This window comes from Rhinoderma darwinii, chromosome 3 (genome assembly GCF_050947455.1).
Source record: "Rhinoderma darwinii isolate aRhiDar2 chromosome 3, aRhiDar2.hap1, whole genome shotgun sequence".
Classification (NCBI taxonomy): domain Eukaryota; kingdom Metazoa; phylum Chordata; class Amphibia; order Anura; family Rhinodermatidae; genus Rhinoderma; species Rhinoderma darwinii.
The window spans coordinates 248,603,987-248,748,165 of NC_134689.1; the positions used below are offsets into that span (position 1 = coordinate 248,603,987).

Below are 144,179 nucleotides of genomic sequence, written 5' to 3' on the forward strand. Positions count from 1 at the left end.
AACATAAATGTACAGACAATATATATAAAAAGTAGCAAGTGTACTGAATTTTTGATGCTCATTCATAGCCTGTATCCAGTATCGTGAGGTGATACGACATTAACAGCAGTTCATGCGTGTATATAATGAATAAAGAGTGTTCATCAATTTTTATGTCTAGAGATCCTTTCCAGTTAGTGACCAACAGGTACAAGAGTATGGGGCTCAGTGCCCCCCTACCCGTATGGATGTCATCCGTTTTCTCTGACAACCTTTAAAGGGGTCTTGTGCACGATTGTCAGACTGTACTATCAGCTACTTATGGGTAAGAGACTCTTTCTGCAATAGAGTACCAAAACTTTTTGGCTCTATCTGACTATTTAGTGACCTATTCATTCTTTAACATACTAGTTTTTCCCTGCACACTGCTTTACACTATTGGCATCATGCCATTATTGGAATACTAGCGTTATTTATATGAACATTGACCATACCCTATAGTCACATTCTCGGAGTCTCAGACTTTATTCACTTGTACTACTATCCAGTCTGCCTATATGTGCCTTTTTCACTGCAATTGTAATAGTGTCCTCCTGTCCTTTTGTACCTGTTTTTATTACATTGTGTGTAAGTGTTAATAAAGTTATATTTTATTGTATAGGCCCGTATTCTCCTTTTCTTTCTTCCGTGTTTAAAACCTTTAAAGCTTGCTGTCCAATGGATCAGGAAAAAGTTCTCCTTGTATGTATAAAGGTTCTCCTCTGTGAACTCTCGTAGTATAGATAAAATCTCCCAACGCGTTTCCTCACGGCCACATGATTCCTCAGGGGAGAGGGGCCGTATCCAGCTAGATCCAAATTCTCAGGAGTGCTGGAGCAAAATAAACAGGCTGTATGTCTGCAGGCGTGCTTGCAGTGGCAAGAAATCGCTCAGGTACGTCTGTAGTTCCTTATCTGGTGCCTGTTTCCTGGCGTCTGACGTCAGATAAGGAACTACAGACGTACCTGAGCGATTTCTTGCCACTGCAAGCACGCCTGCAGACATACAGCCTGTTTGATTTGCTCCAGCACTCCTGAAAATTTGGATTTAGCTGGATACGGCCCCTCTCCCCTGAAGAATCATGTGGCCGTGAGGAAACTCGTTGGGAGATTTTATCTATACTACGAGAGTTCACAGAGGAGATCCTTTATACATACAAGGAGAGCTTGTTCCTGATCCATTGGACAGCAAGCTTTAAAGGTTGTCAGAGAAAACGGATGACATCCATACGGGTAGGGGGGCACTGAGCCCCATACTCTTGTACCTGTTGGTCACTAACCTGAAAGGAAGTGAACACTCTTTATGAACACTCTTTATTCATTATATACACGCATGAACTGCTGTTAATGTCGTATCACCTCACGATACTGGATACAGGCTATGAATGAGCATCAAAAATTCAGTACACTTGCTACTTTTTATACATATATTGTATGTACATTTATGTTTTTTCTAAAGTAATTTTTTAAGAGAAACAAGTAAAAGCTATATTTTATATACAAAAAACTCCGGATCTACTTTTCTTTTCACAAACAACAATATACCAGCAGTCAAACCTAATAGTCTGATGGCGTATAGATGCTTTGCTGCTTCTAGGATTTGGGCAACAAAATTGACAGAATGATGAATTCTAAACAAGAGCTGTAAACTCAAATGTAACCGGTTGTGAAACCTTATTAGAACAGTCATAAATAAAAATAATACTGTACCGTATTTAGGTACAAGAATGAACTGCATATCTAAAACCAACCTTAAGGAACACCAAGAAACTCCTGTCCAACTCGAGTTTTGCAAAAGGAGCTCAAGAAACCCCTAAATCTACACAAGCTGCAACGCTAGAAGTTGTGGAGAACCTTATGGGAAAACCCTTCTACTTCTCCAGTAAACAAGACTTGAGCGCAGGTGTTTTCTAATCTTTTTGTGAATTTGGTGCATGTTTGTTACCAATTGCCTGTACAAAAAAACCTCTCTGAGATGACCACCCAAAATTTCATTGAAAAAAGGGTCTTCTAAAGGTGGTCTTATAAAAGATCTCCAGTATGCATAATGTATGGTGGAACCTAAAATATGTCACACAAATTCTATTCTGGATAAGGGGGTGATCTTCTCAGAGGTCGTCTTTAGGAGAGATTTCAACTGTGCATCATTTTGTTAGGCATTTAAGACTGATGGCACATGACTGGCATTTTCATGCCCTACTAAAGCTATACAACTCTTTCTAAATACTGAATGCAATTATGGTCTCGGTGCGCTTGAGATGAAATAGACTGGCAACTTGGAAGAAAGTCAAAAATATCTAAAAACGCTGCACGTTAATTGTCAGCAGGACACATGTACGAAACCTTATTATAATCTATGACTAAGCTATTGTGGGTCCAGGATACGTCAGAGTTCAGAGTGATTTTCCAGCTCTGTGTGGACCTTTTGTCCTACGTCTATTATCTAATCAAACAATAATAGAACTCTAACAGACAAGCAATATTTCTTGCTGTTTCCAAAATTAATGCAGAGCAAGGAAACTACAGGGGGAAATTTAGATTATATTGATTTATATAATAATCTATATATCAAAATCTATTAGCTATAGATTTTACCTTTTAAGCAATGCAGGTACGTACAATCGTGGACAAAATTATTGGTACCCTTCTGTTAAAGAAAGAAAACCCACAATGGTCACTGAAATAACTTGAAACTGACAAAAGTAATAATACATTTTAATTTACTGAAGATCAACTATTGTAAATTAGACATTGCTTTTGAATTGTGGTTCAACATAAAAGTTAAAAAAAAAACAACTCATGAAACTGGCCTGGACAAAATGATGGTTCCCTTAACTTATTATCTTGTTGCACAACCTTTTGAGGCGATCACTGCAAAGAAACGATTTCCGTAACACTCAGGCTGGGTTCACATACCCTATTTACGGACGTAATTCGGGCGTTTTAGCCCCGAATTACGTCCGAAAATACGGCTCCATAGCGGCAGCAAACATCTGCCCATTCATTTGAATGGGCTTTACAATGTTCTGTGCCGACGGTCATTTTTTTTTACGTGCCGCTGTCAAAAGACGGAGCGTAAAAAAGACTCCCGCGTTAAAGAAGTGCCTGTCACTTCTTGAGACGTAATTGGAGCCGTTTTCCCTTGACTCAATGGAAAAACAGCTCCAATTACGTCCGTAATGGACGCAGCGAAAAGCGCCTGCACTTGCCATTACGTCTGAAATTGCGGAACTGTTTTCTCCTGAAAACAGCTCCGTGATTTCAGCCATTACGGACGTGTACGTGTGAACATACCCTCAGTGAGATTCTGCACCCGTCCACAGGTATTTTGGCCACTCCTCGTGAGGACACGGCTCCAGCTGTCTCAGGCTTGAAGGTGCCTTCTCCAGACTGCAGGATTCAGCTCCTTCCACAGATGTTCAATAGGATTTAGATCAGGGCTCATAGAAGCCACTTCAGAATAGTCCAATGCTTTGCTCTTAGCCATTCTTGGATGTTTTCAGCTGTGTGTTTTGGGTCATTATCCCCTTGGAGGACCCATGACCTGTGACTGAGACCAAGCTTTCTGACACTGGGCAGCACATTTCTCTCCAGAATGCCTTGATAGTCTTGAGATTTCAGTTTACACTGCACAGATTAAAGACACCCTGTGCCAGATGCAGCAAAGCAGCCCCAAATCATAACCTCCATGTTTCACAGTAGGTACAATGTTCTTTTTTTTTTTTGTATGCTTCATTTTTCTGTGTGTGAACATAGAGCTGATGTTACTTGCCAAAAAGCTCCAGTTTTGTCTCATCCGTCCAAGGGACATTCTCCCAATAGCTTTGTGGCTTGTCAATATGCATTTTGGCAGTCTCGCTTTTTTATGATTTGCCTTCAACAGTGGTTTCCTCCTCGGTCGTCTTCCATTAAGTCCACTTTGGCAAAGACAGTGACAGATGGTGCGATCTGACACTGATGTACCTTGACCTTGAAGTTCACCTCTAATCTCTTTGGAAGTTTTCCTGGGCTCTTTGGTTACCATTCGTATTATCTGTCTCTTCAATTTGTCATTAATTTTCCTCTTGCGGCCAAGTCCAGGGAGGTTGGCTACAGTCCTATAGACCTAAGGCACCATGCACACGAACATGCTTTTGCGCCCGCAATTCCCCCATTCATTTCTATGGGGCCATGCACACGACCGTAGTTTTTACGGTCCATGCATGGCCCGGGAGCCCGCACCGCAGAAAGAATGGACATGCCTTATTACGGCCGTCTTCTGCGGTCCGGGCTCATTGAAAATAATGGCCGCAGTCCGCAGCCAGCCGAAAAGAAAATCCAAAATCACGCGAGCTGCCCGCAAATCGCACGGTCGTGTGCATTGGCCATAGAAATGAATGGGGTCACAATTCTCCCGTGGATTTTCGGGGGAATTGCGGCCGCAAAAGCACATTCGTGTGCATGAGGCATTAGTATTTGATCATGGGGTGTGGCATAGCTCCCAACCGTCCTGGATCCGACGGGACAGTCCCGGTTTCTCACCGCTGTCCCGCCAGGCGCTGCAGCTGTATCAAAACAGCTGATCGCTGCTGACAGGCGCCCTGCATGCCAGACGACTGCAGCAGCGATCAGCGTCACAAGAAGGTAGGAGTCTTGCGGCGGTGTTCTGACTGGGATCGATGCCGACCCGGGAGTGGACCAGTCCAGTCACCTGACCTGTCATCTGACCACACCGGGCAGGTGACAGGTCAGGTGACTGGACTGGTCCACTCCCGGGCCGGCATCGACACCAGTGAGAACGCCGCTGCAAGACTCCTGCCTTCTTCTGACGGTGAGTGACGTCAAAGCAGAGTGGAGAGTGGCAGCAGTAGGCTACCTCTACTGCTCTCCGCTCTGGCGGCATAGTGGCACAAAGTATAAGGGGGTTGTGTGGCACTATGTACAAGTGGGGAGGGGGTTGTGTGGCACTATGTACAAGGGGAGGGGGGTTGTGTGGCACTATGTACAAGGGGGAAGTGTGGTTGTGTGGCACTATGTACAAGGGGGAGGGGGTTGTGTGGCGCTATGTACAAAATTGGGCTGTTTGTGGCACTATGTACAGGGGGAGCTGTGTGTGGCGCTATGTACAGGGGTGGTCTGTGTGTGGAGCTATCTACAGGGGGGCTGTGTGTGGAGCTTTCTACAGGGGGGCTGTGTGTGGCGCTATCTACAGGGTGGCTGTGTGTGGAGCTATCTAAAGGCGGCTGTGTTTGAGCTATCTACAGGGGGGCTGTGTGTGGAGCGATCTACGAGGGGGCTCTGATGGATGATTTTTTTCATTGACCAGTAGCAGAGTTACTCCCCATCATGTAACTCTGCTACCTGTCAATTGAAAAGTCATCAACCATAGGGTCTCCCTCTTGACTTTCATTGTTCTCAGCCTTTTGGTTTGTCCTGCAGCTGCTGCTGCCGTGATGGGCAAATGTTATACCCAAGTTAGGAAAAGTAACATAAAGACGATATAACCTGAAATATAATATTGGTGATATCCATAGTTTGTTTTTTTTGTAAGTCTAGAGATCTGTAGTGAGAATATGATCTTGTTATTTGAAGAGGGATCTGGCCGTGATTTGATATGTTTTTGCGGGATATTGGTCGTGGTTAGGGGCATGGCTTAAAAATGTCCCTCTTTTCCGAATTCAAAAGTTGGGAGGTATGGGTGTGGTGCAATTTATGATCTGAACAGAGACATCTGCTGTCATGTCAGAGAAGCATGAAGCTACCTGTCTAATGTTCTGTGAGGGTATGTTCACACGAGGTCATTACGTCCGCAAGTACTGGACCAAATACAGTGCAGGGAGTCGGGCTCCTAGCATCATAGTTATGTACGACGCTAGGTGTCCCTGCCTCGCTGCCGGACAACTGTCCCGTACTGAAAACATGATTACAGTACGGGACAGTTGTCCGGCAGCGAGGCAGGGACTCCTAGCGTCGTTCATAACTATGATGCTAGGAGCCCGGCTCCCTGCACTGTGTTCGGTCCGATACTTGCGGCCGAAATACGTCCGTCAATTACGGACGTAATGACCTCGTGTGAACATACCCTAAAGGGAATAGGGGTCATATCCTAATCCAGCATATGAGTCTATGCTGGTTATGGCTATTACAGGACATAGAACTATACTAGTAGGAAATTGGGTTTTCTTTATTGCAAAATTATGAAACATGATTGTAATCTCCACCTGGAGAAAGTAATAGACACATATGCTATATTTACACAATTGTAAATATAGCAGGATATATTGGAGGACACCTGTATTTGAACAATTCCCTAATATGTACGGGATAATGCACCCCCACTGTAAATTCTCAGCATATAAAATGCCACTGAGGAGTTTGTGACCATATAATAGCATGAGGCCACAGGCTGAGAGCATTTATATAGATCACAGCACTCCTAGGTGACTTTGGCCACTTTCACATGGCATTATGGTCAGTATTTGGAAGCCAATATCAGAAGTGGGTCTAAAAAACAGAAGGCGTGCAAATCTTTCCATTATACTTCTCTGTTTATGTTTAAGTTATGTTTATGTTGAGGTTGATTTTAATTAAATGCTGATATGAAATATAAAAATACAATAAATACTTTAATATGATAAAGTAAAATAGTATTCATTAAATTAGCAGCCGTAAAAATAATGAATAAATATTTATTAGTAGTAGTAGTAGCAGCAGCAGTAGTAGTATTTGCACAGTGATCCTCTAGAGGTCCTCACAGTTGCGTCCATTTTATTAACTGGGCGTGTAGGACCTGAAATGATCACTAGGCGGCCCTTAGGCTGTGCAATTTAAATGACTAGGGCGAGGGAACGCACTGACAATTACAGAAGTGTTCTTATGACAGAGATGTAGGGGAGGGAGTGCGAAGTAGACGTCTGCAAGTTCTATAACTGTCTTGGACTGGCCTGACTGGCACAGCAGGTACGTCTTATTATCTTGGGAATGGTCTGTAATGTTCCTGTAAGGGGTAGATGAAGGCTCTCTACAGAGATCCTGGTAGAGGCTCTTGAACTGACTATGCTGATGACTGTGAGTATTATCACGATAATATCGTACAATTTCTGGGTGTTTCTTATGCTGAGGGTCTGCAGACGTGACACATGGACAGTGGTAGGGGCTGCCAACTTGAGCTCGCTGTTTCCAAGAACTGGGGGTTGCCAACTTGTGCTCGCTGTTTCCAAGAACTGGACTTATAGATTTAGCTGGTTCTGTATCCAACTTGTGTCCGGGTCCAATCTCTGCCCTATACAAAAACTGTGCAAAATGTATTCTCCTGCGCGTCCCAATGCTTTTAATAGATCAGGGAATTGCAGTTCCCTAATACAATACTATTACCTGCCTGGCTTTTCAGCATCAGGAGCGTTCCAGTAAGAGTATATTCACACACGGCAGATTTGTTGCAAAATTTTCTGCGACTGAAAATCAGATCCATTCTTCTAAATGGGGTTGTTTCTGCAGCATGTGCATGGATTAAGGAGAGTCTCAAATGTCTGCAACAAATCTGCCGCAAGTGAATATATCCTAATAAAATGTCAGACTGCTGGGAACTTAACATTCCATACAGTTCCAGTTTATGGTACACGACAGTCTGTTGATCGGGTGCAGACTGTCCTAAAGCTACTGATAGTCTGAATTCTTCACCACCATCACCCCACCTGACCTGTTTTATTACGGCCGCTCTCCTGCGGTAAATGTGAGTAACTCCAATAACCTGATATTAGGACATTGCTAGATACGCAGTAAGCTCACCTGTGCTTTAACATCTGTAATAAAAAAGAATGGGGTTTTAAAGTCGACTCTCATAAATATTACATTGCTACATACTAACATGTAGTAATTATACATGTATGACATGGAGGTTTTTTGGAATCCTATCACTAGGTGTCTATTATTATTCCGACCCAAAAGTGAGACAGTTTGGTTTAAGTCTGGAACAAGACATTTGGATGGTTGTATTCTCTGTATGAGTCTTTGGGTATTTGTATCTTCTTCAGTCTTCATTGCCTGCGGACCAATAATCTGACTTAAAACTTCTAAATGAACATTGATCTGATACATATACTCATTGAACTACCCCATCTTCACTGTACAAGTCACAGCCCTTGCTGCTACTTTGTCTGGGATACCACTTACCAGGTTCCAATGAACACCAATTTTTACAGAACCCTGGTTGGGAAACACTGAAGGTTCTGTCTGTGTAAATCTCTTACAGAAGAATTGTTGTGCAGTTTGGTAGTAGAGCTCCATAGACCATCCTGGGGCAGTCCCACTTCCAAAGCAAAATTGTAAATCAGAGCTAATTCTAGTGCCGTGGTCTAGTGATGGGCATGAGGCAGGAAACACATTGGCACCCACCTACAGTCTAAGTTTCTTGTATATAGATTATATGCACTTTAACTATGGTACTTGCTGAGTATTGGTACTCATGCCATCTGAGCTGATCCTACCGACGAGGTCTGGCATTACACGAGATTTTCACTATAACTGCACCTGTCACTAAACAAACCTGGCACTCTTGGGGCACGTGGGCACCATTTCCAAAGAAGCTGGAGTGGTGGGAAAATGACTTCACACAAGCCGATAACCGGGATTACATTGTGTCTATATATTGACACAAATTGATTCTCTATATATACTCCAGTCAGTCAAACCGGAGAAATTTTACTTTTCTGTATAGTCTGTGGTTATCTAGGGAACCTCCAGCGATCCTATGGTCATTAGGAGTTTTCACATGTAAAAGTACCCCATTCAGTTCATAGTAACTTAGCGTCACTGAATGCCACATAAAAATGAGCCCGCATAACAAGAAATAGGTGAGTAGTCCACACATAGGTTTATGACCCAGTTCTATGTGCTGGCCAGTAATTAGAGAGTTAATATAGCAAGATGGTGAAACAAGTGAGGAATACTCACATCCCTGGCATGAGCCTTACTTTCTGATAGAAAACCTTTCACAAACAAATGAATATTTACATTAGTCAATGAACCACACCAAGGGCAGCACAACCTTTATCTGGAGGTAAATCAAGGACTGGACTCTACTGCAAACATGTAAATCCACGCCGAGTCTTCTCCACTTCAAACTGAATGGAAGTCAATGGGACGAGTGATGACCAGCACAGATGCAATGGGTGACATTCCTTGGTATCACCAGCAATAAATGTTACTTTTATCGTTTAATGATTTGTGAATTTACACTGGGCTCAGAATTGGTCCAATTGATAATTGCGACATGTAAACGGTCATTAAGTAATGCAAAGTATTGTATCGAGATTTACTTTATTTGTGAACATATAAATAAATACCTTCAGTACTTACAAGATCACCTCCAATACAATTATTGTTTATTTTGTATTTTAATTTGAATATAAGCGTTTTCAATGTTTTTCCTCTGTTCACCTTTTACTGTGCTCTATATATATATATATATATATATATATATTTATATAATTTAGTTTTTTAATTTATATATTGCTGTCCTGTTTTACACAGGACGATTATCGGACAGACGAGCATTAACATAACGCTCGTTGCCGATAATTGCCCTGTGTAAAAAAGGGCAGCGATCAGCAGATGAACGAGCAAACTCTTGATCATTTCCTGATCGTATCGGCCGGTGTAAAAGGGCCTTTAGGCTGGCCATACACTTTAGATAGCTGACGGCGGAATAATCGTTTGGTTGACAGCTATTCCTCCCAACTCCCTTATACTAGTAAAACGTGCATGTGTTTTCAGTAGGGAGGAGAAAGAAAACCGCTGCCAGATTCCTTTTTCAGCGGCTTATCTCTTTACAAATAAAATGAAAAAGGATTGGGAATGTTGAAATATACATGTGGCTGCAATATACATTGGATAGTCAGCCGGTCTCACCGAAATTGTCAGGTTCAGCTAACATATATGTAATGTGTATGGCCACCTTTATCCTAAGATGATATTCATTACACCAATGTGCCTACATTCTCCATTTGCTCGGACCCAATGATTAGTAGGATGTTCAGTCCATTGGGTACTAGATTAAAATTAACTGTAGTGCAATATTACATAGTTTTACCAGTTTATAAATCACTAGTCAGACTGCACATGGAATATTATTTACAGTTTTGGACACCCATCGCCCAAGAAAGATATAGTAGAGCTTAAGCGGGTTCAAAGGCGGGCAACTAAAGTAATAAATGCAATGAGTGGAATACAGTACCCAGATAGATGATTAAAATAAGGATTATTTAGTTTAGAAAAAAGAAGGCTGAGGGGTGGCCTAATAACTATGTATACATATCAAAGGTAAATACAAAGATCTCTCTCATGATCTATTTGTACCCTGTAAATATAACAAGGGGGTATCCTCTACTTCTAGCGGAAAGAAGGTTCCTACACAAACATAGAAGGAGATTATATACTGTAAGAGCAGCGAGACTACGGCACGCTCCTCCAGAGGATAATGTCATTGTAAATTCACTGAAAGAGTTCAAAAGAGGTCTGGGTGCCTTTCTTGAGTGTAATAATATTACTAGTTATGGTTACTAAATATCTAGAGATAGGTTGATGATCCAGGGATTTATTCTGATATATGCCATATTGGACTCGGGAAATAATTTTTGCTGCTGCTGTATTCTGGGGGAGGACACACGCAGCGGAGTCCACACGTGGTCAAAAAGCCCAGGCGGCGGACGCGGATTAAAAATTGATAGTTAATGGCCTGCAGAATCGTGCGGCCATTAACTAACTTAAGCATTATAAACTATATTAATATATTTAAATAATTGTGATGGTTCTGCTTTTTTTTTAATTGTTAGAAAGCTAGCAGTGGTGCTATAGAAACTTACAGTTGTAGTAGAACTCAATATGTCATTGAGCTAACATAACACAGTCGTTTTACCTGCAGTCCAATAGAAAACTTAAGGCAACACTTTATGAGATCATGATGAGTTGTGTTAAAAAAAAACAAATCAGCTCTGCTGCATTGACAAATTTAGCTCTGCTATGTCTGTAAATGAGTCCCATGTGATAATGACCTTTGTTTCTAGTGAGGTGTGGTTCATATAAAGCTCAGACAGATAAAACATAAAGATCTGCAGCACCCTCTAAACTAGAGAAATTCCTTGACAGACCTTGAAAATAAAAAAATAGGGAAATTTGATGGGTCCAGATGTGCGCAACTGATAGAGACCTATTGACACTGACTCCAACGCAGATGTGAACACAGCCTAAGGCCGATCAGCATTTTGCATCAGTATTTGGAAGCCAAAACCAAGAATAGAAAATAAACAGAAAAAGTATAATTGTAAGATTTGCCCTTCTGTGTTATGGGCCCACTCCTGGTTTTGGCTTCCAAATACTGATGCAAAATATTGACCAAAATACTGCCATGTAAAAGGGACCTGAGGGTGAAATCTGTAGTGAACAGCTGCAGCAGAATGAGCATGCTGCGTATTTGAAAATCCGCGGCATGTTCTGATTTCTATGCGGAAAATGTTCCGCAGCATGTGGATGAGATTTATTCAAATATTAAGTACATTGCTGGTACTGTAATCCGCAAAATTTTCATCCCGTGTGGACTAGGCCTAAGGGTCTATTCACATGGTGCAGTAAAATCGCAGTTTGTTGACACAGTTACTGGGAAATCTCAGCAAAACGCAGCAGTTTTTGCGAAATTGCGCCACAACCGCAATTTAACCATGTGGACAGATGCTAGTCGTTGTTGCCAGAGGTGACTAAATACTGTCTTAAAGGGAGGGGATGTTATTTTTTAAGTTCTTTCATGTAATAATTGTAATTAACGCAGATTGCTTTGTGAGGATTTTTTTTTTCTCACTTTGACATTAAAGAGTCTTTTGATCTGTCCAATCTATTGTGAATCAATGTTGTTACACAAATAAACATGAAAATGACAAGGTGGTGGAAGTGTGGAGGTGATGGGCAGAAGAAGGAGTAAGGGCATGACCACACGTGGCGGATTTCCTCCGCAACTGTCCGCATCAATGCCGCACAGAATCTGCGTTGCAGATTCTGCTGCGGATCTGCACAAAATGTGCAGTAAATTGATGCGGACTAGCTGCTGCGGACTGCGGTAAAAGTACTTCCCTTCTCCCTATCAGTGCAGGATAGAGAGAAGGGACAGCACTTTCCCTTGTGAAAGTCAAAGAAATTCATACTTACCGCCCGTTGTCTTGGTGACGCGTCCCTCCTTCGGCATCCAGCCCGATCTCCCTGGATGACGCGGCAGTCCATGTGACCGCTGCAGCCTGTTATTAGCCTGTGATTGGCTGCAGCCGTCACTTAGACTGAAACGTCATCCTGGGAGGCCGGACTGGAGACAGAAGCAGGGAGTTCTCGGTAAGTATGAACTTCATTTTTTTTTACAGATACATGTATATTGGGATCGGTAGTCACTGTCCCGGGTGCAGAAACAGTTACTGCCGATCGCTTAAATCTTTCAGCACCCTGGACAGTGACTATTTACTGACGTCTCCTAGCAACGCTCCCGTCATTACGGGAGCCCCATTGACTTCCTCAGTCTGGCTGTAGACCTAGAAATACATAGGTCCAGCCAGAATGAAGAAATGTCAAGTTAAAAAAGCAAGACGGATCCGCAGCACACATAACATGTGCATGACAGCTGCGGACTTCATTGCGGAAATTAGAATCTCCATTGAAGTCAATGGAGAAATTCCGCCATGAGTCCGCCACTGCTCCGCAACAGACAGAGCATGCTGCGGACACCAAATTCCGCTCCGCAGCCTATGCTCCGCAGCGGAATTTTACGCCTCGTCTAAACGAACACTGCTAAATTAAAGTGTAAGTCAAGGGACAAACGGCTCCGCTGCGGATTAACGCTGCGGAGTGTCCGCAGCGGAATTTAAGTGAAATTCCGCCACGTGTGAACCCAGCCTAAGTCACTGAGAGGCCAAGGAAAAAAGGAAAAGATACATGAGACTTGAGAACGATGTTAACCACATCCTTTCCCTCTCTTGAACATTGCTGATGATGGTCATTAAAGGGGTCGTCTCATGACAGATATTTATGGCATATCCACAAGGTATACCATGAATGTCTGATAGATGCGGGTCCCACCTATGAGAGTTGCACTTATCTCCCTAATGGGGGTCCCCGACCCCGTCCCTCCTGGAGACACTGCCACCTGGAAGGGAATCGATGCAGAGCAGGACAGGATTACGGAAACTGGTGAGCTCGCTGAGGTACGCTGTTTCTATAACTCCAATAGAAGTGAATGGGAGTTACGGAAACAGTGTAGCACATCGAACTACACTGTTTCTGTAATTGAGTGCAGGACGGGGTTAGGGGACCCCTATTTAGGACAAAAATCGCAGAGGTAGGAACCACATCTTGCAGACAATTATTGCATATCCTGTGGTTAATTGTTAGTACGTATTCACATGTTGCAGTTGAATAATTTTTTTTGTCGTGATTTAGGAGCAACGTGTGAATACACACTCGCTCTCATGTCAGTGATCTTGGACAGCAAAGGGCAGGTTTGATTTTTGACTCTCTTAGATTTAGCTGTTAAATTAGTTTCACACACAGCGTTTTAATGCGTTTTCTGGAAAAACACTGCGGCCAGATGCCTTCCCTTTCAAGGGCATATCTCATACGTCCTGGCAGGAAGGCACTTCAGTATTCAAGGATGTATTTTTAGTTCTAGCTGCGATCTAGCTGGAGCTGGAACAATTTGAAGTGAGAGCTGACTATACTTACAGCTCTCACGTCCATCCGTGCTCCTAATGGCTATAACTCAAGCTGAATCGTGACTAGAGAAAATCCTGGGCTTGTATGAAAGCCAAGAATCTAGCAACGATCCAGCCTTAATTAGAGCAGGTTTAAATGAGAACTGCATCATTTTGCACCTCCCATTTCAGCTTGTGTAAAGGAGGAGAGGGGGACTAGCTGGGGGACATGCTGGCAGCATGCAGGGGCTGGAGGAGAAGCTATGCTCCTCCTGTCCCAGTAGGGCTGTAGATGACCCCAGGGGAATGGGTAACATTAGCTTTCTTCATACTATCATGCCCCCTTATCAATCAGAGAACACACTTGCTCTCTGGTTGTCACATATGAGGGCTCTCTTTTTTCAGAAAAGGAGTGAGAAGATGAGTTTATCTAATCAACTCTTTGGTCCTAGGTAGATCGTTTATTGACTCCATGACCCAGCTATATACCAATTTCCAAATCGTGGGAAATCAAATAAGTTGCCCAAGCACTTGTACCACACATAAACATCAATAAAGTTTGTACATTTTACACTGTCCCTATCCTGTCCATACCTGATCTTGAGCATAAAATTCGCTGACCACTTCTATAGTGATATTTGTTACACCATACAGTCATAGCAATAACGATTATCACTAGAGAAGAATGTCTAATATATTAGATGGAAAAGATTTCTGTCAGTCAGGAAAGAAATTTTCATCCAATGACAGTCACCATAAATGATAGTTTCCAACTAGTTCCACAAAAAGAAGTTGAAATTTTTTTGATTATGTTTAGGAATTTGCCATTCCTAATTAGGGTTAGGGTATGTTCATGCATTGCGGACAATTTGTGCTTTTTGCAATGATTCGCAGAATCACGACAAAAAAGAGTGGTTTTGCTGTACTTATTTATTTTTTTAAATCGCTGCAAAAAAAGTGTGATTTGACCGCAACGTGTAAACACAGCCTTAAAGAGGCTCTGTCACCAGATTCTCAAATCCCTATCTCCTATTGCATGTGATCGGCGCTGCAATGTAGATAACAGTGCCGTTTTTTGTTTTTTTTTAAACGTTCATTTTTGGACAATTTATGAGCTATTTTATATATATGCAAATGAGCTTTGAAATGGACAATTGGGCGTTTTTTTTTTCGTTATGTCCAACTGGGCATGTATTGTGTTTTTAACTGGGCGTGTTTACGTGTATGACGCTGACCAATCAGTGACCAGTCAGCGTCATACACTCCTCTCCATTCATTTACACAGCAGCGATGTGCAGCCACATACACAGAGATTAACGTTAATCAAGTGTCCTGATAATGAATACACATGACCTCCAGCCTGGACATCATGTGTATTCAGAATCCTGACACTTCTGAATCTTTTCTGTGAGATTCCAGCAAACCACGCGTAATCTCGCGAGATTACGGAGGTAAACGAGATTTCGTTTCCCTTGCTGGAAATCTCAAAGAAAAGAGTCAGAAGTGTCAGGATTCTGAATACACATGATGTCCAGGCTGGAGGTCGTGTGTATTCATTATCAGGACACTTGATTAACGTTAATCTCTGTTTATGTGGCTGCACATCGCTGCTGTGTAAATAAATGGAGAGGAGTGTATGACGCTGACTGGTCACTGATTGGTCAGCGTCATACAAGTAAACACGCCCAGTTAAAAACACAATACACGCCCAGTTGGACATAACGAATAAAAACGCCCAGTTGTCAATTTCAAAGCTCATTTGCATATATATAAAATAGCTCATAACTTGGCCAAAAATGAACGTTTAAAAAAAAACAAACACGTTACTGTTATCTACATTGCAGCGCCGATCACATGCAATAGGAGATAGGGATTTGAGAATCTGGTGAGAGAGCCTCTTTAAAATTTGTAATGGGGGATGGAACATTTAATTTGCATGCAAAAATTTGTTGGTGCATTCTTGTGGTTTTGGTGTGGTTTTTTTTTAACACATGCACCTGTGAACATAGACACAGTACATTTTTCTGCTTGAGTACGCATTTTAGTCACAAAGTTGAATTCACATTCAATTTTTGCTTATGATCACCATTTGATGCAAAGTTGCATGAAGGTAGTTGTGTGTATAAAGAACTAAGCTGTATTTTCATACACGTATGCTATGCGCACTCAAAAATGTAGATTTTGGTAGCACAGTAGCCTTTTGTCATGTGTAGTATATATTTTTAACGCATTTGCAGATGACAGCTAAGTATTGTATGGCTACTGTTTCCGTCGTTTTTCAGAGCATGAGCTCTTGTTGAGGTCAACGTTTGTGTATATATGAACTTTGCACACCTTGGTCTATTATCTGTACATTATTTTTATGTGTAAACCTTTGCTTGTTTGTGAGTTTCAGGTGCTAATGTATGTTATAATGCATTTTTTTTATTACTTCCTGTTTGCCACATATTTACATGAATGTGAACATGACTGGCAACATTACGCCAAGATAATTGCAATCGTCAGGTTGTCTGCTTTTAGGAAATATATAGGGCTTGGGGGTGCACTCACTTTTTAAGGTGTGTGATCCTTGTATTTTATAGGTTGCTACATTTTTAAAATTTCCAGCTTATAACCAGATTTTTGGTCTCTTTAATTCCGGTTATTTTATGAAGACATTTGCATGTAGACATAGGCATAAGTGTTATGTATGAACTCTGCACATAGGGAACTTTTATATTTAGGATGTGTGGTGCATCAAATTTCGCATGACGATGCCTGTATGTCTAAAGTGCTGAATAGCAGTTTGACAATATGCCAGGTTTCTACTTTCCTAAAATATATAGGTATGGGGGTTTAGTAAGATTCTTTATTTTGTAATTTAGGTTTTATTTGTACATTTGTCCAGGCTATCGGAGGTGAAAAATGTCCAAAAAAAAAAACCCTGGCATCGATAGGGGTAAAGTCTGTAATGAAATATAAGAATGCCTATGTACAACATTGTTTTTATCAAAAAGCTGCAAACGCAACCTTTTTTCCCCATAGGCTTCTCTATAGACCTTCAAAAAAGCCAGGAAAAAAAAGGATTTTACTAATTTCCACTAAATAAAAAACGCCACTAAAATAGCATTTAAAATTCCAGAAAATTCTGGCATTTTTAAATCTTTTTATAAAATTCAATTACATTCAAGCACATCTTTGAATAGTGACAGTGTATAAATACCCTCCTGTAGTACTCACTAAACTATTATATAATCAATGTATTTTCATTGCTGAAAATTCAGACCAAACATCAGAACTACCTTAGATTTTAAAGTGAGTCAAAGGCCCATTTTACACGGTCATAATATGGCTGCATTTTAGGATTCTATTTAGGGCTACATCAACTGGACTCTGCATAGTTCTGCTGTGACCTATGTTCAGTTCAGTACAAACTGTGCAGGGTCTGGGTGTTGCAGCTGTAATACAGACTTTAAAGCAGGGATGGGGAACGTCCCGCCTTATACGGCCCGTGGGATCATTTGGTCCAGCCCGACCTCACTCTGATCGTGAGTCCACTCTATACACACACACACACACACACACACACACACATTTAGGAGCAGGAGAAGGGCGGACGGAGCCAAGTAAGGCGGCGGCAGCAGCGGCGGTCTGAGTGAGGTCAGTGACGTGAGGCCAGGTGACCAGACTGTTCCACTCCAGGGCCGGCACAGTCTAGTGACCTTAACTCAAGTCGGTGACATGGGACCAGGTGACTGGACTGGTCCACTTCCGTCACAGCACGCCCCGACTTCACTATGACCGCCGCTGCCGTCGTGTCATTCCCTCCTTGGCTCCATCCGCCCGCTTTACTTACTCGAAGTGAGGTCCAGGTGACTTAAAGGAGCTTTTTCCATCAAGGACATTTATGATATATCCACAGGATATGTAATAAATGTTCAATAGATGCGGGTCCCACCTCTGTGTCCCAGATCTATCTCAAGAACGGGGCCCCTAAACACCATTCTACCTCTTTGTGTTGTGGCTGAATCTTGTGATTTCCAACCATGAAAAAGAAAACAGTGTAGCTTGCTGATCTACGCTGTTTCCGTAAGTCCCATAGAACTGAATAGTAGTTACGGAAACAACGTAACTTGCATGCTACACTGCTTCTGTAACTGCTATTCACTACTATGGGAGTTATGGAAACAGCGCAGCTCAGCGAGCTACGCTGTTTTCTTCTTCATCGTTGGAAATCAGCCAGAACATCAATACGAGCAATACAGCTGCTCAGTATAGAGAATACAGAACAGCTGTATCTCCAAAAGTAAAACGAATTTTTAATAAAAACTATTTACAAAGTTACACTAAACACACTGACTAATCTATTTATTAAATTAAAAAAAATAAAAAAGCCCTCAATGGTGTCCATAGCGTTTACAATGTGCCAAAATGACAGCTTATAGGGGAGAATACCTCTGTACATACAGAGTCCGATAGAACATGTCATAATTTATTCTCTTTTGGATTCTTATGGAAAAAAGCTCCATATGCCTCTATATGAAATTGGAGACATATGGAGGTACAGGGCTTATGCACCTCTATAGCAGACCTTATATGACTCGATACAAAACTGAGCTGTAATATGCCCTTGTTCATGAGCCTTTAAAGGGGTGACAGTGACGTTGGCAGAAGTTGTGGAGTTTCCAGGCAGAGCATCAGCTGATGCTCTGCTAGGGGACTCCAGCGATATGAAACCCCTGAATTGACCAAATATGGACGTCGGGAGCAGGGCTGGAGTCCCGAGCAAAGCGCTAGCTGATGCTCTGCTCGGGACTCAAGCAATAGGCAATGTGACAGCACCTTGCGGGCATGTTCACGAACAGCACATGAAGCAAGAGCCCAGTCACGTTGGGGCCGTGTCGGAGCATCATCATTATTAGAAAAGCTCCAGCACTTCCTGAATAATTCATGTGGTTTGAACTGCACCATTTAGCACAGATTTTTTAATTAAAGTATGTTAGTAAGTTACTTAGTTTCACATAAATATATTATTGCAGTGCAATTTTTGGTCCCTGGATTTTAACCCCTTTAATCTCTTTGCTAAGATCACTTACAAAAGGAAAAGTAAGGCCTACCTGAATGTCTCCCAGCCAGCATGAATCTGATACCTGAGATATGTTGTGTGTATGTTGCCGATTTGTGCTGTAATTGCTGTTGTACAATGTGAAAAGTGGTTTATCAGGTTCTGCACATAAAAAGATAGAAGTGGCTAAAAATAGTTACATTTCTTTGAATTGGATAAGAAAAGAGAAAGCAGGAAGTGGGGTAAAACAACGCCAAATTCTACAAGGATAACCCTTTATCCTCTAATTCAAAACCAAATGGTAGAAAACAAGGTGCAAACATAAAAAACAAACAAACACTGAGTTATATACAATAATTCTAAGAACATAAAAACTAATAAAATCACTGTAAAACAGTGGACAACTTAATAAAAAGTAACATAAGTAACGTTCACCTTTGGTTCACACAGGTATTAGGGCATGACCACACATGGCGGAATTCCTCCGCAACTGTCCGCATCAATGCCGCACAGAATCTGCGTTGCAGATTCTGCAGCGGATCTGCATAAAATGTGCAGAAAATTGATGCGGACTGGCCGCTGCGGACTGCAGGAAAAGTGCTTCTCTTCTCCCTATTCAGTGCAGGATAGAGAGAAGGGACAGCACTTTCCCTAGTGAAAGTCAAAGAAATTCATACTTACCGCCCGTTGTCTTGGTGACGCGTCCCTCTTTCGGCATCCGGCCCGACCTCCCTGGATGACGCTCCAGTCCATGTGACCGCTGCAGCCTGTGCTTGGCCTGTGATTGGCTGCAGCCGTCACTTACACTGAAACGTCATCCTGGGAGGCCGGACTGTAGACAGACGCAGGGAGTTCTCGGTAAGTATGAACTTATATTTTTTTTTACAGATACATGTATATTGAGATCGGTAGTCACTGTCCCGGGTGCAGAAACAGTTACTGCCGATCGCGTAACTCTTTCAGCACCCTGGACAGTGACTATTTACAGACGTCTCCTAGCAACGCTCCCATCATTACGGGAGCCCCATTGACTTCCTCAGTCTGGCTGTAGACCTAGAAATACATAGGTCCAGCCAGAATGAAGAAATGTCATGGTAGTAAAAACAATACGCTCCGCAGCACACATAACATCTGCGGACTTCATTGCGGAATTTTGACTCTCCATTGAAGTCAATGGAGAAATTCCGCCATGAGTCCGCAACCAGTCCGCCACTGCTCCGCAACAGACAGAGCATGCTGCGGACACCAAATTCCGCTCCGCAGCCTATGCTCCGCAGCGGAATTGTACGCATCGTGTAAACGAACACTGCTAAATTAAAGTGAAAGTCAATGGAGAAACGGCTCCGCTGCGGATTAACGCTGCGGAGTGTCCGCAGCGGAATTTAAGTGAAATTCCGCTATGTGTGAACCCGCCCTTAAAAGGTATTTAATAATCCCTAATACATTTCTATTGGGGAATTGCAAACTTAATTATTCAAACATTATTTATGGATTCAGTGGACAATAGGATAACAGCAATGAAGAAAACAGCCCCCCACCGCCGCTCTACTGGTCTATTTGGCCTCGCTGAAGCTATTTTCCTTGGTTTGTGATATGGATTCACACTAAGGTTCCGGAGATTAGTTCTCCTGTCCATCAATATTCACCAAGTGTGAACAGACCCATTACATTTTTCCTTTGCTATATGGGTTATCCGTTCCTGTTTTAGGTGACTAATGACAGAAGGAAGAATAGATCTTTCTATTGGAAGCATCATTTTGGCTTCGGTTGTGATGTATGTCCTTTTACCAGGTCACTATTTGCCTGGTAACAAATTCTTACACTTTGAGGGGAGATTTCTGCATGAAGATAACATGAAAATGACGGCTTCATTTACTCAGGATTACTCACTTAACATGTGAATACTTGTTCAATTTCGTAGGCCTTAGTAGAAATGCTGTAAACATTTCAGGATAGTTGAACACTGAGAATTCCTGAAGTTTTTCCTAATACTCGCTTGGCACTCACCGCTGACTATACAGGTTCAGCCCACATGTGTCACTTTGCTCATTGAAGAAGAGTGTGATCCGTAAGAAGACATCTCATGAAGATTACGATGACCTCATATGAAGTTTGTTTTATCATAAGCTTCATGCTGAGCGATGCCTATGGGAAGTTGCGTGATAAAACTTGACTGTTCAAGAAAAACCATCTGAGATGCATCTACAGCGCAGTGCTTCTATAATACAAGGGGATGCATTATTATTTGGAGACATGCCGTCTTTTTATATTAGGAACATTACAATATTCTAGGAAATGCCTTCTGCTGTCCCATGTGGACATAATATGATAATACTAAAAAATATGCAGGACATATGTCGAGATACCGTGCTATGTAGGTCATTTCTGCACAGTTCACACTACTCAAACCATATGTTTTTCTGCAGCCTTCTCCCATGAAGTTTCTCTGACGTGAAGACGTAGCATGGCTGTGTTCAAGCAGCAGAAGGTGGAAGACCTGTACATCATAGCCGATGAGCTAGGAAGGTAACATGAGGCTTATTTACAGCTCTTACAGGATTATAGAACCTAAAATAATAATGTGACTCGTTTCAGGACTGTTGACAGTGCTGCAGCTGCTTGTTTGTGTCAATGTGACATGATTAAAGGTAACTAAACCGGAAAAGAGATCTTATTTTTATGCTATTTCATGGGATGACCTGTGGCCATATTAAAAAAAATATCAGAACACGGATTGCGTTAAAATCCTATAAAGTTATACAAAGATCTAATTAATGTGGTTTTTCATCACTAAAATAAAAGCAGTAGAATTTTGTAAATAGTTTTTCTTTAAGTAGCACACCACAAAAAACACTCAATAGATTTCCAGCGTATTCAGTCAGTTACCTGTGTGTTAGTTATATCATATATAGATGGTGAATTCATTACTTGCAAGGACTTCAATATATTCATGAATATCTTTTTTGCATAACTAACTCTACTCTAGAACTCAATACTTAAAGGGTTATTCCTATCTTAAAAAAATAATGGTATATCGCTAGCACATGCCATTTTCCAAAGGTCGGACCCCTACCGATCCTGAGAAGGAAGAGTCAATAACGCTGATTTAGCGCTGCATCTTCTTCACTGTTTTTCCCTGCGCAGCAGCGCACAGGCCACCCTCTGTGCAGGGGACTGCAGCACAGCCCCATTCAAGTGAATTTACTGCAGTTCATTGCACAGCCTTGTGGGCAGGAACGCCGCTGCGCAGAGAAACTTAGAAGGGGATGAAGCGCTAAATCAGAGTTCCATTCTCAGGGTGGCAGGGGTCCCAGAGGTCGGACCGCCACCGATCATAAAGTGATGTCATCTCCTACAGAAACAACCCCATCAGATGAATGGAAGTAGATTTGTTGCAGAAATTTTTGCAACTGAAAATAGTTGCTCGTGAATAGACCCAAAATATTCAAAAACTTGGCATAGAACACACAGAACAGCTCTGTCAGCATTAAGAAAAAACTGAAAAGGGGTGGAAAAAGACTCAGAATATGCAGGCTAGGCACAATACTTAGGCTACACTACATTGGTATTTTTTTTTCCATTAGATATGCTTTAAATTTGTTTATCGTATATATATACCACAGGAACATGCTTCATTCAAGTCTTGTGTCCAATCCTTTCACTGTGCACTACAAGAATAAAACCCAGCATTGGCTTAAGAGGTTCACATATTTTTTATTATGAGGCTGACGATTAGCTGTTTGCTGAAGGTCCTGCTGCTGAAGTTGAATGGCCAACCATGTAATAGGTGGCCATGCCGAGTCTGCTAGTGAGAGCAGCTCTTGGCTCTCCGCTTTGGCTAATATAGGGGGTATCAAGCAGTGGCCACCTAATCTATGACGTCCATATACCGTAATAGGATATATTGCTAGAAGTTGTTTTATTGAGAGAGAAAAAGGATGAAAAAGACAGAACGAAAGAAGGATCTTTATAAAGACATAAACAAATATATTTCTGAGTGGGATAGTATTGTAACTAAATTGAGCAATGAATTGCTCTTACGGCTCATCTGTTGTTCTAGTGACTGATCAGTGCCCGACGTTTTTAACAAATTCCCCATGACGTGGGACTGTTTTTGTACTTGGAATGATTTGCAGATGAACCCTGTATTACATCAGACTTTGAGGTTTTAGAACAAGAGATGAGAAAAGCTAGTGTCATAGTGACAGGGAGAATAGTTGGAGGAATGTGCCAGAGGACAGGATAATTTACTATGTAACAGGAGGTGATCTAGAGCTAAATGTCAGATGTGACCCCCATTCTGCCATTTGCAGGTCTACAAATGGCAAATTTCTATTTTCCTTGTTTTGTGGCTTTTTGATGTCAAATATATAATTTATTGAAATGTTAACTCTAGTAGAAGTACATTTTTCAAACCACAACAAGTTTAGATCCTATGGTACACTCTTCTGATCTTTGCTTTACTTATTGTGATTCAAAAAGTATTGTCTTTTTGGAATTATTACACAATAGGTGCTGCTACTTTATCTAAAAGGTCATTCAATTTAAGTATTCCATACTTTTTCACCCTTTGTAAGAGAACTTGGTGGGATTATGGACTAATATGGTTACATGTAGGCTTTCAAAAAATAATGACTCATGAATGAGATTCCTACTTTTAATATAGAATTCAAACCAACAACACAAAAAAGAGTTTGTAGCCAAACATATGTATAAATAATAAATATTTTTATTGACACATATTAACAAATGATTTAAAAGTATGACAAAAGGACAAGACCCTAGTAAAAAGGATTGGGAGCGGTTACTGATATATCTAGTAAGAACATGGGAAATAAAGATGCTGTCCACTAGTTCCGATCAGTACAGAAAATTCCCCTTTTAAATTGTGAACAAGTGAGCCAAAAATAGAGATGCTATATAGCTCAAAATCATCAGATATAAGTGAACATTAGGTAATCAGGAGAAAATTCATAGTAAAGTGCCAGTGCAATTAGTTATCAGAAACAGATGACAGCAGCTTACCCATAATGAAGATAGTGAGAGTCAGTGCTCGCTCCGACACATTAGCCCCAACGCGCGTTTCGCTATTCAGTTGCTTCCTCAGGGGGAGATGTGCATATGCCATCTTCATTATGGGTAAGCTGCTGTCATCTGTTTCTGATAACTAATTGCACTGGCACTTTACTATGAATTTTCTCCTGATTACCTAATGTTCACTTATATCTGATGATTTTGAGCTATATAGCATCTCTATTTTTGGCTCACTTGTTCACAATTTAAAAGGGGAATTTTCTGTACTGATCGGAACTAGTGGACAGCATCTTTATTTCCCATGTTCTTACTAGATATATCAGTAACCGCTCCCAATCCTTTTTACTAGGGTCTTGTCCTTTTGTCATACTTTTTAATAATTTGTTAATATGTGTCAATAAAAATATTTATTATTTATACATATGTTTGGCTACAAACTCTTTTTTGTGTTGTTGGTATATATTTTGGAGTTGCCTATTCAATAAATTTATGGGGGGACCTTTCTCTTCGTGTGAAACGTACCTAGCCCACAGTACTAATGCTACTGGAGCATATATATTTAATATAGAATTCAGTTGTTTTTTTATAAAACTTGTGATAAAGAATAAGAATACTTTTAAGGCCAGGATTGCGTTAATATGATCGCACTAGTTATATTAAAACGGCAATGTAATTTTCATTTTTTTACCATCAACCTCTGAAAATCGCATGTAATTTTATGAAGTGATATGTCAATGTGGAGCCGAGACTATTACTCCCTTAGGTCATGGGTTTTATTTATTAGAATTTCATAAGAATTCAGAATGTCAGATTTGGTCAACAGTTAGTTCCAGAATTATTTGGACAGTGACACAATCTTCATGATTTAGGCTAAATCATGAAGATTGTGTCACTGTCCAAATAATTAGCATGCCATGACATTGAATTGTAGACTTTCAGGTTTAATTCAAGTGGTTGAACAAAAGTATCCCGTTAAACGTTTAGGAATTGCAACCATTTTTCTACACGGTCTCCTCATTTCAGGGGCTCAAAAGTAATTGGACAAATTAACATTACCATAAATAAAAAACATTTTTTTAATACTTTGTAGAGAATCCATTACAGGCAATAACTGCCTGAAGTCTGGAAGCCATGGACATCACCAGACGCTGGGTTTCCTCCTTTGTGATGCTTTGCCCGGCCTTTACTGCAGCTGTCTTCAGTTATTGCTTGTTTGTGGGTCTTTCTGCCTTAAGTTTTATCTTAAGCAAGTGAAATGCATGCTCGATCGGGTTGAGATCTGGTGATTGAGTTGGCCATTGCAGAATATTCCACTTCTTTGCCTTAAACTCCTGGGTGGGTTTCGCACTATGTTTTGGGACATTGTCCATCTGTACTGTGAAGCGACGTCCAATAAACCATGCTGCATTTGGTTGAATCTGAGCAGAAAGTATATCCCTGAACACTTCAGAATTCATCCGGCTTCTTCAGTCACATCATCACTAAACACTAGAGACCCAGTGCCTTTGGCAGCCATGCATGCCAATGCCATCGCACTGCCAACACCATGTTTTACAGAGGATGTGGTGTGCTTTGGATCATGAGCCTTTCCAAGCCTTCTCCATACTTTCTTCCTCCCATCATTCTGGTACAGGTTGATCTTAGTTTCATCTGTCCATAGAATGCTGTTCCAGAACTGGGCTGGCAAAGTCTAATCTGGCCTTTCTATTTCTGAGGCTGATTAATGGTTTGCACCTTGTGGTGAACCATCCGTATTTGCTCTCATGAAGTCTTCTCTTTATGGTAGACTTAGATACTGATACACCTACTTCCAGGAGAGTGTTCTTCACTTGGGTAGATGTTGTGAAGGGGTTTTTCTTCACTATGGAAAGGATTCTGCGATCATCCACCACTGTTGTCTTCCGTGGACGTCCAGGCCTTTTGGAGTTCACGAGATCACCAGTGCGCTTTTTTTTCAAGAATGTACCAAACTGTTGATTTGGCCACTCCTAACATTTGTGCTATCTCTCTGATGGATTTCTTCTTTTTTTTCAGCCTAACGATGGTCTGTTTCACTTGCATTGAGGGCTCCTTTCACCTCATGTTGTGGGTTCACAGCAACAGCTTCCAAATGCAAATGCCAATCCTGGAATCCACTCCAGACCTTTTACCTGCTTAATTGATGATGGATTAACGAAGGAATAAGCCATGCAGCCCATTAAATAGCTTTTGAGACAATTGTCTAAATACCTTTGGTCCCTTGAAAAAGAGGCAGCTACATATTAACCCCTTAGTGTTTAAGCCTGTTTTGGTCTTAAGGAACAGACCTTTTTTTCAAATCTGACATGTATCACTTGAAGTGGTAATAACTTTGAAATGCTTTTATTTATTCAAGTGATACTGAGATTGTTTTCCTGTGACACATTGGACTTTAAGTTAGTGGTAAAATTTGGTTGACACATTCAGTGTTTATTTATGAACAACATTAAAATTTTGAGAAAAATTGCAAAAATTAGCATACCCCACAGGTATTTTGCTGAATTTAGTGCAATTAGGACATGAAAATGAAAATCTACGGTTTTTCTAATAAAATGTCGTTTTAGCTCAGATTTTTCCATTTTCACAATAGATAAAGGAGAAAAAGAACCCCAACATTTGTAAAGCAAACCCTTATGAGTACGGCAATACCCCATATGTGGTAATAAACTGCTTCCCTTCTGAGCCCACGGAAGGGCTCAGAAGGGAAGGGGCGAGATTTGGCTTTTGGAGCTCAAATTTTGCTTGATTATTTTTCAGCTGTCATGTTTCATTTGCAATGCCCATGAGAGGCCAAAACAGTGGAAACCCCCAAAAGTGACCCCATTTGGGAAACTACACCCCTCAAGGAATCTATCTAGGGGTATATTGAGCATTTAGACCCCACAGGTCTTTTGCAGAATTTATTGGAATTAGGCCGTGTAAATGAAAATCGACATTTTGTTCCACTAAATTGTAGAATGTCTTCATTTTCACAAGGGATACTGGAGAAAAAGCACCACAACATTTGTAAAGCAATTTCTCCCGATTCCGGCAATACCTCACATGTGGTCATAAACTGCTGTTTGGACACACGGCAGGGCTCAGAATGGCAGGAACGCTATTTGGCATGCAGATTTTGAGTATTGGTTTTTGGCCACCATGTCGCATATGCAAAACCCCTGAGGTACCAGAGTACAGTGGAAGCCCCAAGAAGTGACCCCATTTTGGAAACTGCACCCCTCAAGGCATTTATCATTTGCCTGGACAAGACAGGGCTCAGAAGTGAAGAGCACCATGCGAATTTGAGGTCTATTTTAATGATTTTCACAGCATTGGCCCACAATTGCAGGGCCCTGAAGTCAAATAGTAAAACAAACCCCCAAGTAGTGACCCCCATATTGGAAACCACACCCCTTAGGGCATTTTAAGGGGTGTAGTGAGCATTTTGACCCCACAGGTGATTCTACATTAGAAATTAGTGCCCAGCGGATGGTGCAAAGTGAAAATTGCAATTTTCTACTGATATGCCAATTTAGTGCACAATATATTACGCCCAGTTTGTGTCACTGAAGACAAATATCTCATAAACTGTTAAGCCAGTTCTCCCGGGTATAGCAATGCCATATATGTGGACGTAAACTTCTGTTTTGGCACGCTGTAGGGTTCAGAAAGGAGGGAGCGACATTTGGCTTTCGGAGTGCATATTTTGCTTGGAAGTTGTTCTGTTTGGAGTTTTGATGGTATTTCAGTTTATAATGTGGGGGCATACGTAATCTGTGCAGGGTACATCAAGGTATAATAAGAGGGTATAATAATGCGGTAAATAAATAATTTATAGATGTGTGGCCAGTGTCGCACTTATAAATGGTGCCCAATCTTATCTGCTTTTGGAACATTCTGCACATTTTTCGTTGGCCGTATTCTGAGAGCCAGAACTTTTTTATTTTTTCTCCACCGGAGCTGTGTGAGGGCTTATTTGTTGCGGGACAATCTGTAGTTTTCATTGGTACCATTTTGGGGTACACACAATTTTTTTATCACTTTTTATTCCATTTTTTTGGCAAGTAAGGTGACCAAAAACCAGCAATTCTGAAATGGTTTTATTTTGTTTTATTTTACAGTTTTCACCGTGTGCTATAAATGACATTTTACTTGATTCTGCGGGTCGATATGATTACGGCAATACCATATGTATATAGTTTTTTTATGTTTTGCAGCGTTTGCACAAAAAAAATCCCTTTTTTGAAAAATAATTTATTTTTTGTGTCACCATATTCTGAGAGCCATAACTTTTTTATTTTTGCGTTGACAAGGCTGTGTAAGGACTTGTTTTTTCCGGGACGGGATGTAGTTTTTATTTGTACTATTTTGGGGTACGTGCGACTTTTTGATCACTTTTTATGCTATACTTTAGAAGGGATGGTGACCAAAAAAATATTCTGGCATTGTATTTGTTTTTTGTTTTTTGCGGTGTTCACCATGCAGAAAAAATAACATTATAGTTTTATAGTTTGGGTTGTTACGAACGCGGTGATATCAAAGGTGTGTACTTTTTTAACGGTTCCATTTTTTTCCCTATAATAAAAGACTTATTATAGGAAAAAGGGCGTTTAAATTTTTTTTACTTATAAAAAATTTCAGCTAAAGTGTAAAAATTAAAGTTCTAACTTTTTTTTGTCCCACAAGGGGACTTGAAGACCTGCACCTCTCATCTTTATTCTAATACATTGCACTACCCACGTAATACATTAGAGCTGTCAGCTATTCACTGACAGCAAGCCTATTAGGCTCCGCCTCTGGGCGAGGCCTAATAGGCTTCTGTACATGGTAGACGAGGAAGCCGCTGTTGGCCTCCGGTTCCCATAGCAACGATCGGCATCCGTGCGCCCATATCGCAGCGATGCCGATCTCCTGGAAACCACTAAGATGCCGCGATCGCTTATGATCGCGGCATCTAAGGTGTTAATGGCAGGGAGCGGATGTAGCTCCATTCCCTGCCGTTACAGCAGGATGTCAGCTGTAAAATACAGCTAACACACTTCGGCTGATGGCGCAGGCTCAGCTTCTGAGCCCGCCGCCATCTTTCATCTGCGGCCGGAAGCCTTTTAAGCCCTGCCTCTGGGCGGGGCCTAACAGGCCACTGTACTTGGCAGACGGGGCTATTGTTAGGCCTCCTGTTGCCAACAGCCGATCGTCTAGCATAGCTACCCAGCTTTTTTAGCCCGGTAACCATGCTGCAATACTGTGATTGGTCAGTTACCACTGACTGACCAATCACAGCGATCGCTGGTAGCGCCGCGATTGCTCCCCTTATGAGTCACAGTGACTATCGGCTGTCTGTGACAGCCGATGTCACTGTTCTATCACCATGTCTTTTGACATGGTGACAGAAAAGCACCATGACGTAACTGTGCTCCATGGTGCTTTAATGCAGGGCAAACCATGACGTACAGTTGCGTCAAGGTGCGTTAAGGGGTTAAAGAGCTGTAATTCCTAAACCCTTCCTCAAATTAGGATGCGAATACTCTCAAATTAAAGCTGAGAATCTGCACTTTAAGCCCATATTGATTATATAACTGTATATTCAATATGTTTTGGTAAACAGCTAAAATGCCAAAACTTGTATCATTGTCCAAATAATTCTGGACCTAACTGTATTAACTTGATAAACTTTGTCCTATAGTTATGAGGCTTTGGAGGCAAATCTATTTGACCTTGTAGAAAGGCTTTTCTATGCAGTTCGGTCACTATCTGAAATTTCCAGATCTCGTAGAGTACTCCAAGTTTAATGCTCATCAAGACCTTTCCACTTCATAAATGCAATGTTTAGGTCTTGTGCTGTGTACGTCTGTTGATACTCTGCTCACCACGTCTTCAGACATATGATAACCTCTACATGCTCAGTGTGTGTCACATACCTCTCATAGCATTGCTACTATATTAAGATTCCCATGAACCTTTTAGGATTTAGAAGGTGCTGTCTAATGAAACCCTAGCTTAGGAAGTTTGTCTTCACGTCCGTGCTGTATAAAGAGAATGCTTAGTCTCTTTCACCTAATTGGATCTGGACAACTGTTATTTTTTTATTGGCAAGGCTATGACATGTAGCCTTGTTTCACAAGATAAAGGGCCTCACTTTGGCAACGATCTGGAAACAGACTGGACACAAAAATGTGTAAATAGCCTAAAACCAGATATAAGAAAAGGTCATTGATAAAGGATAAAATATGCAGGGTACAATAAATCAGTGAAGATATATCTTTTATCTTCGGCCACTTACAGATTTTAGTCTTCTGACATTTCATCAGTATTCTGAGGGTATATACATTTTATACTACAGTATATCAATTTTTAGTTGCAGGAGGATATAGACCATGCATGTTATTACAGAGCAGCCTAATGTAACTTATATGCTTGTCGGTAATGATGGCTCAATTTGGGTAGAGGACCTTTTTTTATTATTAATGTTGCTTATATAGCGCCAACTTTTTCCGCCATGCAGAACAGAAGTTGTGATCACTTACTGTCCTCAGTGGGGCTATTGATCTTAACCCATTAGTGACCGGCCCATAGTGTTTCTACGTCGGTCACTAACGGGCCTTATTCCGATGCAATAGACTATTTACGTCGCGGCATCGGAATAAGTAAACAGAGCAGGAAACTGTCAAATCTCCCTGCTCTCATCTGCCAGATGTAGCTGAGGGCTAGGGGCGTCCCTGCTCGACCGGGTGAGATCGATATTAGTATCGATCTCACCCGTTTAACCCCTCAGATGCTTTGCTCAATAGCGTGCACCGCATCTGAGTGGTTTTGGAGAGAGGGAGGGAGCTCCCTCTCATCCCACTGACACCCAGCGATAAGATCGCCGAGTGTCTGTGTCTCTAATGGCAGCCGGGGGCCTAATAAAGGCCCCCAGGTCTGCCTGTAGCAAATGCCTGCTAGATCATGCCGGATGCATGATCTAGCAGATGCCTGTCCGTTTTAAACGGACAGGCAGTAATACACTGCAATACAAAAGTATTGCAGTGTATTATCATAGCGATCGGAGAATCGCATATTAAAGTCCCCTAGTGGGACTAGTAAAAAAGTAAAAAAAAAGTTTAATAAAGTTAATTTAAAAAAAGTGAAAAAAAAAAATTAAAAACCCACTTTTCCCCCTTACAAACTGCTTTACTATTAAAAAAACAAAATAAAGTAAAAAAGTTATGCATATTTGTATCGCCGCGTTCGTAACAACCCAGACTATAAATCTATTACATTATTTAACCCGCACAGTGAACGCCATAAAAATTAAATAAAAAACTATGGAAAAATTGCTGTTTTCTGTGAATCCTGACTTAAAGAAAATGTGATAAAAAGTGATCAAAAAGTCGCATTTACTCCAAACTGGTACCAATAAAAACTACAAGTCTTCCCGCAAAAAAAAAGCCCTCATACAACTGCATCGGTGGAACAATAAAAAAGTCACGGCTCTTCAAATATGGAGACACAAAAACAAATAATTTTAAAGAAAAAGCGTTTTTACTGTGTAAAAGTAGTAAAACATACAAAATCTATACAAATTTGGTATCGTTGTAATCATAACAACCCGCTGAATAAAGTTATTGCGTTATTTATACCACACAGTAAACGGCGTAGATTTAGGACGCGAAAAGGTGTGGCGAAATTTCACGTTTTTTTCTATCCCCCCCCCAAAAAAAAAAGTTTATAAAAGTTAATCAATAAATAATATGTCCCCCAAAATGGTGCTATTAAAAAATACAACTTGTTCCGCAAAAAACAAGACCTTATACAGCTATGTCGACGCAAAAATAAAAAAGTTATAGCTCTTGGAATGCGACGATGGAAAAACGTAAAAAATGGCTTGGTCATTAAGGTTTAAAATAGGCTTGTCATTAAGGGGTTAAATTCCTATCTGTATGTTTTTAGGGTCTGGGAAAGAACCCATGCAAAACATACAAACTCCATGCGGATGTTGCCCTTGATACAGTAGGATTCAAACCCAGGACCCCAGCAGTGAAACCTTTAAGCTACTGTGCTACCCGTCCGATATATAATTTCTTTTTTAACCCCACGTACTCTTTTACTTATGCCTAATCAATTTCTGCTGCTCACATGTGGCAGGCCACAGTCATTTTTGCTGTTGCTGCTGCATATACTATTACCCTTTGTAGTGCAGAGTTTTATCAGCTTTAAAGGTACTGTAATTCCAATAGTTACATTCCTGCATTATCTGCTGGATCCACCCTGCAAGCAGTTTTTTTTTACTTAAAGGGCCAGTTCACGCGTAACGTAAATACTGCAGAAAATCCACAGCATAATACAGTAGCAGCAAAGTGGATTCGATTTGAACAAATCTCATCCACACGCTGCCTAAGTACGGGAAAAACGCTCATAAATTGACCTGCAGTGCTGTCTTTTAATCCGCAGCATGTCAATTGTATTTGCGTAAACGCTTCTTATTTGTTGCAGAATTTCCCCAATGAATTCAATGGGGAGGTAAAACCAGCAAGAAATAGGAGATGTTGTGTTTTTTGCAACGGAATCGCAGCGATTCCGTCTAAAAAAAACACAACTCAGAAAATATAGATTTTTTATACTTACCCAGAATTTTATGTTTCTTCCTCCAGGCCGTCCTCCTGGGATGACGTTTCATCCCATGTGACCGCTGCAGCCAATCACAGCCTGCAGTGGTCACATGGGATAAAACATCATCCCAGGGCTGCAGAACGTTATGACATCGGAGGGACGCATCATCATGGTAAGTATCCTTTTTTTTTTCAGTTTTCCGCAGTGGACATTCCAACCGGAAAACTGCACCACAATTTGGTGAGATTTTTCAGACGGAATTCCTTGAGGCACACAGGGAGGATACGCTGTGTGAAAATGCCCAATACATTGGATGTATATATTCCTTATCAGCTTTATATTCAGTATCACATGTATCTGTGTGTTTCCCATACCAACAGAAAATATGTTCCTTGTTTGCAGTGTCCTCAGAGGTGATAATGTCTGTGTTATGAAATAGTAATGATATAAATGTTCTTTGATTTTGGATTTCCCCACCTATTTTTTTCCTTAATTAAAAATCCTATTTGTGTATTTAAATAAGTCTGACATACATTATATGAACAAAAGTATTGGGATACCTACACATTGCACCTACAGGAGCTTTAAAGCTAGGATCACACACACAGTTTTGATGCCATTTTTGGTTCAGTTCTTTGAGCCAAACACAGATGTGGCTATTTATACCTTTCCTTCCTTTTGGATCCACTTCTGGCCTTGGCTAAAAAAACGGAGCCAAAAACTGCATTAAACTGCGTGTGTGATCCTGGCCTTATGACATCCCATTCTAAATCTATAGGCATTAATATGGAGCTGGTTGCCCCTTTGGATGAGGGAGCCTGGCTCGGAATCTTCGTTCTAGTTGATCCCAAAGATGTTTGATGGGGTTGAGGTCAGAGCTCTATGCGTGCCAGTCAAGTTCTTCTACACCAAACTCACCCAACCATGACTTATGAACCTTGCTTTGTGCACTGGGGCACAGTCATGCTGGAACAGAAAAGGACCTTCCCCAAACTGCACCCACAAAGTTGAAAGCTACAATTGTCCAAAATATCTTGGTATGCTGAAGTATTAAGATTTAACTTTACTGAAACTAAGAAGCCTAGGCCAACCCCTGAAAAACAACCCCATAGAATTATCTCTTCTCTACCAAACTTTACAGTTGGCACAATGCAGACAGGCAGGTAACGTGCTCCTGGCATTCATCAAACTCAGACTCAATCACCAGACTGCCAGATAGAGAAGTATGATTCGTCACTCCACAGAACACGTGTCCATTGCTCTAGAGTTCAGTGGTGGCGTAGTTTACACCACTCCAGCCTATACTTGGTATAGTAATTGTGGATGTGAGGCTTTCATGCAACTGTCCTGCCATGGAAACCAAAGCCATGAAACTCCCAGGCACAGTTTTCGTGTGGATGTTAATGCCAGAGGAGGTTTGGTGAGTTTTATGCGCTATGCGCCTCAGCACTCCGCGACCCCACTCTGTAACTTTACGTGGTCTGACACTTTGTGGCTGAGTTCCTCTGGTTCCTAAAGGCTTCCACTTAGCAATAATACCACTCACATTTGATTGTGGAATATCTAGGAGGGAAGAAATTTCACAAACTGATTTGTTACAATGGTGGCATCCTATTACAGTACCATGTTCCGTTTCAGCGAGCTCTTTAGAACGACCCGTTCTTACACAAATATTTGTAAAGGCAGACTCATGGCTAGGTGCTGGATTTTATACCTCTGTGGCAATGGGACTGAATGAAACACCTGAATTAAATTATTTAAGGGGTTATGTGGGGACCAAAAAGTATAAGCAGTGCACGCACTGCAGTATGCGAGTACACTTGCTCATATAAATTCCCGTCCCCCGTCGTGCTGATTATGAGATTTTAATAACATTTTTAACGCTGGCGGCTGACCGGAAATCTAGTTGCACAGTCATGATGACACGACTCTTAGTGACCGGCCTCGCTGTACTCTGTGTAATCTTTGTAGCAGTAGTACATAGAGTACAGCGGGACCGGTCACATGATGAAGGGTCGTGTCATCATGAAACAAAACTTTCGGTTCCCCACCAGCGCTATAAAAATCTATTAAAATCTCATAATCAGCACGTCGGGGGATCGGAATGTATATTAGCGAGTGTACTCACATACTGCAGTGAGTACACTGCTAATACTTTTCAGTCCCCATATAACCCCTTCAAGAGGTGTGTCCTAATACTTTTGTCCATATAGTGTATATTTAATGAAAAGATTTTATATTACTTCATGCGGTTTCCCAAGCAGGGATAAGTACTTTTTAAACATAAAAGAGTGTTTTGTCTTATTGCTATTTTACAAAGAATAAATGCTACAAAACAGTCAAGTGTTCTTTTACATTAAATGTCTTCCCTCTGTCTGTCCACTAAAAACGAAGTTAGGCTTCAATAAAGTCCTGCGAGGTCTAATAGATCACTAAAGATGTCAAAACCCAAGCTAATTTACCTATGGAAAGAACAAATTACAATTTGTTAAAATTCTAAAAATATATCCACCCCACATACTACTTATCACTGCCATTCCTATCTGATCGGTGGGGGTCCGACTTCTAGCACCACCACCATTCTCTAGAACAGGGGTCTCAAGCACGCGGCCCGCATGCGGCCCCTGGGGCTGTCATCTGCGGCCCGCGGGACACAGAGCCGCTGGTGTCGGCTCTGCTCCGGGACTCTGTGGAATTCCCTGACATCACTGCCCATATATGGACAGTGTGTCAGGGTCTTGCCCAGAGCGGAGCAGAGCGGAGCAGAGCGCTGGTGTCGGCTCTGCTCCTGGACTCTGTGGAATTCCCTGACATCGCTGTCCACATATGAACAGCGATGTCTGGGGCTTCCCCAGAGCCGGAGTCCCGAGCAGAGCGCTGGTGTCGGCTCTGCTCCGGGACTCTGTGGAATTCCCTGACATCGCTGCCCATATATGGACAGTGTGTCAGGGTCTTGCCCAGAGCGGAGCAGAGCGCTGGTGTCGGCTCTGCTCCTGGACTCTGTGGAATTCCCTGACATCGCTGTCCACATATGAACAGCGATGTCTGGGGCTTCCCCAGAGCCGGAGTCCCGAGCAGAGCGCTGGTGTCGGCTCTGCTCTGGGACTCTGTGGAGAATTCCCTGACTTCGCTGTCCACATATGAACAGCGATGTCTGGGGCTTCCCCAGTGCCGGAGTCCCGAGCAGAGCGCTGGTGTCGGCTCTGCTCCGGGACTCTGTGGAGAATTCCCTGACATCGCTGTCCACATATGAACAGCGATGTCTGGGGCTTCCCCAGAGCCGGAGTACCGAGCAGATTGCTGGTGTCGGCTCTGCTCCGGGACTCTGTGGAATTCCCTGACATCGCTGTCCACATATGAACAGCAATGTCTGGGGCTTCCCCAGAGCCGGAGTCCCGAGCAGAGTTCTGGTGTCGGCTCTGCTCCGGGACTCTGTGGAATTCCCTGACATCGCTGTCCACATATGAGCAGCGATGTCTGGGGATTACCCAGAGCCGGAGTCCCGGGCAGAGCGCTGGTGTCGGCTCTGCTTCGGGACTCTGTGGAATTCCCTGACATCGCTGCCCATATATGGACAGTGTGTCAGGGTCTTGCCCAGAGCGGAGCAGAGCGCTGGTGTCGGCTCTGCTCCTGGACTCTGTGGAATTCCCTGACATCGCTGTCCACATATGAACAGCGATGTCTGGGACTTCCCCAGAGCCGGAGTCCCGGGCAGAGCGCTAGTACATGCTCTGCTCCGGGACTCTGTGGAATTCCCTGACATCGCTGCCCATATATGGACAGTGTGTCAGGGTCTTCCCCAGAGCGGAGTCCCGGGCAGAGCGCTATTATCGGCTCTGCTCCGGGACTCTGTGGAATTCCCTGACATCGCTGTCCATATATGGACAGTGTGTCAGGGTCTTCCCCAGAGCGGAGTCCCAGGCAGAGCGCTAGTACAGGCTCTGCTCCGGGACTCTGTGGAATTCCCTGACATCGCTATCCATACATCGACAATGATGTCAGGGGCTTCCCCAGAGCAGGAGTCCCAGTGATGTCAGGATCACAGCTGGAGTCCCAGGAAGAGCCTACTAGCGCTCTGCCTGGGACTCCAGCTCTGGGGTTGCCCCTGACATCTCTGTCCATATATGGACAGTGATGTCAGGAGCAGAGCTGGAATCCCAGGCAGAGTGGCAGAAGCGGCTCTGCTCCGGGACTCCAGCTCTGGGCAAGCCCCTGACATCACTGGAGCAGCCTCTACAGAGGGCACTGGAGCAGCCTCTACAGAGGGCACAGGGGCAGCCTCTACAGAGGGCACTGGGGCAGCCTCTACAGAGGGCACTGTGGCAGCCTCTACAGGGGCACTGTGGCCTTATCTACAGAGGGCACTGTGGCCTTATCTACAGAGGGCACTGTGGCCTTATCTACAGAGGGCACTGTGGCCTTATCTACAGAGGGCACTGTGGCTTTATCTACAGAGGGCGCTGTGGCCTTATCTACAGAGGGCACTGTGGCCTTATCTACAGAGGGCACTGTGGCCTTATCTAGGGGTGTGTTGCATTATCCACAGAGGGCACTGCGGCAGCATCCACAGAGGGCACTGCGGCACTATCTAAAAAGGGGCTGCCCAATCTTGACATGTGTGCTAACTGAGCCGCCGGACTGCATTTAGCGACACTTAAACTGGAAAGCTGGATTGTTGAAATAAGCACGTGGAGAAATATCTCAAATTTTAAACCTAGCGCTATTATTGTAGTAATGTAGTATTATTATTCTAGTAATATAATGTTATAGTAGTTCAAATAACTAATTGATTAACAATAATTTTGTATTGCATCAAATTTGAAAGTAATGCGGCCCGTCAACTTCCCATTTTTTCTATATGCGGCCCACTTACCCGGCCGAGTTTGAGACCCCTGCTCTAGAACATATTTGGATTGTTATTTCTCACAAGGCAGTGCTGTGAAAGAATCTAATTCAATTTGTTCTATATAACATAATAAGAATTCGACAAGTATGGTGGGGAAAATGCCATTAAACCCCTTCCCAACCCTGCGATGTAACAATTCGTAACGGTTCGCAGGTCGTTTCTGCTAACTAACTTACTATTACATCAAAGTAAGGGTGTAGGCACAGTAGCTGTGTTGGTGCCATCACTTGCAATGTGGTCGCGGGGTACCAATGGGTTACTATGGCAACCGGACATTGAAAAGAAGAATTAGAAAAACTGGTCTCCAATCATTCACCACCCTAGCTCTAATAAACAAATAAAATATGGAACAAAGTAGGTCAGTTGCATAACCAGCATAGTAATTTTCTGTGTCTGCTGAGCTTGTGCTGAAGATTTAATGAACAGCGGCATGCAAGTTGCCATCTGCAGAGATTTAATATGTAATGGCAGAAAGATTTCTCTTCTAGTTAAGAGGTATGTGTACAAATGATATAGCACAGTGGTGGAACAGGAGAGGAAGAGGAAAAGTCTGTTTCCACCATCATCAGAAGCCTTCATGAAGTGCATATAGACAGTGCAAAGCATATACATACCTGGGTCCACACTTAGTATGCAAACATATCCTAACCGTAATAAGATTGTGATAAATTATATATCAAAGATAGATGTGTCAGATTGCTGTCAATAGCTACATAGTTATGTCGAAAAAAAGATACATATCTATCAAGTTCTACCTTCCTCCGATCAATTATACATAATTAATTTCTATATTAATATAACCCTCAATGTCATGTGTCATTAGCATCTAGCCCTTTTTTTTTTTATAGCCGTCATAGTATCTTCCATTGCTATAGCAATATAGGGCATTCCATAGTTTGACTTCTCTAACTTTAAAGAACCCTTTCCTATATTGATGTCTGAATCACCTTTCCTCCACAAGTAATGAATGTCCCCTGGTTCTATCTACAATTCTTAAAAATGAATAAATTATGTGCAATTCCTTTGTATTGACCACACGTATATTTATTTAAAGGGCATTTGTCAACAGTTTTGAGCCCTCAAAAGTGCTGACAGCACTATATAGAGGAGGGGGAGGGCAGTGTAACGATACCTGTTGTATCAGTCATGCAAGTTTCATGATTGGGAAATTGACATTAAATGCCCCTGGCACTGCGGACGCTAGTGCCACAAAGGCAGCCCCTTGTTTTTTAAATGCTCCAGGCTATCTTCACTTAACGCTGCCAGCCCCTCTTCTCCTCTAAATGATGTCTATAGAGGTTTCCTGACTGGACGCTAGAGATGTCACTCAGAGCAATTCGCATAACTGACACAACAGGTATCGTTACATTGCCCTCCCCCTTCTCTATATAGCTCCGTCAGCAGTTTTGAGGGCTCCAAATTGCTGACAGATTACCTTTAATTTAATCAACTCTAAGGCGTTTGTTTTCCAAGCTGAACATTTTTTTTATAGCCTCTCATTGTAAGAGAGACCTCCAAATTATTATCTTAGCTTGGACTCAAACTTTCTCAAAATTGTGTTCCAATTTTAAAATTAAGATTTGAATAATTTGGCATGAAAAGAAAGCTCTGTCTGTCTGAAAACAAACTCGGTAGACTAATCAAAATTATTGCAGAATTACAAAGGCAAAATTACCCTTTGTCACAAAAGGGTAAAAACCTGGTTGTGAAGTAGTTACATTTTTGATCATTACTTTTGTTCACACTATGTCACCAGGCAAGATTTTGTTTTTGTGCCTATTAAAGTAAATGGGGAACAAACACAATGTATAGGGCATGCCGTGGTAAAATACTGCAGCGACCAGAAGGCTTAAAAAATAATAAGACCAAACTTGATTTGATACTCGCATTGGAAGGCTGTTCTTCGATAACATCCAGTCCTGGATTCTTGCCAATGAACATGTACAACAGACACAAAAATAGTGTTTTTCAAATCCTTTAGGTTGTATGGAGCATCTTTAAATTTACACCACATGACTATTTGTGGATAAAGTACTCCTACGCATTTGGTCCGGCTTGTACTTGGGGTGTAGGCTTGCACTTGCAGCAATAGCAGATTAGTACTGCAGATTTAACTGTGAATACTGTGAGGGTACAACTTGTCACTAAACACCAATTGTGAGTACTGTGAGGGTACAACTTGTTACTAAACACCAACTATGAGTACTGTGAGGGTAAAACTTGTTACTAAACACCAACTGTGAGGGTACAACTTGTTACTAAACACCAACTGTGAGGGTACAACTTGTTACTAAACACCAACTGTAAGTACTGTGAGGGTACAAATTGTTACTAAACACAAACTGTGAGTACTGTGAGGGTACAACTTGTTACTAAGCACCAACTGTGATGGTACAACTTGTTACTAAAGACCAATTGTGAGGGTACAATTTGTTACTAAACAGCAACTGTGAGTACTGTGAGGGTACAACTTGTCACTAAGCACCAACTGTGAGGGTACAACTTGTTACTAAAGACCAGCTGTGAGGGTAAAACTTGTTACTAAACACCAACTGTGAGTACTGTGAGGGTACAACTTGTTACTAAACACCAACTGTGAGTACTGTGAGGGTAGACCTTGCTACTAAACACCAACTGTGAGTACTGTGAGGGTACAACTTGTCACTAAGCACCAACTGTGAGGGTACAACTTGTTACTAAAGACCAACTGTGAGTACTGTGAGGGTACAACTTGTTACTAAACACCAACTGTAAGTACTGTGAGGGTAGACCTTGCTACTAAACACCAACTGTGAGTGCTGTGAGGGTACAACTTGTTACTAAACACCAACTGTGAGTACTGTGAGGGTACAACTTGTTGCTAAACACCAACTATGAGGGTACAACTTGTTACTAAACACCAACTGTGAGTACTGTGACGGTACAACTTGTTACAAAACACCAACTGTGAGTACTGTGAGGGTACAACTTGTTACTAAACACCAACTGTGAGTACTGTGAGGGTACAACTTGTTACTAAGCACAGAAGAATGAGCAGCGGGTGGTTCTTAAGGTGAAAGATGACATGGGTGGTAAACTGGTGTTTGCTGTATGCTGACGCACCTGACTTGTGCAGACAATACAGATAAATATTCTGGTGAATAATGTGTTATCAGAAAACAGGGCAGCAGATGATGTCACTTTATAGCAGTCATAAAAACCAAACAGATTTACCTTGTTTCATTGCAGCTTAGGAGTGTGAACAGGTTCTTGTGGAAAGATAAGGCTGAATTATATCTAGTCAACCAATATTATAGCAGCAACTCAATGCATAAAATCATGTAGACATAGTCAAGAGGTCCAGATATTGTACAGACCGAATACTAGCATGTGGAAAAAATGGGAGTGACTTTGACTGTGGAATGATCCGTGGTGCCAGATGGGATGGTTTCAGTATCTGATGATATCCCGGGATTTTTATAGAAAACATTCTCTTCAGCTTGCAGAGATTGTGCACAGAACTGAAAACAGCCAGTATGTGAAAACAATAATAATAATGGGTTTTTTTTTCATGCTGCTGCAGCATCTACCATGTCAGGATAATTCCTAAGAAAAAAACTTTCTCTTTCAATGATAAATGCTGTAAAATCTCCACTCCCTCCTGCTATGCGATTCATTTTTCATCACAACACACTGAATAGTTACTACACACTCACCCCCTCCCCTTAGTTGTGTGAGATTGTTCTCTCGCAGCTCACTTCTCCTTACTCTCTCTCACTATTCTAGACTGTCTTGTCTCCTCAGTCCTCCTTTTCTCCCTGCTGCTGCTGAAATGGTTCTTCTCAGTCACTGCAGTCTGCTATGTGACATCTAAGGCCGCTTTCATATCACGTCACTTTTATTTGCCTATGTTCGACGTATACGCCAGGAAAAGGTGCCCTAACAGGGCCATCTGTCACCATATCGGACAAAAAAGAGGAAATTGAGAGCTCCATCAATGGACCATTCAAGATAAATTAGATATCAAAAGGACAATTTGCTGCTAAATACCCAACTAATTACCATATCATGAAAAAAAAAAAGAAAAAGTTGTTGGGCTTAAGCCATAAGCAGAATCAATAATGTAGAAACATATATATTACTTTATTCAAACCACATAATTTAATAAATAAAAATTACATAAAGTGCATTCATGATACCACTACAACCAAGTTGAAATACATGAAGAATACTGGCCAGGTGGTGTAGATAAATATACAATGCATTCAGAAATTCTTCAGACCCTTTCACTTTTTTCACAATTTGTTAAGGCCTTGTGCTAAAATAAAATAAAAATCACGTTTTTGCCCATCATTTTGCACTCAATCCGCCATCATGACAAACTGAAGACAGAATATTAGAAATCTTTGCTAATTTATTGAAAAGGAAAACTAAAATATTGCATTGATATAAGTATTCAGACTATTTACTCAGTACTTCGTTGAAGAACCTTTGGCAGCGATAACCGCCTCCAGTCTTCTTGGGTATGATACCACAAGGTTTGCACACCTGAATTTGGGGATTTTCTGCTATTCTTCTCTGCGAACCCTCTCAAGCTCTGTCAGGTTAGATGGGGACGGTCGGTTGACAGCCATTTTCAGGGCTTTCCAGAGATGTTCGATTGGGTTCAAGTCAGGGCGCTGGCTGGGCCACTCAAGGACATTCACAGAGTTATCTCTAAGCCACTCCTGTGTTGTCTTGGCTGCGTGCTTATGGTCCTTGTCTTGTTGGAAGTTCAACCTTTGGCCCAATCTGAGGTCCAGAGCACTCTGGATCAGGTTTTCATTAAGAATAGCTCAGTATTTTGCTCCATTCGTCTTTCCCTCAATCCTGACCAGTCTCCCTGTCTCAACTGCTGAAAAATGCCCCCACAGCTTGATGCTCCCACTAACATGCCTCACCGTAGGGATGGTATTGAGCAGGTGAAGAGCTGTGCCTGGTTTCCTCCAGTCATGACCCTTAGAACTGAGGCCAAAACGTTCATTCTTGGTTTCATCAGACCACAGAATTTTGTTTCTCACAGTCTGAGAGTCCTTTAGGTGCTTTTTTGCAAACTCCAGGCGGGCTTTTACTGAGGAGAGGCTTCTTTCTTGCCACTCTGCCATAAAGCTCAGATTGGTGGAGTGCTGCAGTGATGGTTGACCTTCTAGAAGTTTCTCCCATCTGCATACACGATCTTTGGAGCTCAGCCAGAGTGACCAGTGAGTTCTTGGTCACCTCTCTTACCAAGGCCATTCTCCCCTGATTACTTAGTTTGGTGGGGCGGCCAGATCTAGGAAGAGTTCTGGTTGTTCCAAAATTCTTCCATTTAGGAATTATGGAGGCCACTGTGCTCTTGGGAGCTTTTAGTGCAGCAGAATTTTTTTTCTATCCTTCTCCAGATCTGTGTCCCCACACAATCCTGTCTCTGAGCTCTACAGGCAGTTCTTTCCTCCTCATGGCTTGGGTTGTGCTCTGATATGCATTGTCAGCTGTGAGACCTTATATACACAGGGGTGTGTCTTTCCAAATCATGTCCAATCAAATGAATTTACCACAGATGGACTCCAATCAAGGTGTAGAAACATTTCACAGATGATGTATTTCAGGGGCAAGTAAAAGAAATAGCACCATGTAGGTAGTCGGCAGGGCATCATCATGATGCAGACTGAACAAAGGACTGGTCATGCGCAGTGAAATGCATAATAAATATTATCTCCAGTGACATCTGTTTGTATTTCTTCACTTTATCTTTCTATCACCTACACTGACATAACAACTTTGAGCTGTAAATTGCACCAAATATATTAATGGCATGCACCATTTTTTTGAAACAAAATATTGGTGTAAAGTATGCCAGCTATGAGGTGGTATAAATTTGATGCAGTTTCCACCTGTTTAGTCTCGTTTTATCCTGTCTGACTTTATGAAACTATTAATAAATGTGCCAAAATATCCCAGGAATTTGTCCAGCACCTAACAGAATTCAGGCATCACAGGATTCAAGCTGCTAAAGGGGTCCTAACCAGTTCAAGACAAGTATTCTTAATATAGTGGTCATCTAACTAATTCATTGGCATTTCAATATCCAGATTTACTTATCATTCATTTAAAGTTCAATGTTTAACTCCAACATTCATTATGTATGCCTGAGGTTCAATTCACACACAGCGCTTACTTGCGATTTCGTTGCTGTTTTTTGCTGCATATTTTTTGATTTTTTTTCTTCGGTCCAAAAAGATGTTACTTTAAAGATTACAGTAAAATATTAGAAAGCCTGCATACCCAGTGTTGTGGTCTGTGGCAATTTTGTAGCGACTTTGGTTTCAAAATGCAGCATGCTCTAGGTATGTTTTTTTTGTCTAAAGGTATGTTCACACGCTTAATAAAAAAACGGCTGAAAATACAGAGCTGTTTTCAAGGGAAAACAGCTCCTGATTTTCAGCTGTTTTTTTAGCAACTCACGTTTTTTGTGCCGTTTTTTACGGCCGTTTTTGGAGCTGTTTTTCTATACAGTTAATGAAAAACTGCTCCAAAAACGGATCAAGAAGTGACAAGCACTTCTTTTTTCAAAACGGTCGCGTAAAAAAACACCCTGTCGGAACAGAACGCTGTTTTTCCCATTGAAATCAATGGGCAGATGTTTTGTGGCGTTCTGCTTCCGATTTTCGGCCGAAAATAAGCTAGGTTCTCCTGCACCCGGGGCAAAGATTCAGATCGGCGCCCCCCCCCCAATTTATTTCCCGACATCTCCTTCCCCCTCGCCATGTTTTCTTTCCCTACCAATCAATGAGGTGTAATTTTTTTTCACAATTTTTTTAATGTAACTCGAGTATAAAAGCATTTCTACATTTTCTACATTTTACAAGTGATATAGTTCTATAATGTAATTAACATAAAAATAAATTAAAAGAAAATAAATTAAAGAGGCCCCCTATAGATAGCGCCACACAGCCCCCCTTGTAGATAGTGCCACACACAGCCTGCTGCCCCTTTGTAAATAGCGCCACACCCCCCCTTGTAAATAGTGCCACATTCCCCCCCTTTTAAATAGCGCCACACTCCCCCCCCCTTGTACTTAGCGCCACACTGTGAACAGACCGGTGAGCGGTAGCCTACCGCTACCACTCTCCGCTCTGCCTGGTGTGACTTACCGGAGAAGCCGAGGAGGTCATTCGGCGCAGGCAGCGACGGAGTTCCTTCTGACTAGGGTTGGTGACAGCCAGGGCCGGCCTTAGCTTGGATGGCGCCCTGTGCGGGACTCTCTATTGCCACCCCCTACACAAACCAAAAATTAACCACATATATGGACACGCTGGAACATATATACTGTACATACATAAAGATAGATATTTAGACATACAGGCAAATATACATGCACACATCTGGAATATATACATACAGGTAAATATATAGACGTACAGACACATATACGCACACACACACCGGCAGATAAATACACAGACCGGAACATATACAAATACATAAAAGGCACATATATACAAGCACAAAGACACATTCACAAACAGACCCATATATACCCACACAGGCACATATGTACAGAGCACAGATAATGTAGTAGATGTCACCTGCAGTCCTATGTAAGACCACAGATAATGTAGTAGATGTTACCTGCAGTCCTATGTAACACCACAGATAACACACAGTGATAACTCTGAGTACAGATAATGTAGTTGTCACCTGAAGTCCTATGTAACACCACAGATAACACAGTGATAACTCTGAGTACAGATAATGTAGTAGCTGTTACCTGCAGTCCTATGTAACACCACAGATAACACAGTGATAACTCTGAGTACAGATAATGTAGTTGTCACCTGAAGTCCTATGTAACACCACAGATAACACAGTGATAACTCTGAGTACAGATAATGTAGTAGTGTTACCTGCAGTCCTATGTAACACCACATATATAACAGTGATAATTCTCTGAGTACAGATAATGTAGTTATGTCACCTGAAGTCCTATGTAACACCACAGATAACAGTGATAACTCTCTGAGTACAGATAATGTAGTAGATGTTATCTGCAGTCCTATGTAACACCACAGATAACACAGTGATAACTCTCTGATTACAGATAATGTAGTACCTGTTGCCTGCAGTCCTATGTAACATCACAGATAACACAGTGATAACTCTGAGTACAGATAATGTAGTAGCTGTTACCTGCAGTCCTATGTAACACCACAGATAACACAGTGATAACTCTGAGTACAGATAATGTAGTAGTGTTACCTGCAGTCCTATGTAACACCACAGATATAACAGTGATAATTCTCTGAGTACAGATAATGTAGTTATGTCACCTGAAGTCGTATGTAACACCACAGATAACAGTGATAACTCTCTGAGTACAGATAATGTAGTAGATGTTATCTGCAGTCCTATGTAACACCACAGATAACACAGTGATAACTCTCTGAGTACAGATAATGTAGTAGATGTAAGAGACAAACACATGCAGAGACAGACAGACAGAGACACAGACACAAACACACACACACACACACACACACACACACACACACACACACACTGTAACATATACACATACAAACACAGAGACACACACTGTATTCACACTACACACACATACACACACAGACACTCACCATGTCTCCTTGCTGACAGTATCACAGGTCAGGACGGGCTGTGGGCGGAGCTTCCTCTCTGCTTCTCGGCATGTGTAACAGCAGAGCTGGAAGGCTGCAGCACGGGAGTGGACCTGTCCCCTGACCTGAGTCTCATCTGACCTGATGTCACTGATGTGAGGTCAGCTGACAAGTCAGGTAACTGGACTGGTCCACTCCCTGGACGTCACAGACCCCAGTCAGAACGCCGTAATTTCCTGGCTCTTCCTAAAGCTGCTGCAGGTTTCCAACTATACGTTTACCTCTCTTCCGTCAGAGGAAGAGAGGATCGAAAGATTAAACGGAAAGCAAATGGAAGAATTACCTTTGATTTCAATAGTCATTATTTTGTTTCAGTTGCTTTCCGTTTGTCTCCATTCGCTAGGTTTCCCGTTTTTTTCACGAAATCAAAAGTTCTGCAGACTGCACTTTTGCTTTCACCCAAAAAAACAGAAACCTAGCGAACGGACACAAACGGAAAGCAACTGAAACAAAAAAAATACCATTGAAATCAATGGTACACATTGCGTAATTTGCTGTCGAAAATACACATCAAAACTGCAGGAAAACTAAGGAAATTCAAAGGTAAATACTGCACCTAATCGTGCGTTTTTAGGTGTGGTTTTTACATTTTGATATGTAAATAGGTGTGTTTTCACGCTGCAGATTTGGAACTAGTCAGATACACTTCAAGGCAGAAGCGCAAGATAAATGGACAGGCTGCAGATTTTAAAATACACACCACAGTTCAGTTTACGTGCAGGAAAAAAACGCAGCGTGTACATGAGATTTCTTGAAATTTCATTTACTTTGCTGGTACTGTATTATGCTGTAGTTTTGCAGCCCGCAAATATGTGCAGCAAAACTGCACGTAATACGCATCGTGTGCATTCGGCCAAAGGGTGCTGATATATTATTTTTTTTTATGTTATTCTTTTACGTTTTCGATAATCACACTCACTGTTCCTTCATATTTTCTGCAGTGGGCAGTTTGCCATAGTAAAAAGATGCAAAGAGAAGAAGACTGGGATAGATTATGCTGCCAAATTTATCAAGAAGCGACAAAGTTGTGTCAGTCGAAGAGGAGTGACGCGGGAGGAGATAGAACGTGAGGTGAACATCCTACGGGATATTCAGCATCCTAACATCATCACTCTGCAGGATGTGTATGAGAACAAGACTGATGTGGTCCTCATCCTGGAGCTGTGAGTCCCTAACACTAATAATGAGAGGAAATCTTTTTGGTACAATGAAAGAAACACGTGATTTAATAAATGATTCGACTTGTAGTCAGTAAATATATTGGAGCCTGTTCAGTTTGATAAAGGTTTAATGATGTCAACATACAAAGTAGTTGATAATACTGACGTTACTATTGGGGTATGATAAAAAAATAAAAATCTGGGAAAACAAAACTTGTCAACATAAGGAATATTAATGTTGAAATGAAGGAAGCATCAACTGTAGAGACAGGAAAATCTGGACAACTCGTATTCAAGGAGGAAATGAAACATCTCTTCCTTCCTTCAACTTCCTCCTCATCCTAATATGTGAAGTCATTTGTATAGGGGTCTGGTGACCAGTGGGGGAGGTGTCCTGTTATGCTTTTACCACTATATTCTGTGTGTATATATATATATATACTATAAGCAGACAGTAAATCTGATCGGTTAGTAAATGTATCACGTAGCAGTGGGTCTTCTGTTAATAACCACTCGCTGTAAATTTTCATACAGGGCTGCGGTCTGAATATTAATTTAATGGAATTTTAAAGTTTCAGGTAGTTTTATAAGTTAGACTAAGTTCACACTACCGTTGTCTCCCGTTTCGGTCTCTTCCATCAAAGGAAGAGATAATCAGAGATCCAAACGGAAAGCATCGTTTCTGTTTGAATTACCATTGATTTCACTTTTGCTTCCGTGAAAAAAACTGAAACCTAGCAAACGGAGGCAAAACCGAATCCAACTGAAGCAAAATAATTACCACTGAAATCAATGGTAATTCAAATGGAAGTAATGCTTTCCGTTTGGATTTCCGGTCATCTCTTCCTCTGGAAGATGGAAGAGACCTAAACGGGAGACAACAGTAGTGTGAACCTAACCGAATAAGTAGTACAAACAGTATAATAATTAATAATATGAGCAAAAATATCAGACATGCCCTTCAACCATACCACATGCTGTTAAAATGAAAGAAACGAGTATAAAGCATGTGAATTACTGAGACGTGTGAACAGTAGCTGTAATTTCCATGAGCAGTGAACTTTCTTATGCATTGCCTTGCCTTTATGCATTGCAAATGGTGCATCAACATAAGTGGCATGCTGTTTTTCTCAAGCATATTTTGAAACAGTCCTTCTCCTAACAGATGTGCGCTTGTCACAGCTATGGGGTATGTGGACTCACTATGCCGCTCCGCCGTAGCGGAGTAGCAGCTGGCCAAACAATAGTCAATGAAAGTCTTTTTAGGACAAGAGTACCTGGATGAAAGATTTGGCAGACACTTGACTTGGCAGACACTTGGCGTGGCAGACACTTGGCACAGATGATGAACTCAACTCCGACACTAGACTTCGCACTGGAACAAACACAATTATTGGACACGGGATACAGGATACGGGAGCACAGGATACAACAATGGAACCATTTGCAATAACAAACACGGGTAGACACCACAACGCTCAGGCAAGGAGGAAGGATGTATTGGGATTGGATAGGGATCCCTTACTGGTGCGCTGGACCTTTAAGACCAGAAACTAGCATGTGCGCGCACCCTGAGGGAAGCAGTGAAGAACTGCAGCCGAGTGTGCTGGCGTCTCCGAGGAGGGAGACGCCGGCAAGCTCCAAGTGTCCTGCGGTCGTGGCTGCCGGCGAGTCTGACATGCCGGCAGCCAGCGACCACAGGCACAACAGCGCTCATAAGTGAGCAGATCTAAAACTGTGATGCACCAATCACATGACCTGTGCCTTTCTTGTGGTTGATGACATGGTCAGTCCCAGAAGCGGACAAATAGCCTGTGCAGTCTATTCAGCTGCACATAGGCCAGGATGGGGAAGGGGTTCCCACTCTGGCCACAGGGGGTTTTAAAACAAGTATCCTGCTTCTCTCACCCCTCCCCTGCTTATGGGTCTCTGAAAGATTAGACAAACAATGCATGCCAGCCGCTCAATCAAAGAGACTCTATGGTTGTCTGAGCTGCTCTGTGATTGGCTGATAGCCAGTGGCATAACTACCGCTGTAACAGCCATAGTGGCTGCTACAGGGCCCACGACATGAGGGGGCCCGCTATGCCCGGTGGCGCCGCTAGCACATTCAATAGTATCTGTGTCCTTGGGACACATATACTATTGAACACTATGACAGAGCAGGGGGTATCTCCCTGCTCTGCCATTGGCTGCAAGCCGTTCGGCCTGCAGCCTATAAGGCGTAGGGACGGGATCCCTGCGCAGTCTGCCGTGATAAAGTCACTGGATCACGCTGGTCTATGCAAGGATCCCATCGGCGTTGAGGAGGCTTGTGTCAAGCACCATTTGTCACGGGACGGGACCTAGATGAGTCTAACATTTTTGTTTTGTTTGTTTGGGAGCACTATCTACAGGCGGGGGTTGTATGGCTGTATCTAGAGGGGGCTGTATGGCACTATCTACAGGGGGCTGTATGTATGGCTCTATCTCTCAGGGGGCTGTATGGCACTATCTACAGTGGGGGATTGTATGGCAGTATCTACAGGGGGCTGTATGGCAGTATCTACAGGGGGACATAAGGCACTATCTACAGTGGGGGTGTATGGCACTATCTACAATAATCATTATTTATCACCTATCCAAAAGATAGGTAATCAATTTCTGATCGGTGGGGGTCTGACTGTTGGGACCCCCACCGATCATGAGAACATGTCTACCTTGCTGTTCTAGGAAGCTCTATAGTGCGCATGCTCGGACACCGCTCCATGCATTTCCACGGGGCTGCCGAAGATAGCACTCGGCAGCTCCATAGAAATGAATGGAGTGGTGGTCGAGCATGTGTACTACCTCTCCATTCCTATGGGGCTCCCAGGAATGGCAAGGTAAGCCCATTCTCGTGATTGGTGGGGGTCCCAGCGGTTGGACCCCCACTGATCAGATATTTATCGCCTATCCTGGGGATAGGAGGCAAATAATGATTAAAGAAAAAAACTTGAATATCTTCACTGCTGTAGACAGTGACAGATATTATCATTAACCTCTTCACTGCCATAAACCACTAGCAATGTTACCATTAACCCCTTAACTACCCTAGACTACCAGGGAGGCTACCCATCACTGCACAGTAATTAAGACTATCCAGTAATTTTCCAGAGTAATAACAGAAAAACAGATCTATTTTTTCTTTACAGTCAATATATTGGTATGCTGGTGGAAGGAGGTCAAATGCTGTTTTTGCACAGGGGCATTTAGCTGCCCTGCCATGGATTGGTCCACAGGATAAGTCTATGGGCTACGTAGGGGCTGCTCAACAATACAGACTGTTGTGGGTGCTTATAGTAAAGAATGTGAGCATTTAATTAATTGTAGTGTAGAAGTGATTTTATAAGTCACCACGCCGGCCTGCGCAGGGAGTCTTCCCAGCACCTTATAGGCTGCAGGCTTAACGTGGCCTGCAGCCTATAGTATTCATTTGTATCTGTGTCCTGAGGATGCAGATACAAATTAATGTGGCTGTCACTAGCACCGGGGCCCCCTCCGGTACTAGTGACGTCACCGGGCATGAGAGGGCCTGTGTTGCCAGGCAATTAAATGTTAAGGGCCGGGTGGCGCAGGCCGTGTAGTAGCGTCGCTACCGCTGTAGCGGCCATAACGGCTGCTACAGCGGTAATAACGCCACTGATCATAGTTTAAATCCTTTTTTCTACATTGTCTTGTGTAAGTAGGAGAACTTTAAAGTAATGGATAAATTGAGTACATTGCTTCTGTAGTCTAGAGATGAGCCTGTCACATAGGGTCCTGTGTATCATGTTTCTGATACTGTGGTTCACCAGACGGATATTGCATGCTCTTCACTTCCTCTTTATCTGACATTTTTCTTCTAGTAAACATATTAACTAAAAAAAAAATCCTATATTTAGGGGCTCATGAACATTATTATTAGGCCTTTCATAATTGCGTTTTATTTTTTGTACTAAACAGATACCAGTTTTGTATACTGTCTGCACAAAAAAAGCTATGTTCTTGACTAAACGTTTCCAGGTATATAGTGTGGGTAGACTGATACATCCTTTGTAGCTATAGTAGGACATGATACATAGCAAACCGCTTGATGGCAATCTGTATCCCTGTAGTTTGTTTGGTGTCACCCTCTTCCATGACTGGTAGAGCTGAAATGCTGAATCAATAAGGGAATCAGACTTCTTAAGAAGGCCATACGTTAGGGATTTCAGTCGGCCTTTTTCTGAATGGCTTGTCTTTCACGGTTGGACTGTGAAGAGTGTCATTTTGGACGTCAATGCTATAAAAAGACAAACTGCTGATCATTCTCTGCCTTCATCTGTGGAGTGGTTTGGGCTTTTATTGATGGGATGCACATCTGCTGTTTGACATGAATGACTTTCCAAGGACTGCACCCAACAATCACCAAAAAATCCAACACGGCAGATCAACTTTTCCACAGATATCTGCCTGTCAGGCTTGTTTGTATCACAAAAAAGAGTGGAAAATAGTCTATATCAGTATTTTTCTGCTGTCCAAAATATCTAGTGTATGGGCAGCTTTAGTGTATATTTATATTGATTTTGTCTTCTCTCTGGTTAGCGTTTCAGGAGGAGAACTGTTTGATTTCCTGGCTCAGAAAGAGTCATTGAGTGAAGAGGAGGCTACCAGGTTCATCAAACAGATACTAGGGGGCGTGAATTATCTGCACACCCGCAAGATTGCACACTTTGACTTAAAGGTGGGAAGATCTACTGAACATTATTAATATTATATTATATGTTGTTCCTGTTTTGGACTTTACCATCTCATTAAGATTATTTAGCTCTTTGGGTATGTTCACACGGCCTATTTTCGTCTGTTTTTCGGGCCGTAAGAGCCTGAAAAACGGCCGAAAAATCAGAAGCAGAATGCCTCCAAACATCTGCCCAATGAAATCAATGAGAAAAACGGCATTCTGTTCCGATGGGCCGTTTTTTTACGCGCCCGTTTTGAAAAACAGCCGCGAAAAAGAAGTGCAGGACACTTCTTGGGACGTTTTTGGAGCTGTTTTTCATAGACTATTGAAAAAAGCTCCAAAAGCGGCCATAAAAAATGCAGTGAAAAATGCAGCGAAAATCGCGAGTGCCTACAAAAACCTCTGAAAATCAGGAGCTGTTTTCCCTTGAAAACAGCTCCGTATTTTCAGAAGTTTTTGAGTTTGCGTGTGAACATACCCTTTTAGCACAGTGCAGTTATTATGTACATTTTTTTTTAAATCAAACTGGGAAGAAAAGCATTAAGGAGGTTTTCCCATAATCAATATTTATCACCTATCCACAGGAAATATCTGATTGGTGGGAGGTCTGACCGCTGGGACCCCCACAGGTCAGAAGAACAGGCTTACCTTGCCATTCCTGGGAGCCCCATAGGAATGGAGCAGTTTTGCACATGCTCGGCCAACGCTCCATTAATTTCTATGGGGCTGCCGAATATAGCGCTCGGCAGCCCCATAGAAATAAAGGGAGCAGTGGTCGACCATATGCACTACCGCTCCATTCCTATGGGGCTCCCAGGAACAGCAAGGTAAACCCATTGTTTTGATCGGTGGGGTTCTTAGCGGTCGGACCCCCACCGATCATATATGTATCACCTATTCTGTGGATCGATGATAAATAATGTTTGTGGGAAAAGCCTCTTAAGTTTTTACTTCCTGCTCTTCCTCTGTTTAGGATTCATAGAACCAAAATGCACTGTATGAATAAGGTCTTAGCATTATCAGAGGTGGAGTTGTCCTTTAATCTTGCATGATTATGTTCTTTTTCAGCCAGAAAACATAATGCTGTTGGATAAAGCAATTGCTGTGCCCCATATAAAGCTGATTGACTTTGGCTTGGCACATAAAATTGAAGACGGGGTAGAGTTTAAGAATATTTTTGGCACACCAGAATTTGTAGGTATGTAGGATAAGAAATATTATGAAAAATTATTTTTTTAATTAATTTAGGTTGCATTTAAATGTCACAAACGCATCCCCACAAAGCATCTTTCACTACATGACCGCATGTCCGTATATTTGTAGAAAGAGCAAGTGGCTGCAGTTGCAAGTGGTGTAATATTCTGCATCCGCTGATTTCAGGAGCAGTCCAGATTATTCTAGGTCATTCATATCTAACTACTGGGTGGACACATAAGCACTAAGTACACATTATCAATAAAGTAAAGAACTGATGAAAAATACTGCTCTTTTGCATCACTTTGAGTCCCATATATATGAATAGGGTTTATTTAAAGTTCCGTCGTGATCTGTTTTTAAAGAAATTAAGACACTAAGTACTTTTAGATACATTGTTAAGAACTGCACAGTTTTTAGGGAAGGCTTTAGTATTAATGACATTTATGTGCTGTTATTTTACCTAAAAGGGAAAATAATTGCAGCATAAACACCCCATGTTCACACACTGCAGTTTGATGCAGTTTGGAAATTTGTATACTAATCGTTTTAGAATCCAAACCGGGTTCGGGCTCAAAACTGCACAGCGTGAATAAGTCCTAAAAACCACAACGCAGTTTTCCACAGAAGCAGTTCTAAGAATATAAGAAATACATGATGGTATGCAAGAGTCATAAGGCTGCCTGCTGCATACTACTACCGCAAACCATACAAACCCAGTTTTAATAGATTGAAATGGCTCAATCGAATAAGACTGAGCTACTGTGATCTGCAGTACCAGGCACAGCCACAACCGTACATAAGGCGCTGTGCATGGATAAACAATGAAGGGGACACGGTGCTTGCTTGAGCGCCCCGGCCCCTTCATTCAGCTGATCAGAGGATGTCCTGAGAGTTGAACCACCACCGATCAAATATTGATAGTATAGGATAGATCATCAATATTACAGTCTCGGAAAACACCTTTAATATGGATGTCTTTACTCAGTTTAGAAGAAGGCCTTATATATTTCCAAAGCTACACTTGTAAATGAAAGATATAAAGTAATGGTGTTCTTGGTGTTTTTCTCTAACATGTAGAACGGGATGCCTTCCGTTAGCTGAGAAATCTCTGGCTGTCTAGATCTGTTCAATATGGATCTCATGTAATTTTACAAATTAATATTTCAGCTCCTGAAATAGTGAATTATGAACCACTAGGACTGGCTGTAGATATGTGGTGAGTTTGTTTTATAAAGGGATATATAAGAGAACACCAAAGGGGCCTCATTAAAGTTTTCTTTTAATACTAAGGCTTACGTTTCTCTGTTTTAGGAGCATTGGTGTGATCACATACATATTGTGAGTATCAACGTTTACTTTGATTTTTGATATGGAGACTTATACAGCATCATTGACCACACAGCAAAGAGTGGTGAAATTAAACGTCTGGGTGAAACTACATAGGGTGGCCCAGTAGATTGAAAAGGAAGCCAATGGTGTTATGACAGGTAGTCTTAGTTAAGGGCAAGTGTCACCGGGAGCTGTCAGTGACATCTAGTAGGCAGATCTCAGCCCCGTATCTTGTTGGTAGACAGGAAACAAGAGACGATATAAGTGGATCCTGCTTCCTGACTTTGTACAAATCAAAAAATCCTGAAATTGGTGGTTCATGAAAGCACCTGATAGAGCGCCCCCTAGTGTCAAATTAGTAGCAGATCAGCAACAAAAACAAGCTATTGCTGGAAACTATAGCTACTAGGTGTTTATCTAGAATTCTGCTTCAAACTCTAGCCTGGAGTTCTCTGTTGTAACCCGGCCAAATCAGCTCAGCTTGCTGATTCATTTATTATAATGATTATAGGCAAAAGATAAAATGCTGCTGATCTGTTTACTGTGTGATTCTAATATTGGGGATGTGTCCGTTACAGTTACTTCATATCCTATAAAATTGCCTTATTTGACTCAGATCTTTTATGGTTTTGATATACAGAGTAGGTTATTTATGTCCTCATTACAAAGTACAAATGGTCTTCTCAAATACTTTCATGTTGTTGTGTGGATTACCTTATTGCTTACTGCTAAAAGTAATGTAACTGTCCTTGAACTAAAACAAATGGAGACATGAGGATTTCTTCAAAAAACAGCAACAAAAGACTGCAAGTTGCTTTAGATACCCCTCGGCTCTTTTCACATCTGTGTTCGGCATTCCGTTGTTCCCTTACGTCCTGCAGCAGAGCAATAATAGGGTATCTCTGCCCCTGTGTACTAGTAGGACAGATGGAATATTTAATGTAATCAAACTAATTACTGTATTTTTCGGACTATAAGACGCACCCAAGTTTTAGACAACAGAAAATACCTTTTACAAAGAAGAAACAATTTGTTAAAAAAAATAATTTGTTCTGTTTCACCACATCTGAGAGCCATAACTTTTATATTTTGTCATTGCTTGAGCAGTGTGAGGGCTTATTTTTTGCGGGACGAGATGTAGTTTTTATTGTCACAATTTTTTGGTACATACGATTTTTTAGAACTTTTTATTTCATTCTTTTTAGCGCTAAGGTGACCAAAAAACAAAGATTCTGGGATTTTACATTTTTATTTTTTTATGCCATTCACCGCCCGAGTCAAATAATGCCTCATTGTAATAGTTCGGACTTTTACAGACACAGCGATGCCAGTTTTTATTTAATTTTTTTAAATTTTTTACATTGTGCTTGGGGAAAAATGGGAAAAAAGTGTTATTTTAAATTTTAACATTATTTTACACTCCTGAAAATGTATAAAACGTTTTTTTTTTTACACATTTTATTAGTTCCCCATGGGGACTTGAACCAGCGATCATTAGATCGCTGGTACAATACAATGCAATACATGGATGAGTTATGGAAACAGAGTAACTCACTGAGCTACACTGCTTCCGTAACTACTATTCAGCGCAGCCGTAGCTCGCGGTGCTACACTGTTTTCGTAACGCCCATTCACTTCTATGGGAGTTACGGAAACAAGTGTAGCTCAGCGAGCACTCGGCTGTTTCTGTAACTCTCAACCACCTAACCAGGAAGTGGCCGGGACACAGCAGAGCCGAGTAAGATAGAACGAGGTTTAGGGGGTTCCATTCTAGAGATAGGTGCGGGTCCCAGAAGTGGGAACCGCATCTATCGAACATTTATGACACATCCTGTGGATATGTTATAAATGTCCTTCATGGGAAGACCCCTATAAATGCAGCGGTCATTATTGACCGTGGCATTTAACTAGTTAAACGTCCAGGAACAGCGCCATCGCTTTTCCAGGCCGTTAGAGCAGCGTGTCAGCTGTAAAACACAGCTGACGCCTGCAGTATATGGAGCGGGCTCAGCACGTGAGCCCGCTCCGCTCCAAACATCATCCCCTCCCCGCTCCATGATGTGCCGGCACATCATGGGTCAGAAAGGGGTTAAGTAAGTCAGGGGGCCAGGCGCTGCCGTGTCCCTTGACTGCTGACTAAAAGACGCGGGGACTTTTTAGCAAGATTTATTCTTGCTAAAAACGGCGTCTTATAGTCCGAAAAATACGGTAATTAGAGTCTCCTCCCTATATAAGAACGTCTAGCCCCTCCTACCATGTTTTTTTCTGTCCTTTGGACTTGGACAACATGGGTTTGCACTGCTTGTTTGCATTGTGTTACTGTTTTCATGTTGTTATGCTGACATTCCTGGGAGATGTACTAAGGGTGTGTTAACCCTAGTCAGTCTGGAGACTGCTGCTGCAACCTGCTATTTAGGGTTTAGCTGTTGTTACAAAAAAATGCACCTAAACTTTTTTCCTCCCTCTAGGAAGCTGAGGGCGGAAGTGCCCTGAGAGTTCCGCAATTCTCAGATAAGAGTCCTTGAGAAAGTTTAGTATGAAGAGAAATCCTCTTCCGTTTGTTCATGTATGCATTTAGCTGAACATAGTGCTGCACTGCCTGATTTAGTGCAGCTATTGCATGGTATAACTAATCTATTTCTTAGATGTCTTCAGCGGGTCTGGCGACAGAGATTGGAGGAAGTGCCTCAGCAGAAACAGTTGCCTGCTAGAGAATCAGCAATATACTTGGACTTGCCTGTCTGCTGTGTAACAAGGGTCTGTGTGCAGCCTCAGCTGTGGGTTTTAAAAGGAAGAACAACATCCAATTGAGAGCACAGTAGCTGCAGGGATTGTGATATTCCCCTGCCTGTAGCTAGCAACTTTTAGGTGCCAAGATTGTCTCCCTTGGATCCTTGCCGGTGAACCATCTCTGCAAGATGATGTCCCCGAATATGTTAAACTAATGTGCTGCCCATGTCAGATTACAGAAGCTATACAGCTTAAGGCTTAGCAAGCACCTATATGGGAGAATGGGTGATTTAAAGACTGTCCAAAGATCCATGCGGAATGGAAAAATTGTTCCTTCCTGCAGAAAGATCTAAGCCAGGGGTCTCAAGCACGCGGCTCGTGGGCCGCATGCGGCCCCTGGGGCTGTCATCTACGGCCCGTGGGACACAGAGCCGCTAGTATCGGATCTGCTCTGAGACTCTGGAATTCCCTGACATCGCTGTCCACATATGAATAGCGATGTCTGGGGATTCCCCAGAGCCGGAGTCCCGTGCAGAGCGCTAGTATCAGCTCTGCTCCGGGACTCTGTGGAATTCCCTGACATCGCTGTCCATATATGGATAGTGTGTCAGGGTCTTCCCCAGAGCGGAGTCCCGAGCAGAGCGCTAGTACAGGCTCTGCTCCGGGACTCTGTGGAATTCCCTGACATCGCTATCCATATATGGACAGTGTGTCAGCGTCTTACCCAGAGCGGAGTCCCGAGCTGAGCGCTAGTACAGGCTCTGCTCTGGGACTCTGTGGAATTCCCTGACATCGCTGTCCATATATGGACAGTGTGTCAGGGTCTTCCCCAGAGCGGAGTCCCAGGCAGAGCGCTAGTACAGGCTCTGCTCCGGGACTCTGTGGAATTCCCTGACATCACTATCCATACATCGACAATGATGTCAGGGGCTTCCCCAGAGCAGGAGTCCCAGTGATGTCAGGACCACAGCTGAAGTCCCAGGAAGAGCCTACTAGCGCTCTGCCCGGGACTCCAGCTCTGGGGAAGACCCTGACACACTGTCCATATATGGACAGTGATGTCAGGAGCAGAGCTGGAATCCCAGGCAGAGTGCTAGAAACGGCTCTGCTCCGGGACTCCAGCTCTGGGCAAGCCCCTGACATCACTGTGGCAGCATCTGCGGAGGGCACTGTGGCAGCATCTGCGGAGGGCATTGTGGCAGCATCTACAGAGGACACTGTGGCAGCATCTACAGAGGGCACTGTGGCAGTATGTACAGGGGACACTGTGTCAATATCTAGGGGTGTGTGGCATTATCCACAGAGGACTCCGCGGCAGCATCCACAGAGGGCACTGTGGCACCATACACAGAGGGCACTGCGGCACCATCCACAGAGGGCACTGCGGCAGCATCCACAGAGGGCACTGCGGCAGCATCCACAGAGGGCACTGCGGCAGCATCCACAGGGGGCACTGCGGCAGCATCTACAGAGGGCGCTGTGGCACTATCTAAAAAGAGGCTGCCCAATCTTGACATGTGTGTCTGCCAAACGATGCCAACTGAGCCGCCGGACTGCATTTAGCGACACTTAAACTGGAAAAATGGATTGTTGAAATAAGCACGTGGAGAAATATCTCAAATTTTAAACCTAGCGGTATTATTATAGTAATGTCGTATTATTATTATAGTAATATAGTGTTATAGTAGTTCAAATAAGTAATTTATTAGCAATAATTTTGTATTGTATCAAATTTGAAAGTAATGCGGCCCGTCAACTTCCCATTTTTTCTATATGCGGCCCACTTACCGTGCCGAGTTTGAGACCCCTGATCTAAGCGTTGCTAGGGGCAATGCCTCAAGTCAGTTAATCATTCTAACTGAAATTGTGGAAGTCCATCTGGTCAAGGGACAAGGATGTTGACCAGGGTGAAGCACTCATCTCCACCTTTAGTGGGCCTAGGGCCTTTGAAGTGGATGAAGCTTTGGAATAAAGCTATGATGGCGGAAGAGGAAACATCTTGAATACGGTCCATGTTTCCTTTGGTGGAGCTACACTTAAGCAGTGAGGTCCTCCTCCAAGATTATATGGCTATCGCCAAAACCGTCCAGGCTATTGTACCTGCTGAGTTCTGGTCAAATCTCTAAGTATGCACCTGAATGGCCTACTCTGCTGAGCAGGGCCTGCGGCAGTGCTGAGGATCCCAGGTGGGCCAGAGATAGCCGGCTCTCTCTTTTCCCCCCTCGCAGGTGTGGAAGGGTTGCAGAAGTTACTCAGCTTGAATCCTCGCAAATCCAGAGTAGGAGAGCTTGCTGGGAATCTGTCTCTAGTTTCATTGTCTTCTGGAAATCTCCAAGGCTTGCCAAAAATGGTCTAACAGATCTAAGGTGATATAAATGCCGGAGTTAAGATTATATAATCAATTTCACCCCTGACTACCTGGGTGATGCTATCCCAACAGGTAAGGTTGTCAGACAGGACTATGAGAGTCAATAGACTCTCAGGGTCCGACCTGTCTAAGGGTTTAGAGACCTTCTCTAAGAACCAGGGATAATCATTACCACAGTCAGTTCAATAGTTCAACGTGAAACTTCCTCTGACATCACAGAAGTCAATACCGAGGCGGACCAAGGTTCCCTAGAAGGGGATAAAGAGGCTCCATAGCCCTTAACAAAGTCAATCAGGATGACCGAGCAGTCTAGGGCTCTGCGTTAAGTTGCATTTGCCCCTGGAGGCGGTGATTCTGATTCCACTTCTGACACCAGAAGGACTAAACTCTGACCCCAGAGCCCTTCCTGTAGGGGGTGCCTCCAACGCTCTTCTGAAGCTGGCAAGACATAACCCTTCCTACGGTTAAAGATCAGACAGTCCGGCTATTCAATAAGCTTCCTCTGGAAGCATTTCCCGTACTGCTTCTTTACATCTGGTCATTCTGGAAGTCTCCTTTCTACAATTCCTAGAAGGAAAATCCTAGAGGAGGTCCCTACTCCTGGGAGAAGAACTGGAGTGTATTCTCTTTCAATTCTGCCTCCTAAGCCTTTCTGGACAAATGAAGGAACGGTATCATCCTCCTATTCTTCAGAAAGAAGAAAAGTCAAATAGGAGACAGTTACATCCATGGAAATGAGATGTCATGGCCTCCCTAGTCTTGAAGGATACATACCTTCATATAGATTTTTTTCTGGGAGACAGAAAAAATGGCAAAGAATAGCTGTATAGATATGAGGCCGTGTCAAGCTCCCTGCAATTCACAGCTCTTTTCTTCAGGATCTCTTCGGTTCCTCACACCTTTTCTAAGGTGTTGACTGCTATAGTTGCCTGTAGGAACACAGGGGATACCTGTGGTTCCATACCTGGACTATTCATTTGATGCTCCATCTTCAAACTACTGTCCAATAATCCCAACGCTGTTGGTTCATGAATTTGGAAGATCAGACATTGTTCCAACAAGAACAAGGATGTTCTTAGGCTTTGTCATAAATTCCCAGGAGATATTCTCCCTTCCGCCTGCTTGGCGGGAAGGAATATTGGCAGCGGAGGGGCTTAGGATGTGGGAAGTGCCAGAGATCGATCTCATGGCCAACAGTTTCAGTGCCAAGTTGGAAACATTCTCTCCCTTTGTCAGGGTGACAATCCCTTGGAAGTGGATGCCCTATCCATCCCTAGGAGGTTCAGGCTGGCCTACGTTTTCCCTCCGGCTTCCTTGATACCCAGGGTATTGATGAAAATCAGGCAAGACCCGGCCACGGTAAAAGCCATCATACCATTCTGGCCACAGAGGTCATGGTATTCCCACCTCATTCAAATGAGTCAAGGGTGTTACTGGAGACTTCCCCAGTGCAGAACTTGGTGTCTTTGCACTCAAACTCTGCCATGACCTGAAGAGTCTCAACCTGACAGCCTGGAAGTTCACCAGCCCCTTTAGAAGCTAAAGGGTTCTCCAATAAATCCATGAAGACCTGCCCACAGACCAGGTCTGGAGCTACCAAGAAGACTCACACAAGGGGCAAATTGATTGTTTTCAGCTTCAGATTCCACTCAGGGAGTGGATAGTTCCAACCCGCGGTTGAACAACATCCTACACTTCCAGCAGGAAAGATTCTGGAAAGGACTGTCTATCAACCTGGAAGGTCCAAGATTTAGTCCAGGTCCGCATTTGGGTAAGAGCCTTGTCACAACAGCCCTTGGTGAAAATACTTCTGAAACGGTCTCCTAAATGAGACCTGTTATCCTCAGACTTATTGCAAAATGAGATTTTGCCTTAGTCCTAAGAGGTTTATGATCAACTACTTCTGAACTTCGGCAAGAGGTCCCACATAATTATCTATCCTAAGAGATTATTTACTTCTGGTCATAATCAAAGCTGCACACAGGCGCTGGAGAGCCCCATGTAGGGGGTGAGGTGTGTGGGATCCCATACTTTCCAATAGTTTACCATGGCAGACTACATTGTGTCATTCCAATAGTGCACCAGTAAGGCTGGGTTCACACAACCTATTTTCAGGCGTAAACGAGGTGTATTATGCCTCAATTTCCGCCTGAAAATACGGCTCCAATACGTCGGCAAACATCTGCCCATTCATTTGAATGGGTTTGCCGACGTACTGTGCCGACGACCTGTAATTTACGCGTCGTCGTTTGACAGCTGTCAAACGACGACGCGTAAAATGACTGCCTCGTCAAAGAAGTGCAGGACACTTCTTTGGACGTTTTTGGAGCCGTTTTCTCATAGACTCCAATGAAAACAGCTCCAAAAACGGACGTAAAAAACGCCGCAAAAAACGCAAGTTGCTCAAAAAACTTCTGAAAATCAGGGGCTGTTTTCCCTTAAAAACAGCTCCGTATTTTCAGACGTTTTTGGTCACTACGTGTGCACATACCCTAAGGGTATGTTCACACGGCAGCGTCCGTAACGGCTGAAATTACGGGGATGTTTTCAGGAGAAAACATCCCCGTAATTTCAGCCGTAAAGGCATGTGCAGGCGCTTGAACGCCGCGTCCATTACGGACGTAATTGGCGCTGCTTTTCATTGGATTCAATGAATAACGGCTCTATTTACGCCCCAAGAAGTGACAGGTCACTTCTTTGACGCAGGCGTCTATTTACGCGCCGTTATTTGAAAGCGGCGCGTAAATATACGCCTCGTGTGAACAGACAAACGTCAGCCCATTGCTTTCAATGGGCAGATGTTTGTCAACGCTTTCAAGCCGCATTTTTCGGACGTAATTCGGGGCAAAAACGCGCGAATTATGTCCATAATTAGTGTGTGTGAACATACCCTAAGGGGGGATTCACACGAGCGTGTATTCGGTCCGTGCGGGCCGCGTGGTTTTCACGCGCCACGCACAGACCAATACAAGTCTATGGGGCAGTACAGACAGTCCGTGCTTTTTGCGCAGCGTTTGTCAGCTGCGCAAAAAGCACGACAGGTTCAATATCTCCGCGTATTTCGCGCATCACGCACCCATTGAAGTCAATGGGTGCGTGAAAACCAAGCAGGTCGCACGGAAGCACTTCCGTGCGAACCGACTGAAACAGCGCACCAGCTGTCAAAAGGATGAATGTAACCAGAAAAGCACCACGTGCTTTTCTGTTTCCAAACATCCAAATGGAGTGTCTTTGAGATGAGCGAACCTGGACAATCGAACCGAACTTCACCGGGTTCGGCCGAACTCGTTTTGGCCGAACCCGGCAAAAAAATTTCCGGTACGCGACGTCCGGAGATAGTCACTGTCCAGGGTGCTGAAAGAGTTAAACTGTTTCAGCACCATGGACAGTGACTACCGATCCCAATAAACATGAACCTGTGAAAAAAAACGAAGTTCTGACTTACCGATAACTCCCGGCTTCTTCCTCCAGTCTGACCTCCCGGGATGACAATTCAGTCCAAGTGACAGCTCCAGCCAATCACATGCCAAGCACAGGCTGCCGCGTCATCCAGGGAGGTGGGGCCCGATGTCAAGAGAGGCGCGTCACCAAGGACGCGTCACCAAGGACGCGTCACCAAGGCAACGGCCGGGAAGTTCTCGGTAAGTACGAACTTTTTCTTTTTTTTTTAACAGGTTGCTGTATATTGTGTTCGGCATTCACTGTCGAGGGTGCTGAAAGAGTTACTGCCGATCAGTTAGCTCTTTCAGCACCTTGGACAGTGACGGGCGTCGACTAGCCTCATCTCTATGATGGCGGCTGCGCGAAAATCACGCAGCCGCGCATCATACACGGATGACACACGCAGCTGTCAAATGGTTTTTGCGCGCGCAAAACGCTGCGTTGTTTGCGCGCGCAAAAACGCAACGTACGTCTGTATCTGCCCTAACTGTGAGCAATGTTCCCTCTAAGTGTTGGCAGCTCCTGAGCGGGGCAGTTAGGAAGCAGGGTGAGTCTCCATCAATAGTGGACGATCTGATGACCAAAGTAATACACTCAGTAAACGCTAATATAGCGACTAAATAAGAGAATAAGAAAACTTATTTTAAATTATTTCTAAATTACTTTTTTAAATACTATATTACAAGTCCAGCAGTAAAATAGACAGTTATAAACACAGAAGTAGATAAAAAAATTTAGTTTTTGAAATGTTTGCGTTCACGTAACTCATAATAGAAGGTATCACCTGGACAAGAACGCTTAAAGAGGCTCTGTCACCAGATTTTGCAACCCCTATCTGCTATTGCAGCAGATAGGCGCTGCAATGTAGATTACAGTAACGTTTTTATTTTTATAAAACGAGCATTTTTGGCCAAGTTATGACCATTTTTGTATTTATGCAAATGAGGCTTGCAAAAGTCCAAGTGGGTGTGTTTAAAGTAAAAGTCCAACTGGGCGTGTATTATGTGCGTACATCGGGGCGTTTTTACTACTTTTACTAGCTGGGCATTCTGACGAGAAGTATCATCCACTTCTCTTCAGAACGCCCCGCTTCTGGCAGTGCAGATCTGTGATGTCACTCACAGGTCCTGCATCGTGTCGGCCACATCGGCACCAGAGGCTACAGTTGATTCTGCAGCAGCATCAGCAGGTAAGTAGCTACATCAACTTTCCTGCAAACGCCGATGCTGCTGCAGAATCAACTGTAGCCTCTGGTGCCGATGTGGCCGACACGATGCAGGACCTGTGAGTGACGTCACAGCGTGATCTCTGGAGAACACGGCTGTGTCTGCACTGCCAGAAGCTGGGCGTTCTGAAGAGAAGTGGATGATACTTCTCGTCAGAACGCCCAGCTAGTAAAAGTAGTAAAAACGCCCCGATGGACGCACATAATACACGCCCACTTGGACTTTTACTTTAAACACACCCACTTGGACTTTTGCAAGCCTCATTTGCATAAATACAAAAATGGTCATAACTTGGCCAAAAATGCTCGTTTTTTAAAAATAAGAACGTTACTGTAATCTACATTGCAGCGCCTATCTGCTGCAATAGCAGATAGGGGTTGCAAAATCTGGTGACAGAGCCTCTTTAAAAAATATTTTTATTTTTATTAAATCTTTAAAATGGGCTACTCAAGCCAATAATTTCTATAGATACCAGGCTAACCAGATAGGTAAGACTAGATAAGGGTACCAATATATTGATTTAAATTATTATAGAGCTACTGCAAATATCCAGTTAAAACATATAAATTCTGTCCCTACCTGGACTAAATAGCAAAGTGTGCATTCACACCGAGTAAAGATCTGATACCTAGCAGCTGAGTGTGTGTTAACCATCAATAGTAAAGACGCAACACCTGCCACACAGTGTGCATTCACACTGAAATGAGCCACAGCACCTAAATTTCTTGTGCATTAACGCCCATAACAAACAGTGCAGCACCTCAAACAGTATTATGCATTCACACTTACAAGGGACTGTATATTTAACCAGTTCAGGACCCGGGCTATTTTGAGCCTTCAGGACCAGACACCGTTTAGCCCTTTTTAGCACGTGTTAGTTAAATGGCTATAACTTTTTTATTTGTTGGGCTAACGACGTGATTTTTGCGATGTTTTTTCTGTAGGCAATGCAGGTTTCTTTTTTTTATCATTTTTATACACATCCTTTTTGCTATTTTAGAATTTCTATTCTTAAAGTTTGAAAATAATAGTAAAAAAAGAAGCTTTTTTACGTTTCAGCTATTTTTTTTGGTAATACCATAGTTTTACCCTAAAATAGACCTTTTATTTGTGATCGTCATTGTCTACCGTAAATTTTTATATATTACATGTCTATATTAGGGTAATTGGGTCCGGGCTAGCGTTACGACAATGATTGGCGGGAGGGGAACTTTTTTTGGGATGGGTATTTTATGTGTATTTATTATTCATTTTTTATGCACTTTACTTTTATTTTTTTATTACTATGGTCTATCCCTCAAAGGTCAAAAAAGACCTTTGGGGAACCTTATATATTTTCTTTTACACCATGCTTTTCCACTGTAACTGGAGCTGCACAGGGCTGTGCTGGGTTTAGTAAGACCCAGCAGCAGTCTGTCACTAACGGCACCCGGCGATCATGTGACCAGTCACATGAACACCGGGAGGAATAGAGACAGTGGCGCGGCCACTGCCTCTATTCTTATACACAGCGTTCATTGAGCGCTGTGTACAAGTGAGCAGAGAAGACAGAAGCAGCGAAAACTGCTTCTATCTTCTCCTCAGTGTCCCCGGCAGTCACTGACAGCCGGAGACCCAACATTCAGCTGCCCGATCGCTTGGGCAGCAAGTTAAAACCCGAGCTTTAAAAAGTCTATGGCTCGGGTTTTAAGGACCCTGACCGCTGGCCGTAAAAACACAGCCAGCGGTCGGGAACCAGTTAAACAAAAGTGTGCACTAGACCAGGGGTCTCAAACTCGGCAGGGTAAGTGGGCCGCATTTATAGAAAAAATGGGAAGTTGACGGGCCGCATTACTTTCAAATTTGATACAACACAAAATTATTGTTAATAAATTACTTATTTGAACTACTATAACACTATATTACTATTATAATAATACTACATTACTATAAAATGAATACTACATTACTATAATAATACCGCTAGGTTTAAAATTTGAGATATTTCTCCACGTACTTATTTCAACAATCCAGTTTTCCCAGTTTAAGTGTCCGGCGGCTCAGTTAGCAGCGTTTGGCAGACACACATGTCAAGATTGGGCAGCCCCTTTTTAGATAGTGCCACAGTGCCCTCTATAGATGCTGTCGCAGTGCCCTCTTCTGTAGATGCTGCCGCAGAGTCTTCTGTAGATGCTGCCACATAGTCCTCTGTAGATGCTGCCGCAGTGCCCCCTGGGGATGCTGCCGCAGTGCCCTCTGCGGATGCTGCCGCAGTGCCCTCTGCGGATGCTGCCGCAGTGCCCTCTGCGGATGCTGCCGCAGTGCCTTCGGCGGATGCTGCCGCTGTGACCTCTGCGGATGCTGCCGCAGTGCCCTCTGCGGATGCTGCCGCAGTGCCCTCTGCGGATGCTGCCGCAGTGCCCTCTGCGGATGCTGCCGCAGAGTCTTGTGTAGATGCTGCCACAGAGTCCTCTGTAGATGCTGTCACAGAGTCCTCTGTAGATGCTGCCACAGAGTCCTCTGTAGATGCTGCCACAGTGCCCTCTGTAGATGCTGCCACAGTGCCTGTACTAGCGCTCTGCTCGGGACTCCGCTCTGGGGAAGCCCCAGACATCGCTGTTCATATGTGGACAGCGATGTCAGGGAATTCCAGAGTCTAGCGGCTCTGTGTCTCGCGGGCCGCAGATCACAGCCCCAGGGGCCGCATGCGGCCCGCGGGCCGCGTGCTTGAGACCCCTGCACAAGACGAATATAATATATTAAGTGTGCATTCACACTAAGTGAATATGGTATATTAAGTGTGCATTCACACTAGTCAGCAATATCTACAACACAGAGTACTGTGTATCTGAGATGAGCATCAGCACATGTAGGTATTGTGCATTCACACTCCTCAATTCAGCGTAACACCTATAGTGGTAGTGTGCATTCACACTTGATAAATATTGTCCACCTGATAACAAAAGTGTGCATTCACACTGAACAAATATTGAACACCTAACGCGTTTCCACGTCCTTGTTTTATATAGAACGTTTTTTCAGAGGCATGTATATTGAGACAGGGCAGATTAGCACATCAGTTTTTAGTGCAGTATTGTCTTTCCGCCCTGTGTCTGCTAGAGCTTTTCTCCTAACAGCACGGTTCTGGTATCTGACCGCAGCGATACAACAGAAAGCCAACTATTTGAGCTTTTAGCCCTGCCCTTTGGGAGGCTGGACAATTACCTCACACACCCAATCAGAGCGCGCCACATCATCAGACGCCGCGCCCATTCACAAGCTCATCCAAATCACTCCTCCCCAGGCATTTTAAATGACACTTACTGTCATATATATCGATGGGAATCACTAAGCGGCTATAATTCCTAATAATGTTGTCTATATAGGAGAAGCAATTTGTAGTGATATCGATAAAAGGTCATAAAGATACAAATGATTCTTAGGGTATGTGCACACGACAACGCCAAATACGTCTGAAATTACGGAGCTGTTTTCAGGAGAAAATAGCTCCTGAATTTCAGACGTTTTTGCATGTACTCGCGTTTTTCGCGGCGTCTTTTACGGACGTAATTGGAGCTGTTCTTCATTGGAGTCAATGAAAAACTTCTCCAATTACGTCCCAAGAAGTGTCCTGCACTACTTTGACGTGGCCGTAATTTTACGCGCCGTCTTTTGGCAGCGACGCATAAAATTACAGCTCGTCTGCACAGAACATCGTAAGACCCATTGCAAGCAATGGGCAGATGTTTGCCGATGTATTGGAGCCGTCTTTTCAGGCGTAATTCGAGGCGTAAAACGCCTCCATTACGACTGAAAATATGTTGTGTGCACATACCCTAACAGCAAAAAAAACAAAACTATATATAAGCTAGTAAGATGTATAAATAATCTAAATAAAGAATCGCCACCAATCCATACACATATACTACCATCTCCAAAAGTCAGCTCCACCTTATAAGAAACAATAAGGGTATGTTCACACGCAGAGTCAAAAACGTCTCAAATTACGGAGCGGTTTTCAAGGGAAAACAGCCCCTGATTTTCAGAAGTTTTTTGAGCAACGCGCGTTTTTCCGCTGTGTTTTTTACGGCCGTTTTTGGAGCTGTTGTCAATAGAGTCTATGAGAAAACGGCTCCAAAAACGTCCCAAGAAGTGTCCTGCACTTTTTTGACGTGGGCGTAATTTTATGCGCCGTCTTGTGACAGCGACGCGTAAAATGACAGCTCGTCTGCACAGAACATCGTAAGAACCATTGCAAGCAATGGGCAGATGTTTGACGACGTATTGGAGCCGTCTTTTCAGGCGTAATTCGAGACGTAAAATGCCTCCATTACGCCTGAAAAATGGTTGTGTGAACATACCCTAACACCAAAAAAGTGCCTCAATAGAATAATTTGGTCAAACACCAAAGTCATAGTTTAAACACATATGCAGAAAATCAGTGTTAAATGACCTAAACATTTTAAAAATAAAATAGTTTTTATTGAGACATGATACAAATACAAAATACAGTTAATAGCGTCAAAAATTTATTAAAATATAAGTCCTCACAGTAAAGAAACTACTGAGTGGGCTACTGGCCATAACATCTATACCATACAGAAGTACATTGTAAATAAACAGCCATGGTGAGTCACATAACAAAAATAAACAACTTTGAAATAGACCATCAGAATCGATAGACAGAGCTGGCAAGGTAGACAAAAAAATTCTAGAATAGAAGTTGACAGACCATGCAGATATACAATTGGGTAAAGAGTAGCGATGGGCCAGGAGCCCACTTACAACCAACGCGTTTCGCCACCAGGCTTCGTCAGGGGGAAAAAAGAAGGAATATTTTAATCCATTTTTTATGCTATTAACTGTATTTTTATCATGTCTCAATAAAAACGATTTATTTTTAAAATGTTTGGGTCACTTATAGGAGATCTTATCATTGAGACCTCCATCTGTAACAGAAAAACGCCAATTATAGGCATCAATGAAAGAATCCTTCATTACACTACTGTCCCTATAGATAGCGCCATACAGATCCCTGTAGATAGCAACGCACACACACACCCGAGTGCCACAGACCCGCTGTAGAGAGCGCCAAAAAGCCCCTGTAGATAGTGCCACACAGACCCCCTGTAGACAGCTTCATCCCCCCTGTAGATAGCGCCACACGCAGACCCCCTGTAGATAGCGCCACATGCAGACCCCCCTGTAGATACTGCCACACAGCCCCCCGATAGATAGTGCCACACAGACCCCTGTAGATAGTGCCACTCAGAACCCCCTGTAGATAGTGCCACACAGACCCCCTTGTAGATAGTGCCGCATAGACCCCTGTAGATACTGCCACACAGCCCCCTTGTATATAGTGCAACACAGCAATTCCCCCTTGTATATAGTGCTACACAGCCCATTTTCCCCTTGTGTATATAGTGCTACACAGCCCCCCTCCCCTTGTATAAAGAGCTACAGAGCAATTCCCCCCTGTTTATAGTGCTACACAACCCCCCTCCTCCCCTTGTATATAGCACTACACAGCCCCCCTCCTCCCCTTGTATATAGCGCTACACAGCCCCCCTCCCCCTGTATAGCGCTGCACAGCCCCCCTCTCCCCTTTTACAGTGAAGGAAATAAGTATTTGATCCCTTGCTGATTTTGTAAGTTTGCCCACTGTCAAAGACATGAACAGTCTAGAATTTTTAGGCTAGGTTAATTTTACCAGTGAGAGATAGATTATATTTAAAAAAAACCTGAAAATCACATAGTCAAAATTATATATATTTATTTGCATTGTGCACAGAGAAATAAGTATTTGATCCCTTTGGCAAACAAGACTTAATACTAGGTGGCAAACCCCTTGTTGGCAAGCACGACAGTCAGACGTTTTTTGTAGTTGATGATGAGGTTTGCACACATGTTAGATGGAATTTTGGCCCACTCCTCTTTGCAGATCATCTGTAAATCATTAAGATTTCGAGGCTGACGCTTGGCAACTCGGATCTTCAGCTCCCTCCATAAGTTTTCGATGGGATTAAGGTCTGGAGACTGGCTAGGCCACTCCATGACCTTAATGTGCTTCTTTTTGAGGAACTCCTTTGTTGCCTTGGCTGTATGTTTCGGGTCATTGTCGTGCTGGAAGACCCAGCCACGAGCCATTTTTAATGTCCTGGTGGAGGGAAGGAGGTTGTCACTCAGGATTTGACGGTACATGGCTCCATCCATTCTCCCATTGATGCGGTGAAGTAGTTCTGTGCCCTTAGCAGAGAAATACCCCCAAAACATAATGTTTCCACCTCCATGCTTGACAGTGGGGACGGTGTTCTTTGGGTCATAGGCAGCATTTCTCTTCCTCCAAACATGGCGAGTTGAGTTAATGCCAAAGAGCTCAATTTTAGTCTCATCTGACCACAGCACCTTCTCCCAATCACTCTCAGAATCATCCAGATGTTCATTTGCAAACTTCAGACGGGCCTGTACATGTGCCTTCTTGAGCAGGGGGACCTTGCGGGCACTGCAGGATTTTAATCCATTATGGCGTAATGTATTACTAATGGTTTTCTTGGTGACTGTGGTCCCAGCTGCCTTGAGATCATTAACAAGTTCCCCCCGTGTAGTTTTCGGCTGAGCTCTCACCTTCCACAGGATCAAGGATACCCCACGAGGTGAGATTTTGCATGGAGCCCCAGATCGATGTCGATTGACAGTCATTTTGTATGTCTTCCATTTTCTTACTATTGCACCAACAGTTGTCTCCTTCTCACCCAGCGTCTTACTTATGGTTTTGTAGCCCATTCCAGCCTTGTGCAGGTCTATAATCTTGTCCCTGACATCCTTAGAAAGCTCTTTGGTCTTGCCCATGTTGTAGAGGTTAGAGTCAGACTGATTAATTGAGTCTGTGGACAGGAGTCTTTTATACAGGTGACCATTTAAGACAGCTGTCTTTAATGCAGGCACCAAGTTGATTTGGAGCGTGTAACTGGTCAGGAGGAGGCTGAACTCTTAATGGTTGGTAGGGGATCAAATACTTATTTCTCTGTGCACAATGCAAATAAATATATATAATTTTGACTATGTGATTTTCACACTGGGCAAACTTACAAAATCAGCAAGGGATCAAATACTTATTTCCTTCACTGTATATAGCGCTACACAGCCCCCTCCTCCCCTTGTATATAGTGCTACACAATACCCTTCCTCCCCTTGTATATAGCGCTACACAGCACCCTCTTCCCTTGTATATAGCGCTACACAGCCCCCCTCAGCCCCTTGTATATAGTGCCACACAGCCCCCCCCTCCCCTTGTATATAGCGCTACACAGCCCCCTCCTCCCCTTGTATATAGTGCTACACAGCCCCCCTCTCCCCTTGTGTATAGCACTACACAGCCCCCCTTTCCCCTAGTATATAGCGCTACACAGCCCCCTCCTCCCCTTGTATATAGTGCTACACAGCCCCCCTCCCCTAGTATACAGTGCTACACAGACCCCGTCCTCCCCTTGTATATAGTGCTATACAGCCCCCCTTCCCATGTATATAGCGCTGCACAGCCCCCCTCCTCCTCTTGTATATAGCGCTACACAGCCCCCCTCCCCCTGTATATACAGCTACACAGTTCCTTAACAAAAAACAAGATTGTACTTACCTTGCCCCATTCTAGCGAGAGACGGAGCGCTACACTGCCTCTCCGGCAGGATGCATGCGCAGACCAGCATGATGATGTGACGTTATCACCCCGGCCTTCGCGACTCCTAGCACCTTATACATGACCTGCAGCCAGGGCCAGCCTTAGGTTGGATGGCGCCCTTTGCTGGTCTCTCTATTGCCGCCCCCTACACAAACCAAAAATTAACCCCATATATAGACACGCGCATACTGGAACATATATACTGTACATACATAAAGACAGATATTTAGACATACAGGCAAATATACATACACACATTCAGGTAAATATATAGACGTACAGACAAATATACACACACACACACACACACACACACACACACACACACACACACAGGCAGATAAATACACAGACAGGAACATATACAAATACATAAAAGGCACATTGACAAACAGACCCATATATACCCTGTACAGATAATGTAGTAGATTTCACATGCAGTCCTATGTAACACCACAAATAACACACAGTGATAACTCTATGAGTACAAATAATGTAGTAGATATTACCTGCAGTCCTATGTAACACCACAGATAACACACAGTGATAACTCTCTGAGTACAGATAATGTAGATGTTACCAGCAGTCCTATGTAAACACAGATAACAAACAGTGATAATGGAGTACAGATAATGTAGTAGACGTTACCTGCAGTCCCATGTAACACCACAGATAATATAGTAATAATTCTCTGAGTAAAGATAATGTAGTAGATGTTACCTGCAGTCCTATGTAACACCACAGATAACACAGTGATAACTCTCTGAGTACAGATAATGTCGTAGATGATAACTATACCCACAGACACATATAAGCACACACACAGAGGCCTATATATAAGGGCAGCAGAGTATATAAGGGGCAGCAGAGTATATAGGGACAGCAGAGTATATAGGGGGCAGCAGGGTATATAAGGGGCAGCAGGGTAGATAAGGGGTAGCAAAGTATATAAGGGTCAGCAGGGTATATAAGGGCAGCAGGGTATATAGGGGCAGCAGGGTATATAAGGGGCAGCAGGTTATATAAAGGGCAGCAGAAAATATAGGGGCAGCAGGATATACAGGGGCAGCAGCATATACAGGGTCAGCAGGATATATAGGGGCAACAGGGTATATAAGGGCAACAGGATATATAGGGCCCGGCAGGATATATAGGGGCGGCAGGGTATATAGGAGGCAGCACAGATATCTTCATTTTATCTGTTCTACTTTAATATTGAAAACACGCTTTTACAAAGAGACACACATGCACACACACACACACACACACACACACACACACACACACACACACACACACACACTGTAACATATACACATACAAACACAAAGGCACATGCTGTATACACAGACACATACTGAATACACACAGAGACACACTGTATACACACAGAGAAACATACTGTATACACACACATATACACACATAGATACTCACCATCTCTCCTTGCTAACAGAATCACTGGCTTCTTGCAGGACGGCTGTGGGTGGAGCTTCCTCCTCTGCTTCTTGGCTCTTACTTACTCCGTGTGTATTACTTAGAGGAGAGCACAGACTAGAGGCAGAGCCCAGTGGCGTCCCCTACATGCTGGGAGGTTGAGGTGCCCTGTGCGCTCGCACACCCCTAAGGCCGGCCCTGCCTGCAGCCTATAGTATTAATTTGTATGTGCGTCCTGATGACGCACATACAAGTGAATGTAGCTGTCGCTAGCACCGGAGCCCACTCCGGTGCTAGCAACGCCATTGCATCAACCCGGGCTTTAAAGTGCGCGGGCTTTAAAGTTTAGTGAGCGGGCGGATCGTGGAAGGTGCGCGGTCGCGCGCCTTATAGGAATCACTGCCTGTGAGCCGCTTTCTCGGTCCCTCAATTATATTATACTGGGCTCCTATGCATCTGCACAGTTTGTACATGAGAGGTTTCCGCCCCTAACCAGAACATCTGTCAGAACAGTCGAAATTAAAGCCTTGTCACTAGTGGATCCATACATCAGATTCCTCCAGGATATGGTCTTGCTGAAGCTACTACCGGACTTCACTCCAAAGTTCTTAATTTGTTACTTGAAATCATGTCAACTCCCTTCCAGTGTTCTGGCATGTGTCTTCCTCTCACGAGGAACATAATCTCCATTTCTAGATCTCTGCTGTTGTCCTGAGATCTATTTGGCTTGAAGTAAGAGATTAGGAAGGTTGAGAATTTATTGTTTCCGGAAAGAAACAAAGACTTAAAATCCACTACACCTACCCTGTGTAGATGAAGTGTAGAGACAAGTAGTCTGGCTAACATTGTTAGATCTCAGATTCACCTCATTTAGTCTAAAACTACTCTACTAGAGCAGTGGGCACCTCTTGGACAGAATAAAGTCTGATCCCGCTGGATCAAATTTACTCTGCAGCTTGGATCTCGCATTTAATATTTATCAACCATTATGGGCTGAATTTTGGTTCTCCGAAGAGACGGCTCTTGAGCAGTCAATCTTGGGTTCCACCAGTCAAGAGGGTCCTCCCTATGGGGTTACTTCTCGCTAAATCCCCATTATTGTGCTGCTGCAGGACGTAAGGGAATAGTAGAATTCTAATGTTAATCTGTTTTCCGTTAGTCCTAGCAGCAGCACAAGCTTCCCTCCCTAATTAAGGCTACTACTTTATAATAAGGGGCTAGACTTCCTTATGTAGAGGGGAGACTCTAGTTAATCAGTTTGATTAAGTAAACAATTCCATCTGTCCTACTAGTTAACACGGGCAGAAAAACCCCATTATTGAGGTGCTGCTAGGACTAAGGGAAGACAGATTAACGTTAAAAATCTACTATTCTGCTCCATCAGAGGAGCAGAATGCCAGAAGCGCAGGTGCTGTTGAACAACGAAACCTATTGATTTTAATGGGTTCTGTGGGGATGCCCATGGATTTACTGGAAACAATAGTGCAGCATGGCGCACTATTGTTTCCAGTACTTTCTGTGGAATCTGTGACAGAGGCCCCTAACAGAGCCTCCAACGCAGAAGTGAACAGGACCTTACATTTAACATTAAATATATATATATGTGTATATATATGTGTATATATATATATATACAGTGAAGGAAATAAGTATTTGATCCCTTGCTGATTTTGTAAGTTTGCCCACTGTCAAAGTCATGAACAGTCTAAAATTTTTAGGCTAGGTTAATTTTACCAGTGAGAGATAGATTATATATAAAAAAACAAAACAGAAAATCACATAGTCAAAATTGTATATATTTATTTGCATTGTGCACAGAGAAATAAGTATTTGATCCCCTACCAACCATTAAGAGTTCAGCCTCCTCCAGACCAGTTACATGCTCCAAATCAACTTGGTGCCTGCATTAAAGACAGCTGTCTTACATTGTCACCTGTATAAAAGACTCCTGTCCACAGACTCAATTAATCAGTCTGACTCTAACCTCTACAACATGGGCAAGACCAAAGAGCTTTCTAAGGATGTCAGGGACAAGATCATAGACCTGCACAAGGCTGGAATGGGCTACAAAAAGTAAGACGCTGGGTGAGAAGGAGACAACTGTTGGTGCAATAGTAAGAAAATGGAAGACATACAAAATGACTGTCAATCGACATCGATCTGGGGCTCCATGCAAAATCTCACCTCGTGGGGTATCCTTGATCCTGAGGAAGGTGAGAGCTCAGCCGAAAACTGCACGGGGGGAACTTGTTAATGATCTCAAGGCAGCTGGGACCACAGTCACCAAGAAAACCATTGGTAACACATTACACTGTAATGGATTAAAATCCTGCAGTGCCCGCAAGGTCCCCCTGCTCAAGAAGGCACATGTACAGGCCAATCTGAAGTTTGCAAATGAACATCTGGATGAGTCTGAGAGTGATTGGGAGAAGGTGCTGTGGTCAGATGAGACTAAAATTGAGCTCTTTGGCATTAACTCAACTCGCCATGTTTGGAGGAAGAGAAATGCTGCCTATGACCCAAATAACACCGTCCCCACTGTCAAGCATGGAGGTGGAAACATTATGTTTTGGGGGTGTTTCTCTGCTAAGGGCACAGAACTACTTCACCGCATCAATGGGAGAATGGATGGAGCCATGTACCGTCAAATCCTGAGTGACAACCTCCTTTTCTCCACCAGGACATTAAAAATGGCTCGTGGCTGGGTCTTCCAGCACGACAATGACCCGAAACATACAGCCAAGGCAACAAAGGAGTGGCTCAAAAAGAAGAACATTAAGGTCATGGAGTGGCCTAGCCAGTCTCCAGACCTTAATCCCATCGAAAACTTATGGAGGGAGCTGAAGATCCGAGTTGCCAAGTGACAGCCTCGAAATCTTAATGATTTACAGATGATCTGCAAAGAGGAGTGGGCCAAAATTCCATCTAACATTTGTGCAAACCTCATCATCAACTACAAAAAACGTCTGACTGCTGTGCTTGCCAACAAGGGTTTTGCCACCAAGTATTAAGTCTTGTTTGCCAAAGGGATCAAATACTTATTTCTCTGTGCACAATGCAAATAAATATATATAATTTTGACTATGTGATTTTCTTTGTTTTTTTTTATATATAATCTATCTCTCACTGGTAAAATTAACCTAGCCTAAAAATTCTAGACTGTTCATGTCTTTGACAGTGGGCAAACTTACAAAATCAGCAAGGGATCAAATACTTATTTACTTCACTGTATATATAATATATATATAGTGCATTCGGGAAGTCTTCAGACGCTTATGTTGAGGCCTTGTGCTAAAATTCAAAAAAATTAAATTTTTTCCCCATCGTTCTGCACTCAATATCCCATAATGACAAAGTGAAAACAGAATTTTAGAAATCTTTGCTAATTTATTGAAAAGGAAAAACTAAAATATTGCATTGACATACGTATTCAGACCCTTTGCTCAGTAATTAGTTGAAGCACCTTTGGCAGCGATAACAGCCTCCAGTCTTCTTGGGTATGATGCCACAAGGTTTGCACACATGGATTTGAGGATTTTCTGCCATTCTTCTCTGCAGGTCCTCTCAAGCTCTGTCAGGTTGGATGGGGACTGTCGGTGGACAGCCATTTTCAGGTCTCTCCAGGGATATTTGATTGGGTTCAAGTCAGGGCTCTGGTTGGGCCACTCTAAGACATTCACAGAGTTGGCGCTAAGCCACTTCTGTGTTGTCGTGTGCTGAAGGTCATTGTCTCGTTGGAAGATGAACCTTTGGCCCAGTCTGAGGCCCAGAGCACTCTGGATCAGGTTTTCATTAAGAATATCTCTGTACTGTGCTCCATTCATCTTTCCTTCAACCCTGACCTGTCTCCCTGTTCCAGCCACTGAAAAACACCCCCACAGCATGATGCTGCCACCACCATGCTTCACTGTAGGGATGGAATTGGGCAGCTGAGGAGCAGTGCCTGGTTTCTTCTAGAGACGAGGCTTAGAATTGAGGTCAAAAAGTTCAATCTTGGTTTCATCAGACCACGGAATCTTGTTTTCCACAGTCTGAGAGTCCTCCAGGTGGGCTTTCATGTGTCTTTTACTGAGGAGAGTCTTCTTTCTGACCACTCTGTCATAAAGCCAAGACTGGTGGAGTGCTGCAGTGATGGTTGACCTTCTGGAAGTTTCTCCCATGTGCACACAGGATCTTTGGAGCTCAGCCAGAGTGACCATTGGGTTCTTGGTCACCTCTCTTACCAAGGCCCTTCTCCCCCAATTATTTGGTTTACAAGCTCTAGGAAGAGTCCTGGTTGTTCCAAACTTCTTCCATTTAAGAATTATGGAGGCCACTGTGCTCTTGGGACCTTTCAATGCAGTAGAAATGTTTTTGTACCCTTCTCCAGATCTGTGCCTCCACACAATCCTGTCTCTGAGCTCTAGTTTCTTCTTCCTCATGGCTTGGTTTTTGCTCTGATATGCATTGTCAGCTGTGAGACCTTATATAGACCAAGGGGTGTCTTTCCAAATCATGTCCAATCAAATGAGTTTACCACAGATGGAATCCAATCAAGGTATAGAAACATTTCAAAGATGATTTATAGAGATGGGAGGCCCCCAAAGCTAAATTTGAAGTGTCATAGCAAAGAGTCTGAATACTTATGTCCATGCAAAATTAGCGTTTTTCATCTTGAATAAATTTGCAAAAAAAAAATCTAAATTCTGTTTTCACTTTGTAGGGTATTGAGTGTAGAATGATGGGGAAAAACTTGAATTGATTTTAATTTTAGCACAAGGCCTCAATAGATAGATAGATATGAGATAGATAGATAGATAGATGATAGATAGATAGATAGATAGATAGATAGATAGATAGATAGATAGATAGATAGATAGATAGATAGATAGATAGATAGATAGATAGATAGATAGATAGATAGATAGACATACCAGTTTGGTCTATTATACACCATCACTGCCCATTTACTGTCGATTCTCAGTTTTTTTTTGTTTGTTTTTTAAGGTTAAGTGGAGCATCTCCGTTCTTGGGAGAGAACAAACAGGAAACCCTTTCCAACATTACAGCAGTTAACTATGAGTTTGATGAGGAGTTCTTCAGTCACACCAGTGAATTGGCCAAAGACTTTATCAGGAAGCTGCTTGTGAAGGACATAAGGTGACACATAAACAATGACAAAACATGTTCATGTAAAGTTATTCAACAAGATGAATATTAAAAATTTTAATCCTAGGGGTTGACTGCATGCAGCGTTTTCTAAGAGATACATTTTATTTTGGTTTTATAAACACTGTGTATGACATTTTTGGGAAAATACCAAATGTGCATCTATCAACACTAATCTTTGGTGGGGGCAGAATAAAATCCATGGGGAGAAAGAATATCAATTTAAATAGCAATAGAAAAACCACATGAAAAACATGACTTGTGAACTCAATTATTTTCTTCCATAAGAAGACTGCGAGAACAATAGAAAGATGCAAAACAAAAAAGAAACCAGGAAAAATATAATTTAACAACCAATTAGTAATTTTTTTGAGGGTAAAATTTGTGCCTCACATAACATTCCTCGATTGTAAGTATTCAAGTCAATGTCTTGCCATTTATGGAAGCAGAAAATCAGAAACTGGAACAAAGTACAGTATTCACTGATGTGTATACAAGAGTGTAATGGACATAAGGACCACTTTGGAGGTGGCAGCTATTCCGCCTATATAGGGAAACATGGTTCCAGATAATGTCCTCTCTCATGTACTTCACATTTATCCATCTGATGCTGTGGTTTCCACATAGAGACCACCAAGTGCCACATATAGACCACCACTTGAAGACCAATAGCTGCTTGGTGTTTTACAGTGAGGCTTTAAATATTATACTATGGTACATAATGAAATGTCACAGTATTTACCCTTTTATTTCATGTAAGTGATGCAGTAAGCTTTTTTTTTTAGATCAAAGCAGCAATTGTTTGATATAAGTGGCATAGTTAAATTAAGCATGCCAAACTAGAACGCTAGCAAAGACAGACTCAATGTCCCTTATTGGTTCCCCTTTGTCAATCTACAAAATCCTCACATTGTAGAAAAAATAGAATGAATACTTCTGGGAGCTGTTAGTCAGCTGTAGCTTTTATGTCTGGAGGAGGTGGTGCAGCATATAAACTGTCACTGTCATTTAGCACTTCAAATGCAGGAATCTATAGGGTGCCCCTTGACCAGTGAGGACAGCAGGTGCAGATTAGTGCCCACCACTTTCGCAGTCTCTTTGAAAAGGATTTGTGGGCGGCACTGGAGGAGGAGAGCACTGTCAATGGGTGGCCCTCCTCTGATCAGTGGTACCGCTTGAATGCCTGGCACAGATGATTGGAGTAGAGACTGTCCTAGCCAGTCCTAGCTATCTTGCAGATCCTTGTATTTAGAGTGCTATTGACAGTACCTCATGACAGTGGCACTTTCAATACATGCCACCAGTCCTCCGGTGGGCCTCTACAGGAATATTGAGATGTACCACGTCCTGCAGCATCTCTTGCTGATTAGTAGACGAATTTAGACTCTACTTGGCAAACAGTGCAGGTAAAAACGAAATGATGTTAAATTCTGGTCTTCAGGTTAGTTCTCATACTCTGTATCTATCTTTTCTTCAGGAAGCGCCTTACTATCCCGGAAGCTCTTTCACACCCATGGATAACCGTGAGTACAGTAATCTTATTATCCTTGCATGAGTGTGGTATGTAGCATGTGAGATCCCATCAAGCAGCTAAGTATCTGATGGGTGCTCGGTTTTCAGTGCTGTAAATATGTATGGCACATTGTGAGAGAATCTATATTTATAAACTAATATGCTGGATCTGGAGAATTTGTGATGTACTTAAAGTATGCAGGTTAGTACCAGTGTAATACTCGTGAAAAACGACTACTACTACTATTATATTCTACTAACGGACTGATGCTAACTTTAATTGGTCACTGTTTTGCCGTGCTGAATTTTGTGCCTGTGGAAGCCTCTTTTTCCCTCACCCTGACCAAAAAGAAGTGGACTACTGACTGACCTATTCAAAAATGAAAACGCATGGCCTGGTGTGTTGTGTATTGGTTAATTTAGGAAAAGGTCTGTGGATTCCTTACTCGGCATGATTTGTGCATCCCAGTTTTCAGAAATATATATAGACTTGTTCTGGTACTTATGTCTCCTTTTTACTTAAAGACACTTCAGTCCAAAGAGGAAAACAAAGTTCATGATACCAGGAGAACAGCCATGCGGAAGCTCAAGGCTAAGAGATTAAGGGAATATACCATGAAATCTCATTCCAGCATGCCCCCCAACAACACATATATTAATTTCGAGCGCTTTGCACAAGTAGTGGAAGACTTGACCGGCGCAGAACAAGTATTCAGCTCTTTGGCTACAAACTATGATTGTTTACAGGAGGATGTAGAAGCGTTGATATCTATCTACAATGAAAAGGAGGCTTGGTATAAAGAAGAGAATGAGAATGTGAGGCACAGTCTTTCCCAGCTCCGCTATGAGTGTCGTAAAGTGGAGTCATTGAAGAAGAACCTCAGTCATGACATTCGCTTTGTAGAATCCAATGTAGGAAGTATTTCTAGGAGGTACATTGATCTAGAGTCACGATATGAATCTCTAAGCAAAGAGCTTACAGAGGACCTTAAAATGATTCAAGATTTAGTAGATGGATCTCAAGAAGGAAATGCTGGTTATGAATGTGGAAACTTTGGTGCTTTATTAAACAGAGATATAAGTGAGTCATTCATGAATATTCTGAATGGATCATGCAGTGAAGATCTTTTAGAACGACTAAATATCAGAAACACAGACTCTAGGTTGCAATAAGCCATGCGATAGATGTGCAATGTATTTATATGTAGAAATATCTTATTTATTACAGAAGTATCCTATATACCAAGAGTAATATCTTGATGTATGCACTGTATTTGTATATCCACTATTAAGTTCCTTTTACACCAGGAGGATTATCGTGTAAAATATTGTAATCTCTAGTAATAGTTTGCAATCATCGGCCAGTGTAAACATGTGCAGAGATTACACGTTCAGCAAGAAATTGCTTGTTTGTCAATGATCTAATCTTTTACGATGATCGTTAATCGGCGTTATATGCCCTCGTGTAAACTGCATCTGCTAGACATAAACAGACGAGACAGGAGATGTTAAACTGTTGGCCGGAAAGACACGTGATCTCAAAAGCGATCGAATTAACAAAAACATTATTACATATTGCATATAAATGCATGTCTTTCTAACGTTAAGGACTCGCTATATCGCCTATCGGCACTTATTTTTACAAATTTATATTAAAAGGTGCAAAAGGACCCTTGGTCCAGAGTCTCATCTTCGCCAAGCAATGATTTCCAAAACTAATCTGAGTTAGTTACACTCAATATCAAGCCTGCTGCCACAGTTGGTCAAAAGGGAACCATATGTATTTAACAAAATGTTGTCATGGTGCGCACAGTCAGTACCAGGACCAACCAGCCAGTCAGCATTCTGCGAGTATTTAACATTGTGCAAGTTCATTATTTTGTATTTCTAAGTCTCCATCTTATAGAGGTACTGATAGAGAGGGAAAGCAAACTTTCTGCTTTTGTTGGCTACATATGTATTTAATTTTGATAGCAGGGATTGAATACTGTAAATTTTAGGAGCCAATTACAAATATCTAAAGGCACTATTACACGTCCCGACATGGGCCGTGTAAACAAGCGGCGATCAACAAGACAGCTCATTGATGAGAGCTCGTTTGCTCCAATCACACGGAGCAATGATTGGATATGTATAGGGATGATCGCTTGTTAGGCTTGTTAAGTTCACATCTCGTTTTCACTCTACGTCTGACGTGCACGTTTTGACATGAGAAACCAGTGTCAAAACGTGTACCACAGCGTGCACATTGATTTCTATGGTCAGGACGGACGCCCTAACGGTATAGTTTGTGCATACGTTTTGTGTGCTTACGTTGTATCCTTTATTTTTCCATGTCCTGAAAAGCGTAGTCTAGTATGCTTCTCAGTACTTTTCCAAAACGTATACCACACATATATGTTTTTATTTGTATTGAAGTCAATGGCAACGTATGGACGACGTATGCAATATTAAACTCTACGTTTGCATACGTAAAACTTATATAAGTTTTTGTAACCTTATATGGGAATTCTTGACTTTACAAAGTTTGATTCAGCTAAAGAACAAAAAAAAAGTATAAGTTTTTATAAGTAAGTTTGGACACAAACGTATGAAAACATATACAACGTATACTACAAAAAACGTAAGCATATGTTACAAATGCATACGTTATTGTAACTTCAAAAATTATACGTAGTTGTATACCACAAACGTGTGCACAAAACGAGATGTGAACTGAGCCTTACTCTGATCGTTCGTCCCTATACATTTTCGTTATGTCGGTTTACAGGAAAATGTGCTGCCGACAACGATGATCTTTAATGCTGCAGAAACAGGCAGATCAGTCGATGAACAAGCGTTTGTTCATTCATTGGCTGATCGTTGCCCTTATTAGGGTATGTTCACATGGCTTATTTTCGGCTGTTTTTCGGGCCATAAACGGCCAAAAAATAACCGAAAACTCGGAAGCAGAATGCCTCAAAACATCTGCCCATTGATTTCAATGGGAAAACGACGTTCTGTTCCGACGGGCCGTTTTTTTACGCGGTCGTTTTGAAAAACGGCCGCGTAAAAAACGGCCGCGAAAAAGAAGTGCATGTCACTTCTTGAGCCGTTTTTGGAGCCGTTTTTCATTGACTATAGAAAAACAGCTCCAAAAACGGCCAGAAAGAACGCGAGTTGCTAAAAAAAAAGTCTGAACATCAGGAGCTGTTTTCCCGTTCATTGGCCAGTGTAATAGGGCCTTAAAACATTAGCTACCTGGCTCCTGGGACTTGTCCAGTCCTGTTCATGTGCATAAAGATTTAATGAAATTCCTACATGAACTAGGTGTAGACTGTAATCTGATTTTGGCCAGCAATGATTCATCCCCTTCCTTTATCACCACACACTAAAGATGTATGAAGTGGTAACTTGTGGAATAAGCCCTGCAGTTGTGCACAGTTTTTTGGGTAAAATTTGGAATATGTGGAGTATGTCAATAAATATTCTTAATGCATTGACTCCTGAATATCTGTGTATCACTACATACCATTGGATTTCGCCATCTATGTGTCATGTGCATCTGAAAGTATTGTGGGGGAAATACTAAATGACTTCGTAAATATCAATGGACATTGTAGTTCAGCAACCATCGTCACTCCAGCTGTTGTAAAACTACAACTCCCAGCATGCACTGACAGCCAAAGACAGACTTCATTATTCCAACCAAAGGCTGTCAGGGCATGCTGGAAATTGTAGTTTCCCAGCATCTGTATTGCCGAAGGTTGCTGACACCTCTTGTTGTTTATGGATACGTGTGTATCTTCTGTGATTTTCTGCACATGCTTATTGCAGCAGTGTTGGTTATGAAACACATGCGCTGCCAGCTCTCCACAACCTCTCCTTCCATTTTTGGCCACCATCCTCCAACTTACTGTAGATATTCTTCAGATAGTTGGCTGTCCCAAAGGCAGGACCTCCATCTGTCGGACATTTATGCAATATTCTGTGGATATGCTATAAATTTTGTTGGTCGGAATACCCTTTGTGAGAGTTTAGCATCAGGAGAGGTTGGTACAGCGGTTTCTTAGTAGCCAGAGACAGGGACACCGTGCATTATAGTTCATAACAGTGCTTTGCCTGTGTTTTATTCTTGTCAAAGAAACAGCCTCTTGTACAACAAGGCATAATACAAAATAAATCCTGCTCGTCTGAGCACTAACTAAACAAGATATTATCTAACTATACCAAGTGCCTTCCTACCAGGCACTGGACACAAAGTAACACAGGCCTTTACTCACATAGAATACAGGCTACTCCAGACTTAGGCTGGGTTCACACAACCTATTTTCAGGCGTAAACGAAGGCGTATTATGCCTCGATTTACGCCTGAAAATAAGGCTCCAATACGTCGGCAAACATCTGCCAATTCATTTGAATGGGTTTGCCGACGTACAGTGCCGACGACCTGTAATTTACCCGTCGTCGTTTGACAGCTGTCAAGCGACGACGCGTAAAATTACTGCCTCGTCAAAGAAGTGCAGGACACTCCTTTGGACGATTTTGGAGCCGTTTACTCATAGACTCCAATGAAAACAGCTCCAAAAACGGACGTAAAAAACGCCGCGAAAAACGCGAGTTGCTGAAAAAACGTCTGAAAATCAGGGGCTGTTTTCCCTTGAAAACAGCTCCGTATTTTCAGACGTTTTTGGTCACTACATGTGCACATACCCTTACTAGTCTCCGGTCTGAGTCAGGGGTGAGAGCTTCACACACTGTGTCTGCACCTTTTTATACACAGGCTGCAGGTGCAGCTAATTGAGCCGCAGCCTTGTCCTACAAACAGAGATGGACTAGGGATTGGGGAACCCGCCATGCTCTTCCCCAATCCAACTCCAGGCCCTTTTTCCGGCTTTTCCTTAAGCCGAGATTGGAAAGCTAGAGCTTTCTATTGCAAAAAATACTCATTCCCTGGAGTCTAGGATACATGTGACAGGATTCTAGGGGAAATGTACCTTCCCTTAATGACTTTACCTGTCACTGTCTCACACCCTTTAGTTATCTGTATAATCAAAATGATTGTTTTGATGAGAGGATTAGTTCAGATGATCCAGTAATCTACTTGCAGACTACTGTACAACAGCTTTAGTCCTTTGATTTGGAGATTTAAAGGTTCCTACTATGTCAGTACACTGGAATATTGATATATTAGTTAAAATTCAGACAGCACAATTTCAGGCAAGGAAAGTCACAGTATATTATTATCATTATTATTATTATAATTATTATTTTTAATTATTATGTAGAGCTATAAAAGCAATGCTGCATTAGTTAACCCCTTGACGCATTTTTACGTACATGTACGTGATAAGTGACATAGTGAAGTATGAGGGGTGCTCACGGGTTAAGCGCCCTCCATACCCTGCAGGTGTCAGCAGTGTTTTACAGCTAACAGCCCAGACTAACGGCCGGGAAAAGCCATTGCGCTGTTCCTGGCCGTTTAACCACTCAAATGCTGCGGTCAATCGTGACCGCAGCATCTGAAGCGTTGAAAAGAGGGGGATGGCCCCCTCCAACAGCTCATCGGCGCCCTCACACCACGATCGTTGGTCGCCGGTGGTTGTCATGGCAGCCCGGGGGCCTAATGAAGGCCCCCAGGTCTGCCTTTTGTCTGCCTCTGTTAAGCCGTGTCTCTGGCACGGCTTAATAGAAGCCTGTGAAAATGACGATATACTGCAATACATTAGTATTGCAGCATATTATACCAGCGATCTGACGATCGCTGGTTCAAGTACCCTGGAAAGACTAATAAATCGTGTAAAAAAAAGTTTAGTAAAGTTATTAGTAGTGAAAAAAACTATATATTAAAAGTTAAAAAAAAACACCTTTTCCCATTTATCCTCTAAAGTAATTAAAAAATTAAAAGTCTGAACTATTACAATATATCCACTGGCGTAGCTATAGGGGTCGCAGCGGTCGCAATTGCAACCGGGCCCCGAAGCCAGGGGGCCCACAGCCCCCCGCACCACATCAATAAAAAGTTACTATAGTAACTCGGGCCGCAGGCCCCTGTTACTATAGTAACAGACTGTACTTACCTTCCTGGTTCCGGATCGCAGCGGAGGTCCTGACGTCACAGTGCTATGCGCCGCGCACAACATCGAGAGGACAGAACTTCCGCCGCGGCTGAAGAGGAAGGTAAGATTAGCCCTGACTGGCGGGGTCCGACTCCCGGGACCCGCCAATCAGCTGTTTTGAAGGGGCTGCAGCACTCGTACCCTTCATTCCGGTCACACTGTGAATCCGTGTCGGCGATTCACAGTGTGAGCGAGTAGTGAAATGAAGGGGAAGCAGCTCTCGTACGAGTGCTGAGGCCCCTTCAAAACAGCTGATTGGCGGGTCCCGGGAGACGGACCCCGACACATCAGCTATTGATGGCCTATCCTGAGGATAGGCCATCAATGTTTAGGGACTGCACAACTCCTTTAAGCCTACGGATGTAGCAGGCTTAGAGGGCCCATGCGACAGGATCACAGATTGTGTGATCCTGTCTGCTGGGTCCTGTATCTAAGCCAATCACATGGTAGGCTTAGATACATGGCCCATGTGTAATCCTGTCTGATGGGCCCTGTATATAAGTCTACCACACTGTAGGTTTAGATACAGGGCCCCAGCACACAGTAATCTTATACTGTATAACATTACTGTCTGCTGGACCCTGTATCTAAGCCTACCTTGTGGTAGGCTTAGATACAGGGTCCCACAGACAGTATCACACATGGGCCCTGTATCTAAGCCTGTGTTACTAATCGGTTTTTTTGTGTGTTTTCTTACAGGTTCGGTCGTTGGACTAAGTCGGATTCCAGGACTACTTCGATGACAGCTTTTTATTATTATCAATAAAATGGTTAATGAGGGTTGTGTGTTTTTTTTTTATTTCAATAAAATATTTTTTTTATGTCTTTGTGTTTTTTTTTAAACTATATTACTACCGCCTTAGTGATGGCCGCCGGCTGATTGACAGCGTCCATTACTAAGGTGGGGCTTAGTGTTAGACGGTGCAGAGGCTAACACTAACCCCCTTTATTACCCCGGTACCCACCGCCACCAGGGGTGCTAGGAAGAGCCGATACCAGCCAGTACTTGACCATCTGTAGTGAAGGTCGGCCACTGGGGTGGCCGCAGGCTGGTATTATCAGGAGGGGAAAGGCCAAAAATAGTGGCCCTTCCCACCCTGGTAATGCTAGGCTGCTGCTGTTTTATTGTATCTGGCTGGTTATGAAAAATGGGGGGGACCCCACGTCATTTAAAAAAATAAAAATAAATAATAATTGTAAAGAACGATGTCGGGTCCCCCCCCCAATTTTCATAACCAGCCAGACACAGCACAACAGCAGCAGCCTAGCATTGCTAATACTACCAGCCTGTGGCCACCCTGGTGCCTGCCCGTCACTACAGATGGTCGGGTACTGGTTTGTACCCGGCTCTTCCCAGTACCCCTGGTGGCGGTGGGTACCGGGGTAATAATGGGGGTTAGTGTTGGCCTTTGCACCGGCTAACATTAAGCCCCACCTTAGTAATGGAGGATGTCAATCAGCCAGCGGCCATTACTAAGGCGCTGATAATAAAGTTTAAAAAGATACAAGCACATAGAAATAATATTTTATTGAAATAAAAAAACACAACCCACATTAACCATTTTATTGAGAATAAAAAAACGCCGTCATTGAAGTCCTCGTATCCGAAGTAGTCCAACAACCGAACCTGTAAAAAAACACAAACACACAAAAATAATCAGTAACACATAAAGAAGCAAAATTATTATTATTCTTACTTTTCCTGGGTCCAGCACTGGAGCCGCAATGTCAGCGAGCTGAGTCCTGTATCTAATCCGATCATGTGTGATTCTGTCTGCTGGGCCACTGTATCTAATCCTATCATGTGTGATACTGCCTTCTGAGCCACTGTATCTAATCCTATCATGTGTGATACTGTCTGCTGAGCCACTGTATCTAATCCTATCATGTGTGATACTGTCTGCTGAGCTGTGTATCTAATCCTATCATGTGTGATACTGTCTGCTGAGCTGTGTATCTAATCCTATCATGTGTGATACTGTCTGCTGGGCCCTATCTCTAATCCCATCATGTGTGATACTGTCTTCTGAGTCATTGTATCTAATCCTATCATGTGTGATACTGTCTGCTGAGCCACTGTATCTAATCCTATCCATAGTTGATAGGGTCGTAGTGCTATAGATATGCTGTCTCCTATACACACATTTTTTTTGGACGGACACATATGTATTGGGGCTATTTCCCCTGACATTTTAAGTCCTTAGTGACGCCCCTGGCTGCTAGTGCTGCATTGTTGGGTCACTTAGGAGACCCAGCGATGCAGCTGAAAGCTGCGGACCGTCAGCCATGAGAAGTTTGCGGGGACGGCCCAATAAGAACTTTTGCATCGGGGCCCATGAGCCTTTAGCTACGCCCTTGAATATATCATTATTTAACTCGCACAGTGAACGCAGTAAAAAAATAAAAATTGTTAAGTTGTTGTTTTTACTGCACGGTGAAAGCCGTAAAAACGAAAACCAAAAAAACAATGTAGGAATCGCCGTTTTTTCCAATTTCAGCCCGCAAGGAGTTTTTTTTCAGTTTCTCAGTACATTATATGGTACTTTAAATTGTGTCCTTAGAAACTACAAGTCCTCCCGCAAACAATAAGCTCTCACACAGCTCCATTGACGGGAAAATAAAAAAGTTATGGCTCTTGGAACGCAGTGAGTGAAAAACGAAAAAATGAAAAATGGCTCGGTCCTTAAGGTATTAAACGATGGAACTCCCTCGATATATAGACAGATTTTGCTGCCGATATTATATGTACGGAATAATTACAATATGCTATTTTAATGAGCGGTCTATAAAACTTACCATAGTATGTTACAAAAACATATTCCGGAGATGTGATATCTGGAAAGTGGGATATGCAGCTATCTATGTTATATTCACAACTACGGTATATATGTAGATGTTGCACATAATGGTCATACATTAAACTTGCAGAGGCCACCAAAATGTGTAATTGCGCATATGCTGAATTCAACGTTCTTGAATATTTGCGTGCAAAAGAAAATTTCCTCCATCACCACAAAATGCTTTTACTATTTACTAGGTTGACTTGACTCTATAATACAAATTGTCCTATATTTTATGGTAAATTTGCTGTTACTTATTCAGCTTCGCTTAAACTACTCCTATTTTCATTCTTCAATTTGTAGGTGTGAACGGCGCTGAGTTGATGTGTAGATGTCTGTACGCCATGTACCACATGTCTGGGTTTAGGGGTCACTTAGGCAGCATATATTGACTGGCTGACGACAACTTTAAGTCTCTGCAATACTGGGGATGTGCACATTGAACTGAGCTGAACCAGCTGCTTCCTCAAGGTCATAGTGGAGGGCAGGAAGCTAAGAATAATTTGTGGAATGTTCCGAAAACCTATACAAGTACAAGTTCTCCTGCAGTGGGTTTTCTAATCCTCTGTATGGGTTAAATCACATTTATATACTATTTACAGGCGGGGAAATGTGATGTATATCTTCTAAAAGGGGTTTAAAGGGCATTAAATTAATAATAGAATATTATATTTTTAACTAATCTTTGTAATAAAGCTTTTTGTTTGCCTATTACTGTTACCGCAGATGAAGCTGCATAGTACTAACACAGCTATGTGTAGGTGGTACCGAATCACCATAGATTACAGAGACCTCGGCCCGTGCATTCTGTATGGCATTACATTATGAAATCCTTGTTTTTAATCATCAAAGAATATGCAGCTTTTTATTTAACCCTTTAATGCAAATCTTCAATTTACCCCTAGCCATATAGTATATAAAACAATTATCAGTGCCCTTTACATAGTGATATTTTCACAGCTTTTCAAGTTAGTCTCTGGAACTTGTAGTTTATGTTGTGTAACAACAAGATCTCTTCTTACTCCTCCGCCACACAATATATCTACCTACGTAGTAAGACCCTATATAACCATCGTTATATTGCTGATTGTTTCCTCTGTATAATTGACTAAATGCTGATATCTATCTCTATCTCACAGCCAAAAGATAAACATCAGCTCTTGGTAAGGAAAAAGTCCATTATCAACTTGGAGAATTTAAGAAAGCAATATATTCGAAGGCGTTGGAAGGTAATACTCTCTTACTATACAAGTGACTTATGTAGGGTTTGAAATCAGTATTTATCGGTTTTTTTAAATAAATGTTACCCAATATATATTACAATTCACATCAACAATCCAAAATGTTACTTGCATCATTGGTTTAAGACTTGTATCGCATTGCTTATTTTGTTCTTACAGGCTGTTCTACTGTATGTTCCGATCAGATGATCTGGTTTTATACAAATGACATGTTGGCCATCTAGCTCATTTTGGCAGGGACAAGGTGAACATCATTAGATAATCACTCTATCATGCAGAGGACAGTCACTAGACTAAAATGTGGAAATCACTAGTAAATTAATTGTCAAAAGGATGGCCTTTATCAGATGTAGGTTTGGCATATTGTATGATGCAATATTATTCAAATGTAGACTTGATGTTATGATAAACTGGTGTCATGCATTTCCATACTTTTCATGGTAGAGTCAAAATTGCTAATCACAAAGTACTTACAATTGATTTGTTAACAACACTGTTACAAGTAACAAGGACTGTTGGGGATAATGAAATTCCAGGGTGAACTATTTTAGTACAAGGTCCAGGGAACCACTGTGCAGATTTGACAGAAATCTAAGCAGTAGCTTTAAGCTCAAGATCCAGTAACTTCGAATATATTGAAACACTAAAGAATCAAGATTCATACAGGATTGTCATGATGTGGACCCACTAGGCCGCTCCACCGTATCAGAGTGGCAGCTGGCCAAGGTCCATATAAGTTCGTAGCACAAAGGTACCTGAGAGAGTCCAGATGGTGGCAGGGGCTCTGGCACGGATGGGGCTAGATGTAGCAGGTTACGCCAGATGTGGCAGTTGGTACCAGGAGTACCCGATGACACCAGACGTGGTGTAAACCAGCAGGCGTGGCAGGTTGCGCCAGACGTGGCGGATGATACCAGGAGTGGCAGATGACACCAGACATGGCGTATAACCGCAAGTGACACAACACGACTCCAATACTAAACAGGCTCAGGAACAAAACACAGCATGGGATACAGGATGCAGGTAGCAGGGCACAGGAACACTGGGAGCAGGATAACACTAAGGGACCATTTGAAATATAAACATGTGAAAACTACAACAATGCTCAGGCAAGGAGTGAAAGTGCAGAGCCCTTTTTGTAGTTCAAGGTGATTATGGCTAATTAACCATATTCTGCATGTGCGTGCGCTGGCCCTTTAAGGCCGGGCATGAGTGCGCGCGCACGCACACTACGGGAGGCTGCACAGCGGAGCGGAAGTGAATGCTGGCGTCTCCTAGGGAGAAGATGCCAGCCAGCACTCACAAGTCCATGGCCGTCGAGGGGTGAGTAGGAACAAGGGTCTGCTGCCGTGGACGTTACAAGGATCATATAGTATTATGCAATTTGAATCAAAATTTAAACAAAAATCTCAAGGAGATCACAACTAGAGCTTTAATGTAAAAAAATATGTGGCTTCGACAGTAGACAATTATTCTGCCAGCAGTCAAATTGTGTAAATTCCCATCTACTAATAATACTATTCCTTCTGGTTCAGGTATAAGAGAGAGACCTGCTAATGTCTATAGCTCACCCTTTATATTTTTTATATGGAAACGATATTGCGGTTCTTGTTATTAATTCATGCATACAGTATAAAGTCTAAAATACTTTACAAGGCATAAGAGCTTTAACAATTACAGGAAGCAAAAATGTGCCAAGTGCAAGTAGTACAAGCACCACCCAGAGATTAAAACAAATTGCTTTTACTCATAGTTAATAACAAGAAGTATTCAATTCAGATTACATCTTGTAGGTCAAGGTGTGAAATGTCAGACTGATTTCTGAGGTGAATATTCATTATGTACAATGTAATGTACAATATAAAAGGGGTAGATATAGTTTGACAGTAATGTTCAGTGGCTTACTAGCGATTGACCACATTGCTTTGATCATCTCTGTTATAATTATGAATTGGGAATTTTTATAGAAATTAATTAATTTCAAAACTAGAACTACAGTTCACAAGATCTGATTCTATTTGCTGTTTTGTGCTTTATTAGAAATAAATTGTAATGTTAAAACACTAAAATGAATGTATCATTTCCCCTACTTTGACAATGCGTCACCAACGCCTCATGGTGATGTCTGGCTGGTAACTTCACTAGTATTTATTTACGTGACATCTTGGGTTTATGGTTTAACACACTAAAGGCTAGTTTAACCTTATGCTATATACAGTTAGGTCCAGAATTATTTGGACAATGACACAAGTTTTGGCATTTTAGCTGTTTACCAAAACATATTGAATATAGAGTTATATAACTAATATGGACTTAAAGTGCAGACTCTGAGCTTTAATTTGAGGGTATTCACATTATAATTTGAGGAAGGGTTTAGGAATTACAGCTCTTTAATATATAGCTGCCTCTTTTTCAAGGGACCAAAGGTAATTGGACATTTATCTGAAAAGCTATTTAATGGACTGCATGGGCTATTCCCTATTTAATCCATCATCAATTAAGCAGGTAAAAGGTCTGGAGTTGATTCCAGGTGTGACATTTGCATTTGGAAGCTTTGCTGTGAACCCACAACATGAGGTGAAAGGAGCTCTCAATGCAAGTGAAACAGACCATCGTTAGGTTGAAAAAAAATGAAGAACTCCATCAGAAAGAAATCACAAATGTTAGGAGTGGCCAAATCAACAGTTTGGTACATTCTTGAAAAAAAAAGAGCGCACTGGTGATCTTGTGAACTCCAAAAGGCCTGGATGTCCACGGAAGACAACAGTGGTGGATGATCGCAGAATCCTTTCCATGGTGAAGAAAAACCCCTTCACAACATCTACCCAAGTGAAGAACACTCTCCTGGAAGTAGGTGCATCAGTATCTAAGTCTACCATAAAGAGAAGACTGCATGAGAGCAATACAGAGGGTTCACCACAAGGTGCAAACCATTAATCAGCCTCAAAAATAGAAAGGCCAGATTAGACTTTGCCAAACAACATGTAAAGAAGCCAGCCCAGTTCTGGAACAGCATTCATTGGACAGATGAAACGAAGATCAACCTGTACCAGAATGATGGGAGGAAGAAAGTATGGAGAAGGCTTGGAACGGCTCATGATCCAAAGCAAACCACATCCTCTGTAAAACATGGGGGAGGCAGTGCGATGACATGGGCATGCATGGCTGTCAAAGGCACTGGGTCACTAGTGTTTATTGATGATGTGACTGAAGACAGAAGCAGCCGGATGAATTCTGAAGTGTTCAGGGATATACTTTCTGCTCAGATTCAACCAAATGTAGCAAGGTTGATTGGACGTCACTTCACAGTACAGATGGACAATGACCCAAAACATACTGCGAAAGCAACCACGGAGTTTTTTTAAGGCAAAGAAGTGGAATATTCTGCAATGGCCAAGTAAATCACCAGATCTCAACCCGATCGAGCACGCATTTCACTTGCTTAAGACAAAACATAAGGCAGAAAGACCCACAAACAAGCAACTGAAGACGCTGCAGTAAAGGCCGGGCAAAGCATTACAAAGGAGGAAACCCAGCGTTTGGTGATGTCCATGGGTTCCAGACTTCAGGCAGTTATTGCCTGCAAAGGATTCTCTACAAAGTATTTAAAAAAAAACATTTATTTATGGTAATGTTAATTTGTCTAATTACTTTTGAGCCCCTGAAATTAGGAGGCTGTGTAGAAAAATTGTTGCAATTCCTAAACGTTTCACAGGATATTTTTGTTCAACCCCTTGAATTGAACTTGAAAGTCTACACTTCAATGTGGTGGCATGCAGAGCCCAAATCATGAAGATTGTGTCACTGTCCAAATAATTCTGGACCTAACTGTAGATCATTATTTAGAAGTGGAATTCAGTACTGTCCAGAAGCACTAAGTGAAGTTCCACTATGGGAGCCGCTATAATGTATTAGTTCAGTAATTCCCAACCTCACTACCTTTGGGGAAACCCTTAAAATTGTTTTCATTTTTTGGGAACCCCTAATCCCATGCCTGCCTCAAAGAAACTGGGTGTAAGGGAGGGTAAAGCATAACATTTTATATTCTGGGAAATATTGGTTGACTGCTCTGCCTGTACCCATGGCAAGCATCTATAAGCAGGCTAAGTTTTCCATCTCTACTGCAAGGGTATGTGCAAACAGGGTGGATTACCTGTGTATTTTCCGCATTCATTGCAGAAAAAAAAATTCTGAGAAAACTTGCGTACATTTTTAATCCACAGCATGTCAACTTATGCTGTGGAATCTATAGTAATCTATAGTAATTTTTTCCCCATTGAGTACAATGGAAAGGTAAAAGCCGCAACACATGGCAAATGTTGTGATTTTTTTTTATGGTGGAAAAGCCGCGATTCTGCCGCTTAAGTCACAAATCTAAAAAAACAAAACTGCGATAGCGACGACTCCTTGTTTCCCTGGCTATCCTTCAGGATGACATTTTATCCCATGTACCTGCTGCAGCCAATCACAGGCTGTAGCGGTCACATGAACTGTAGTGTAATCACAGGAGGCCGAGTTGCACGGAAACCGGAGGGACGTGTTGCTATGGCAACATCAGTGAAGGTAAGTATTGATCCACAGCATTAATTTGGTAAAAAATCTGGTGAAGCCTTTTGTCAGGAATTCCTGCGGGTTCTAGGTTGGATACGCTGCACATACCCTAAAACTGATAACTCTTGCTGCTTGGTAATCAATATATTTTGAAAAAAGCAAACTCTTTTTCTAGCGTTATCACCCTCCATGGAGATGTACTCTGTAAAATATGTACAAGTAATATAAGGAACAATACAAACAATATGGCTCACAATTTGGCTCCAAAAGAGGAACTTCACTTTAACAATAGTCCAGTAGAAAAATAAATGCTGGTCTAGGCGGAATTATTATTTTTTTTTACATAAAAAGAATGAAGGCGCCTGGAAAGCAACCTCCTAAGTAATTGACATCTTTTATGTTAGGGACTATTTCTTTCTTCTTGAATGTTCTCACTTTTACTACATCTATCAGTATTGCATTTGAAATACATTTGAAAAGATGCCTCATTGCCTAATAATTTGAGTAACTGATCCCATGTGTTTTCCCTCCCCAGCTTTCTTATAGTGTAGTGTCTCTATGCAACCATCTGAGTCGCTCCCTAAAGAAGAAAGTTCTTGATGAAGAAAAGATTGCATTGGTAATTACATCTTATATCATGTGTACTGCCAACATAAACAAGAAATAATCCTCTATAGATAGAAAGCTGGCCGTAGAAGTTAAGATGTCCCTATGATACAACAAATGTTGACCTTTTTTTATTTATTTTTTTTCATTTAAGAAAGGGACGGTACTCAAAAAGATATATTACTTGATATGAATATTTGTATCCTGGGGAAATATTGTGCATTTGCATTGCCTCACATGTATTTTTTTTTGGACTATAGTAAATGTTACGACTGTAGGATTTACCACTAGCGACCAAGAAAAGAAGCAGAAGCGATCAGTGTCCTAACTGATGGAGCAGATTTCCATTGGTCAGAACTCATCGTTTCTATTACCATAAACATAACAATTATTATTAACAACCATAAAATTCTTTGGATCGTTAACAATAATCATTACATCTACAGCAAGAGAAAGCCAGGGGTAGGTCACCCCACTATTTTCCAGCCAGCACACCTAGGTCTTGTTCACACAGCATTTGTTCAGGCTTAAAAAAACTAGGCTGATTTGAAGAGAAAACAGTTTCTGGATCCAGGCCTTTTGGAGCTGATTTTAAAAGCGTTTTTTATATTCTCTTTGGGCCTGCCGGAAGTAAGTTCAGTACATTGCTCAGCTATTTCAAGCACTCCCAATGGAGCGGTAACACGCATGTGCGACCACTGCCTCGTTCATTCAAGGGACTCGGGAACCCTGTTCTCTTGATCGGTGGAGGACGCAGCGGTGGTACGCCAAGTGATCAAACACTTATGACCTATCCTGTGGCTAGGTGATAAGTTGTTGTGGTGGGATAACCTCTTTAAGTGGCAACAGATTGTTCTTGACTATATAAGGCAGGGAATTGCTGGTTTTATTATGTCACTTTTTACGTTTGTACGCCTTCCCAAATATGAAGAGCCATAAGTGCCCTTTGCTTGAACGTGCCTCATTAAAAGTTAATCACAAACAACTTTAATTACTTTAAAAAAAACTCCCACACATCTTCTGCTCTATTACTGAATGTTCCATGAAATGATACAGAATTTGTTTTTAGCTTTTGCGTTATTCATGCTATCCATAAAGATTTCTGCTGTGGAAGTAAAGGCTCGATACCGCTTGTATATTAAGCCTCAATTTTTATTGCTTCCACTATACTGAAGTAACATTTGCTGTAGTTGAATTCAAGATGCTAAGAACAGCAGAGTACATCCATGAGATATTGGAAACCGAGGATTTACAATTTCCCTAGTGTTGATTTATAGACCTGGACCACTAAACTGGGTTTTAACATTTATGACGATCTTGCTCCTTCTCTGGCACTGGACCTGAGTGGGCTGGATACTCCTGCCACCACCACTAGTGGATATGCTGTAGACCACACACCTATGGTGCTGTGTAATAGTGCAAAAATATTTGCGCTAAATAATAATTTATTAAGATTTTGGAAGTCTACTGAATGATTACAACAAGATACATGAGCTTTTCCCTCGGTAGGTATACTATCAGTTATAGATGTGAACGCATGGTGCATGTCAGAAATGGTTTAAATCATGTTCAAAGAAGCTATAGGCCTCATCCACACAGCCGTATTTTTGCAGCCGTAATTTATCTGCATTTTTGTGGATAAATTGCGGACCCATTCTTTTCTATGGCCCCATGCGAACGGCCATGATTTACACGGAACGTTGCGGGTGCGGCAAATCCGGACCGCGAGAGCTCAGGAAAAGTAATTTTATAGTCTGGACTTGCATATTCACCAATACTGGTGAATTGTTGTGGATCCGTGAGTCCGGGAGACACACTAATGCACATCAAGGGTTTTTTGCAATCCAACGGATTATTACAGGACATTCATGAAGTATATGTCTCAGACAGTGAAAATGATGACCTTATCTGTTTTATTTTAGAGAAACTGTGAAAGTGATGTAGAGGATGATACTGAAAGAAGGAAAGTGATTGAGACCAGAAGAAGAAGAAGCAGTGTATCCTGAGAACCTTTCATGTGGAGTATAGAGGCTGAAGGTCAGCCGGTGCCAATGCTTACGGACAATGCAGAATGCTGTGCATTCAGATGATACTGGCTAATATATTGAGATTCCTACTGCACTTTCAACATTTACTTCTCCACAGGAAACAATATCATTCTAGGAACCATAACTGTATGTTCTATATTCACCTGCACACATTAAATCTAAAGGACTTGTATGAGCAGAAAAGTTTACATTACAATGGTTGGCATGCTCTACTAAACAAACTGAATGGACACATACCAGTAGTTTTATTACAATTGATGGCATAATTTATGTTACTTTGAAAGTGTTCCTATGTAGAAATGTGTTATTCTTTGTTACATCATTTTTAATAGTTTATATTGCTTTTAAGTGTGTAAATACAGAAAACCTGCAACACCACATCTTTGTGTAAGTATTTATCACAAATATTATACTGTGAAGTTTGTTTTCTGGACTGGTTCGTTGTTGAATGGCTGCTCACTATTAGGCCCCATGCACACGACCGTGCCTGTAATCACTGTCCGTGTTTACGGGCATGGCCGGCTGGTTACGGCCCCGGACAGGCATCCGCATTTGCGTGCTGTGCTCCCATATAAATTCCCATGTTTTATCTTTTGCAGAGCCTTTCTACGGCACGGACACCTTCCCATTAGTATACGGAAGGTGTCCGTGGGCAATAGAAGTGAATGGGTCCGTAATTACGGATGGGGCCTTAATCAAGATAATTTATTAAGACGTTTTATCCCATGAGTGTACTATAAGCAATCATATTGTATGTGCTTTTTTTCAGGAGACTTCTAGGGGACATTTCTCCTTTCAGATTTATTTAGCTTTGTGATAGTTGCCCTCCACATGCAGTGCAATGTCTTAAAACACTAAGCAGGGCAAAACGTTATTTTTCTTGCATGTATGAATATGTGCTACTTTTTACAGCCCCAGACCTTGTCAGACTAGTGGTAGACTTCACTCTAGGTTGTCTTATTCGTTTACACCATGTTTACCTTCTGGTTTCTAGTTCAGTATTTTTTGGGGGTATCGCAGAGAGAAGAAACACATAATGCTTTAAATTTGAGATCCATTCTCAGTGCTGATTAAAATAAAATGAATACAACTGTGGCAGTGTGAACTCGGTCTAATACCAATTTTCAGCATCACAAGATGCAAAATCTATGTTTTACGGACAGGTTCAATATTATTAAACAACAGTAGTGTATTTGGCTCATTGATCACTATAAATGAAACCAGTCTGCCACTTGATCGTATGGCAAATTATCAGAATAAGTGTCGCCTGTGGTAATGTACATGTACATTTCAAAGACATGACAAATCCAACGCAAGCTTCCATAGTTTATTTTCATCTAGATAGGTATCCTGATTATTTTCAGACATGCAAGAATTCTATAGAAGTATTTTTCCTATAAGTGTTTTCCCAAATACTAAACATAAGAATCCCTCTTATGTAAACCCAGAAGCTGAATTTACTCCAGGGAAATTAAAATAATGAAATAATGAAATGTCGCCTATAGTGCTAATAAATCCAATTATAATATTGAAAATAAAAAGTATCTGTTTTTTTTTATTTTAGCCTAAAACTATATGGTTTTTTTCAAATAAATATGCATTCTATAGAAACAAAAGCGATGTTAGTTAATAGTAGAATTCTGCATCATCTTACAGGAAATAAATCTGCATCCATTATCATTATTGTTAGAATTTCATAGACTCGGAAGAGATGCCCGTATCTCATGTTGAGGAGAGACATGTCTGATGTTACAAATCACTCTTGCATTTCTACATGTGCTTTGTTAGGCTCAAAGTAAAAACTGCTAATGTATTGTACAATTCTTCTCTCTATGGTAAATTCAGAGTAAATATTACCATGGTCTATCTGCAGCTGTCCCGTCTAATAGTACTTATTCCGCTGTTGCTGTTTTTTTTTAACATAGGGTATTTTTCCCTTTCTAATGGACTACATAATGACAATCCCACATTGTTATTGCCATGAAAAACCCTTTAGTGGATTATAATTACACACGGGTGTGGCGCTCCACTCACACCCTCTATTATAACTCAGGTGGAGATCCCAATTTTTGAAAGGAAGAAGTACAAAGTAACAGGGTTAGTGATGTCATAAAGAAAATAGTGTTCTACAATGAGATCATTTTTTTTTATTTTTAATATTGTGGTTTGTCTTCATAGATACGTGTGTAGAGTGAAGCATTAGAGTTTCATACAATTCATGCACCTGCCTGATAATAACATGCAAATGAAAGTCTGTGCAGTGTGTTGGGTAAACAAAGGTTTTCCTTCTACATTAAACCTATCCAAAAACAGATGTTCCTATTAGTAGGTACCGTGATATACTCTCTTTCCTTCTACTTTAGTACCCTTGTTACATCAAGCAAGCGGAAGGCCTGGTGGGAGTATTAAATATGTCATACTTTTGTCTTTGAGAAACAAGGCATTCTGTTGTCCGGGATGCCAGTAGATTATGCCAACCGACCAGAAATTATAGCAGAATATCAGCAGTGGTGAGAACAATATAATGGAAATGCAGATTAAAATGTGCTCCTTAGTGGAAGGGCTGTGCTATGGGAGAGAATTCTAGTATGGGTGGCAGAGTATTTAAACTAGAGTTGCGGGTTAGTACAAGAAAGAAAATAAAGCGGATAAGATGATCCCTGTGCTACATGCCGACATTGAAGACAAATGTGGCCACAAAATTTCAAGAAATCTTATTTTTCAAGCTGAATGTGGAAAATTGAAGAGTAACTTAAAGTGTATGTTCACAAATAGTAGAGGTCTAGCAAGCAAAATGGGGGAACTTGAGGCCATGGTAAGTGGAGGAAGATATCGATATAGTTGGTGTTGCTGAAACATTGGTAGACTCTTCACATGACTGGGCTATCAGTCTTCATGGTTATACACTCTTTTGAAAAGACAGAACAAATAGGAAAGTGGTGTATGTCTGTATGTGAGAAGTGATATGAAGGTGAGTGTGAAAGAGACAATAGTGGGTGAAGATTGTGAGGAGGTTGAAACATTGAGGGTGGAATTACAGAGGGAGGCAAACACTGAACACATATTTTGGGTGCAATCTATAGACCCCCCAATATAACTGAGGAGATGGAAGGTCAGCTATATAAACAAATGGAGCTCGCTGCCCAGGCTGGTACGGTAGTGATAATTACCCAGATATTAATAGGGGTCACGTTTTGGCTACATCTGCGAAGGGAAAAAACGTCCTCAACTTGTTGCAGAATAATTTTATGGGCCAGTTTGTGGAAGACCCGACTAAAAATGATGCAGGTGTTATGGAATCATCAGTTGAGCAATTACCAGTGTGTAAATTTATGGAATTGCTAGGTGAGCGATTCCCCAAAGGCTGCTGGAGACTGTCAGGAATGAATGTGTAAATAGATCCGCAACCCCAAATCCGTCACAACTCTGATCAACGAATCTAAGGCTACTCTATGGTTTTCCCCAGAGCCCACCGCAAGGCAGGTTGGATTTTGCTGCATAGAACCCAGGTTGTTTTAACAGAGTTCGCTGTTGGATAAGAGGTGCAATGCAGGCAATACCAGAGAAGATAACAAGCCAGCGAAAACAGAAAGTCCAAATCACAAAGCTAGTGGATATCAGGGATTGCAAAGGTCAAAACCAGCCTGGACCAGAAAGTCCAAATCAGTATACAAAGGGAAATCCAAAGACAAGCCGAGGTCCAGTTCCAAAAAGTGCAAATAGTCAAAGGTACAGGGTATAGTCAGTAGCTTGATCAAACACATGCAAACAAGGAGAATCACAAGCAAAGAAAACAGGACCATCCCAGATTTAACTACTCCACCCTTCAATCTGATAGGAAGAAGAAAAGAGGAGTAGAATGGGCTCAACAACTAAAACCAGAACCGCCTAGAAGCTAGATTAGTAGTCATGGTAATCTTAAAGGGATGGATGTTTCCTAACAGCAGGGTTGGGAATGTTTTTTCTAACAATGCAGAGCATGCTTAGAATCTGCTGTTAATTTCTTTATTTTCTGTTGTGTGTGAATAGGGCTTTAGGAACCCCATTCACTTGCATTTTACTATTCGTTGTTGCAGAATTGTAGAGCAAACATATAGACTATGCTTAAACCCACGATGAGGCTGGGTAATGTAGTACATTGCTTTGTGATTCGGTGGCTGTAGTATTGAGTATATTGAGTATAGTGCAATGATGAGCTGTGCAATATTTAGGCATGGCAGTCTATGAAATCTTTTATATGGCGTACCACAGACATACTTTACTGTAGAAACTGAAACCCTTCTAGGAACATAGCCAAAGTCACCCAACATCTGTTACCCTTATAAGAGACCAGATAACGCAAAAGGTGCTGAATAGCATGTTAGAAAACCTAACAAAGGAGGAGAACTCAAAGACGTTGTTCTTCTAATTTTTTACTTTAGGGGAAATGTTTTTCTATTACGTACCACAATAACTTCTGCTTACATTTCTAAAATGACAAACCCTTTACTTCTACAAGGATGTGAGCATTGTGGAAACTGCTGTTTTACTTCTCTAAGTAAATTGCTGCTTAGTTTAAAATTTTCACCAGTGATTATTGAGCTTTTAACTCACCATCACAGCTACACTATATGGCCAAAAGTATGTGGACACCGATCCTAATTCTTAAATTCAGGTATTTCAGCCACACCCATTGCGAACAGTGGCATAAAATTACGCACACAGCCATGAAAATTCCATTGAGGAACATTGGTAGTAAAATTCTGTGGGTCATACTGGAAAGCTCAGTGACAATTACCTTTTACCTGCCAGGGATGTATCTCAAAGACCTTTGCAGAGAAGCACCTCTGTAGGCAAGCATGTATATGATACGTCCTTACTACTCTAGCACGGGCAAGATTGCGGATCACTTTAGATGACCCTTAAGGCAAGGATAACGTGAACTTTTGTTCATATTATAACCCCCCGCCCTCCTCTTATCAATCGGGAAGAATATTTTCTCTGTGATTGTCACATGTAGGGGGGCTTTTTTAGTGGTTGCTCATCTAATTCCTCCTCAGTGCCAATTGAGGCTGTTAATTAACTTCACAATCCGGACGTGTACCAGAGTATGCATCGTGGCGCCAAGTAAGTCACATCAGGTGCTCACACCACACATACAAACATCAATAAAATGTATACATTTTACACTGTCCCTATTATTTCAGTACATGTAAAATCCTCTGATCAATTTCTAGCGACACCTGTTACCCCATGCAGTCATATCGATAAGGATTATCACTAGAGAATAATATCTAATACATTCCTTACAGTCAGAAATGACATTTTCACCTATTGACTGCCGACATAAACCATCGTTTTCAACTAGTTCTACAAAAATAATGGTATTAGACAACAGATTAGATTAGGTTTAGGGATTTGTGATTATGGATTAGGGTTAGAGTTCATAAAGGGGCATGGGAAATTATATGTATAAGCCTCAATATACTGTAATTCGTCTGCAAAAGTCGGTTGGTGCATTCCACATGGTCAGAAATGTGTAAACAAGTTAGGCTCTGTTCACATCTGCGTTGGGGTCCCGTTCTGACGTTCCGTCTGAGATTTCCATCAGAACGGGATCCTGAGCAGACACAAACTGACACCGATGGAAACCAGAGGTTTCCGTTTCCATCACCTTTGATTTCAATGGTGACGGAGCCGGAGCCCATAGTTTCCGTTTGTGTCTTTTGTGCACTGGATCCTTCGTTTTGCCGGATGCAATAGCGTAGTCGACATGTGCTGTAAACAGCACATGAAGCTAACTGCGCTCGTCAGGTTGTCTGCTTTTAGGAAATATACAGATGTGGGGGTGCATTAACTTTTCAATGTGTTCGATCTGTGTTTTTTATATAAACTGCTACTTTTTGTTTACATTTTTAGCTTAAAATTTCCAGCTTGGTCACTTCAACTTCGGGGATTTTGTGAACATATTTTCATGTAGACATGTGACGTGTATGAACTCTGCACATTTTGAACTTTTATTTTTAGGAGGTGCTACATGTCTTATTTTCTTCTTAGGTTAAATTTTCAACAACAAGCATCGGCTCGAGTGGTGTAAAACATGTCACCACTGGACTCTGGAGCAGTGGAAACCTGTTCTCTGGAGTGATTAATCACTTTTCACTATCTGGCAGTCTGAAGTATGAATCTGGGTTTGGCGGATGCCAGGAGAATGCTAGCTACCGGAGTGTATAGTGTCTATGCCCCTCTTTTCCCCAGAAGGGTAATGTTAATGCTTTAGCATTCCCGAAATATTTTGCACAAATGTATGCTTACAACTTTATGGGTACAGTTTGGGGAAGACCCTTTTCTGTTCCAGCAAGACTGTGCCCCAGTGCACAAAGCAAGGTCCATAAAGACATGGTTTGACCAGTTTGGTCTGGAGGAACTCAAGTGGCCTGCACAGAGCCCTGACCTCAACCCGAGTAAGGACCTTTGGAATGAACTGGAACACCGATCATAAAGCCAGAACTTCTCGTCCAACATCAGTGTTTGACCTCCCAGATGCCTTTTGGCTGAGTGGTCACAAATTCCAACAGATACTCCAAAATCTTGTGGAAAGCCATCCCAGTAGTGCGGAAGCATTTTAAGCCACAAAAGGGGGCCCAACGCCACATGGTTTTGAAATGGGAGGTCCGACAAGCTCTTCTAGATATGATGGTCAAGCGTCCACATACTTTTCACCATATAGTGTATCACTTTACACTTCACAAAGCAGAACGTGAGTATCCATAAGAGGTTAATATACTACATCACACTTAAGGATTTTACGTTTCTTAATGATCTCCTACTATGCATTTTTCCTTTTCCAGCTGTCACCGGAAATCATTACCACTCCAAATGTTTTCTAGGTCCCCCCTAGAGGCACATAAAAACACATGACACGGACACACATTTTCCCTACTTGTGCTAACTGATCCCTACTCAAAAGGTCGCAATTGTAAATGTATGACAATTTTAGAATCTACAGTTTAAATAATAATTGTTTACTATAGGCTGAAACATAAAGCCAACAATGATAAAATACCTTTAAAGCAAACTGCATTTTTTATTGACATTTTATTCTGGGCTATCGTTTTGAGGCTCTCTACAATTATTCCAGCCATTAACATTGATCACCTTTATACAATATCTCTCTCTTTCTGCTGTTTCTGTACCTCCCATCGACTTGTATGTAATGGCAGTGAGAAAGCTCAGCCAACGCCCCATACAATACTTCCATACTACAACCATCCTGCTGAGGAAGGACGAAGGTACCCATTCTATTAGTGCGAGGTTGTCCTGAGGATAGGTAACAAATGTCAATGGCGGGCTACTTTTTAAATTTCATAAATTCTGCTGTTACCATCTAGATTATTCTTTGCTAAATATCACTAGAAATAATTGTATTTTTGTGCATAAACAAAACTTTGTGCAGTAGGACGAATATTTATCTTAGCCCCTGTTTGACAGTAAAATCATTTCTTTGGTACTATTAGTCCTTTTAATCACTTGTAATTTTCTGATATTGTAATTTGGAAATTATTAGCAAGCATTCAGTCTGATTTTAATGGATCATTATTGCAAAACCGCTACAGTTATGCAGAAAAAAAAACCGCATAATGGGGGGAATATATCAAAAGTTTCATGCCAGTTTTCTGACATAAAAAAAGTCACAAATTTTGGAGCAAGCCATAGTCGTGCTAAAATGATGAGACAATGGTGCGGGGTTTGGCCAAAGGGACGGGACCTTCCCCTGGGACGACAGATTTATCATAATTTATGCCAGAAACTGGCGTACAGTGTGGTGAAAATCTACACCTACTCATAGCAGGCATAGAATTGCATTTCTCTCGCACAAACAGCCAAAAAAGCAACCTCTAAGGGTATGTTCACACAGCCGTAAATGTCCCGAAAAACTTCTGAAAAATCGGAAGCATAACACCTCCAAACATCTGCCCATTGATTTCAATGGGAAAAACTGAGTTCTGAGTTCTGTTAAAAATGGCCGCGTAAAAGAAGTGCATGCCGCATCTTCAGCTGTTTTTGGAGCAGTTTTTCATAGACTCTATAGAAAAACAGCTCCAAATACGGCCATTAAAAACACAGCGAAGCACAGACAGCCAAAAAAGCAACCTCTAAGGGTATGTTCACACAGCCGTAAATGTCCCGAAAAACGTCTGAAAAATCGGAAGCATAACACCTCCAAACATCTGCCCATTGATTTCAATGGGAAAAACCGAGTTCTGAGTTCTGTTAAAAATGGCCGCGTAAAAGAAGTACATGCCGCATCTTCAGCTGTTTTTGGAGCAGTTTTTCATAGACTCTATAGAAAAACAGCTCCAAATATGGCCATTAAAAACACAGCGAAAAACGCGACTTTGATTAAAAAACTTCTGAAAATCAGGAGCTGTTTTCCCTTGAAAACAGCTCCGTATTTTAAAATGTTTTTTATTTTGTGTGTGCACATACCCTAAGGGGCACACACAAAATCAAAAACATCTGAAAATACGGAGCTGTTTTCAAGGGAAAACAGCTCCTGATTTTCAGGCGTTTTTTTTAGCAACTCGCGTTTTTCACTGCGTGTTTTACGGCCGTTTATAGAGTCAATGAAAAACAGCTCCAAAAACGTCCCAAGAAGTGACATGCATTTCTTTTTCGCGGGCGTCTTTTTACGTGCTGTTTTTGGAAAACGAGGCGTAAAAAAACGCCCCGTCGGAACAGAACGCCGTATTTCCCATTGAAATCAATGGGCAGATGTTTGTAGGCGTTCTGCTTCCGATTTTTCAGCCATTTTTCGGGATGTTTACGGCCCAAAAAACATCTGAAAACACTACGTGTGCACATACCCTAACACTTTAAAGGTGTATAAGATTACAAAAATATAGCTCCTGTCATCCAGGAAAACAGCTCCACTCTTGTCTATTGGCTATATCTGATTTGGCAGCTCAGCCCTATTAAAGTGAATTGATGTGGCCTGCAATACCAGACACAACTCATGGACAAGAGTAGCGTTGTTTCTGGAAGATAGCATTCATGTTTTTCTAACCTCATACAACCTCTATAAAGGGTTATTGGAGTAGAGTGGAGAAGACAGACAACATCTAGATCAGATTGTTTATTGGTAACTCTCGTAGCAGAGCTCCAGAATGATGTAGCATTAGTTGGCATGTTAGAGTAACACACAATGCCATAGTGGAGAAGGCTCATGCATTATTTGATCCAACAGCCTTACTCCGTGTTGAAAATGTACAGTTGACACAAGAGCTGTAGGAGAGAAAGAAGAGAGCACGGCGCCACATAGTGCAAAATAAATGCTGGTAACAGATAGGCATATACAAGGTAGCGAAGGCAAAGGCTCACCTTGTAAGTTTGTGCTATACACAGGCACAATACTGGGAAATAATTTTTAAACAGCTGCAGCCAGGTCCCATCCGGTGAACCGTGAAGGTTACCGCAAAAAAATGAGAACAATTAAAATGAACTAAAAACAATATACATTTTGATGTGTAAGAGGACCTAAAGAGAGGCGCTGCTGTTAGTGAAGATAATGATGATGACAAGTGGTTAGCAAATAAATAACTGGTTTTAATGGAGATAAGCAGGCAACGCGTTTCAACGTTGGACTAACGTCTTCATCAGGCCAATAGCAGTAAAACACAATAACACCTCTATTTATAGAGGCTTAAACATACAAACACAGAAAAAAAGGGCGCAAAAACCGTGAGGTCAAAGCTCATCCATGATGTCACAGTGACACATGAAATTACAAATAGTAAAACGGCAATGCAATAAAACATACAGCAAGTGTTGATAAAATTATGAAAAGTCATACCTTAATAGAGGGAGACACCATAAATAAATAAATGAATAATAAAAGAGACGGCTTTCAGTTTTACAGAGTTGTGATTGCACTGAGTAACGATCTCATGTGTCAGCCATCTGAAAGCCGTCTCTTTTATTATTCATTTATTTATTTATGGTGTCTCCCTCTATTAGGGTATGACTTTTCATAATTTTATCAACACTTGCTGCATGTTTTATTGCATTGCCGTTTTACTATTTGTAATTTCATGTGTCACTGTGACGTCATGGATGAGCTTTGACCTCACTGTTTTTGCGCCCTTTTTTTCTGTGTTTGTATGTTTAAGCCTCTATAAATAGAGGTGTTATTGTGTTTTACTGCTATTGGCCTGATGAAGACGTTAGTCCAACGTTGAAACGCGTTGCCTGCTTATCTCCATTAAAACCAGTTATTTATTTGCTAACCACTTGTCATCATCATTATCTTCACTAACAGCAGCGCCTCTCTTTAGGTCCTCTTACACATCAAAATGTGTATTGTTTTTAGTTCATTTTAATTGTTCTCAGTTGACGAAAGAGTCAGGGAAAAACCATGTAAAGTATATTATGCAACTGTGATCCTTTGTACTTGAACTAAGATATTGGTTGTATTGTTCAGGACTGTCCTCTGGAAGTCTGTTATATAGTAAGTGGAGCCGGTTCTGGGGCAAATGAGCAAATGAGGTAGTGCGCTAATGTCTATAATTAAGCTGAGCTCAAAACTACTTCCAGTTTCAGCCACAATGAGCGTGCACACACATATGCCCACAATGCCCTCTGCTGGAAGCTGGCAGAAGCTGTAAGACTAAAATATATGGAAAACGTTATGTTTTCTAGCATCCTTAGTCATTTATTTTGTCTTTGCTGACTCTAAATACGACAATAATGATAAATAAATAAATTATAAAATAATAAATTCCCTGATTTAAGTACAAATATCAAAGCTAATACAGATATCTAGCCATATCATTATCAATACACACATCCATACAACTTTTACATTTATTTATTGAACCAACCATCACAATGTTCTATTATATTATTCAGATCTTACCGTCAAAGTCTCCAATGAGTCTCATTGGCAGAAAAAAATTGGCATTTTGGACTTAGAGAAATATTAGCTCTTCCTTTAAAAAGCAGTGATTATTTTTCTAAGCCATAAAGTGACTGTTCTAGTCCTGCAGATATGATACAAATGGTGAACTTGAATGAGATGCAGAGGCGTAACTTTAACCCCTTACCGACATCCGCCGTATGTATGGCACACGTCGGATGGGGGAATATGGAGCGGGCTCACTGGCTGAGCCCGCTCCATAGAACGAGCGTGTCGACTGTGTGTTACAGCCGACACTACAGGGTAACGAGTGGGACCCCGTTGAGTGTGAGCCCGCTCATTTAACCCGTTTAATGCTGCGGTCAACATCGACCGCGGTGTTTAAATGACTAGAAACAGGGGGCGGCCCCTGTAACATTCCAATGGCCCCCCCACAACGCAAAGTCTGCCGTTTTTGTACTCCTATGAAGCCCTGCCACCCAGCACATAAAGACAAAGGACCAGTACGCTTACGTGTTTCAAACGCTAACTGCATTCTTAGTCTTAGAGTCTTGACTTGTCTTTTAATGTATACCTGTGACGGATGCCATATAGTGGCATCCCTCACCCATAGGCTCTCATGTAAGGCCTCATTCACATCTGAGTTGGAGGCTCCGTTAGGGGTCTCTGTTGCAGATTCCACTGAAAATACCAGAAACAATAGCGCAGCATGCTGTGCTATTGTTTCTGGTAAAACCACGTTCACCCCGACGGAAACCCTACGGTACCCATTAAAGTCAATGGGTTCCATCGGGCTACGTTTGTCTCCGTTGTTCAGTGGAACTTACTCTTCCGGCATTTTCGTTGTTCTGCTACCCTGAGGGAGCAGAACAATGGAATACCAAACGCAGATGTCTACAGGGCCTTAAAAACATGTACAGTGTGGTATAGTTTTTTGTAGGATCCCTCAAGATTGAGTAGCATAGTCTTCTACGCTATTCCATCCTTTTAAAAAAGGTATACTGACATATATTAGCTTGACGGAGGCCAAAAGGACACTCTTTTGATTTTCATCAGGATAATAGAGCCCTATGAACACATTTATCGTGTACATCTAGAGCTTTCCCGACCTACACGATAAACATAGGGCGATAACGTGATGTGAATGGGACTTAACCTGGTTACTAGCAATTATTCACCTACTTTTGAATGTAGGTGAATGACCTCTAATATCTCCTAGCACAGGGACTCCTTTGTATTTGAAGGAGTCACCGCACTAGGTTTTTTTAGTGACACACGCACCTGAGATGTGCCAAAATTTTGGCACATCTCAGGTAATGTTACACCCCTTACAAGCATCAGTAAACTAAGCAGTGACAGCTCTAAGCTGTCATTGGTTAGTTTACATCATGTGGTGCCCGGTTACCTCAGTTCGTTATCCTACTTTTAAAAGAAGGCCAATGAACTGAGGTAATCTAGGACCACGTGATGTAAACTAACCAATGTAAGCTTAGAGCTGTCACTGCTTAGTTAACCGTCACGGAGGACATTGCGGCTCAAGCTGGACCGAGGAAAGGTAAGTATAATAATGTTTTTCTTTTTTTATGTGCTACTAATGCGTCTTCTTTTGTGGTTTTTTCAGGTTCAGTTGTTGGACTACTACGAATTCGAGGACTACTTTGATTACAGCTTTTTTTTATTTTCAATAAAATAGTTAACGAGGGTTGTGTGGGTTTTGTTTTATTTCAATAAAATATTTATTCTATGTATATGTCTTTTTTTAACTTTATTACTACTGCCTTAGTAATGGCCACTGTTTGATTGACAGCATCCATTACTAAGATGGGGCTTAGTGTTAGCCGGTGAAAAGGCTAACACTAACCCCCCCATTATTACCCCGGTACCCACAGCCACCAGGGGTACTGAGAAGAGCCAGGTACAATCCAGTACCTATCTGACATGATGGGTGGATACTGGGGCAGCCGCAGGCTGGTATTATTAGGCTGGGGAAGCCCAAAAACCGTGGCCTTTCCCACCCTGGTAATGCTAATCTGCTGCTGCTATGTTGTATTTGGCTGGTAATAATACAACATATTTAATAAAAACTATGTGGGGTGCTCTAATTTTTCATAACTAGTGGCCAATACTAAGGCAGTAGTAATAAAGTTGAAAAAAACAGACATAGAAAAAATATTTAATTTAAATTAACACCCCCCACACAACCTTTGTTAAAGATTCTATTAAGCATAAAAAAAACGCTGTCATCGAAGTAGTCCTTGAATCCAAAGTAGTTCAAAAACCAAACCTGTAAAAAAATAATAATAATTAGTAACACATATAAAAGCAAAGAAATTATTAAACTTACCTTTCCTTGGTCCAGCACTGGAGCTGCAACGTCAGCAAGCTATGCTGTTTCCGTAACTTTGGGAGGCATAGGGGGCATCAGCACTAAAAGTACCTAGGGCAGCATTTAGAGTTGCTAAATACAGCCTGGGTCAACATGCTCACGATACCGCTAGATGAAAGCCTTGAGCAGTGTAGTTTTCCAAATGGAGTCACTTCTCTGCGGTTTCCACTGTACTGGTACCTCAGTACAGTGTGACATGGCACCCAAACACCTATCCAGCAAAACCTGTGCTTCAAAAGCCAAATGGTGCTCCTTCCATTCTGAGCCCTGCCGTGTGCCCAAACAGCAGTTGATGACCACATATGGGTATTTCTGTGCTCATGAGAAATTGCATAACAAATTGTTGTTGTTTTTTTTCTCCTATAATCCTTGTGAAAATGAAAAATGTTGAATACAACTACATATTATTGGATAAAAAATATTTTTTCATTTGCAAAGTAAAAAACATATATAAAACACCTGTGTGTTCAAAATGCCCACTACAACCTGTAGATGAATGCATTGAGGGGTGTAGTTTTCAAAATGCAGTCACTTTCTCTGTACAGGAGCTCTGCAAATGTGACATGGCGCCAAGAAACCTATCAAGCAAAATTTGCTCTCCATAAGCCAAATGGCACACCTTCCCTCCTGAGCCCTGCCGTGTGTCCAAACAGCAGTTTATAACCACATATTACCATACTCGGGAGAAATTACGTAACAAATGGTGGGTTGCCTTTTCTCCTATATTCCTTGTGAAAATGAAAAACGATGAGCTAAAATTACACATTATTGCTAAAAATTAATTGTTTTGTTTTCACTGCCCAATTCTAATAAAATCTATGAAACACCTGTGGGATCAAAATACTCACTACACCCCTAAATAAATGTCCTGAGGGTGTAGTTTCCAAATTATGTATTTATTGGGGGGTAGGAGTTTCTAATGTTTTGGCACCTCAAGGCCTCCACAAACCTATAATGGTGCCTGAAAAACATCCTAATAAAAAGAAGGCCCCATAATCCACGTGTGCACCTTCATTCCTGAGGCCTGTGTTTCAGTCAAGTAAAACACTATGGCCACGTATGGGATATTTCTAAAAACTGCTGAATCAGAATCATTTAGACTAAGTTGTGTTTCTCTGTTAACACTTGTTGTGTTACAGAAAACACTGAATGTATCAACCAAAATGTACCACTAATATAAAGTACAATGTCACGAGTACGAGTCACATTATTATGACCACCTTCTACTTTCAACGTCGGCAGCGTGTAGCCTATGTAGGAAGTGATGTGTCGTGGGCTGGCTTGGTGGGTGTAATGTCGGGGTAGGGAAACAGACAAGTGAGCCCTAATCTACCCGCCACTCAGTCCCTGCCTACTTGCAACGACCCGCCCTAGGCGACGGGGTACAACTGGGCGACGGTCCCTACGCTCTATAGGTGCACGACAGACAAACAGGCAAGGATACAAAGAAGCCAGGGAAATGGGGAAGTTGCCCACGGGAACACCGTGAGCAACAAGCGAGGTGAACGAGCCGAGTCTAAACAGGAGATGAGCGAGGTACAAAAACGCAGAGCAGAAGAGTGTTCAGAAAAGCCAAGGTCAATCACAAGCAGAGGATCAGTAGTACAAGAAGCTGCAGCAGGGCCAGGAAACCAACAGAGAAGAATCACAAGCAAAGGAGGAACAGGAAAGGTAGGTATAAATAGACAGAGGGCGGGAGCTAGCTCCGTCTGATCAGGCTGTAATAGGCTCTCCCACTCCTAAGCCTGCCATCCTGGGTGGTGAAAGATGGAGTCAGTCTCACAGACATAGAAGCAGGTGCAGACTGATTACCTATGGGCGTCGACACAGAAGTTGTGTCTGGCAGATCCTTTACAGTAACCCCCCTTTTATGAGGGGCCACCGGACCCTTTCTAGGTGGACCTGGTTTATTGGGGAAACGAAGGTGGAACCTCCTGAGCAATACCCCAGCGTGAACATCCCGGGCGGGTACCCAAGTTCTCTCCTCAGGCCCGTATCCCCTCCAATGGACCAGGTACTGGAGGGAGCCTTGGACCATCCTGCTGTCCACAATCTTGGCCACCTCGAATTCTACCCCCTCAGGGGTGAGACAGGGACCGGAGGTTTCCTCGAGGGAGCCAAGGACGGGGAGCAGTGTTTAAGGAGGGAGGCATGAAACACGTTGTGTACTCGAAAAGACTGGGGCAACTCCAGTCGGAAGGAGACAGGGTTAAGGACTTCAATGACCTTGTATGGCCCTATAAACCGGGGAGCAAACTTCTTGGACGGGACTTTAAGGCGCAAATTTTTTGACGATAGCCACACCATATCCCCGACCACAAACAAGGGGTTAGCAGAACTTCTTCTATCTGCCTGAGTCTTTTGTATGCTCTGGGACTCCTCTAGGTTCTTCTGAACGTGGGCCCAGACTGTGCACAGTTCCCGATGAACGACATCTACCTCGGGATTGTTGGAACTACCAGGTGAAACGGAGGAGAACCGTGGATTAAACCCAAAATTACAGAAAAACGGGGAGACCCCTAACGAGTTACTGACCCGGTTATTAAGGGAAAATTCGGCGAGGGGAATGAATGAGACCCAATCATATTGACAGAGATAAAACACCTTAAATATTGTTCTAGAGACTGATTAGTCCTCTCAGTTTGGCCATTAGTTTCAGGATGGAAGGCCGAGGAGAAGGACAGATCAATCTCCAACTTTTTACAGAAGGCTCTCCAAAACAATGAAACAAATTGTACCCCTCTGTCAGAAACAATATTGACAGGGACCCCATGGAGACGCAGGATGTGTTTGACAAACAAGGTAGCTAACGTCTTAGCATTTGGTAGTTTCTTGAGGGGCACAAAGTCGCACATCTTACTGAAGCAGTCTACTACAACCCACACCACCGACTTGCCTTGAGATGGAGGCAAATCGGTGATGAAATCCATGGAGATATGGGTCCAAGGTCTCTGGGGAACGGGCAAAGAACATAGTAAGCCCGCTGGTCGGGACCTGGGAGTCTTGGACCTAGCACAAACTTCACAAGCGGCGACGTAGGCCTTAACGTCTTTGAGCAACTCCGGCCACCAATAGTTTCTGGCAATGTGGTGCTTGGTACCCAGGATGCCTGGATGGCCAGATAGTGCAGAGTCATGATTTTCCCTAAGTACCCTTAGCCGGAATTGCAGGGGAACAAACAGCTTGTTCTCAGGAAGGTTCCCGGGAGCTGAACCTTGATCAGCCGCAATTTCAGAAACTAAATCAGAATCAATAGAGGAAATGATTATACCTGGAGGCAAAACACAAGCAGGATCTTCCTCCGAAGGAGGGCTGGCCATGAAGCTACACGACAGTGCATCAGCCTTAATATTTTTAGACCCAGCCCTATAGGTGACCAAAAAGTTGAATCTGGTAAAAAATAACACCCATGTAGCTTGTCTCGGGTTTAGCCTCCAGGCAGATTCTAGGAAAACCAGATTCTTGTGGTCGGTAAGGACCGTAACCTGGTGCCTAGCCCCCTCCAGGAAGTGGCGCCACTCTTCAAATGCCCATTTAATGGCTAAGAGTTCAAGGTTGCCAATATCATAGTTACTCTCAGTGGGCGAAAACTTCCTGGAGAAGTAGGCACAGGGGCGGAGATGGGTGAGGGACCTGGTACCCTGGGACAAGACAGCCCCCACTCCCACCTCGGACGCGTCAACCTCCACGATAAATGGCTCCATTTGGTTGGGCTGAACCAGCACTGGGGCCGAGATAAAGCACTTATTAAGGACCTCAAAAGCCTGGACAGCCTCAGGAGGCCAGTGGAGGAGATCAGCACCTTTGCGAGTGAGATCCGTAAGAGGCTTAGCGATGACCGAGACGTTAGCAATAAATCTCCTGTAATAATTAGCGAACCCCAGGAAGCACTGTAACGCCTTCAGGGAGGCAGGTTGGACCCATTCCGCCACAGCTTGGACCTTGGCGGGGTCCATGCGGAATTCATGAGGAGTGAGGATTTGACCCAAAAACGGTATCTCCTGCACCCCAAACACACATTTTTCGGTCTTAGCAAACAGTTTGTTTTCCCGAAGGGCCTGGAGCACCTTCCTGACATGCTCAATGTGGGAGGACCAGTCCTTGGAAAACACACGTATGTCATCAAGGTACACTACAAGAAATACCCCCAGGTAGTCTCTTAAAACCTCATTTATGAAATTCTGGAAGACCGCGGGAGCATTACACAACCCAAAGGGCATGACGAGGTATTCGAAATGACCTTCGGGCGTGTTAAACGCAGTCTTCCACTCATCCCCCTCTTTGATGCGGATAAGGTTATAAGCCCCCCCGTACATCAAACTTAGAGAACCATTGGGCCCCCTGAACCTGATTGAAGAGATCAGGAATCAAAGGAAGGGGATACTGGTTCCTTACAGTGACCTTATTCAAGTTTCGGTAGTCAATGCATGGCCTAAGACCACCATCCTTCTTCCCTACGAAGAAGAAGCCAGCACCTACTGGTGAAGTAGAGGGGCGAATGTAACCCTTGGCCAGGCATTCCTGGATATACTCTCTCATGGCTTCACGTTCGGGACAAGAGAGATTATATATCCTACCCTTAGGGAGCTTAGCTCCTGGTACCAAATCAATTGCGCAATCATATTCTCTATGAGCTGGTAACACTTCGGAGGCCTCTTTAGAGAAAACATCAGCGAAGTCCTGAACAAACTCAGGTAGAGTGTTCACCTCCTCAGGGAGAGAAATAGAATTAACAGGAAAACATGACGTCATGCATTCATTACCCCATTTGGTAAGATCCCCAGTATTCCAGTCAAAAGTGGGATTATGCAACTGCAACCAGGGAAGGCCTAAAACCAAATCGGACGATAATCCCTGCATCACCAGTACAGAGCACTGCTCCAAATGCATGGAGCCCACAAGGAGTTCAAAAACAGGGGTATGCTGTGTAAAATAACCATTAGCAAGAGGAGTGGAGTCGATACCCACTACCGGGACAGGTTTAGGCAAATCAATCAATGGCATAGCTAGAGACATAGCAAATTCCACAGACATAATATTAGCAGAAGACCCTGAATCCACGAAGGCACTGCCGGTAGCAGACCTACCACCAAAAGAAACCTGAAAGGGAAGCAAGATTTTATTACGTTTCATATTTACGGGAAATACCTGTGCGCCCAAGTGACCTCCCCGATGGTCACTTAGGCGCGGAAGTTCTTCCGGCTGCTTATTCTTGCGCCTAAGACAGTTGTTCACTTGATGCTTGTCATCCCCACAGTAGAAGCAGAGACCATTCTTCCTGCGGAACTCTCTACGTTGTTGGGGGGACACGGAGGCCCCGAGTTGCATAGGTACCTCCGAGTCTTCCGTGGAAGAACGAAGCAACGGAACCTCGGGAGGCATCATGGGAGAGTCAGAGGAGAAAACACAAACACGTTCAAGTCGTCTTTCACTGAAACGTCGGTCAAGTCGTACCGCTAAAGCCATAACCTTATCTAGGGAGTCAGAAGAGGGATAGCTAACTAGCAGGTCTTTCAGGGCGTTCGACAGACCCAATCTAAACTGGCACCTTAAGGCAGGGTCATTCCACCGAGAAGCTACACACCACTTCCTAAAGTCAGAACAATACTCCTCAACAGGTCTCTTAACCTGACGTAAGGTCACCAGCTGACTCTCGGCAAAGGCAGTCTTGTCAGTCTCGTCATAAATGAGCCCGAGAGCAGAAAAGAAAAGATCAACGGAGGAAAGTTCAGGGGCATCAGGAGCCAAGGAGAAGGCCCATTCTTGGGGCCCGTCCTGGAGCCGGGACATAATTATACCCACCCGCTGGCTCTCCGAACCAGAGGAGTGGGGCTTTAAGCGAAAATAGAGCCTACAACTCTCCCGAAAGGAGAAAAAAGTCTTCCGGTCCCCTGAGAACCGGTCAGGCAACTTGAGGTGGGGTTCAAGAGGTGAGGTGAGGGGCACCACCAGGGCAGCATCAGGCTGGTTGTCCCTCTGAGCCAGGGCCTGGACCTGTAGGGAGAGGCCCTGCATTTGCTGAGCCAGGGTCTCAAGGGGGTCCATAGTAGTGTCAGGGACCAGGGTAGACTAGGTATATGGGCTTGTGATTATGTAATGTCGGGGTAGGGAAACAGACAAGTGAGCCCTAATCTACCCGCCACTCAGTCCCTGCCTACTTGCAACGACCCGCCCTAGGCGACGGGGAAAACTGGGCGACGGTCCCTACACTCAATAGGTGCACGACAGACAAACAGACAAGGGTACAAAGAAGCCAGGGAAATGGGGAAGTTGCCCACGGGAACACCGTGAGTAACAAGCGAGGTAAACGAGCCAAGTCAAACCAGGAGATGAGCGAGGTACAAAAACGCAGAGCAGAAGAGTGGTCAGAAAAGCCAAGGTCAATCACAAGCAGAGGATCAGTAGTACAAGAAGCTGTAGCAAGGCCAGGAAACCAACAGAGAAGAATCACAAGCAAAGGAGGAACAGGAAAGGCAGGTATAAATAGACAGAGGGCGGGAGCTAGCTACGTCTGGCCAGGCTGTGATAGGCTCTCCCACTCCTAAGCCTGCCATCCTGGGTGGTGGAAGATGGAGTCAGTCTCACAGACATAGAAGCAGGTGCAGACTGATTACCCATGGGCGTCGACACAGAAGTTGTGTCTGGCAGATCCTTTACAGTGGGTATATAAGGTATGCGATAGACTGTCTGAACACATATCACTCATTGTTGCTATGGGTAAAAGGGGTGATTTATTATCAGATTTGCAAAAAGGGATAATTATTGGCTTTCGGGCCAAGGGTGGCGATATTTCTCAAACAGCGCAGTTTGTGAACTTTTTGCGTGCTGCTGTGGTGAAAGTGTATCGTGAGTGGACAAAGGGTCGAACGACACGCTACAGTGGAGCAGTTCACCGTGAAAATGAACCAGGGGGCTACCAGAAGGTTGTTTAAAACAACAGTTTAGCAAACCCTACTGCTTATGGGGCTCCGAAGTAGATGGATGGTCACTGCTCCTATATTAACAAAGGCGCATTGGATAAAAAGGCTTCAATTTGCATGGCAGTATCGGATTTGGACCACCAATAATTGGCAAAGGGTTGCCTTCTCCGATGAGTCACGTTTTCTGCTACATCGAACAGATAGACATTGGTGAGTCAGGCGAGAAACATCAAAGAACAAACACCCTGCAACCACTGTTGGAAGAACACAAGCTGGTGGCGACAGCGTTATGGTCTGGGGAATTTTTTCATGGCATTTTCTGGGCCCACTCATCCATGTGGAAGGCACTCTGAACCGATTTGGGTATGAATCCATCGTTGCAGATCACGTCCACCCATACAAGCTGTTTGTTTTCCCTGGAGTAGATGGAATCTTCAAGCGAGACAATGCGACATATCACACGGCTAGAAATGTCTGACTGTGGTTGGAAGAGAACGACCAAGTCTTCCAAGTACCATTGTGAAAGTACAAGTACCATTGTGAAAGGGTTTCATTGTTTTGACGGACTCAATAGCGCAGTCCACTGCGCTATTGACTCCGTCAAATCAACGGTACCCTTTCACAACGGTGACAAACGGAAACCATTAGCAAAGTTTCCGTCACCATTCAATGGTGATGCAAATGGAAGTTAAGGTTTCCGTTTGCCTTTCCGTTGAGGGGTTCCCTCGACGGAAAGCACCAATGGAACCTCTCAATGGAACACAACGCTGATGTGAACCCAGCCTAATGCTATATATTAGTAAAAGAAAAAACTAGCCTAAAAATTGTACTATAGAAAATCTAGACTAAAACTGCAAAAATATGTTTTGTGAACGAACTTCAATAAAAAATAAAAAAAGTAAAAATTGAACGTCCGTCACTAACTTCCGTTAAATGCTACATATTAGTAATTAAATTATAGTACTACAGTACATTTATACTATTTCTGTAAAAAAAATCATATATATTTATATATATATACAGTTTTAGATAGAACAGTTTTAGAAAACCAAAAAACTCCTGCACCACAGAAGAGCGAAGATGCAGATCAGTGATGTGCGTCACTTATAAGCGCTCAGCAGTTGTAAGATGCACACAAAGAGATGGTGCGGGTGGAAAAATTACAAAAAGTAAGCCAAAAAAACAAACCTGTGCCAAAAACTTAGCACAGACGGTCAACAGTGATGTGTGCTATTGATCAGTGCCTACTGTCCGCAGGACGCACATAGGGAGATGGTGCGGGTGGAAAAATGACGATAGAAACCCTCCTGTACAAAAAAATTAGCACATAAGCTGGTAAGTGATGTGCATTACTGATCAGCGCTCAGTGGCTACAGGACACACAAGGAGACCATGTGGGTTTTAAAAAAAAAGACAAAAAAACCCTTCCCTGAACCACCAGAAAAAGTAACAGATATAAAACAGATAAAACAGTTTTAGATAGAACAGTTTTAGATATAAAAAGAGCAAAGATGCTAATCAGTGATGTGTGTCATTGATCAACACTGGGGCGGGAGGGGGGTCCATTCAGGAGCTAGTTGCGGGCAGGCAGGGGTCCCGCCTCTCATTACCTACATGGGGAGTCCTGGATGACTGGCCCGCAATTGGCGTCTTTGACAGACCCTCTCCCTCTCACTCCCTGGCAGGTCACTCAACTGAGACATTTCCTTGTGTCCTTGCCTAACACTGCGGAACATGCTCGGGACAAAACCCCGTTTGAACTCCTTTGCGTGGGTACCGGCTCGTTGCGTCATTCTCTATCCAGACTATACTCCCTACTGATCTCCCCATCCACCCTCTCCACACCTGCATACCTGCTCCGGTGGGAGAGGGACTTGGGAATCACACTTACGGCTGAACAACAGGATCGAGTGTACACTATGACACATAAATCATCCATGGCCAGCAGGTACCAGGAAGCGGGATTTAAAATTTTAACGCGTTAGTATAGGGTGCCTTCCAGATTGCATGCCATGATCCCGGCGGTCTCGCCGCTGTGTTGGAGATGTGGTGACCAAGTGGGAACGATACTTGGGAGTGCCCGAGGCTGACTGCCTTTTGGTCAGTGGTGTGGCGTATCACCTCCAAATTCACGGACTTCACGCTCCCGTGTACGCCGGCATTCTTCTTGCTCCACCTGTGCGAGGTTCCGCTGTTCACATATCGTCGCTCTGTGGTCCGCCATCTGGTGAATGCTGCCAGGGCATGCATTCCAGCGCTGTGGAGACAATCCAGTGCGCCGTCGCTCAGCTTGTGGTTTGGTAAGATACAGGAGATCATGAGGATGGAGGATCTCACGGCATCCATGAGAGGTACTCACGCCAAGTTCCTTAAGACTTGGTACCATTGGGTCAGGTTCCAATCTTGATCTGTCTTTACTGCATGGCGAACAATGTTGGAGCTCGTCCCTTCCTCCCCTCTCTCTGTCATTCCCCCTCTTTTCTTTTTCTTTCTCTTTTCTCTTATTAGGATATGTTTATCTGTGGGCCTTAGTGCATGTCTGCAGGTCCAGGATGCATGGGGGGTGCTCAAGTTATTGTTTTAACATATTTCTGATTGTTTAATTACCATTCAGTGTGCACACTTATGCTGGCCTACGTGCCGATGTACAATACGGTTGCATATTCTTTTGGCATTAATGTGTTATGTTTGTGGAAAATTGAAAATAAAAGAATTTATAAAAAAGAACATATGAAAAAAATAAGAATCAAATGCGATATTATTAAGGTATCAGAGTAGGGCTAGTTGTACATGGAGACATATCGTGACCAATAATTGCATAAGCATGTTCATGTTAGAACGCTGTGCGATATCCCCTCTAAACTAAGTCTATGGGGATGTCTGGAGAAAAAAAGGTTCAACCTGCAGAGGTGACAAGCCTTCTTTACTGTGAGAACGGTAAATTTATGTAATAGTCACTGCAGGAGCTAGTCACCGCTGGGACAGTGGATGTCTTTAAAAAAGGCATAGATAATTTCCTAGAACAAAAAAGTATTAGCTCCTATTAGTGCCCGTGCCGGAGTCTTCATAGTAGTTAGTACGGCTGAAAAAAGACACATGTCCATCAAGTTCAACCAAGGGACGGGAAAAGGGAAGGAAAACATTTCTACACATAGGAGCTAATACTTTTTTGTTCTAGGAAATTATCTAACCCTTTTTTAAATCTACTGTCCCTGCTGTGACCAGCTCCTGCGGTAGGCTATTCCATAAATTCACAGTTCTCACAGTAAAGAAGGCTTGTCGCCTCTGCAGGTTGAACCTTTTTTTCTCCAGACGGAGGGAGTGCCCCCTCGTTTTTTGAGGGGGTTTTACATGGAACAGGATTTCACCATATTTTTTGTATGTGCCATTAATATATTTATATAAATTAATCATGTCCCCCCTTAGTCGTCTTTTTTCAAGGCTAAATAGGTTTAATTCTTTTAATCTTTCTTCATAACTTAAATTCTCCATGCCCCTAATTAGCTTCGTTGCTCTTCTTTGTATTTTTTCCAACTCCAGGGCATCCTTTCTATGAACTGGAGCCCAGAACTGAACTGCATATTCTAGATGAGGCCTCACTAATGCTTTGTAAAGTGGCAATATTACATCCCTGTCCCGCGAGTCCCTGCCTCTTTTAATACATGACAATATCCTGCTGGCCTTTGAAGCAGCTGATTGACACTGCATGCTGTTATTTAGTTTATGATTTACAAGTACACGCAGATCCTTCTCAACAAGTGACTCCCCCAGTGTAGCTCCCCCTAGGACATATGGTGCATGCAGGTTGTTGGTATCCAGATGCATAACTTTACATTTATCTACATTAAATTTCATCTGCCAAGTGGATGCCCAAACACTTAGTTTGTTTAAATCTGCTTGCAATTCACGAACATCTTCCATAGACTGAACTATATTACATAGCTTGGTGTCATCTGCAAAAATAGAAATAGTGCTATTAATCCCATCCTCTATATCAGGGGTCTCAAGCACGCGGCCCGCGGGCCACATGCGGCCCCTGGGGCTGTCATCTGCGGCCCGCGGGACACAGAGCCGCTAGTATCGGCTCTGCTCTGAGACTCTGGAATTCCCTGACATCGCTGTCCACATATGAACAGCGATGTCTGGGGCTTCCCCAGAGCCGGAGTCCCGAGCAGAGCGCTGGTGTCGGCTCTGCTCCGGGACTCTGTAATTCCCTGACATCGCTGCCCATATATGGACAGTGTGTCAGGGTCTTGCCCAGAGCGGAGCAGAGCGCTGGTGTCGGCTCTGCTCCTGGACTCTCTGGAATTCCCTGACATCGCTGCCCATATATGGACAGTGTGTCAGGGTCTTGCCCAGAGCGGAGCAGAGCGCTGGTGTCGGCTCTGCTCCTGGACTCTGTGGAATTCCCTGACATCGCTGTCCACATATGAACAGCGATGTCTGGGGCTTCCCCAGAGCCGGAGTCCCGAGCAGAGCGCTGGTGTCGGCTCTGCTCCGGAACTCTGTGGAATTCCCTGACATCGCTGCCCATATATGGACAGTGTGTCAGGGTCTTGCCCAGAGCAGAGCAGAGCGCTGGTGTCGGCTCTGCTCCGGGACTCTGTGGAATTCCCTGACATCGCTGCCCATATATGGACAGTGTGTCAGGGTCTTGCCCAGAGCGGAGCAGAGCGCTGGTGTCGGCTCTGCTCCTGGACTCTGTGGAAATCCCTGACATCGCTGTCCACATATGAACAGCGATGTCTGGGGCTTCCCCAGAGCCGGAGTCCCGAGCAGAGCGCTGGTGTCGGCTCTGCTCCGGGACTCTGTGGAATTCCCTGACATCGCTGCCCATATATGGACAGTGTGTCAGGGTCTTCCCCAGAGCGGAGTCCCGGGCAGAGCGCTATTATCGGCTCTGCTCCGGGACTCTGGGGAAGCCTCTGACATCGCTGTCCATACATCGACAATGATGTCAGGGGCTTCCCCAGAGCAGGAGTCCCAGTGATGTCAGGAGCACAGCTGGAGTCCCAGGAAGAGCCTACTAGCGCTCTGCCTGGGACTCCAGCTCTGGGCAAGCCCCTGACATCACTGGGGCAGCCTCTACAGAGGGCACTGGGGCAGCCTCTACAGAGGGCACTGGGGCAGCCTTTACAGAGGGCACTGGGGCAGCCTCTACAGAGGGCACTGGGGCAGCCTCTACAGAGGGCACTGGGGCAGCCTCTACAGAGGGCACTGTGGCAGTCTCTACAGAGGGCACTGTGGCAGCCTCTACAGAGGGCACTGTGGCGTTATCTACAAGTGGGTGTGTGACAGTATCTGAAGAGGACACTGGCATTATCTAGGGATGTGTTGCATTATCTACAGAGGGCACTGTGGCCTTATCTACAGAGGGCACTGTGGCCTTATCTACAGAGGGCACTGTGGCCTTATCTACAGAGGGCACTGTGGCCTTATCTACAGAGGGCACTGTGGCCTTATCTACAGAGGGCACTGTGGCCTTATCTACAGAGGGCACTGTAGCCTTATCTACAGAGGGCACTGTGGCCTTATCTACAGAGGGCACTGTGGCCTTATCTACAGAGGGCACTGTGGCCTTATCTACAGAGGGCACTGTGGCCTTATCTACAGAGGGCACTGTGGCCTTATCTACAGAGGGCACTGTGGCCTTATCTACAGAGGGCACTGTGGCCTTATCTAGGGGTGTGTTGCATTATCCACAGAGGGCACTGCGGCAGCATCCACAGAGGGCACTGCGGCACTATCTAAAAAGGGGCTGCCCAATCTTGACATGTGTGCTAACTGAGCCGCCGGACTGCATTTAGCGACACTTAAACTGGAAAGCTGGATTGTTGAAATAAGCACGTGGAGAAATATCTCAAATTTTAAACCTAGCGCTATTATTATAGTAATGTAGTATTATTATTCTAGTAATATAGTGTTATAGTAGTTCAAATAACTAATTGATTAACAATAATTTTGTATTGTATCAAATTTGAAAGTAATGCGGCCGGTCAACTTCCCATTTTTTCTATATGCGGCCCACTTACCCGGCCGAGTTTGAGACCCCTGCTCTATATCATTAATAAATAAGTTGAATAATAGTGGTCCCAGCACTGAACCCTGGAGTACGCCACTTATAACCGGGGACCATTCAGAGTAGGAATCATTGACCACAACTCTCTGGATACGGTCCTTGAGCCAATTCTCAATCCAATTACAAACTATATTTTCTAAACCTATAGTCCTTAATTTACGCATTAGGCATCTATGTGGGACAGTGTCAAATGCCTTTGCAAAGTCCAAAAACACTATATCCACAGCGGCCCCTCTGTCTAAGCTTCTGCTCACCTCTTCATAAAAACAGATTAGGTTAGTTTGACAATTTCTGTCCTTAGTAAAACCGTGCTGGCTGTCACTTATAATACTATTTTTTGTCACATAATCCTGTATATAGTCCCTCAATAGCCCCTCAAACATTTTCCCCACAATGGATGTTAAGTTTACTGGTCTATAATTACCCGGGGAAGACCTAGAGCCCTTTTTGAAAATAGGCACCACATTTGCCCTGCGCCAGTCCCTTGGCACTATTCCAGTCACTAGAGATTCTCTTAATATTATGAAAAGGGGGACAGAAATAACTGAACTAAGCTCTTTAAGAATTCTAGGGTGTAACCCATCTGGTCCCGGGGCCTTGTGCACATTTATTTTATTTAATTTAGCTTGGACCATATCTACATTCATCCAATTCAGTATATCAACTGATATATTAACAGCACTGGCACCGGCTACATCAGCTGCTCTTTCTTCAGTTGTATATACAGAGCTAAAGAACCCATTTAGTAACTCTGCCTTCTCTTGATGCCCTGTGACCAACTCCCCATTACCACTATCTAGGGGTCCTACATGTTCAGACCTTGGCTTTTTAGCATTTATATACATGAAGAATTTTTTGAGATTTGTTTTACTATCCTTGGCCACCTGCCTTTCATTTTGTATTTTTGCTAATTTTATTACATTTTTACAGATTTTATTAAACTCTTTATATTTTACAAAGGCTGCAGATGTACCCTCAGATTTGTATTTTTTAAATGCCCTTTTTTTGTCATGTATTGCCCCTTTCACAGAAGGTGTAAGCCATGTGGGATTTAATTTTAGTCGTTTATACTTGTTACCTATAGGAATAAATTTTGCACTATAATTACCCAAAGTAGATTTGAAAATCTCCCATTTATCATTTGTCCCATTATTAGACATTAGTTCTTCGCAGTCTATATCCTGAATTACAGCCTTCATCCCGGGGAAATTGGCTTTCTTAAAATTAATTGTTTTACCCTTCCACCCTGCGTTTGTTTTTTACAGTATAGGTAAAATGTAACTATATTGTGATCACTGTTACCAAGGTTTTCACGAACATTGACATTCCCAACAAGATCTGCATTATTAGAAATGACCAGATCCAACAGAGCTTCACCTCTAGTTGGGTCTTCCACAAACTGGCCCATAAAATTTTCCTGCAACAGGTTGAGAAAATGTCTCCCCTTTGCAGTTGAAACCGAACCATAACACCAATTAATATCCCGGAAATTAAAATCTCCCATTATCACTACAGTACCCGCTTGTGCAGCCCGCTCCATCTGTTTATATAGCTGACCTTCCATCTCCTCAGTTATATTGGGGGGTCTATAGATTACACCAAAAGTAATTTTTTCAGTGTTTACCTCCCTTTCTAGTTCCACCCACAAGGTTTCAACCTCCTCACAGTATTTACCCACTATTGTCTCTTTCACACTCGCCTTCATATCATTTCTCACATACACCACCGCCTTTCCTATTTGTCCTGTCTTTCCAAAACAGTGTAAAACCCTGTAGATTTACAGCCCAGTCATGTGAAGAGTCCAGCCATGTTTCAGCAACACCAACTATATCTATATTTTCCTCCAGTACCAAGGCCTCCAGCTCCCCCATTTTGCTTGCTAGAGTTCTGGCATTTGTGAACATACACATTAACTTGACTTTCAGTTTTTCACTTTTATTATCAGAAATGTGATGTGACATTATTTGTGCATTTTTATTTACATGCCTGGTTTGTTACTAAATTCGTAGAAATGTCGCCTACACTTTACCAGGGAGGCCCTAGCCTTGGCAAGACAAAGAGAACGAACCTGAACACGCAACTGCCCCAGCTCCGCCCCCACCATCCGATCCAGGGAGGCCTTGTGGGACTGCTCCAGGAGGTGTATGCAGGATAAAAGGTCACACAAGTGGACAGTCCGCTCCCTTTTAAGTTTATATCCGATCCGAATGAAGGAGCCACAAATCACACACTTATGCGCCTCCCAAACACTGAGTGGACCCACATCTGGAGAAACATTTGTGGCAAAATACTCCCGAAGATCCCTGTGTATTTCCGAAACCACCGTCGAGTCCTGCAGAAGCGAATCATTTAACCGCCACTGCCAGGAGTGAGGGTGGGCTGCTGGGAGACAGAGAGTGAGAGTAATGAGGGCGTGGTCCGAAAAGGTAATGTCATCAATAGAAACTGAGGAGAGGTTGGATAAATGGGAGTGGCGAAGGAAGAAGTAGTCTAGTCTGGTGTATGTGTTGTGGGGGGCCGAAAAGAAAGTGTAATCTTTTGTCGTCGGGTGCATGAGCCGCCACGTGTCTACCAGTTGGTGTTCATGTAACAACCGACGTATACGGCGGTGTGCCGACCTGGGTAATGACGAATGTCCGCGCGAGGAGTCTATAGTCGGGTCCAATGTAAGGTTCAGATCCCCCCCTAGTATTAGAGTGCCTTCCAGGAAACCATCCAACTCCTTCAAGACCCTTTCCAGAAAGGCAACCTGACCAGTGTTAGGGAGATAGTATGTAGCCAATGTGAACAATGTGTTAGCCAACCTACCCTTTCACGAAGAGATACCTTCCCGCTCCATCCGTGCGAGTCTCCACGTGCTCCCATGGAAGAGAACGCAAGATCAAAATAGAGGCCCCTTTGGTCTTGGAGTCCGGCGAGGCACTGTGATACCCCTCCGTATAATGAGAGTCCGTCAACCGTGGTATGCTGTCCGCCCTGAAGTGAGTTTCCTGGAGAAACTCCACTTGCGCTTTCTTTTTCCAGAGAAGACGGAGGATGGAGGATCTCTTCTCTTGGATGTTCAGGCCCTGTGCATTCAGGGAAACAACCGTAATGTTAGACATGCGGAACCAAAGTGGTCAGACAGAAAGGGGGAGAAAAGAGGGGAAAAGAAAGAGAAACCCCCGTAGACAGGGAAGAGATATCCAGAAAGAGGGACACTACCATCCCACTAACAGCGGAGTACAGAACCCCTAAACAATACTTCGCGTATTATGTAGATCCCGGGAGAAATCACCCCCTGAACACGACACAACAGCGCGGAAACCTAGTGGGGAACGTAGAATGACAGCGGTGCAAAGAGGTTATATCCCTGAAAGTTACCACTAAATTGAAACCAAGTTGTTAAAAGCACAGATGAGAACGAACCGGAACCCCGGACTCAACCGGCTAACTATAACGGCTATATGTAGATTCCCGGCCTCCTACCGCGGGGCAGCAGAGAGGGAGGATGAGGATCCCTGAGACATGCACCCCTGACCCCAAAAACAGGGCCCACTGGCCCAAACATATTCCCCCCTCGGCCCGGCAGCAGTCCCTCCCGCAGAACACTGAAAAGAAAAAAGGGGGGTTAGACACTCATAACATGCAGGCCCCCACTGACACCCTTACGGAGACAGAGATAAGCTAGACGTCTGGACGTGGGCCGGTCAGTCTCTACGGGACGAGCGCTGTCCGGATGCCCGTTGCTCGCGAGGACCGTTTCTAGGATGAGGCAGAGATGGGCGCACAGGATCCGGGTAAAGACCCCCTCTAGGAAAGAGCGACGGCGGTGGCTCCGTCCAATCCAGGAGTCGCACTGGGGAGATCTCTAGAAAACGAAAGGCATCTTCCAAGTCCTCCGGGGAGCGTACAGCAAATGATTGCCCCTGACGGCGGAGAATTACGTGGAAGGGATGGTCCCATCTATAGGAAGCGCCCGCTTCTTTGGTAGCCTCAAGCAAGGGGCGAATCACCCTACACATGTGTAAGGTCAGTCTGGAGACGTCCGGCAAGATGGTCACCTCAGAGCCCTGGAAAGGAATGGCCCCCCTCTCCCATGCTCTCCGTGCAATATCCTCTTTTTGTTTGTAAAAGTGCACCCTGCAAATGACATCTCGCGGGCGGTTACCTTCCCTGTTCCGCGGACCCGCTAAGCGATGCACCCTATCCATTTCAATGGCCAAGTCGCGTGGTCTGTCCACGAGCTTATTAAAGATATGGGTGACAGCATCATATAGCTCCTCGGGCGGCACAGATTCCGAGATGCCCCTCAGCTTTAGGTTATTCCGCCTCCCCTGTTCTCCACATCATCCAGGTGCAGCGAGAAGTAGATTGAGGTAGATTGAGTGTCCAAAGACTGAGAGAGGACCGAGATGTCCGTTGTGTGAACAGAGTTCTGGCGCTCCAAGGCGTCTACCCGTGCGGTTAATGATCGTATATCTTGGGACACCACCCCTATGGCCCAAACATGTTTCTCTTCCAGCCGGGAGAGGCGAGCGTCTAAGTCAGATTTAGTGGGCAATGTCCTCACCATTTCTCACAACTCTGCCAGGGTCCGTTCCATGGAGGGGGGGGGCCTGTAGCCGAAACAGGGTGGTGGTCCCCCAGGACAGTAGATGGGGTGAGCGGGCCCCTCAATATGGCCGGTGTGCCCTGACTTAGGAGTGGCCAGTCCACTGGAGGAGAGTGCAGGGGTACGGTGGAAGAAAATGGCGCCTGAACCGCCGCGCTTTTGAATGCCCGGCGGCCATCTTCCTGTCCGGACACATGAGGAGGCAGCAGGGGGAGGGGAGCAGCATCTCTCCCCGGAGGAACCGAAACGGCCCCTTCACATGGACCTACCTCCGGAGACGGAGCAGCAGGGGAGAGGTCCTGCGAGCCTCTGGAGGATCCGACCGGAGCCACAGTGGCGGAAGGAGGAGAGTCCCCACGCGACGGCGGAGACTGACTGCGGCCTACAGCAGGGATGGAGGAGGGCCGCGGGGAAGTCCCGTCGCGGCCGGATCGGAGGAATCTGTCCATCGATGTGGGGCCGGGAGTGACCGACTGAGACTTGCGGTGCCGACCTTTGGTCATCCCGCCGCTGGAGCAGGTGAGTGAGCCCGTGGTAGGGAAAAGAAGATGATGTGGGTCCGGAGCTCCTGGTACACGCGTCCTTACACCGCCATCGCAAAGCCACGCCCCCCTTTTTCATATGTTCTAATTGTGTTGTTTCTTTCTGAATTACAAATGTAAGTATATATGCATATAATTTGGAAATATATAGTAAATTACATTTTGTCACATTATTTTATATCTCAGTAGTTAACACATAGCTCCTTACAATTCTAGATACATAAAAAATATCACTTTGTTTCTTAAATATCAATATAATAATGTCCAAAATACTAACCGCATTTTAACGTTAAATCAAGGCCCTGCAAATATTTGTTTTTCTTGTCCGGATTATGATGCAATTTGTGCAGCTGCAGCAATGGTACAGCCTGAAGGCTTCGGTTTATGAAGCAAGACGGGGATATTTATAGTACAGTTTAATTTTGCTTACGACAATTATGGATGTTTACAATGCAGCTTTTTCTAATGTCAAAACTGTATTTTACTTAGGCCTCATGCCCACTTCACTTTTTTTCTTCAGGGTGCTATCTGTTTTTTTAACAGATATCACCCTGGCACAATCATTTCAATGCACACTATCATTGTTTTAATGGAGCCGTGCGGCCGTTACTTAAAAAATAGGACAGGTCCTACTCCTGTCCGTTTTTGACGGAACAGTTTCGGCCTTTTCATTCATTTGGTCCATTAAACAATGGACTGCACACGGAAGCCATCCGTGTACGGTCCGTGTTTCATGGATCCGTCGTTAGCGGCCGTATAACGGCCGACGGATGTGTGCATGAGGCCTTAGTGAGACAAAGATTTAATGGAGTCATCAAAACAGAGTCATTTCCACTTGGTTTATATGATTGCAGAAAAGTAAAAAATCAAAGTTGTAAGTTCACAAAATTATATTAAATACAACAAAAGTGACTCTTATGAAAGAAATTATGACCCTTTACTCTCATGGTTTATATTAGTCCTAAATGAGGGAAAGGTGAGCATTAGAAAGCACTCTGTGTGGTGCACTATTGTAAGGTGCTAGAAAATGTGTGCCACAACATATTGTATACATATGCATACTATTTGTAGGGTGTTGGCAGGAATGGTGAGCAGGGCTGGGCAAATGGTTACTGAATATATTGGATTGTTAAACCAGCAATTGGAAGTAAAATCTACTAATTTTACAGAGGGAGAAAAGTTTTACATACAGAAGTGAAAGACTGCAGACAGTACTAAACGTGAGGATTGTTACTATGCTAGAAGTAACAGTGAGGATATACAGAGTAACCTTTTTTCTCATTATTGCCTGGATGTATGCTTTTAATAGGAAAAATCTCTTCCTTAGGCCACCTTACTTCTTGAAATGAGAGTTGGATTTTAATGGCTAGCTCAGTCAAGCACATGTGAACTTAAGAGGCTCTGTCACCAGATTTTGCAACCCCTATCTGCTATTGCAGCAGATCGGCGCTGCAATGTAGATTACAGTAACGTTTTTATTTTTAAAAAACGAGCATTTTTGGCCAAGTTATGACCATTTTTGTATTTATGCAAATGAGGCTTGCAAAAGTACAACTGGGCGTGTTGAAAAGTAAAAGTACAACTGGGCGTGTATTATGTGCGTACCTCGGGGCGTGTTTACTACTTTTACTAGCTGGGCTTTCTGACGAGAAGTATCATCCACTTCTCTTCACAACGCCCAGCTTCTGGCAGTGCAGACACAGCCGTGTTCTCGAGAGATCACGCTGTGACGTCACTCACAGGTCCTGCATCGTGTCGGACGAGCGAGGACACATCGGCACCAGAGGCTACAGTTGATTCTGCAGCAGCATCGGCGTTAGCAAGTAAATCGATGTAGCTACTTACCTGCAAACGCTGATGCTGCTGCAGAATCAACTGTAGCCTCTGGTGCCGATGTGGCCGACACGATGCAGGACCTGTGAGTGACGTCACAGATCTGCACTGCCGGAAGCTGGGCGTTCTGAAGAGAAGCTGATGATACTTCTCATCAGAACGCCCAGCTAGTAAAAGTAGTAAACACGCCCCGATGTACGCACATAATACACGCCCAGTTGTACTTTTACTTTTAAACACACCCAGTTGTACTTTTGCAAGCCTCATTTGCATAAATACAAAAATGGCCATAACTTGGCCAAAAATGCTCGTTTTTTAAAAATAAAAACGTTACTGTAATCTACATTGCAGCGCCCATCTGCTGCAATAGCAGATAGGGGTTGCAAAATCTGGTGACAGAGCCTCTTTAGTAAAATAGACTAGGGCTTCTGCACATGAATGCTTTGAACTCATCCCTTAGGCTGGGTTCACACATTGAGGTAAAAATGTGCAGCAAATTCGTGACATAGTAGATATGCTGTGCATTTGAAATTCTGAAGCGAGGCCTAAAATCTGCATTAAGTTTTTTCATATTGTAAGTGCCCTTATGTTGGATGGCTTAGACATATCTACGCTAATTTCCCATTGGCTAATATACTTAGAGATTGAATGAACCTAGAAGTAATAGTGTGGATATACAGAGAATTATAGACATACCCCATTGACAATTAACAATACAGCACTATTTTTCCGCTAAATTTTACAGAACCTGGGAGAGAGGCTGCGAGTATAGCCTTAGTCTGTGACAGTAACTTCCTGTTGCCACAGGGTGTCATTGAAAGCCTATAAATTGGAACTAGCAGTAGTTTTAACTAGTTGCAACAAAGCTTTAATTATCGGCAAATAAAATAAATTATATGTGATACTCTGATTTGCCTAAAGTTTACAAACCACCTATACATTATTATATCATCTGTATTCTGTCAATGGAAAAAGGAAAAGTGCTGTTGAGATTGCTGTCAGCACATCATAACAATGAACAAATTTACAAAACCTTTTGATCAAACAATATAAGCCCAATTGCCACTTCACGGCAACCTCTTTAACCCCTTGACCCATTATCACGTACATGTACGTGATAAGCGTTATAGGGAAGTATGGAGCGTGCTCACGGGCTGAGCGCACTCCATACTCAGCTGCTGTGAGCTGTGTATTACAGATGACACCCGGGACTAACGTCCAGGAACATCGATTGTGTTGTTGAAAAGAGAGAGACATTTCATCGGGGCCCCTACAACGCGATGTAAGCGATGGTTGTCATGGCAGCCGAGGGGCCTAATAAAGGCCCCCAGGTCTGCCTTTCTTCATCTCCGGTTAAGCCCTGCCTCTGGCAGGGCTTAACAGGAGCCTGTACAAAAGACAATATACTGCAATACATTATTACTGCAGTGAATTGTACCAGTGATCTAACGATCGCTGGTTCAAGTTTCCTAGGGGGGCTTATAAGATGTGTAAAAAAAAGTTTAATAAAGTTATTATTAGTGAAAAAAAATTATAAAATTAAATAAAAAATATTAAAAGTTCAAAAAGTTTTGAATAAAAATAAATGTTCAAAAAAAAGTTCAAAAAGAAAACCTTTCCCCTCTAAAGTAATGTAAAAAATAAACAAAATTGGTATCGCTGCATCTATAAAGGTCCAAACCACAACTTACAACGTACCATTATTTAACTCGCACGGCGAACACTGAAAAAAACAAAACATTTAAACCGCCAAAATCGATGTTTTTTGGTCACCTTAGCTCTAAAAAAAATAAAATTTAATAAAAAGTGATCAAAAAGTATGTAATATAAAAATATGTACCAAAAAATAGTACCAATAAAAACTACAGCTCGTCCCGCAAAAAATAAGCCCTCATACAGCTCAATCCACGGAAAAATAAAAAAAATTATGGCTCTTAGAATGTGGTGAAACAAAACAATTATTTTTTTTAACAGAAAGTTTTGTTTTTTAAAACAAACCTATATATGTTTGGTAATCGTGTTGAGCTGCAGAATAAAGTTAAGTTGTCATTTTTACTGCACAGTGAAAGCCGTAAAAACAAAAAACAAAAAACAATGTAGAAACCACAGTTTTTTCATATTTCAGCCCGCAAAGATTTTTTTTTCAGTTTCTCAGTACATTATATAGTACTTTAAATGGTGCTATTAGAAACTACAACTCCTCCCGCAAAAAATAAGCACTCACACCATTCTATTGATGGAAAAAATAATAATTATGGCTCTTGGAAGGCGGGTAGTGAAAAACAAAATTTAAAAATAAAAAAATGGCTCAGTTCTTAAGGGGTTAAACTGGGCCCCTACTCTAAACCTTGGTCCAGGACCAGACTGGGCCTCTCTGTCCAATACCATTGTGCTATTAAGAACAGCTGTGAGGGAGTTTTGTCACGATCTGTGGGTATGTGGACCCACTGGGCCATACCGCCGTAGCGGGATAGCAGCTGGCCAAACAGTGTATCCAGTCAATGTCTATATAGTCCAAGTACAAGGGTACCTGTAGCAGTTCAGACAGTAGTAACGGCTAGGCTCAGATGGGATATTGGTATCAGACACCAGGTGTGGAGTATTTTGAGCATACCAGCAGCGTCTGTGTGTTACTCCTCCCTCGATATATCAATAAAACATGATTTGAAACTGGATAAATCACTGGAGGGCATGTATCGTTTGACATACCCATTACAAATTTCAGTCTAATATATTTTGGCCCATGATTGCGTTAACAGTTTTGGTGAAAAAAACCCGGGAGATTGCTCGTTTGATAGCTGTCGCTGGAGGCCTGATGGCATTTGCATCAGTGCATATCAAAAACCGGCCGGTACGTAAGCAGTTTATTCTTACAAACATTGTTCACTCATTCATTGCAGAGGCTGGCTAAGCACTCGTAACATCACATCTCCTGAACGCAGTCATTTATCCAGCACCAGCAGTATGAGGTATGTTGAAAGCTTTTTGTGTAATGAATAATTAAGGATACGTACGTTATCTTGAGTTGTTGTACAGATGTTTAAATCTTGAGGATCATGGTATGAGAGAATTTTTGCCGGCATTGAGCATTGAAACTGTTAATATTGTGAGAACAGAAGCTATGAGGGTTGAGTTTGTGACCCCTTTCTGTGTAATGTGATGACGTAGTGAGGAAAAAATAGAGAAATTTGCATAGAAGTAGTGTGAATCCATTGCGTCCAGCTGTCTGTGTGTAAGATTAGAAAGCTCAATGCTGTGTAGTGAACTTGCAATGAACTGTCCTGTTTGGATTTGTGTATTGTTATAGGTCTGTTGGAAATTTAATTTATTATTTGGCCGTTGTGTAGAAACGGTTAAAGGGGCTCTGTCACCACATTATAAGTGGCCTATCTTGGACATAATGTGATCGGCGCTGTAATGTAGATTACAGCAGTGTTTTTTATTTAGAAAAACGATAATTTTTGAGGAAGTTATGACCTATATTATCTTTATGCTAATTACTTTCTTTATGGACAACTGGGCGTGTTTTACTTTTTGACCAAGTGGGCATAGCGGAGAGAAGTGTATGACGCTGACCAATCAGCGTCATACACTTCTCTCCATTCATTTACACAGCACATAGTAATCTTACTAGATCACTATGTGCAACCACATGCACACACATTAACGTTACTCAAGTGTCCTGACAATCAATAGGCATCACCTCCAGCCAGGACGTGATGTCTATTCAGAATCCTGACACTTCGGTAACGTTTGTGTGAGATTTAAAGGAAGGCATGCGTAATCTCGCGAGATTATGCTGTAAACTGTCATTTAAGAGGCTCTGTCACCAGATTATAAATGCCTTATCTCATACATAATCTGATCGGTGCTGTAATGTAGATAACAGCAGTGGTTTTTATTTTGAAAAACGATCATTTTTGACCAAGTTATAAACAATTTTAGATTTATGCTAATTAGTTTCTTAATAGACAACTGGGCGTGTTTTTACTTTTTACCAACTGGGCGTTGAAAAGAGAAGCGTATGACGCTGACCAATCAGCATCATACACTTCTCAATGTTCCACAGTGTGATTGTGCAGTAAAAGAAGCTGGGCTGGAACAATGAGAAGCGTATGACGCTGATTGGTCACTGGTTGGTCAGCGTCATACGCTTCTCTTTACAATGCCTAGTTGGTAAAAAGTCAAAACACGCCCAGTTGTCTATTAAGAAACTAATTAGTACAATCTAAAATTGTTTATAACTTGGTCAAAAATGATCGTTTTTCAAAATAAAACCCACTGTTGTTATCTACATGACAGCGCCGATCAGATTATGTAGGAGATAGGGCACTGATAATCTGCTGACGGTGCCTCTTTAAGCCTGAATCACCGCTACTGTCTACATTGCCACAGGTACCCTTTCTGGACTATAGACATTGCATTGTACCTGCTTGGCCGGCTGCCTATCCGCTACACGGTACGGCCCAGTGGGTCCACACCCTGCACCGTGACAGTACGCTCAGGCCATGGATCCCGCTGGTCAATTCAAAGGTCTGTCACCCTCTTTGGCCATGCAGGCGGACCTGTAGGATCTGCGAGCACGACAGGATCAACTTCTTGTGGCAGTAGATTCCATGGCACAGCAGCTTGGGGCGCTAGCTTCTTCCTTCTCTGTTCCTGTTCAAGTTCCTGCCATTGAACTTCCTGCTACACCTCCTGGCAGCTCAGGTTCTGATCCTCGATTCTCGCTGCCACCTCGTTTCCATGGAGATGCAAGCGCGTGCAGGGGATTTCTTAACCAGTGTCATATCCACTTCACCCTGCACGCCAGAGCATTTAGTGCAGACGGAGCCAGGATTGCCTTCATGATCTCCTTACTTGCCGACAAGGCCCTGGCGTGGGCGAAGCCAATCTGGGAATGACAGGGACCCAAGACCCAAGACTTCCAGGGGTTCGTGCAGTTATTTCGTACGGTGTTTGAGGAGCCTGGACGAGTCTCGTCGGCAGCCACTGCTATGCTGAACCTTTGCTAGGGAGACGCCTCCGTGGGCGAGTACACCATCCAGTTCCGGACCCTGGCAGGAGTACTGTCCTGGAACAATAAGGCGTTGGTAGCGTTCTTCTGGCATGGCCTATCACCCGATATCAAGGACGAACTTGCTGCCTGGGATCTACCATCTACCTTTGAGAACCTGATTCTACTTGCCACTCGAGTGGACATAGGGCTCAAGGAAAGATCTCAAGAGGTTCGACAAGAGAGACGGCTTCCTAGACTGGCGCCTAACTTTCAGCAACCCCTCTTGCCTGCTTCTACTGCTCCACCCAAGGTCCCTATGCAGGTGGACCAGATTAAACTGTCATTCCAGGAGAAGCAGCGCAGGCGCACCTCTGGCCCCTGCCTTTATTGTGGCCTCGCTGGCCATGTCGTGCGTCTGTGTCCCCAGAAGCCAAAAAACCCAGACGCCTAGGATTGGTTGGAGAGACAACCCTGGGCGATACAGCATTTAATAGAGAACTCTCCTCCAAACTGTTCATTCCTGTGAACATTGTCACTGGCGAGAGTCCCCATCCGGTCTCTGCCTACCTGGACTCTGGCTCTGCAGCCAATTTCATCTGCCAAGACCTTGTGGATCTTCTTCAGTTGCCCACTGTTCTGCTGGAAAGGCCATTGATCGTTGCTTCGGTAGATGGACTGCCGCTGCCTGACCCAATTTTGTCTGTGACCAAGCCGTTGAGGCTTCAAGTGGGAGCCCTTCATTCTGAGATTATCTCCCTGTTTGTTTTTCCCAAGGCCATCAACCCCGTGCTGCTGGGTTTGCCTTGGCTCCGTCTATACGACCCTGTCCTGGATTGGAACTCCAGTGAAGTTCTCCAGTGGGGTCCCAAGTGTCTCAACCGCTGTCTGGGGCATATCCATCCGCCTCAGTCTCCTCTGCATCGGTCATTGGTAGGGTTGCCTCCTTGTTACTCTCTGTTCTCAGACGTCTTCGACAAGAAGGAAGCAGAGACGTTGCCAACACATCGAGCGTATGATTGTCCTATCAACTTGGTTCCTGATTCGTCCCCTCCTCGCGGTAGAGTATACCCTCTCTCCTTACCTGAAACCCAGTCTATGTCGGCCTACATTAAGGAGAATCTGTAGAGGGGCTTCATACGTAAATCCTCATCCCCGGCCGGAGGCGGGATTTTCTTTGACAAGAAAAAAGACGGATCCCTCCGACCCTGCATTGACTACCGGGGCCTCAACCAGATCATGGTGAAGAATAGGTACCCATTGCCTTTGATTTCGGAACTGTTTGATCGCATACCGGGGAAAAACAAATTTCTGCGGGGGGCCTAAAAATCTAATTCGGATTCGTTAGGGTGACGAGTGGAAGACTGCATTTAATACAGGTGATGGGCACTACGAACACCTGGTCATGCCCTTCGGCTTGTGTAACACTCCCACAGTGTTTCAAGAATTTGTCAATGACATTTTTAGTGATCTCCTCTATGTCTGTGCTGTGGTGTATCTCGATTAAATTATTTCCCCAGATCCTGTAACTCATCGGAGTCAAGTCAGGTTTTGCTTTGATTAAGGGAGAATCATCTTTATGCCAAGCTGGAGAAGTGCATGGGCTATATCATCTCCGATCAGGGCCTCAAAATGGACCCTGAGAAGGTAAAGGCTGTCCTGGAATGGCCACACCCCCAAGGCTTAAGGGCCATACAACGCTTCCTGGGATAAGCCAACTTCTACCGGCTGTTCATTCCCAACTTCTTTTCATTGACGGCTCCCATCTCTACCCTCACCAAAAAGGGCATGAATGCCAAGGAGTGGACTCCAGAGGCAGAAGCCCCATTTAAAACCTTAAAAAAGGCCTTCACGTCAGCCTCTATTCTTCATCACCCTGATGTATCCCTACAGTTTTCGTTCGAGGTAGACGCTTCCTCTGTTGGTGTTGGTGCACTTTTGTTCCAAGGTTCGAAAGGCAAGACTGTGGTATGTGGCTACTATTCTAAACTGTTTTCTCCCGCAGAGCGCAACTACTTGATTGGGTATCGGGAGTTACTGGCCATCAAACTGGCCATGCAGGAGTGGAGACACCTACTAGAAGGCGCAGCTCATCCTATCCTGGTGTTCACGGACCACAAGAACCTGACCTATCTTCAGACGGCTCAGCGGCTGAATCCTCGTCAAGTCGAATTCCACTACCGACCTGCCGACAAGAATGTGAGGGCCGATGCCTTGTCTAGGTCGTTTGAGACAGAGGACACTGTGGAGTACCCACAGAATATTATTGATCCCTCCTGCATCTTCTCTGTCAATCCTCTACAAGTTAGAGATATTCCCCCGGGAAGGACTTTTGTACGTCTGGCAGAATCCTTCGCTGGGGTCACAGTTCCTGGCAGGTCACGCGGGTGCCCGTAAGACGCGAGACCTAATTACTCATCAGTTCTTGTGGCCCACGCTGCCCAAAGACGTCATGGACTTTGTCTCCTCCTGTACGGTATGTGCAGCAAATAAAGTTGCCCACTCCAGACTAGTTGGTCTGCTCCAACCACTGCCTGTGCCCGATGCCCCCTGGCAACGCATTGCAATGGACTTCGTCACAGATCTGCCTCTCTCTGCTGGATGCAGTGTGATCTGGGTGTTGGTGGATCGATTTTCCAAAATGGCTCATTTTGTTCCCCTAACTGGCCTGCCTTCTGCTGCTCGACTCGCTGATCTCTTCATTCAACACATCTTTCGTCTGCACGGCTTGCCTCTGCATATTGTCTCGGATCGAGGGGTCCAGTTCACCTCGAAGTTCTGGAGAGCACTCTGTGGTCTCCTCGGTGTAAAGTTGGAATTTTCCTTGGCCTACCATACCCAGTCCAATAGTCAAGTTGAGAGGGTTAACCAGATTATGGAGCACTATCTGCGGCACTTTGTCTCCAGGCGGCATGACGACTCTACCTTCAGGGATTTTCTGTACATATGGCAACATCTTCTATTCTGCTGGCGGTGGACCACATGATAAGAAAGGCAGACACTAGAAGACGAGAGCCCCCCCCCCAGTTTCTTCCAGGTACGAAGGTCTGGCTGTCTTCCAGGACTATCCGGCTGAGGGTGCCGTCTTGCAAATTTGCTACCAGGTTCCTCGGACCCTTCGAGATTCTGCTACAAATTAACCCGGTGTCTTACAAACTTCGGCTCGTCAGGGATTTTCGAAGTAAGGTAGATCCTGGCCACCGAGAAAGTGGGAGGAAGGACGTTTTATCTGGTGGATTGGAAGGGATTTTGTTCAGAAGAGAGGTTTTGGGAGCCAGAGGAGAAGATCGATGCTCCTATCCTCGTTAAGATGTTTCTCTCCCGCTTTGGCCCCAAGAAGAGGAGGCGTAAGAGGGGGGATACTGTAAGGTCTATGGCCGCGGCCCGTCGTTCTGACTTACCCTCTGACGGCCGCGGCCATGGACATGTGAGTTCTCGGCGGCATCTCCCTCCTGGGAGACGCCGGCACTCACTTCCTGCTTTGGAGACTGTCTCCCACAGGGCGCATGCCCCCGCGCGTGCACAGTCTTAAAGGGCCAATGCGCGCACAATTGCAGGAGATCTGCAATCAGTCCAGAATGCTGCTGGACTATAAAAAGGGCTCTGCCCTCTTGATAATTGCCTGAGCGTTGTTGTATACCTAAAGTTTAAACAACCAAAAGCGAACAACAAAGGGACATAGCCCTAAGAATGATAGTCAACTATATAATATAGAAAAATGAACAATCTTTATTTAGAAATGATACAACAAACATCACAGAATATAAAACACGAATGGACCACATAAGGAGATAAAGACAGTGCGGTCAGATGAAAAAGACCATGAACGTACAGAGTCAGCCAACCTAGGGAAGTCAAAAACCGCTCAAATGACCCACAGGGAAATGATCGTGCATATGGAATGGCAATGCCCAGATGTATAGAGAAATGAGGAGAAAATGACTATGCATCTAATGAGGAATATCTATACATCAAATAGGTATGAGTGGGCTGTAGAGAATCTCAGCACAAAACCAGGGCAGAGATGGTGAAGCAGGGTAAACCTGTAGTAATGCATAGAAAGACAGAAATAATGTCATGCAGCAAACCAAAATGTACACATACCCTGAGACATGGTGGGGAGCGGAACAGACGACCCAAAAGGAAGGATGAAAGATGCCTCGACGCGCGTTTCGCCAAGCAGACCGGCTTCGTCAGGACCTAAAGTTTGTCTTGCAAATGGTCTCCTAGTGTTTTCCAGTTCCCAGTGTTACCCGTTCCTGCTGTCCGTATCCTGTGCTACCGTGCCGTCTAGAGTTGAATCCGGGCTGTGTCTTCCGCTGCATCTACTGTGTTACACCCACCGGGTGTCTGCCTGCTGCCAGAGCCTTATCTTAAGCCTGAATCACCGCTACTGTCTACATTGCCACAGGTACCCTTTCTGGACTATAGACATTGTATTGTCCCTGCTTGGCCAGCTGCCTATCTGCTATGCAGTATGGCCCAGTGGGTCCACACCCCGCACTGTGACATTATGTGTAAGGGTCCTTAAAGGAACAGTGTCATCACAAATAATTTTTTTATATGTTAAAGATGTTAGTGCTTTAATAAAAACGTTTATTTTCATTTGTGTGTTTGTGTTTTACTGTTTCTTATTTTTACACTTTTTCTTCACCTATGGGGGCTGCCATTTTTTGTTCCATTTCTGTGTGTGTCGATTAACGACACACACAGACATGGAACACGGCAGCCACAGTCCCATAGGGACTGCGAACGGCTCCCGTCCCATTGACTGCCGTGTACGGCGTCTGTGTGGGAACTGCGCATGCGCCGCTCCCACACAGTCCTATTCGAAATTGGCGCCGTCCGGCGCCATTTTCCTGTGGACCGGAAGTCGCGGCCGGACAGTAATATTACTACTTCCGGTCGCGGCTTCCGGACTTGTGCACATGGAACAGCGGCAGCAAAGGGAGCGGACGGGCCGGAGGGAGCCGCGGCGGCAGGAGCAGGTAAGAGATTTCAATGTATGTTAGTGTTTGTGTGTGTTTACTACTGTATGTAAACCTACTACACTGTGGGTTACGTCAAAAAATGGCGACACACAGTGTAGGAGGTTAAACCTTTCAAACCCCTCGTTTATCCCGGCACTAGCCAGGATAAAGGAGGGGGGGGATGCTGAGAGCTCACTAGAGCGAGGGCTTTTAACCCAATGTTGCAATGCTGCAATTTTGGGAACAGCTCCATCTAGTGACCAAAAATGGGTAGTATTATAAATTAGAAATAATTTATAATATTACATGGACTCGTGCAAAAAAATAAAAAAAATTTGAACAATGTTTAATCACCCACACACTAAATGTTTAATTTTTAAAAAAAAAACATGTTTTTCTGGCAACACATTCCCTTTAAAAACCACCAGTTATATGCATTGTCAGACTGACATAAGGTAGGAATCAGTACAGACTGATTTCTAACACGCATTTGATAATCCAGTTTATAGAGTGTTGTAGTAGTATAACTACCTACACAAATTACAGTGAAGGACATTGTTATTGGCGCACACACAAGGCCCTTAAATCCCCAGACTACAACCCACAGAGTGAATGGTTGAGTGGGGAGGATGAGATATAGGTGATCAAATAAGTTGATTGTTCAAAAATGTAGGTTGTGTGAATGTTAATTAATGGCTGTTTGAGAATAGACAGAGACAGAAAATTAATTCAGAGTGCTGTGTATAAGGAATTGATTATGATGATGATGACAAATATAGATTGTGACCGGGATGGGGGCTGTGTGATGTAACGTGTGCAGTGTGAAGTCTGAAAGGCAGAGTCCTATAAGCTTATATATTGAGCATGGACTGATGAGACAAGTTATCACAATATTGCATTGATTTTAGATCTATATTGCATGCTCCCATTCTTAACATCACTAATGTGTAAAATGTTGTGTATAGTGTTAAATGATCATTTTTCAAAATAAAAACCACTGTTGTTATCTACATTACAGCGCCGATCAGATTATGTAGGAGATAGGGCACTTATAATCTGGTGACAGAGCCTCTTTAAATTGGAGTCATTCCAGAAAAGTATTGGTCTGAAGAAAAGGGGGGTTATGTGTGTGAGGAGACAGGAGAAGGCTGTTCGCTGGTTGCCGTGATTAGGAATGTTTCTTATCTTTGCGCATGCGCTGTTGTCCGTAAGTATAGAGTGTGTAAAATATTATGTCTGAATTTCTCTGCATAAAGGATAAAAATTACTTTGCATATTGATGTGTTATGATGTGATAAGATTTAATGCTGTATTGTTTTCAACTTAATTTAAATGAATTAAAATCCAGATATTGTGAGACACGGGGTCTTGAAAATGTATGTACCCCTACTCCAATATATAGTTTATTGGTTTGCAGTAATTAATATTAGCAGTTATATTATTCTCTATTTTATTGGCTAAAGAATTAAAATTGTTGTTTTTACACATGCAGACAAGTGCTCTAGTATTGCCTAAATGTTATTTTTGAAAATGCATGATGTTTTAAAAGTAAATGGGTGCAAGTTATCTAAAAGATAAAATGTCTTTTTGTTAGGAGGAAGTCAGTTTTGTTCCAGGCTATTGTGTATTATAGGGGACCGAACTACTGCCCCCAGATAGAGTGCCCAGCCTTACTATGTTGAGATATGCCGTTTTGAACCCTGCTACATTTACTTCCGCAGAGTCCAAAAAGGGGGAGTAATGATGAGACTGATCAGGTGCAATTTTGTTTTGTTTTGTATTTTGTTTTGTTTTGAATTAATGAATTTGGTTCTAGGAGGTCTACAAAATGTGTATGAGACCCCAATGAGTAATTCAGATTAAATGTGTTTGACAGTAACCAGATTTTGAGTTTTCCTGTGTAGATAGTTCCAGATCCTTCCAGACCGGTAAATATGGCACTGGGTATGCTGTGCTGTAGTCACCACTCAATATGAGGTATTGTGTAAGGGACCATCCCCCTCCAGCAAATATGCACAGAGGCCAAGGTGACGTCACTCACAGATGAGTCTTTACAGATTTACATGGGAAGGAGGTGAAAATTACATAAACATTATTGATTTTATGCAAGATTTTAATAAAATAATTTTTTTGTTTTTGTATTAATCAGGTATTTACAGGACATGGTGGGAGTGAGATTTATAAGTGTTCTGGATTATCAGATGCATGTGGAAAAATAAAACTCCACCCTTTTGAAATAGTTTATCTATATGCAACATAGGTTTTCAATGTAAATTTGTAATGTAGAGGACAGGATGTAGAGGACAGGATACGATGCACGAGGTAAATTATCCAGAAACCACTCTCACCTTCTTGTTCATCTCAAGGAGCAGAGCTGGAGGTGCTCGCTGAGACTTGTAACCTGGCAAAAGGTAAGACGGCCGACATTTACATTGACTCTAGGTACGCTTTTGGCATCTCCCACAATTATGGGCCCATTGGTAGTAGGACCTTTGTTGGATCATTGGGTAAACCAATTGAGAGCGTAAGAGATGACGACCTGACAACAAGAGTATGTGCAGCCAGGTATCAGTAAATTGGCTTGGCCCTGGATTCAATAATGCCACCACTAGGTTTGTAGCAGCCTGAATGATATGCACACGGCATGACATAGGTAAAACAGCAAAGATACCGATGAAAAGTGCACCCTGACCAGATTACCCATTCCAGCGACTGCAGAACATACAACTCCCCGAGGTAGTTGTGTTTGAAAATGTGCTCATATGTGTAGACTTGTTCTCAAGGTGGCCGGAAGCCTGGCCTGTATTTTCCCAACTGCAAAGAACACGGCCAAGAAAATTTTGAGTGAAGTTGTGTGTAAGTGACATGGGAATAGTTTTCTCCCAAGTATTGAACTGGTGTCTGTACAATGACTAAGATATCAGCAGCTCTCTATATGTTATCCCAAAGTTAGTTTGTTTGATAACGGTATTCAAGAAGTGTTGTGAGAATGTTAAATACTGAGGTTACGTTTTATGTAAAGTTCTGGATCAGCGTGCCTTAACATTGGATTATTGGAGGCATGTGTCAGTATTAGGATTGTGTAAATGATAACGTCTCGTTCCCATTTGCAAATATATTTGTTGTGAAAGGAAATTTTTAGAGCAGAAAATTCTGTGCAGTATATATATATATATATGTATGTATGTATATATACGTGTATGTATATGTGTATGTATATATATGTGTATGTATATATATATGTGTATGTGTATATATATATATATGTGTATGTATATACATATGTGTATGTATGTATATATATATATATGCATGTATATATATATATATATATATATATATATATATATATACAGTGGAGGAAATAAGTATTTGATCCCTTGCTGATTTTGTAAGTTTGCCCACTGTCAAAGTCATGAACAGTCTAGAATTTTTAGGCTAGGTTAATTTTACCAGTGAGAGACAGATTATATAAAAAAAATAAAAAAAATCACATTGTCAAAATTATATATATTTATTTGCATTATGCACAGGGAAATAAGTATTTGATCCCCTACCAACCATTAAGAGTTCAGCCTACTCCAGACCAGTTACACGCTCCAAATCAACTTGGTGCCTGCATTAAAGACAGCTGTCTTAAATGGTCACCTGTATAAAAGACTCCTGTCCACAGACT

General features: G+C 42.9%; 1 protein-coding gene across 1 annotated transcript; it reads left to right on the forward strand.

Moving 5' to 3' along the window:
- Positions 1-6,868: 6,868 nt before the first annotated feature.
- DAPK2 (death associated protein kinase 2) lies at positions 6,869-98,826 on the forward strand. Its single transcript, XM_075855146.1, has 12 exons — positions 6,869-6,956; positions 21,188-21,287; positions 46,922-47,143; positions 51,725-51,863; positions 52,929-53,058; positions 54,225-54,273; positions 54,369-54,395; positions 78,232-78,384; positions 79,871-79,916; positions 89,983-90,072; positions 95,171-95,254; positions 97,164-98,826. The coding sequence occupies exons 2-12, from the start codon at positions 21,226-21,228 to the stop codon at positions 97,245-97,247; spliced, it is 1,086 nt and encodes a 361-aa protein (XP_075711261.1). The 5' UTR covers positions 6,869-6,956; positions 21,188-21,225; the 3' UTR covers positions 97,248-98,826.
- Positions 98,827-144,179: the final 45,353 nt, after the last annotated feature.

Excerpts from the sequence above, each read along its gene's own strand:
- DAPK2 (XM_075855146.1), top strand. The coding sequence starts at position 21,226 with ATGGCTGTGTTCAAGCAGCAGAAGGTGGAAGACCTGTACATCATAGCC. Across the intron at positions 53,059-54,224 it reads TGGCACACCAGAATTTGTAG|CTCCTGAAATAGTGAATTAT; the intron begins GTATGTAGGATA and ends TTAATATTTCAG. Across the intron at positions 54,396-78,231 it reads GGTGTGATCACATACATATT|GTTAAGTGGAGCATCTCCGT; the intron begins GTGAGTATCAAC and ends TTGTTTTTTAAG.